We start from the raw sequence: 132838 nt of genomic DNA, 5'->3' as shown, positions 1-132838 counted from the left end.
GCTATCTTCATTTTGGGCTATCAAAATTGCACCGTCGCGCGTCGTTGGGAAAGAGAATGTTAATTTCATTATTACCCATTATGTATCCTCTTCCCTTTTTGACAACCTTTATGACTTCATCCATGATTAAATTAAATATAACAGGACTTAGTGAACCCCCTATCTTATTCCGTTGTCTATATCTATAGGTTCCGCGAGTTGTCCAGCTATTTTGACTTCCATTTTAATAAAAAAAACTTACAAAGTAGTAAAAACTTCATGTGTAAAATGATATATTTGCTCCAGAACGTTTTCGATCATCAATGAAACATTCTACTTATAGTTGAAACTAGCCTACTTTATGCTTGTTAAAACCTTTGTGTTACATGATTATGATATAATTATAAAATCGAAACGACACGAAGTCGATGTTAATAGATTAAGGAAAATATGACCCTGCTCGAAAAATGGAGTAATATGAATGAAAAATGGAAGCCCTCCACGCTACGAGTGATACAGATCAACTGATTATTAACACCAACTCCAGTTGTAGTGTAGTGTTAGCCTAAAGCTATTTTTTAGGCCTCTAGGCCAGGGCCAAGGTGCCCCTTGGCCTGTGATATGCCCCTCGAAAGGGTCAAAAATAGTCCTGTTTAGCCATATATTTGAAGAACTATATCTCCAAGTCTAGTGAAACGATTTTCGCGCACAGTGTCTCATTTTTCTTGTGATAGTGTCAACTTTTTTATGAAATAATTTGCAAGACCTCTTAAAAAAGTTTTGTTTTATGGGTCAAAAAGAACGAAAATAAACGTACAAAATTTTATAATGTTCAATTAATTGTCATAACTTAACTAAATCAGGAAATAATTGTTGAAACAAGCAAATGAAGAATTTGTAAATTAAAATCCATTTAGTAGATTCGAAGATACAGCTGTTTAAGAGTAGAAACTTTTTCGAAAATCGCATTCTTTGTTGTTTGTAACATAGTACTTTTAAATAGTACTTTCTCCTGACAATCTTAAAATGAGGTAAAGATAGTTCAATATGTATACAACATTCTCTACTTATTAGATTTCTTGGCCTGGGCCTTTAATTATTTTTTTACAGTCTAAAAATTGAGCTCTTTGCTTCAAAGTAAGCAAACACACGTGGTTATTACCTAATGATTTCGCTAATCTGTAATGTTCTTCTTCTTCATGTGCCTTGTCCGTTGCGAACGTCGGCTATCGTTAAAGCAATTTTAATTTTGTTTGCGGTGTTTCTGAATAACTCGATCGATGTTAGTCCAAACCATTGGCGTAAGTTTTGAAGCCATGAGTGTCTTCTCCTTACGGGTCCGCGTCTGCTATCTATTTTACCCTGTATTAGTGTCCATGGCACTTTAGCAGCCGTATTTTTAGTGGGAGAGATATGTCGGAATGGGTGAATATGTTTTTCATGTTGTTAAATGTTGCTCTGGTCTTTTCAATTCTAGATCGTATTTCGGTTGTTGAAATGGTAAATAAATTTAAAATGTTTGCAGTCAATTATGCTAAGATTTTGTATATCTGTCTTTTTGTTTATTGTATTTTTTTGTATTATTTTATATATAGACTGCGTAAATTGTTACTCTGTACAGTCTGATATGAAATAATTTTCATCCGTTAAACAAATTAGTGAAGATAAAAATAAATTAAGGGTAGAGTGACGTTAACACCATATTAACTGTTTATAATAACCATCCAAATAACATTTAGTTGTAATTACATTAGTCTTATCTCTTTTACTGCGACAAGTAAAAAGAACTGCTTCTCGGTCTTCTGCCGTTCGGTCTAGTGAGGTTTCGGTAAAGTGCTTTTCGGTCTAATGAGTTCGGTCTACTGCTTTCGATCTAATGATTTCGGTCTCTTTACAGTAAACCGTACTGTGCATAATGTATTTCATGTTTTTGCAATTATAATGGAGTTTATCTCTAAGGATACCGTATTTTATTAATTTTTACTATATTCTACAGCTAACCCGGATTTTCGATAACCCGGATCGGCCGCGGTCCCGATTAATCCGACTTATCGAGGTTCCACTGTATACGAGTCAACGTGTTCAATTAGTTGGTTTTCTATTTTTAATTGTCTGGCAGGTTTTTGAGTTTTGCTGACCAGCATACATTTTGTTTTATTTCTGTCCTCTTTCTTCACTCGCTCTTTGTACCCTTTCCATAAGCCATAAGATACTGAAGTTCATCGATACTACTGGTAAGTACGACTGTATCGTCTGCATATCGGATGTTATTTGTCAATTCTCCATTGATTTTTATGCCTTCGTTTGCTTCATCCAGTGCTTTTGTTAAAATTTGTTCGGAGTAAATATTAAAAAGAGGGGGGAGAGAACGCATCCTTGTCGCACACCTTTTTTGATATCAATGCTCTCTGTGGACGCATTGCCGACTTTTACCCTGGCTGTCTGATTCCAGTAGAGACTTGTCACAATTCGGATGTCCTTATCATCAATGCCAATTCCTATGCTTTGCAGAATTTCATTTAGTTGGTCATGTCTGACATTGTCAAAGGCTTTTGAGTAATCTACAAAGCACATGTAGACATCCTTGTTCATATCTCTACACCTCTGTACTAAAACTTGCAGACAAAAAACTGCCTAACTTGTGCCCAAGGGGTTCCTAAAACCAAATTGTGACTCATTGATTTCCGCTTCACACTTGTTGTAGATTCTGTTATATATGATTTTCGTGAAGACTTTGGTAATCTGTAATAATTATTCTGTAATATTAGACTTCAACTAATTACTAAAATAGAATTTAAATTTTAAGTGTTTAAGGAATCTCTTAGGTCGTCGGGGACCAAAGTTATGACAGTTTTACTTTTAACTTTAGTCTAATGTCGCGTCCTCACTGGTAAAAATTAGCGTCGAACCAACTGTTCGTCGCAAATATTTGCGTGCTCGTTGTAAATTGTGCTAAGTGTGGACGTGTTCGTCGCATAAATCGGACGCAAGAATTTTCGACGCACACAACGCATACGCTCCATCGGTTGTCGGTTTTCAAGAGAAGATCAAATGATTTGAGCACCGCGTCCTCACTGGTAAAAATTTGTGACGCAAATTCTTGCGATGAACCATTAGTTCAATACGCACGAAAAATTTACCAATGAGGACGCGGCATAAGATATCAAATACGTGAAGCTAATTTTTTATGTTTCACTATACGTGATATTTATTATATTGAAAAACGTTAAGCAATGCATGTTTTGTTCAAATTGAGTTTATGTACATTAACAGTTTTGAGCGTTAGTGTTATCGAAGAATGCTATTACGAGTATCATGGGTAGACAAAATTAGCAATATTGAAGCCCTTGATAGGGTTAATAAGAGGGATGAAATTAAACACACTGAAACGAAAACGACAATAGACTACCCCAGCTAATTGAAAATAATATTTCAACCAACCAAGATAGCTATCGTTCACCCAAGCCTAGCTCAGTCTCTTAGGGTGTGTGTTCGTCTTGTCCTAATCTTAGATATAAACTCTGAAAATTCAGAATGAAAGCAAACAAAACAGTATTTTTAACCAATCATGTTTATTGTTCAATCAAGATATAATAAAAATGTGACTTATTAAATGCATTAACAAATATATATTAAAATTCTTGCCAAAAACTAACAATTTCTGAATTATACTTATGGCTTTTGGTATCTGCTTCGCTGGTAACTTCTTGATGTCAAATGGTACTGCTGTGACTTCTTGTAGACCTGGGCAGATGTTCGCCCCTAGACCCCTTCAGCTGGAAATGGTAGTCGTTGCAGTCTAGATGTCATGGTCCCATTGCTGTCAGCCTTAGTGTCATAACCGGTGATAGGTTTTATGCTGGAGGCTCCCGAAGGGAAAAACATTTGATTTCTTTCCAAAAACTATAAGATAAAAACACATATCAAACATCAAGAAGTGAAAACCAAAATATACCTTTGCCAAATAGTATTCAGAAAGTAGTAGATGGCAAGGGTAAATAAATGGAATTAAGATGAGGGGAATAGTTAAAATTTGATGTACACGTGTATATATGAAAATTAGAAAGAAATAGGTATTTAAAACTGACCATGTGCTCGCAGACATGAAAGGTTAGGTTAGATACGTAAAAATGGTTATAAAAAGCTAGGTATGAAAAACTCACCCCAAGAGAATATTAAAGTTGATGGAAAATAAATCTAATATTCGAATTTCATGCCTTTAAATAAATTAATTATTCCCTTCCATTTTCAGTTTGTGTCAGGGAGTAGGGATGAAGTGTCAGTGTCATATCAGCGAAACACACAACACAGAACATGAAATTTGAAATAACGACTATGGAACACAAGATTAGATCAGATGCTATAAATGTAAGATTATGAAGTATGTTCAGTTGATGATTAAAATGTTAGATGAAAAGAGAGTTGCCTATAGAACGGGCGCCAAACAAGTGTTTAATGAAAAAGCAAGTTAAAACGAATACAGAAGATAATTATTAATGAAATATTAAAGAAACTAAAGTAAAATAATTATTTAAAAATAAAATATCAAAGATGTGACGTTTGTAACGTTACAACACAATTAAGAGGCGGAAACTTGAATATAGTATAGTAAGAGGACCTCGTTATGGTCTGCTCCGTTTGATTATAGAGGGCAAAATAAACGGTAAAAGAGATGTAGGAAGAAGACGAACCTCCTGGTTACGAAATCTAAGGGAATGGTTTAGTCTGGGCAATAACCAACTATTTAGAGCTGCTGTAAATAAAATAAGAATTGCCATATTGATATCCAACCTTCGATAGAAGATGGAACCTTAAGAAGAAGATTAACAGTCCTAACGGACTAAGAATTCTTTTTTTTTTCATTTTAAGTGCATGTTCTCTGCAGAACGTTTGAAAAAGTCGTTGTAAATATTTGTTTAATATTTTATGAAACTAACAAAATATCTTAGTCAACCTTTAAGAAATGCTTTAGTCTGTTTAGAATAAAATTGATGGCGAAAGAACTTGTTTTTAATTGAATATACTAGGGGAGAGTTGGATAAAACGGGATGTCGGATAAAACGGGATACCTAGCCTAGAGCAGTGTGCGTCTAGAGAGAGTGTTGCCAAGGTTCACGTTAAAAGCTGGTTGGCTCCGCCATTTTCAGGCTTTATTTCCGTTTTAGTATGGAAGGGGTGAACAAATGATCAGTGTTTTGTTGTCATGTGAAATGAAAAAGACAGTTTATGTTTCCTTTCTATTCAGAGGCTCCACCGATGACGTCGTAAGATAGAAACAGCTGTCTGGAGATAGTGCATCGCCTCTGAATCGAAAGGAAACATAAACTGTCTTTTTCACTTTTATCTTTACTTAGATTTTTAGTACTAGGAACTTTCTATCGGACCGTTTTTCCTAGACGAATGAAAGCGGAATGTGGCTGCATGTTGTAGAGTCCTTTTCGCTTTCTTTATTCGTCGTCTCTTGTCTTATAAATTGTTAAAGTCAGAGATTAGGGATGTTACCAGAAAGAGGTTCCAATAAGAAAAGTTTCAGATTTAAATAATCAGGAGAGATTTGGGTATGATGGTCCCCTTTTCGTAATTCTTAAATATCAAGAAAACCGTTCAACTTAAAAGGGCTTTGAAAGGTCAGTAGGTGGATAAATTTGTGTTCTTTTCTGTAATTAGAACATTTGTTGCTTGTATGAAACACATTCCAATATATTGCTTTAAAAAAAAAGTTGGCAGGGACCATCATATCTTTGTACATGGATATGATGGCCCCCCATTTTTCTCGGGAAGTAAACAAATAGTGTATGGGACATTAAGGTTAATAATTGGTTAGAAGCTTTTTATTTATCGTATATTATCACGATAACAATACCTACTTTTTAATATGTGTTTTCACCTATAATAAAGTCAAATAACGATAATAATATGTATAAACAAAGTAGAATATTTTAATAGGAGACAACTTAATTTTTGCAGATGTCACAAATGTAAGTTTTAACCCTCCTATTAACACCGGCGCATTCCGTGTGCGCCCACATGTTGCATAATTGACACTTTATCCAAAAATTTTCTGGCTGTAAATATAGGCCATTACAAACGATACAAGCCGCATCCTCGTCATCATGTTGCAGAAATGGCTCGATATCCTCAGGTGCGTCGTGTAGTTTGAGGTCCTTTCTTGCTTTTTTGGCGGCTTTCCTTTGCTCGATTTCTTTCTTTTTCCTTTGAATTTTTCTGGCCTCTTCCAAATTGGGTGTTGTGTTGATAGCTCCATGGGCAGACTTGTTGGTCCTTTTTTTTGTGATTGCGTAACCACTGGTATAGGTGATAGCTCTTCTATTAATTCCATAGTAGTACTTATTTTTTTCTTTTGAGTTGCTTGGACCACTGTAGAAGTTGAGGCTTTTCTTGTACAGGACCTTCTACAAACGAATTTTCTTCGTTTAATGTAACGCCTGAATTTTCTGGATCATAGTTCCATTTCAGCTGCTGTCTCATCTGAAATATCAGTTGTTTTTGATGGAGTAAACATCCACTCAGCGAATATGTTTGCATTAATGGGGTGTATACCTGTTTTTTGAAACCCACTCGTTGCATTGCCTACTGTTGCAGCTTTGGCATATGCCTGGCTAAATATTTCTCCAACTTGAAAGTGGCTTACTGTACGGCCGGGATTTTGTAACATCCATGTTCTTATGGATTGGTTATAAAAGGTCGTTAGAGGGCCAAAAAAACTCACGTCAAGGGGTTGAACTCTGTGGGTACAGTGGGGCGGGAAGCAAAATAGTAGGATATGATTTTTCTTCGCATACTCCAGCACTTCACTGTTCCTGTGGCTGTTGTGGCCATCCAATAAAAGTAAGACTTCGTTGATTTCTGAAGGTTTGGCATAGTCTTTGAAGTGAGAGAGCCACTTTAAAAAGATCTCAGTTGTCATCCAACCATTTTCTTGCGCAAATCCCACTGTACCCATTGGAGCTTTATCTATTAGTTCCTGCTTCATGTATTTCCTTGGAAAAATCATAGAAGGTGGTATTAAGTTACCAACGGCATTCATTGCACATACCGTTGTAAATCTTTGTCCTCTTTTAGCACTTGTCACAACTCCAACCTCTTTGCGTCCCTTGGTAGCTAAAATACGTTCCGTCCTTGATTGAACGGCTATAAAGCCAGATTCATCCACGTTAAATATCCATTCTGGGTGAAATTTATATTTTTCTAAAAGCTTTAACAACTCATTAAAGTATTTTTCCACCTGAACTTTGTTGAATGCAGAGGTACGTGCAATGGATGTCGCTTCCGGGGTTCTAAAACTTAGCTCCGGATTTCTTTTAAAAAAATCCTTTAGCCACTGCCATCCTGCCATCTTATTGGTTCTACTAAATGTGTGTTTAAGTTTTAAAGATTCAACTAATTGGAAAGCTAATCGCCTAACGTCAGAGGAAGTTAGCCCAAATAGACGATCTGACATATTCTGTATATGGTTTATGAAACTTGATTCAACCTCTGCTGGAAAAACAGTCAAGTGACCGCCTAAGAATCCTTTTTGGCTATTTTTAGCTATCTTTTTTTGGTCCCGACATCGTCTCTTGAGAATACTTCTGGGAACAACGTATGTTTTGGCTGCGAGTTTGAATCCCATACGTTTGGACTTAATTGCCTCAATAGCCTGTTTCATGCTATCTTCTGACCATAGGTGCCGTTGATTTCCGGTCCCAGGCATGATCTTGAATAGAAAGAAAAAAGGTTACTGAGTATCAATTAGTTGTAAACAGTAGGTAAATATTAAACTCAGTATCAGGTATGATGGTCCCCTAGGCCAACATATCCTCATTATAAAGGGGGCCATCAAACCAGAATTGTACACAATAATGAAATTCGTTGAAAAATTACTAAATGCTAAATTTGACAAGGCGCTTTCAATGTGTGGTTTTAGGTCATACCTAATTACTAAGTACAAAACCTATATAAATGATTAAAACAAATAAGTTTTGAGAAAAATGATCTGTCTTACCGTGTTTGAATATTCAAAACAGGCAAAAGTACAAAAAAGTCAATATCTTCACAAATAATCACTGTATCTTAATAAAACTTCGAACGTTACACCAGACAAGCATACAATATACACAATGATTACCCAAACGACGTTGCCATATCAACAACACGAGATTTAATGAGGGGACCATCAAGTCGAGGGGACCATCATACCCGAAATTCCCCTATTTACTATTATTTTAGTGAATTTTGTATCTGGGACTTTTCTCTTTTCTTTACGAGATGTCGCTGCAGCGTCCTAAAAGTGGATTTTAAATTATTTTTGAAATTTCACTTAAATAGACAGTTTGGTTTCGTTTTGATTCAGAGGTATGCATGCAGCTCCACCGATGACGTCGTAAGACAGAAACAGCTGTCTGGAGATAGTGCATCGCCTCTGAATCGAAAGGAAACATAAACTGGCTTTTTCATTTCTATCTTTACTCAGATTTGAGTCCTAGGAACTTTCTTTCGGACCGTTTTTTTCCTAGACGGATGAAAGCGAAATGTCACTGCATATTGTAGAATCCTTTTCGCTTTATTATTCGTCGTCTATTGTCTTATAAATTGTAAAGTCACAGATTAAGGATGTATCAGAAAGAAGTTCCAACATGAAAAGTTTTCAGATTTAAATAATTATTGACCATTTTAATTTTAATTATAATAGTGAATTCTGTATCTGAGACTTTTCGCTTTTATTGTTTTGTTGTTGTTTATTTTGCGTTTACTCTGGTATAACCCCACTTTAGTTGAAGCTAGAAAAGATCGAGAAAAAGATTGATTGATTATTAATAATTATCTATTATCAATTGATATTTTTACACAATCAGTGTGAAACCAAATATTGTAAGCACCACTACAGCCCATCCATAATGAGTCACCAGAACTTTGTTTACAATGATTTGGTTCATATTCATTTAGTTTCTGTTTTGCATTAACGTCTTTTTTCTCCGAATCATTATTGCACTATCTATAACTACGCATTTCAGACTTTAAGAAAACAACTAATTCTAATAAAAAGACATAACATTTAATGAAAATAATTAAAATATACATTTGAATAATTTTGCAAGGTTATCTACAGTGCCGGATTTACCACTAGGTCGACTAGGTCGCGGCCTAGGGCCGCAAACCAAAGGGGGGCGCAGCGTTTTGTAAAAAAAACTTTTTTGGTAAAAAAAATGTGAAAAAGCCGTGTCCGAATACGGACACGGCTTTGCGCATTCTACTATGCATGATGACATCTAATGCATCTGGAGAAAGATCATTCAGCGTGTTGAAAAGAATCAAAAATTGACGAAGATTCTAGATTGTCTAGGTAGTTTGGTTAGTTTTGTTTCAAATGCTAAGCTTTTTCAAACCTTAGACTTTAACTATTTGATTAAGATTTTGCAGCCAAAAAAAAAACAGAAAAGTGAGTGCTAGAGTTTAGATATGAGATTTATTATGAGTATGGAGTGGAGTGAGTGTCACTGTTAATCACTAGTCCAACTTTATCCAAATTAAGAACATTACATTGACGTTTTTCAGTATAAGAGAATAATGTGACAATTTAACGATCTAAAAGTTTATTTGTGGTATTCTTAATATTTTTATTTCTTAGTACCATAGCCTATTACTGTTACAGTTAGTTCATATTATTTAGCTTGTTCTTTTACTTATAATGTCTTTTCAACTCGACTTTTTTTAGTCCTTTCACCTGTATCAACTTTTCCCACGAATGAAATAAATGCTATTTAATTTTAACAATTAAGGGCATAGGCGCAAAATGTCGCCTATCAAAATGTTCAATGTGATTTAAATATATTCATTTTTTTCGAATCCTGAGAAAACTAATAAGTATTTTTGACAAATTTAAACGAAGAATGAAAGATTACGTTATTACCGAGGGCGAAAAGTCCCTGAAAACTTCTATAATGTTAATTTTAATAAGTTGCATAGGTGAAAAAAAGAGAACATTTAGTGTGACTTTTAATTTCAAATATCTCATTCAAAAGAAACTTTTTTAACAATCTTTCATTCTTTCAATCTTTAAATATTTCAAAAGTACTTATTAGTTTTCTCAGGATTCGAAAAAAATTAATACATTTAAAACACATTGAACATTTTGACAAGCGATATTTTGCGCCTATGCCCTTACTGCAATACTAATTTATAATATAATAATTTTAGCAATATTAATAATTTTATAAATAACTGCCGTTTGCTAACTTTTTGAATGATATATTTTCTATAACTATAGAAATTGTTGTTAGAGCTGATTTGGGGTTTTAGCCAAAGGACACCGCAGAAACCTTATGGGAAATGGCTCTCTGTCAAATGCTCTGAAACTTTGGGTTTTGGTAGTCCTTGATGTGTAGAACAAAAGACTCACTGGGTGCGTAGCTCCAAAAAATCATGGTTTTAACAAGATATAAGCCTCTGAAGTTATAGGTACAGTGAGGACGTTTGAGTTGGAATAAATTCATTTTCTCGAGAATGTGCGACTTTGGAGATAAATTACGAATCAGGCCGATTTTTATTTTTAAATTATAATTTTTTGACATATATATCATACTAGTGACGTCATCCATCTGGGCGTGATGACGCAATCGATGATTTTTTAAAATAAGAATAGGGGTCGTGTGATAGCTCATTTGAAAGGTTATTAAATTCTCTATTCAATAATATAAATATTAACAATATTACTTATACAGGGTGCCCAAAAATTTTTTTTGAATTAAATTAATTGAGACAAAAAGAAGAATGTACATATATAATTTATTTAATTTGAAATACATTTTACTGTTGTCCGAAACCAAAAAAAAATGTTTATTTGATAAATAAATATTGTTTTTCGCTTAAATTCAATATTAAAGCTGCCACCCACCTGCCTCTCAGAAGTTTGAACATTTAATTTAAGCGAAAGGGGTCGTGTGATAGCTCATTTAAAAGGTTATTTAATTCTCTATTCACTAATATAAACATTAACATAATTATTTATACAGGGCGCCCAAATTTTTTTTAATTAAATTAATTGAGACAAAAAGAAGAATGTAATATATATAATGTATGTAATTCAAAATACATTTTACCGCTGTTAGAAAATAAAAAAAAATGTTAATTTGAAAAATAAACATTGCTTTTCGCTTAAATTAAATGTTCAAACTGCTAAGAGGCAGGTGGGTGGCAGCTTTAATATTTAATTTGAGAGAAAAACAATATTTATTTATCAAATAAACATGTTTTCCTGTTTTCGGGAAACAGTAAAATGTATTTTGAATTAAATAAATTATATACATTCTTCTTGTCTTAATTAATTTAATTCAAAAAATTTTTTGGGCACCCTGTATAAATAATTATGTTAATGTTTATATTATTGAATAGAGAATTGAATAACCTTTCAAATGAGCTATCATACGACCACTATTCTTATTTAAAAAAAATCATCGATTTCGCCATCATGCCCAGATGGACGTCACTAGTATGGTAGATATGCCACAAAATTATAATTTGAAAATAAAAATCGACCTGATTTGTAATTTATCTCCAGAGTCGCCCATTCTCGAGAAAATGAATTTATTCCAACGCAAACGTCCTCACTGTACCTATAACTTCAGAGGCTTGTATCTTAAAACCATGATTTTTGGAGCTACGCGCCCATTGAGTCTTTTGTTCTACACATCAAGGACTACCAGAACCCAAAGTTTCAGAGCATTTGACAGAGAGCCATTTCCCATAAGGTTTCTGCGGGGTCCTTTGTAAACAAAGATTATTTATTTAATTAGTGAATACAATATTTCAACATTTCTATTCATTTATGTTATGCTTTGTATGTTGTACCAATTTTAAAAAGCAAAATTAAAATAAACCTTATTATATGTATTAATATTAGGTGCTTTATGTTTTAATTACATAATCGTGTGAAGTTATCGGGGGCCGCTCGGGATAATTTGGCCTAGGGCCGCAAGTACCCTAAATCCGGCACTGGTTATCTAAGTATATAACCTCAATCTTATTTTTACAACAACTGAGAGTGATGTAAAATTTATATTTTCGTGACGTCAGTCGCGCGACTTGGGCAATAAATGGCGCTGTTTCCGGGCCTGGCAACACTCCATCTATAGTATTTTTACCACAAAAGCGATATTACCTAGGACAAAATTTTTGACGTAAGAGAACTGTCAAAACATTTGAATGTGACTTTTCATTATTGCCATATTTATAATAAACATGGCAATAATGAAAAGTCACAATCTAATGTTTTGACAGTTCTCTTACGTCAAAAATTTTGACCTACGTAATATCGCTTTTGTAGTAAAAATACTATAGATGCATATTGGCCTAGAGTCCTAGCGACCCAACTAGTGCTGCTATCAATCAGACAACGACGGAAACTTGTTATCAGTCGTCATTACATCATTCTCAGTTCGTTTTATCTCGAGGCCACTATTTGATAAAAATTTGTTCAGAATTTTTTTGGTACTTTGTATGTTTAAGTGCGTTGTTTTCTACATTATCCTGTCTGCATACTCGTATATAGGGTGGAAGGCACTTATGGAATAAAATTATTTCTGTCCTTCACCTTGTATATTCTGTTCACCTTGTATATTCATAATAGATCCTACGTAATAACAGTTTGTTAAGAATTAAGATCAGGTTGTAAAGGAGCTTTTAAAAACATAAAAATATAGATTCATCAAAAATAAAGATGATGGACTATACTAGACTTGTTTGAACCACCCTGTATATTTACATTTATGTTTAAAGAGCGCACATTTAACTTTAAAATTTGACGTTTACCAGCGTTTTATATCTACTATTTTCTAAAATAAGGACACAAACAATTTTATTTCATAGTGTATAATTTCAAAATTTCACCCTGCAATATTCATAATACAGCCTATATGATATAGTTGGTTAAAATCAGGTTGTTAAACAGCTTTTAAAAGTATAAACATATACAGGGTGTTTCATTAAAAATAAATGTTATGGACTATGCTAGGCTTGCGTGAATCACCCTGTACATTTAAATTTATGTTTAAAAAGCGCACATTTATAGATAAAACTCGACGGCTCTCAGAGTTTAAAAAAAATTAAGACAAGGACAAAAAATAATTTTATTCCATAAGTGCCTTCCACACTGTAGATATAAAAATTTAATTCCGGTGACTATTACATTTAATTAAGCAATGATTACAAAAGATGCAATGATAACAAAAGAAGTAGAGAAAGACCATACCTACTCGTTGGACTGGCGATCTCAAGAAAATGTCAAGAAATTGGATACAAAGTGCTCAAAATAGAGCACAATGGACAAAAATGAGGGAGGCCTATATCCAGCAGTGGACGCAAAGAGCTGAAGGATGATGATGATGATGATGATGATGATAAAGCAATGATTAACAAATATTCTTATGTGTAGTCTATCTTATTTTACTTTCACGTTTATACAGCAGCCATTTTTGTTTTGAAAAGTGTCTAAGTTGGACAAAACGGGACACTTATAAGTTGGATAGAACGGGATGCAGTTTCTTTATGTCCCGATTTATCCACCTATTTATTTGTTGGCCTATTAATTTTTTAAATAGCAATACGAAGCGTTGTTCTCGTGTCACGTGACTTTTGTTCTGATATAATTATGTAAAAGGTCTTATTTCTCATTTTGCAATAAAACATAAAAAACACCATTTTTTAAGTCTCTGACTCCTGAAGATATTGTTCTATCAAGAGTAAATTTTGCTTTGCAATTTTATGTCTACTTCATTATACTTTTTAGTTAATTTTATACAAAAAATTAAATATTGGAAGCCTATCCCGTTTTATCCAACCCTGGTATGTTAAAATGAGATATGTAGGACTTTAATAAATATATTTTTTACTATTTTCCAGTCATTAAAAATAGCCAAAAATATATTTTTGGTGTGCTTCAATAAATATTATAGCTACAAAAAAATAGAGAGCAGACGAGGACCCGGAAGAAGAAGATACTCATGGCTTCAAAACTTAAGCCAATGGTTTGGATTAACATCGATCGAGTTATTTAGAAACGCCACAAACAAAATTAATATTGCTATGATGATAATCAACGTCCGCAGCGGGCAAGGCACATGAAGAAGATGACAAAGAAATAATGTGATGATTCCTAAGAAGATATTTTACGTAGACATAGACATAGACAAGAATATCCCGTTTTGTCCAACTCTCCCCTACATATTTGTACCCTATAAGTAAGTGTTTTATATAACATTAATCCGCAATGTGAGTATATTTATTGGCATTAAAAATACAACGATTATATGAAAATATTTCTATAAATCTATACAAACCAGTTTAAAAATTATTATACTACTATAAAAAAGTAACAAAAGTATTTATATACATATTATAATATTAAGTACATACAATGAGGACGTTTAGGTTGGAATAAATTAATTTTTTAGAGAATGGGCGATTTGGAGATAAATTCCGAAACAGGTCGATTTTTATTTTTAAATTATGATTTTTTGGCATATTAATCATACTAGTGACGTCTTCCATCTGAGCGTGATGACGTAATCGATGATTTTTTTAAATGATAATAGGGATCGTGTGATTGCTCATTTGAAAGGTTATACTATACAGTGGTATTAACATTAATATAATCATTTATACAGGGTGTCCAAAAAAATGTTTGAATTAAATAATAATTGATACAAAAAGAATTATGTATGTAATTTATTTAGTTCAAAATATGTTTTACTGCTCTCAGAAAACAGAAAAGAATATTTATTTGACAAATAAATATTGCTTTTCGCTTAAATTCAAGTCAATGCTGCCAGTCACCTGCCTCTTGGCAGTTTGAACAATTTAATTTAAGCCAAAAGTAATGTTTATTTTTCAAATAAATATTATTTTCTGTTTTCTGTCAGCATGAAAATGTATTTTGAATTAAATAAATTACATACATTCTTCTTATTGTATCAATTAATTTAATTCAAAAACCATTTTTTGAGACCCTGTATAAATAATTATATATATGTTTATATGTTTATACTGAATAGAGAATCACTGTATCCCGAATAAAGTACGTGCCTCCTAGTGGCGGAATGCGGGCAACAATACATTGGCTTATAGGACAGTCCTTACAGTAGGGATCCTTGCCTATACAGAAAAATGCAGGCGGGTGTGGGGTAATACTGCACTTTGGTTGCATTGGTGTTGTATTGGCTAAACGTGCAGGGCAGGGTATGGTGCTGATAGAAAAGGCATTCAGGCATCAAATATCCAAACAAAATCTTTTCAGGCCATAATAATGAAAAGACTTTCTCCAATGATATAAAAACTTATACTGAAATGATGGCATTTCCTGAGGTAAAATATGCCGGAAGTAAAATGAGCCTCCATTCGGATTTCCAGGTGAAGACTATCTCAGGGGGAACACCACTGCAGGTTAGAAAAATCAGGATAGGGTCGTGGAATCTTGGTAGTCTTACAGGTAAGAGTCTGGAGTTAGTGGATGCGCTCAAACGAAGGAGAGTTCAAATTGCTTGTATTCAAGAAACTAGGTGGAAAGGACAAAGGGCGAAAGAACTAGGTGAAGGTTACAAATTGTGGTATGCAGCGAGTAGTAATACTAGAAATGGAGTTGGTATAATTGCTGATAGTGAAATGAAAGATAATGTAGTGGAAGTTGTAAGAACGAGTGATAGAATGATGTCAGTGAAATTTTTAATTGATAAATAGGTATTGAATGTTGTGTGTGTATGCTCCTCAAACAGACCTGGGTGAGAATGAAAGAAGAGCTTTCTATGACCAATTAGGAGACGTACTGAGTGATATTCCGTCAAAGGAGAAAGTTATAATAGGAGGTGATTTCAATGCATATGTGGGCCAAGCCAAGGCATGATATGAAGCAATACATGGGGGATTAGGCTTTGGAACTACAAATGAAGCTGGAGATGATATGCTTGAACTAGCAACAGCACTAGATATGGCGATTGTTAACACATTCTTTAAAAACAGAAAAACTCATCTTATTACGTACAAAAGTGGACAACATCAATCCCAAATAGACTATTTCATGATAAGGAAAGAAGACATACGTGAATGCAAGGAGTTCAAGGTAATAGTTAGTGAGACAGTAAACCAACAACATAAGCTGCTTGTTCTGGACATTGAAGTAAAAAGGGAAGCTAAGCCAAAATATCGGAGAGGCCACAAAAAATCAAGTGGTGGATGCTAGAAGATGAGAAGGAAAGCCTATTCAGGGAAAGAATAGTAGACAAAATATGTTGGAACATGAAAGGAAGCCCTAATACAATTTGGAGAAAAATGGCCAGAAGTATTAGAGAGACTGCTATTGAAATACTTAAGAAAACGTCAGGAAAAAAGTTTGAGGATAAAGAGACTTGGTGGTGGTGGAAACCAGATCCGACACAGATCTTCAAAACTATATGGTCGCGAAAAAGGAAGCGAAAGTAGCAGTAGCAAATGCCAAAGCATTTTGGCTATAGATGCGTATTCAAACCTATACGATCAACTTGATACCAGGGAAGGCGAAACGAAGATATATAAAATAGCCAAACAGAGATCAAAGAAAGCAAAAGATTTTAAATCAGATTAGATGTATCCGAGATGAAAATAATAAAATACTAGTTCACGAAAAGGATGTCAAAAAGAGATGGAGAAAGTACAGCTTATTAAATAAAGAATTTGACAGACAGCCTGTAGAGTCAACGGAGACAGTAGCAGCAATGTTCACCAAAATAACAAACGAGGAAGTGGCTTAAACGCTTCAAGAAATAAAGAAAGGAAAAGTAGTAGTACCAGATTATATTACTGGGGAAGTATGGAGAGCATTGGGAGAGACAGGAACAAGGTGGCTAGCATATTTATTTAATAGAATTATGGAAGTTGGGCAAATGCCAGACGAATGGAGAAGCAGTAAACTAGTACCTGTCTACAAAAACAAAAGAGATATACAACAATGTACAAATTACAGGGAAAACTGCTTAGCCACACCATGAAAATAAGGGAAAGAGTAATTGATAGACGGATACGTGAAGAGACCGAAATATCCTAGAATCAATTTGGCTTTATGCAGGGCAGATCAACAACAGATGCAATTTTCATTATAAGGCAGTTGATGGAATAATACAGGAGTAAAGAAACAAACGCTCATATGGTATTCATTGATCTTGAGAAAGCATATGATAGAGTTCCTCGAGAGATTCTGTGGTGGGCACTCAATAAGAAAGGAGTCCCTGGTGAATATGTAAAGATTGTGAGGGATATGTATGAGGGAGTAACGACTAGTGTTAGGACAGGTGTGGGAGAGACTGATAAATTTCATGTGAAAGTAGGATTGCACCAAGGCTCGGTGCTTAGTCCGTATTTATTCTCATTAGTTTTGGACCAGATAACAGCGAAACTACAGGGTAACATTCCATGGTGCTTAATGTATGCTGATGATGTCGTGTTAGTAGGAAATAGTAAAAGAGACTTAGAACAAAAACTGCAACAGTGGAGACAAGCTCTGGAGGAAAAAGGTTTAAAACTTAGTAGGACAAAAACAGAGTATTTGGAATGTACATTTAAAAATGGAGTTACTATACAAATAAAATGGTATCTTTGGATGGTGAACTGATTGTAAAAAGCAATAGTTTTAAGTACCTGGGATCGGTATTACAGAGTAATGGAGAAATAGATGGAGATGCATGCAGTAGAATTAGGGCTGGATGGATGAAGTGGAAGGAAGCGAGTGGTGTGCTGTGTGACAGGAAAATTCCAATGAAGTTGAAGGGAAAATTCTATAAAACAGCCATAAGACCAGCTATGATGTACGGAACTGAATGTTGGGCAGTGAAAAAGAAAGAGGAACAACGAATGCATGTGGCGGAAAGGAGAATGCTTATATGGATGAGTGGCGTGACAAAAAAGGATAAAATTAAAAATGAGTGTATTAGGGGAAGTCTAGGTGTGGCACCAATTGATGCCAAAATGAGAGCATAGGTTGAGATGGTTTGGTCATGTTCAACGTCGAGACGTTAATCACTTAATACGAAAAATTGCTGAAGTGTAGATTCCTGGAAGGAGTAGAAGAGGAAGACCAAGGAAGACGTGGGGGGAGACGATTAGGCATGACATATTGGTAAAGGGGATTAATATTGATATGACCCAAGATAGAATTGTATGGAGAAATGCAATTAGGGAAGCCGACCCCGCATAGGGATAAGGCAAAGAGAATGAGGATCACTAAATAGAGAATATTGTAGGTACAAGAATAAAAACCGCCAAACGCGCTAAAAATGAGTGGCGCACACAATATTCCAGCTTCAAAAGAGCTGATATGAATATTACGTGGCGCAAAAATGTATTTTCATTTTGATGGAAAATAAAAGTCTATTAGTTTTATTACTTATGAAAGATTTTTCTATAATAGTATTTGCTAAATGTTAAGTAAACCGCTCCACAAAAGAGTACCGTTGATAAAGTTTGCAATTTGAGGTTCTTTTGTGGCGCGTTTTACTTGAAATTTTTAGCAAATATTGTGGAAAAATTTTTCAAAATAAAACTCGAATTTTATTAACCATCAAAACGAAAATATATTTTTGAGACACGTAATATTCATATTAGCTCTTTTGTAGCTGGAATATTATTATATGTGCACCACTCATTTTACCGCGTTTAGCGATTTGTTTAAACAATTTTGATCACTCAACATGTTTTTGAAAGGTATTAACAAGTAGTGTATGATGCACCTAAGGACAAATATGATATCTGAAGGTATTATAGGATTTAATGAGCTTGAAAACCGTTTTTACTACAGGAAATGGATTTGATCACACTTATGAGGCCTATAACTTAAAAATTCGAATTTTCCCGGATATGAGATATAGTTATACTATAAGACGCGTCTGGATTAATCCTACAAACGCTCAGTTATTGGTACAATTCGTAGTTGGTAATTTTAAGTAATAATTGTCGAAAAACCAAACTTTTTAAACTTCAATTTTTCAGTTTTTCGGCTATAGTGGGTCGTTTGTATGTCCGTTCCTGACCACTTAGGCACCGTTTGAAAGCTGAACTAAAGCGCTCAAGCAATTTGGTGTAGGTATTTGCGGTTTTCCGATCTCTTTTTGAACCTGAGATATATTCACCCAAAAAATATGCTCTGTTCTACCTACCCAGTCTTATAGCTGGCTTATGGGTGGTCAAATATCATAAACTACACCGGTTCCGAATCGGCCTCGACCATTTCGGGGTTTTCATTAATCTAAGGCCTCGACCCCCTCTTAAAAGATTGAAAAAAATAAGAATGGTGTTAACCTAAGAGCTAGGAACTTTTCTTAGCTCTTAGCTCTTCGCGCTCATTGTTAATAATTAAAAATACCAGCTTAGTAATAAAATAATGACAAAAATTTCTTCAAAATCTTGTAGGGGGACAGGGGCGTCATTTGACAGGGTCAGACCCTGGCAATGCCCCCCGACCCTGAAAATGACTTTATATATAATGCTTGCCCCCCCATCAAAATTTCAAATGACGCCCCTGAGGAGGGCTTTAAACTTAGATTTCGTCACTTTCTGACTTTTATAATAATAATTTTTAATTTAAGCCTTGAAAACTGTCATTCTCACATTTTTCAAATTTTAAATCGCGTATAACTCAGCAACTATCAATTTTAGAGAACAATTACAAGAAAATTTTTTTGCTCCGAATCACCCAAATGATCTAAAAAAATTGGTCCGAAGTGAAAAAATTATATTTGTGAATTTGTTTAAAAAAAATGTTTAAACAATTTTTCGACTACGGTACCGCCTGGCACCTTGTGGATTTTTTATAAGGACCTCTTTTTGAGTAAGTTTGTGCAAAAAAATCAAATCGGAATAATTTACCTAACGGGGGCGGCGATACAGCCTGGACTAATATGTGTTTTGATATTTTTTATCGCTTATTTATTTTTTTTTTTTTTCGCCAAACCGAATGTATTTATCCTAAAACGATATCGAGGCCTAATACGCTTTAAATTGCTAGATATAATTTAAATGCGATAGTTTAAATGCGATATTCATAAAATCCTTTATAAAAGGTATATTTGTTAAAATCCCTATACAGGGCTACATCAAAGACAGAACTAGTTTTCGATCGGTTGACCGATCATCATCAGTGCATGCTTAGAATCTACATGCAATCTAGAATCTACATGCACTTATGATGATCGGTCAACCGATCGAAAACTAGTTCTGTCTTTGATGTAGCCCTGTATAGGGATTTTAACAAATATACCTTTTATAAAGGATTTTATGTTTTGTAATGGTATACAGCCAACTACAGGAAATTTTTCCTCGTAGTTTAATAATTGATTTTAAGCGACCGACGCACGTTCAAATACGCACATGCCATTTTATCAATTTTAAAATTTAGTAATAACAAGTACCTATATAAATTTACAATTGGCCAGTTTATATAGTTTAGATTTGAATGTACAAGTACGAATATTATTTAAATAAAAATAGGTAATTTAAAAAGAATTAAAGTTATAATGAGTATACAGATAAAGATATACCTATTAGAAAAATACAGTAATGAGTGCGCTAATATCCGGCAAAATAACGCAAAAGATGGACAACATAATGCATTGTGAAATAAAAAGTGATGAAAATAGTAGAGGTGGGAAATTATCGGTATTAACCTATAAATCATTACCGCTTACGATAGTTTTCCACCCTTAGACGTTAGCTAAGGGCTAGGTGACTTTAGTCACACGTATAACGTTAACGTGACATTAACATTTTTTTTATTTTAAATAATTTTGACGGAGCAGTTAGAACGAATAGAATGAGTGAGTTTGGAAGCAAGTCTCTCCCTAAATAAATCAAAAACAAAGATTATGATTAATGAGTTAATAATTTTACTTTAATTTTTAAAATATTCTTATTTAAAAACTAATTTAAAAATTAAACAGACACAGTTTTCCCATTCCCTCAGGCAAAACACATTCAGCTACTATTTTGTCATATTTTGACGTTTATTTGTGTCAGTCGAAACGAGAAAAAAAAAGATAACTACATCAATGTTTACTGATAAAAGTTGGGTGACAAACTGTTTAGTTTATAATTTTAATCAACGCAGCATTAAAACATATGTCATGAAGAAGTCTTCCGGAAAATTTCAAGTCAAAATATGCAACAGGAAAAAAGTTATGCGACCTTATAGACGAGAGGCACTCCCTCAAAAAACGCTTATTTCTCGAGATACTGATCACGGTGTGGTGAATGGCTAATTTTGGTCTTACTTTATGTTTTTAATGGTGCTGAAAACGAAAATAAAATTTTATTTTGAATTTTAGGTGGGGGAACATTGTCAAAATCGCAATTTTACCCTAAAAATAAAAAAATTAAATCACGTTTTTCGTAAAATTAAAAGTTACACCATTTTTTTTTCTATAAAACATTTCGTTCTTTGTACTCCAAATTTTAACATAAACTTGATTAAACAGCTAAATTTCAAATTTTGTCAGTCAACTTTTGCGATTAAACTTTGCAATTCAAAAATCTGCACATTTTACTTCAAATAATTTATAACTTTTATTATAGTAGATAAGACAGAAAGATTGAAGCAAGTCCCATTGTCTTCAGAAATGTGAGAAATATATATTATAAAAATTTAAGAAAAAAATATGAATATGGAACAGAGTTGTATCGAGTTAAAAAAACGTGATTTATATGATATATTTTTGGCATTTTTGCATAAAATTTGATTTTTGCACATGTTCCACCGATTTTAGAAAAAATAAACTCCATATTCGGATTCAGAGACCTCGAAAACATAAAGAAATTTGTCATTCACCTTAAAGTTGGTTTTTAGTGGTCGGTATAACGTAATTTTAGGAGTTGCTGCCGCTCGTCCACCGCGCCCACGATTCAGTCAGTCGGCTACGCACACTATTTTTTACTCTAGTCGAAACCCAAAATACTCTTTGTTTATAACACTCCTGTTCAAACAATGTTTAACATTTTTTCTTGCTAAAAGCTTTGTTAAAAACTTTGACTTTTCTTATAAAAGATTGGTTAATTTCAGCTCTTAGTGTTGTTAATTAACGTAACAGTGATTTTTTCAAAAAAAGGGCCATCTCAGCCCCCAAGGGTCGTAGGACCTAAACATTTTTTTAGAAGTTGTGTATTTTAACCAGCTTTCCGTATTTTTATTGCCATTTAATTTGCTCTAATTTCTACGGAATTATTGTAATTGTTTATAAGCTTAAAAAGTACTATTTATTAACAAATAATTTTGTGTACGTATATGTTATTTTTTACTTTTTTTATAAGCTATTAGTATACATTTTAACGAAGGAAATGAGCCCCGGAATATTGAGATCCATCCAGCCAAATTAACTGGGCCAGCCTCAGAAATTAGCTCGTTTTTCAAAAAATTTTATAAACAAATTCAATTTCGCAAAAACTATTTAACAGATCTGGACCATTTTTTACATACCATTCAAACACCATATTGCCCTCAAGTTTAGGTATATTTAAACATATTTTAATAAACAATAAAATTGTTATTAACAATACTCAAAAACAGCGATTTTGTCGTCCGTTTTGCAATAACTTTTTTGTTTATTAACCGATTTTCATTGAGCGTATTTCATTGCAATTCTAAAAAAGTTACCTGTAGACGTCAAATCTCTAAATAAACAAGTTTTTAAGTTATGAGCAAAAAACGAAGTTTGACGTTTTGATTGTTTATTTAAAAATTGTTCCACTAAAAAATTTATGAATCCCAAGATGGTAGTCTTTTTGTAATATCTCATACTACACATTTCAACTTTCAAACCTCGTCTTTTCCATTATGTCAAGTAAAAACCTAACTTGATTAGCCTAAACGTCTAAAGGTGGGAAACTATTGTAAGTGGACATGTTTTATAGGTTTATACTGATAATTTCCTACCTCTACTAGTTTCACCTCTTTTTATTTCACAATGCCTTATGTTTATCTTTTACGTTATTTTGCCGGTTATTAGTGCTCGGAAAAATTTTATAAGTAGATTTGTTTTTTGCATAATTTAATTTGATAAAAAATAATAAATTTGTGGCATTAAAAGGTCTTAGCTATAAAATAAACTTTGTTTAAATTTATTTTTTCTACAACCGTGTTAAAAATGCAATTTTTAGCACTCCATACGAGCGTTAAAAATGCTACTTTAAGGCACAAGTGCTTTAAACAAATTTTAAGGCACTACAGTTCGTATTGACCGTATATGCAATTTTGATGTAATGTCAAAAAATATAAAATTGGAATGTCAGCAAGTAAAAGTTTTTGTAGATATTGTCCTGTAATTACGTTTGTAGAAAAAATATTGTATGATATGCGTGTTAAAAAGTACATTTTTAAGGCACTCATGTGAAACTTTCACATGCGTGCCATAAACGTGTACTTTTAACACTTATATCATAAATAACTATTAAAAAATAACAGAGAACATTAATAATTTTTTGCTTCACAGCATGGATATGGATAAACTGTATGCTGCGAAGCCGTATGAGATACGCAACGTTAAGAGGCTACATCAGCGCGTCATAAAAACGGAAAACGCGTTCCAAGATTGCAGCCTTAATTTTGAATATTTTGTTGAGATATTTGGCACACATATTCTTAATATAGTGCGATAGAATGGCGATACAGAGCTCAATTTGAGAAATATGTTAGTAGGTATGTGGAAATTACTCTATAATTAACTAAAATATTACAAAAACGAGCCTATACCGCCCTTAAGAAGTAAAAAAAATACACTTTCTTCAATCGGTTTCTTGTATTATCACGAATAAAATAAACAAACTACAAATTTTGTTTATTTTACAATCCTAAACCTATAGGCTATTGATTATGTTCAAAATAAGAGAGCTAAAAGTAACTACAACGTTAACGGGGTTTTATTATCTCATATGGTCAATAGACCTCTAAATTTGAAAAAAAACGAGGAGTGCTACCATCTAAATGGGTGCGTTTTTGAGAAAGGGGTGAATTAGTCCCTAGGCACAGGGCGAATTAGGGTGAGTTCTATGCACTTTTGGTACCAACGCATCTACAGGAAAATTGTTCCAGGTTAAATTTACTATCAAAATATCACATTTTAAAGTCAAAAATATTTTTTTTACAAAAATATATTCAAAACAAAAGCACGAAACAAACAGAAAGAAAGCAATTTTGTTTTTTGCCCCATAACTTTTTTCCACAGGGATACAGGTATAGGCATTGCTTCAGCGAAAAATAACTTTTATCCTTCCTCTTTCAAATAACGGTAGAAGTTACTAGGATATATAGTTTCCGAAATAAAATTTTTCAAAGTTCGCCGCTCACAGCATTTTTGGGCCATTTTCCCCATTATTTCGCAAACATTATTTTGTAACTTATTTCTACGCATTTCTACGTATATGCAATGGTGCATTTGGTAGAAAGAGAAGTCAATTACATTTAAAATGGTCTATTGTATAAGGTTGTATGACAATTTTTAAGCAAGTTATGGTTTTTCAAGGTACTTTTAATGATTTTTGATATTTTTTATTATTAATTTTTAAATTTCTCATTATGACTTTTTATCTTGTACATTTAGGTATATACAATAAGAAAAGCATATTTTCTTTACTTTAAAATGATGTATTGCAAACAATTCTAGGACTATTTTTAAACAAGATATTCGTAAGATATTCAAGAGTACCTATCCGTAATTTGAGAAAAATTAAATTTTTTATTGTTTTCAATTAGAAGAATATAATTGCATATTATAACATAATTTTTAAATATCCACTAGGAAAAATTTCCTATAGCTGGCTGTATCCAGTACAGCTGTACCATTAATTACAAGTAAAATTTAATAAAAAAATTTTGGCTTTGTAAAAGGTATATTAGTTTAAAAAGCCCCTATAGGGCTACAAACATAGAAACAAAACGTTTTCGCTCTGTAACAAGAGCATCATCAGTGTTACCTAAAATAAGTATAACCACATTAATTAGGACAAAATGTTAAAGTTAAAATGATGACCAAGGTAAAAGCAAAGTTTGGTTATACTTACAAGAACATGGTGAGCCAACCAAAAAATACAAAGGTCAAAGCCTTTCAAAAACAAGTCTTATATAAGATTCCTATGGCTACGGCCCTAGGGCAACATATGACTCCCACACGTGGTAAGTGGGTCAATAGGTAACATTAGGTCATTATGTTACAACAGGTGACAGGCAACTAAGAGATGAAACTTCAAAAGTGAATCTGTCTGATGTCAGGGCAACAATTGTCAATATGAAACTTGAAGTTTTATGAAATGTTGGTTACGCAGCCACTAAATTTAAAGTTGTTTATGGTACATAATTTTTAATTCCAAATAACTTTTCTTGATAACAATTTTCGATATTGTGAAATATAAAAGTACTTTACTCTTGAGCGAAATTCAAATTTTTAACATACCTCGTACACTATTTTGATAAAATTTTATATCTGATGATTGCATCTTAGGTTTCAGACTATGCAGAGCATTTTATAAAGAATATTTTTTTTTTCATAAAGTTAATAATGAAAAAGTTATCCAATATGGTTCCAACTTAGTGGGACCTATTGCATGTGTATATGTTACACATTGAAAAAGCATATTTTGTTTAAAAAGACTCCTAGAATTTTTTACAATACACAGTTTTAAAGTAAAGAAAATAAGCTTTCTTTTTTATTGCACAATGTATATACCTAAATATACAATAAAAAAAATTATAATGCGAAATTTAAAAATAATCGTAAAATATATCAAAAATCATTAAAAGTATAAAAATTTGAAAAACCATATCTTGTTTAAAAATAGTCATACAGCCTTCTGCAATAGACTATTTTAAAGGTTATTGACTTTGATTCCTATTAAAAGTCACATTACATATACTTAAAGTTGCGTAGAAAAAAGTTACAGAACAATGTTTGCGAAGTAACAAGAAAAATTTCCCAAAATCGCTGTGAGTGGCGAACTTTAAAAAATCATTTTTTGAAAATTGTAAATCATAGAGACTTCAACCAAACGTCATTTTAAAGAGGAAGGATGTAGGTTCTTTTTTGATAAGAATGCCTTTACCTATATCGTCGTGGAAAAAAGTTATGGGGCAAAAAACAAAATTGCTATCTTTCTTGTTTTTTTCTTGCTTTTCTTTTGAATATATTTTTGTAAAAAAAAATGTATTACTTTAAAATTTGATATTTCGATAGTAAATTTAACCTGGAACAATTTTCCTGTAGACGTGTTGGTACCAAAAGTACATAGAACTCACCCTAATTCTCCCTGTGCCTAGGGACTAATTCACCCCTTTCTCAAAAACGCACCTCTTTAAATGGTACCACTCCGCGGTTCTTTCATTTTTTAGAGGTCCATATATGAAACAATAAAACTCCGTTAACGTTGTAGTTTCTTTCTAAAATACATAATCAATAGCCTACTATAACAAATATTTTTTGCAACCATCTGTTCTCTAGAACTTTACACCAATTATATTTCCTGGGGGTCCGTTTCGAAAACCTATGACACTTCCGGGGTCCGGAGTTAACACTACCTGTCTGGTTGTTCCAATTCGGTAAACAAATCAGAAGGGTGCAGTGCGAAATTTTTAGGCAGATATTGATTTTAACAGTTTTTAAATAAATCCAAGACATCACCTTTTTTGCTCCCGAAAATATGTTTTTAGCATTTTTGAGTCATCTTAAACAAAAAAGATTTTCTGTCATTTTTCTCAAAACTTGATAGATTTCAAGTTTTAAGCGATTTATAAACTGAAAAATGCGAAAATAAGCATTTTTGAAGCTTGAAAATTCATGTGTACATTATTATTTTTGCGGTTGTCAAGTGCCTAAATTGAAGTTTAAACAGTCAATTTCAAGATTCTGATGAGTTATCGGAGTTTATTTCAATTTAGACCGTTTGTTTTTATTGGCGTATTTAATTAGCACATTGGCAATGATTAATTGAATAAATAAATAAATCATTAAGAAAAACATATGTTAATAATAAATTATAAAATTTTAATAAATGTGAAATATTTGTTGGGCATTTTTTGCATAAGTACGTATAATATGTATAATAAGTGCGACAGAGATGCACCATAAATTGCGATGTGCGGGGACTTAAAAGTCGAGTGGACTCGCATAATTAACAATTAAAAAACGGTCTATATTGAAGTAGGTAAGTCCCGATTACTCGTTAGAATCTTAAAATTGAATTTATAAACTTCAATTTAGGCACTTGGCAAACCTGAAAACTAATAATTTACATAAGTATGAGTTTTCAAACCTCGAAAATGCGTAGGTGTTTTAACATTTTTCAGATTTTAAATCGCTTATAACTCGAAAACCATCAACTTTTGAAAAAAATGGCAAGAGACAATTTTAAATACAATTTTTGGGCCTAAAAGGTAATTTTGAATTTGTATAAAAAGATGGTTTTGTCCGGCATCCCGGGCCCTTTCTGATTTGTTTAAGGGGACATTTTTGAACAGGAATCCACAAAAAAACCGAATCAGAAAATTTGTCATTCTTTACAAAATTAAATTATCAGTGAGAAAAATGACATAATATTATGTACAACCTGTCTGAAGTTTGGAGTGAGTTTGGTGCAACTGATTCTCATTGGGGAGTTGAGATATTCATCTGTTAGCTGAGATCTGTACCGATTTTTAATAAAATTCATTCTTGATAAAGCGGCTTCGCACACATAAGTTGAGTCAAATATAATATACAATTTCATGGCCAAACATTTTCAAAATTGCCAAACGCTATAGTCTGAATTTAATGACGGTCCGCACAAAAGCAGCTCACGGTCCGGATGCGGACCGCGGTCCGCTAATTGGTGACCCCTGACTCTAAAATATGCATAATAAATGCGAACTTACCGAGACAAGCCGTATACATAATTTTCATGGTAACTTTAAAGATAATTTTGGATTTAACTAATTTATAGTAAATTTGTTAAGTCCAAAATTATCTTCAAACTTATTACGTAAATTAAAAAAACTGGAGTGTCTTGTAGAGAAAAAAATTACCTTTCAAATGATGTACTACTCGACCATACTTGCTATTTAAAAAAGTGGTGGTTGATGCGGGGCAGTAGGGGGTTACATTTGAGGGAATGAATTTTGCATGAAAATTCGTCCCCCTCCCAATATAAATTGACGTATCTTTTTAAATTTTGAAGAAGCTTTTGATTTCTGTGTTTCTGGGGGGTCAAATTTCTGTTGGAACAGACTGTATGTGCACGCCAACAGCAGCTGAACAGGCAACAACACGCTGTATGCCACTTTTTTACGCTTTGATGCAGACTTCTTACGGCTCACCTCCACACGTGTTCCATCGAAATACGAAATATAAGGGGAGTGACAATACTGTTTTATTATTATTTCGTGCAAATACCTATGTTAACATAAAATTTTCACCTATTTTGGTTTATTTTTATAAATATTTATTTACTAATAATGAAATTTTTGAAGTTATACTTCTTTACCGGCGATATGAGGGTGAATTTTTATATGTTAAAACCTATGATCCCGGCGCATGTGCATTATAACTTTATTCTGATTGGATGTTCAAATGACATGTCAAAAATTATTCAATATGGCGGCTGTGGCACAGCTGTAGTTAGATTATTTATGGTTGTTGCGTTTTAAAATTTGTGTGAAAAGAAACAACAAACAAAAGTTAGTTAATAGTTGTACTGCCTTTTTAAATAGTTTTCATATACCTATATTTTTGGACTTTTGGACTATTTTGGACAAGGAAAACTCATTCTAATTTGGTAAGTAGTTTTTATTATAATCATATTGTAATTATACATTTGGATTAGGTTGATATACAGTAGAGCGTCGATTATCCGAACTAATTGGGGGACATAGGTGTTCGGAAAACCGATTTGTTCGGATAATCGAACTACAATATATTGATACATATTTATAGTCATACATATTTATCCACAAGTGAATAAAAGCCATATTTATATACCTACATATTTATTTATATCTTGATAATGACAACTAGCAACTAAACAAAAAAGTGTAGTCTTTGCAACAACATAATTATTTTTGGATACAATATTGAAGAAAATTGAAGATATTTTAAGCGTCAATTACTAACGCTTGCTCGGTATTCGAGTGCGGGACGCGGGAGTCGATAGTTCGAATAAGCGGTCGTTCGGTTGATCGACGTTCGGATAATCGACGCTCTACTGTACATTTATTTTCTCAAGAATGCGGATTTTATTTATCTAGTAGGTATGTAATGCTTTGATTTACATACTTAATTTGATTACCAACAAAAGTTCTACCAATCTTCATCTAATATATTGTTTTCTTACTGTTTTGTTATATTTTTATATTTTCTTCCACAAAATTTAAACTACATAATTTAATTATATTCAAAGCAACTGTCAAACAGTAAAACGTTCAATTACCCTATTTTTCCACATGACAAATAATGTGGAATTGGACGAGTGAGTCTAGGCTTCGATTACGAATCAAAGCGACCCGAAATTCACGGGTTCGATTCCCGATGCAAGTTTTTATTTTTTTATGCATTTTATGATTGTAAGTATATTTGTTATATAATTTTTTTTTTCAGAAAATGCGTATTTAAAATTTTTGCCAACAATTATTATCGTTCAGAAATCATTTTTCTTTGTGGTATTTTTCAATGTGTTTGTGTGCGTTTTATTCTTTTATTTTTTAAAATTTTTGGTATTGTCTTAAAAAGCACATAATATGTAGTAGAAGTATAACTTCTTACGTGCGTACAAAGTACACACACATTATTTTTTTTTCTATTACTTTCATTTAGCGCGCCTATGAGTATATTGTCACAATATTGTGCCTTCATCTAGACAGTGTCAAATATTGCCGACGCACTGATGCCACAGTTTCGCAGGCAGTTAAACAAAAGGATGTCCTACTATCCCCCAAAGTAATATTGATGACTAATGTTACCTCTTAAGGCACGTATCCACTATGTTCACACTCCTCTTGCGCTCGAATACGTGCGTTTACTGGAGGATTCAGAACGTGTACCCAGATGCTGTCCTCATGGGGGAGTGTTAACTCCTCCTTTGTGGAATCTGGTCATCGATGGGCTGATAGCTAGACTCAGTAATGGTAGATATCAGGTCCTGGAGTTGGAGTAGATGACCTGATCATCTTACTCGTAGATTATCTTATGGTAGATAAATTAAATTGTGGTGTGGACTGTAAAATATTTTTATGTGAATAAAATAGAACAAAATTTATAACTACTTTGTAACGGGTAGCTCTTTCACGACGACAGACTCAGTAAAACACATGTTAAAAAACAAAGTAAATATATTTAAGATAATTATATACAGTATAAAATGAATAAAATAAAATATATTTCTATCTTCTGCAAATGAAAAGCAATGATTAATTATTTATATGGGAAATAAGCCACAATTAAAATGAAAAAAATAATTTTATTAACGTTTCGATAATTAATAATTTTTGCTTAGCAACAACACTTTAGTTTATTTTAGTAATATTTTGTATTTTGACAACGGCACCCGATTTGGGCGTCGAAACGTTAATAAAAATTATTTTTTTCATTTTAATTGTGGCTTATTTCCCATATAAATAATTAATCATAAAAATGCCACAAGGAAATAGCTTCAGAACAACATTGAAAAGCAATATTATACTTCTTACTGTCATTCGAACATAATAGAAATATTAAAACGATACAATACACCACACAATATATATACAATTAATAACTATCTCGCTACGCGGAATCAACATATCTACATATTCAGACCCAGACATCGCATTTCAATCATATATATTATAAGAAACTGCAGATTAGGCTAGCTATGGGCCGCTCTGTGCATCGAGGTGTAACGCCGATATCAAGGACGCCATTGGTCAATATTCATTTTGAGTGATCTAGCCATCTTTGTCCGTCATGAGCGGTATCGCTTAGTAAAAAGAGATAGATAGACCACCAATCGACTGCCCGCGCTTTACGCCATTTTGCTCAGTATGCCTTGTCTACGGTTAACATGTCTCTGATTTCAATTCAATGCGATAACATTATCGTCCAACCGTTTTTGAGATACACGCATTTTAAATCTGCGAGGCAACATAATTTTTTGCCTATTATCATTGTAGTTACAACCGAAAAATAAGTTAAAACCATAAAAATTTACAAAAATTTATCGGACATTTCTTCAAATGGAATTTGCGATGCAATGACATAAATATGAGAACTGGACAATTATTATGGTTTCAAGTTTATTTTTCAGGTCTCAACTACAATGATATGCACAAAAATATGTTGTATCGCAGATTTAAAATGCGTTTATCTCGAAAACAGTTGAGTTTAGCGAGATGAATTTAGTATACCTTTTTTAAGTAAAAATATTAAGAGAATAAAAATTTTGATTCAAATAGTATGTAGAGTGGGGGATAAAAAAACTGAATGTATTAAATGAGCACTGAAAGACTATGTGGCGCCCTCTGGGTAATACATCATTTTTGGTGGCGAATTTAGATTTCTCATCCCAAAAAACCCCGCTTACCAAATTTCTTATTGTTATCCCATGCCTGTCAGGAAATATTCAAAAATAAATAAAATAAAAGGTTAACTTTGACACCCTGTATTTCGGTTATTAGCAACTTTTGTACTAAGGTAAGTTAGCTTAAATCGACCTATTGTAACCTTAGGAATCTGAGGTTAAGCTATGGCCCATTATTTACCAAACACCCTGTATAGTGGTCTACATTTTCAAGACTGACGTTGTCAATAACAAGATTAGTTTGTAAATTACTCATTATTTTTGTTTTCTGAAGATTCATTTTGAGACCTATTTTATTTGACTGCTGGTTTATTTCCATCATCATTTGCTCCAGTTCCTTGATATTAAATGCTTACCTTTACACAAAACGCAACACTTCCTATCTGCCACATTAACTTGGAAAACTCTTTTTTGATACTCACCTCGACTATCACGGATTGCATGTTTATAATTATTAAAACTAGAATTATTATTATAATAATTATTATTAGGGTTTTGACTACTTTGGTCTTTAATTTCTTCCAAAGTGTCCACTTCTATTTTTAGAAAATTTAAAATTCTGCCAAAGTAGGAAGCTCTTCTTTAATATGGCATTCCTTCCATTCTCTATAAATTTGTCTATCTAATTTATTGAAAATAATATAAATCAACAAAAGGTCAGTTAAACTATTTTTTGTAATTTTTAAACTGTCAATAGATGACATGCTATCTAGCCCGATCAAGGAACACAAAACTTTATAAAAACCTCAAAAAAATTAAAGGAAGGATGAAAATTTGGGAATAGGTAGTTGAAATTGTCTATTATTATATAAGAAAAAGTTTACAATTCTAAACCGTCTCCATTTTACAAAAATAGGGAAATAATGGTTGGTTTTTCATTAAAAGTGCTGTATTTTAAAAATAATGAAATAATAAAAAAAATGTAACAGTGAAAAATAAAATAGTCATCAGAGTGATTTAACCTTAAAGATTGGTCTTAAAATTTTTTTTAGATCTCGATTATTTTATGAGATATAGCCTATTTTTAATAAGGGTTGAAAACCAAAAATTTTTAAAACGGTCTTATTCGGTTAGTTTTGTATCAGTTAATCTGAAAATTGGTGAACACACTCTTTACAGATCTATTAAGGGCTTGAGATTAAGATTTTACAAAAATTTAAAAAAAAAAATTTACGGCCAGTAGAAAAATTGGAATTTTTTTTTTGAATTTTTGAAAAAAGAACTGAAAACTTTGGTTTTTCTTGTAAGTATGTACTTACCTGAACGAATTACATGCGCGTGAACGTATCCTATATTATTTTCTTTTTGAATTAAGTTAATAATTTGAAAAACTATCATTTTAAAGTACATACTTGTATTTTCTTAAGTTAATTATTTCAATATAAACATATAAAATGAAAATATATCAAAATTTCTCAAAGAAATATTTCTTTTACTAAATATTTATTAGGTTTTCTAAAGTTCATTTAAAAATTAAATTAACTTAATTAAAAATAAATGTACTCTATTAAGAGGCTACATCAACGCGTCATCAATATTTTTTTTCGATAGTTCTCCGAACTTTCAACAGTGAGGCAACAGTGTGTCGGCAGTACTACAGTGTCAGTGACACTATACATTATACTATCAGAAACAAAGGCACAGTAATGTGATAATAATTATTATACTCATAGGCGAGCTAAATGTTGCCATGTCAGTCAAGTTCGATTTCTTGCTATAGATAATCGTTTTTTAGTAATTCCATTGTGACACAAAATCTAGACATGGGATAAAAAAGTTTATTTGAAGAAACTGTATTTTTTTGTTCTTCTTAAAGCGGCACAGACTCGTTTTTTATATTTAATTTAATTTTAGAGTAATTTCTACATACTAACATGTTTCTTAAATTGGGCTCTGTACCACAATTCTTTACAATATTGCGAATATGTGTGCCAGATATCTCGACAGAATATTCAAAATTAAAGTTGCAATCTTGGAAAGCGTTTTTCGCGCGCTGATGTTGCCTCCTAAGTTATAAAGGATCAAATGAGTATGAAGTACTAAAATGATAAAAGGTGCAATGAAAAATCGTTTATTGTATATCGAACTGGATCGTCATTGTTTATATTTAATTAATTAATCTAAATTATTCAAAGTTCATTTTCATCTTCGTCTGATGTAAAATTTGTGTCTGAATCAACTTCATTTATAATAGAATCAACTGTAAAATCATAATTTTGGGTCTCTTGGCAGCTACCATCTACACTATTATCATCTTCATCATCAGAAACTATAATGTCTTCCTTTTTATGATTTGTACAATTACCAGTTTGACAACTTCCGCATGCAGCATGAAAACATTTCTCCTCTTTTTAATACATATTTTTGTCTACATTCTAATTTCATCACAGTCCAAAAGCATTTTGTGTCTATCATCTTTTCTTTCAAAACTTACACTTTGTAATGTTTCAGTTCCACGTTTGACAATTACAATTTTTTCGTTATCACATTCTAAATGTTTTTCACAAATAAAACAAGAATTATTATTATTTGTTTCACTGTTCGCACCAATTTACACAATTATTTTATAACAAACAGATCACTTTTATTGATAATAAGTTATAAATTCAAAAACTTTGAAAGCCGAAAACGATAACAATACATTGCAGCGTGAATATTGCTCCAATTTTTTAGGTTATGTTCGTCTACTGTGTTTAGGAAGCGCGCCGTTTTCTCTTTTAAGCAACTTTTTCACCTGTGTTTACGTGCCCCACATATTTTTACCTTTGCAATAAGCGTGTTGTATATATATGTAATATATTATTCAAGCCTTTTTTAATATGTTCCCATATTTTCATTTAAAAAAAGACTTTCAGAAAATAATGGCATCGATTTTATTAAAACATGACATTTTTTTGTAGTTGTTTATAATAAGTGAGCCTTATTTAAAAAGTGTTCTATGCATAAGAAAAATAGATACCGCTTTCGAAAGAGTACATTTTCAAGTACCTACAAGCACATTTTTAAAGTTTTTTATGAATTTTCAACAAAGATATTATTGATTGAAATCTTGAAAATTGACTTAAAATAAAAATCAAAAAAATATCCATTTTTTATCGGCATACAAATTTTTATCCTTTAAAGTAACGTTGTGCAATTTTAAATCTAAATGTTAATTAGCCATCTTAAAACGTAAATCTAAAAGGAATTTTAATTTAAATGATTATGTAAGTTTTTGTGACAAAAAATATTTATTGCTCTCAAAACTTGTATTAGTATATTTTTAAACATATTTTTCTAAATTAAATAATTGGTAATTCACAATGAAAATATATTCACGTTAAAATTGATATTTTTCTAAAGGTATTGTGTTTTTTTCGTACATTTTAATGTTTGATAAATGCCCCAAATTATCGATTTAAAAGTTAGTTAATTTTAAAATGTGACATTTTTGTTGCGCGCGCAATTCAAATAAGCGCCCCTGTTAAGTACTTTAAAATGGGCTATAGGTTAGAAACGAATCAAGATGCAAACAAAGTTTTTAGTTAAAATGTTAGGATAAAAGTACCTTGATGATTTTTAAATAAATTTTTTTGTTATTATTGCCTTATTTTCCGAAATACAGCACTTTTAATGAAAAACCAACCTTTATTTCCCTATTTTTGTAAAATGGAGGGGGTGTAGAATTGTAAACTTTTTTTTATAAAATAATAGACAATTTCAACTATTAATACCTGTTCCCAAATTTTCATCCTTCCTTTATTTTTTTTTGAGGTCAGATTGTTCTTTGATCGGGCTAATCTGAGACACTATCTAATAAATGCCTTAAATAGGGCTTTTCATTCACAGTCATTTGTTTCGAGCTTCTGTCATGTGTCACATAATATTAATATATCTACGTCATACGTTATTGGTATCTACCAATGATACAAACCAAAGACGTATGACGTAGCTATATTAATATTATGTGACACATGAAAGAAGCTCGAAACAAATGACAATCGATGAAAAGCCCTATGTTTAGGTGATTGATTCTTTTTGGATCTAATCCAAATTAAAAATGGCTTTAATATGTTTATTAACTAATAACTTTTTATTATCATACCTACAGAGTGCATTCCAAGCAATCTGATAATAGTTTCCCGTGAAGTCAACAATGCGTTTGGCATATCTATATTAATATCTATATTAATAATGGCGTAGCTATATTAATATTATGTGACACGTGAAAGAAGCTCGAAACAAATGATAATCGATGAAAAGCCCTATGTTTAGGTGATTGATTCTTTTTGGATCTAATCCAAATTAAAAATGGCTTTAATATGTTTATTAACTAATAACTTTTTATTATCATACCTACAGAGTGCATTCCAAGCAATCTGATAATAGTTTCCCGTGAAGTCAACAATGCGTTTGGCATATCCATCTTCAGATGGCCACAGTCTCAAAAGCTGAAATTTATTAATTTCTGGAAATGTGGTATTTGAATGAACTACACTCGTAAATGTCGCTTTGAACTACAACCACTGTTCGAAGTCACTTTTAAACACTGTTTTTTTCATTTTTGGCATTAAAATATGATTTAACGAGTCTACATATGGTGTACAAATAGGAGGCAATGTATTGAGTACAGTATTGGTGTTCGTGTAATCTTTTAAAAAACTAATTGCTGTAAAATACCTGTTTTCGAAAGCATTTCTTTCGTCAATTTGTTCTTGCAATTTTAATTTATCTTCACTAACAGAAATCTCAATTTGTAGTTGGACCTCTTCCAATTCAACTAACAAATTGCTACCAGTCATGTCTTAACTGAACTTCTGACTACACTGCGCGTCAGAGAAAACGGGCCAACCACAAAATGATTCATTTTTGATGTTTCGAATTTCCTAAAGCTATAGTCCGATTTAAGTGATTTTTTAATGTTACAGCCTTATTCTTTAACAATATCGCTGTAATAATATTGTTGCTAGACAGGTAAATTGTCGTTGTATACCGGGTGTAACAATCAAACTGTGTTTTTTTCTCAAAGGTCACCACACCCTGTGGAATATTCTAGCATTTATAAAATACTGAAATTAAAACCCAACTATAGCCTCACGTTTTCTTAACATTGTTTATTTATTCATTCGCTTATTTTGGACTTTTGGATAATAAAAAAGTTAGGTACTACCGTGTTCTTCATAAATACAGGGTGTTTCTAAATAAGTGCGACAAACTTTAAGGAGTAATTCTGCATGAAAAAATAATATTACCATTTGCTTTATAAACATATGTCCGCAAATGCTTCGCTTCCGAGATACGGAATGTTGAATTTTTTCTTACAAACTGACGATTTATTTATTGCTCTAAAACCGGTTGAGATATGCAAATGAAATTTGGTAGGTTTTAAGAGGTAGTTATTGCGGATTTTTTTACATACAATTAAGAATTTGTATGCACGCCAATGGTGAATATAAAATTATATAACACTTGCCAAAGGTGAACTCTTGTTTTGACACAACTATGAATATTGTAAGTGATAAAATGTTCTTTTACCTTAGCAGGCAACTGCACATATCTGTTTTTCGTTTTTGGCTGAATAAGAGTATCATCATTGAAGTTTTTTTTAGTCCCATCATTTCCCACATTTAAAATCTGTTTGGACTTGTTCTGATTTTGTCAGTACATTTTTTGAGAATTTTCATGTACCTACAATGTAGTACAATATGCTTAACTCAGAATCGAAAAAAAGTAAAGTTAGCTGGTTTGGGCCATAAGCCGACGAAATATGAATAATGATGATCATTAATTATTACAACTAAAATGAAAATCACCATGTTTTTTTTTTGTAAAAAATGGACATGATATAAATCTTTGCTCTGAAAAAAAAAATACTGACTGTTTAGACCAGGGCGCATCTGTAAAAATATTAGTACATTTGGACGTTGAGAGGTGACTCAAATTTTTTGCAGAAATTGTTTGAAAATAAATCAAATAATAATATTTGAGTTATCCTCCCTCTCAAAAAGGTCCGGAACATTGTTTAAATAATCAAAATGTCAAAAAATTAAGCAAAAATTCGATTTTTTTCTTGGTTTTTTGATTTTAACTTTAAAAGTATTCATTTCTGAGAAAAGTTGTACTAACATAAAAGTTGCGTAATTAAATTTCCTACAACACAGAATTGGTTGAAAATTTAAAAAATAGTCACCCTTGTTGCAAAATAGCAATAATTGTGAAAAAAACATACAAAAACAAGTATTCGCATTTTACGTTTTTCAACCATTTATGCTACACTTAGGACCTTCATATTTCACCCTGAAAAACTTTATAATACAGTAAAACAATATTTTAAATTTCATTAAGATCGGTTGAATAGATTTTGCAAAATAAATTTTGCAATCCAGCTTTCGTAAAAAAAATTAATTTTTTCAAAATGTTACAGGACTGAAAATAAAGCAGATAGCAAGTTGAAAATTTTTTTGCGAATAGAAGTGTACTGTACCTTTCATTTGCAATTTTGCAAAATTAAAATCGATTAACACCACGGCGTCAGGAATTTTTTTAAAATAAACATTAATTATTGGTGCTACGCGCAGGACAGCGGATAGTTTGCTCTGATTGGGCATTCCAATTACCTTTGATAATGATTGATACATTTTAATTTTTATGACATTTCGATATAAATAAATAAATTTGTTTATTGCAAAATAAAAACAAATACTCTATCCTGTGAAATAACACTTTTATTAGCAAAAACTTTCTTTGTTCATATATTTTAACTTAAATAATAAAAGTTTATTATTTTTAAACCTATGCACATGTTTAAACAACATTTCACAAACAATAATAAAATTAGTTTGATTTTTGTGGAATTAAAATATTAAAATACAACAAAATATAGAGTAAGAAAATAATATATTAGATAAAGATTGGAAGAAATTTTGGTGGAAATCAACCTGTGTGAATCGAACACCGCTGTCCTGCGCGTAGCACCAAAAATTATTGTTTATTTCAAAAATTATCTGACGCCGTGGTAATTAATCGATCTTAATTTTGAAAATTGCAAATGAAAGGTACAGTACACTTCTATAAGCAAAAAAAAAACAACTTCCTATCTGCTTTATTTTCAGTCCTGTAACATTTTGAAAAAATGAATTTTTTTTGCCAAAGGTGTATTGCAAAATTTATTTTGCAAAATCTATTAAACCGATCTTAATTAATTGTACAGTATTGTTTTACTGTATCATAAAGTTTTTTTTGGTGAAATATGAAGGTCCTAAGTGTAGCATAAATGGTTGAAAAACGTAAAATGCGAATACTTGTTTTTGTATGGTTTTTTCGCAATTATTGCTATTTTGCAACTAGAGTAACTATTTTTTAAACTTTTAGCCAATTCTGTATTGTAGCAAATTTAATTACGCAACTTTTATGTCAGTACAACTTTTCTCGGAAATGAATACTTTTAAAGTTATAATCAAAAAACGAAGAAAAAAATCGAATTTTTCCTTCAATTTTTGACATTTTGATTATTTAAACAATGTTCCGGACCTTTTTGAGAGGGAGGATAACTCAAATATTATTATTTGATTTATTTTCAAGCAATTTCTGCAAAAAAATTTGAGTCACCTCTCAACGTCCATCTCAAAACAGATGCGCCCTAGACTAGTTGTGACTTAATAATTTTGCAACCTACCTTAAGAAAGATGCTTTACTATGAAAAATCACGCAGCGCTACAGCCCCTCGTCAATATGTTCCTGATTTTTCTTTATTCACTAGACCAGAGTACGAAAAAATTGTGAAATCTTGCTGAATCCCACTTTAGGAGCTTTTGAGATCATTGAATTTTTTAGTACCTACCTATCGGGATATCTTACAAAGAAACCAGAGATTCTTCTACCAATTAATAATTTTTCCTACCAACTGACCTGTTAGTCTACAGTCTGAAACTCCAAACCCACATAACAATTTCATGTTCTTAGTAGATTCATAGAACATACTTTTCAGAAAAAGTATATACTTAGAATATGCGTAATTACCATTGCGAATGTGCAGAGCATATACTGAGTATATACTACATTACAGTACTTAAACGTTCTATGTATATACTTAGAATGTACTACCGCACTTCTTTTCAGTATATACCAAGAACATACTTTTTAAAAGATTCTAAGGAGGTGCTATAAACCTTCTATTTATATACTTAGAATGTACTATCGCACATATTTTTAGTATATGGGAAGAATATTCCAAGGAAGTGCTATATACCTTCTAGTTACATACTTAAAATGTACTAGGGCACATATTTTTAGTATATGGGAAGAATATTCCAAGGAAGTGCTATATACCTTCTATGTATATACTTAGAATGTACTATCGCACATATTTTTAGTATATGGGAAGAATATTCCAAGGATGTGCTATATTTCTCAGAAGTATGTTTTCAACATCACCCAATCTCATCCTAGGTTCTACTAATATATTATATTTACATATTCTAATTGCATATGAGAATGTAGTTATTACATTCTACAATATTACGTAAAAAGTAAGTATAAAATATATAAACGTTAGTTAGTTATATATAGGATAGGCACCTATGTATAATAAATATTATATGGGTAGTAGCCTATATATAAAATATAAGTAATATATTTAGTTATTATGTGCACATCAAAATAAAAATGCTGCTTATATAATTATATAATAGCCAAATATATAATATAATATGTATGTAAATTACTAAAATTTATAGGTATCTATATACATTATACATACTTTTACTTACTAGGCATTTAGGAAATATTGAAGTACCAATATGAATTTATTATTTTCAAGCTGCTTTTTATGTTTTTAAAATGTTTTAGTCCTTGTAGCTAGAAATACAGTCGCTTCGTCCTACTAACAGCGTAGACATAAATGCCTTAACTGTACTGTACTGGAAATTATTTTCATATTTTGCCTTTTTGTTACCTACCCCCTTCCCTTGTGCAGGTATAAAATATGCAATGCAAGGGACAGAATGACAATGAATGGCCGTTTCCGGATTCCCGAAAATTGTAGGTAAAAATATTTTTATGGTATAAATTCAAATCAAAATGGTGTATTCATTTCAATTGAAAACGAAACGAGAATTTCTCAATTTTCTTCAATAGAATTAAGTTTTAAACTTTTTTACCATACAATTAAAACGGTTTAAAAAAATGATGAATTAGATAGTTCAGTAGTACCTACCAAAATACCTAAATTTTATTAATTATTCTTAACGCGAAGTTGATAATCTATAGGCTAACATTATTCTTCTTCCTATAGGTACATACAGTATATTCTTTTTAAGATATTTTAAAAGTATATACAAGTATGTGTTAAGCATATACTTTTGTATATACTTACGCATATACTAAGAATATTCGATTAAGGTATATTCTAAGAATAAACTTTTACGAACATTCCGAGATACTACGTACACGAATGTGCTCAGTATATTCGGTGCAAGAATATTCTTCGAAGCACATGCAAAGAACATGAAATTTAGAATGTTTTTTATGGTACATGCTATGCTTGTACTACGCATATACTAAAAAGGATATACTTCGACGAATGTTGGTAGGATATGCTTAGAACATGATGCGAACATCATTGTTATGTGGGAATACCTAAGTCAGTTTTAAAGTACAGAATCATAGTATTTTCTTGAATGACGCACCACAATTATTGTTTGTAAAATTAAAAATTTTTCGTTATTCTCGCTATTTTTTTATTTTGAAACGGTGAAACGTAAGAACTGTACAGTTTATCAAAGTCTTTAAAATTGGAAGTTGTCATTTCATACATCTTTGCAGAATCTTTGTTTTCCATGGAGTAATAATTTAAAAATTAGGACATTTTTAGTCTCTTGTTCTATAACGGAGTGTATACTGTCTACCTCCATGTCCAAAGGAAATCTCTTTTGTCTTTCTTTTTGCTGTACCGTTTATCTGCTTCTAACAAATGAGTATTTACCGCACTTGTATCTTTTTCGCCCAGCTTTAGATCATCGTGCGTATCATAAGTGTCTTTTAAAGGAACAGCGAATGATAAATTATGTATTAGAAGTGTGATTGTAAAGCCATTCTTTGCTCTTCCGAAGGAATGTCTTTCAAATCAAATTTATCCTTCAAAATATCCTGACCATTGTCGAAATATTTAAATAAGAAAAATATTTTTTCGTCGTCCTTCTCAGTCTATGAGATTCTTCACATAGATAAGCTAAGGAATCCTATCATTCACCTCATTCTTTATTTTATTAATAGGTAATAGGTTTTTTTTTCTTTTCCTTTGATTGCCGGAGTGCAAGAACTCATTTTTATTTTTATCTTCACCCTCACCTATGATTTCAAAATCGTTGTCACTACTCGAGTTAATGCTAGGAAAAAATGAACTTCTAAACGCACATAATTATACCTGCTATAAAATTCTCACCTCAACAAAATTGCGTTGGCCTTAATAATTTGTCTGAATTGCATTATGTGGGACATAATACTTTTTGTTGGATATAATAGTTTTGATCTGGGAGATGTATACTCGTACACCGTTTTGGATTTAATTCATTTGAAATACAGAAGATACGGTTTTGCTCTAAGCATAGTATGGACTAAATACAGTCGGAAAAATGAAAGAATACCCATGAACAATCACATCAATCACATATTTTGTATTTGCTGTTCTTTTTCTATAAATAATAAACGAGAGAGATAGATTATTAATTATCTTAATAATATGTGATTGATGTGATCGTTCACGGGTATTATTTCATTTATCCGACTGTACTGTTCTTAGAAAGGCTATTTTGGTTATTTTCAGTCGAACAGCGAATAAGATACGCCAGCGAATTTTACGCAAAATTTCAATCTCAGTGGGCCAAAAAAAAGTAGAAAACTGAGATTTTGGATTTGATACAATTTTGTTCCGATTTGCAGATATATTTTACATATTGTTATATTCCTATTTGATATAAGAAATAAAAGTCTATAGTTGTATTTAAAATTCAAATAAAAATAAAGGTTTTCGTTTTTCTCGACCGCGGGCATGTAAATTTGGAACACCCTGTATAAAACAAATTATGTATAGGTAGTTTTTAAGAAAGTGTTTCGGAGAAGTGTTTACGAACCACAGGAACAATACGACTCAAGTAAACAATTAGAGTGATGTTTAAAAAGAAAGTGTTCGTGGAAAGGTGTGAATAACCACCGATAATTCATATTCTAGCAAATAAGATAATAGGTTATTAAATTTGTAAAGAAGGTTAATATGGAAAGTAAAATTGAAATGGGGAATATTATTTTTTCTTGAAATCCATTAAGATATTTAGAAAAAGGAAAGTTTGTGTTGGTAAATACGGATAATTGAAAGTTGCTTGGGATTGGTTGATTTTTGAATGCTGGAAGGGGTATTTTGGAAGAGGAGAATGAATGAGCAAGGAGAGTCAGAATGTTTTGAGCGATCGAGAGGCGAAGTCCAGTGTTCGAGAAGAGTGTACAAAAAAGTGAAACGCCGGGTTGGTTAGTTTTGTCTTAAAAAAAAATAAAAAGTAAGATATCGTGGAGCGAGTGATAGACCGAGTCGAGATAGTATATAACTCCTTGAGTCTAGAGTATCCCGGTTTTTGTTGAAGTGTTTGAAAAAGGTAGAACACGGCATCAGGAGAAGGCAGGAACGAGGGCTGTACGAGGCGTAGTTTTCAAAGGAGCCGAGGCATTACTGGAAGACTTGGACGAGTCGTTGGATCGCAACCCAAGCCAATAGGAAACGTGTTTTGTGTGAAGACATTGTCAAATCATCAGTAAAGGTCAGTCTATTTTGTTATGACATGAATGTATGGTTTGTGTATTAAATACCACATTGAAAATTGAGCCACAAAATCACTATTAAAAAATTTTCATCAAACCTAAATCAATTTGTTACTGATAAATCATAATACACACACCGGCAAAATTAGCCGAACACGTTAAAAATGGGACATGTTTGATGTCTCGTATTTCATAAACCAGTGGTCCGATTTGAGTGATTCTTTTAGTATGTTATAGCCTTATTATTTAAGAATATCGGTGTAATAATATTGTTGCTAGACAGGTAAATGTCATTTTATACCGGATGTAACAAGCATACTGTGTTTTTTTCTTAACGTTCGGAACACCCTGTGGAATATTCCAGCGTATATAAAATAATAAAATTAAAACTCGATTGTAGAATTATGCTTTCTTAACATTTTCTTTTTTGATTCATTTGCTTATGTTGGAAAATAAAAAAGTTATGTGCTTTAACAACTAACCATGTTTTTTATCAATAAATCCTCATAGTAGGGGAGAAAAGTATGGTAAATTTGCAATTACTCGAGCGTTCTTGGGACCTGGAGTGGATTGTGAAGAGTGGGTGCTACAATCAAAAAAGTTAAGTTAAGTTTTCCATAAAGTGTGGGACTCTCCATTTTTCAATTTAATTTTCCATTTCCACCAATCGTTTTTTCCGATTATAGCGCCATTTATCCATAATAGGAAAAAACGTTGCGAATAAAACTTGCTTATTTTTACGTCAAGGATCCAAATCTGCAATAAAAATTGGGGGCTCCTATTAAATATTTTAATGTAACCCCCCACCCCACCTCCGTGGGGGGTTGTGTTTGGTGCCATTCGGTAGATTTTTGAAAAATATTGAATAGGTATATTTTGCAGTTTTACGATCTGATGTTCATTTCGCAAAATATCGCGGGGTCGTATTTATAATTTTTAATTTACCCCTCTCCGTGGGGTGTCACGAGCCCCCACGGAGGTGGGGTGGGGGATTTAATTTAAAATATTAAATAGGAGCCCCCAATTTTTATTGCAGATTTAGATTCTTTACGTAAAAATAAGCAACTTTTATTCGACATATTTTTTCGAATTATGGATAGACAGCGCTATAATCGGAGAAAAATGATTGTTTCAAATGGAACATTAAATTAAAAAATGAGAAGTCCTCCACTTTATGGAAAACTTAACTTAACCTTTTTCTGATTTTAACACATACTCTTCACAATCCAATAGGTCCCCATAACGCCCGAGTAACTGCAAATTTAGTATACTTTCCTCCCCTACTATGAGGATTTATTGATGAAAAACACGGATAGCTGTTAACGTACATAACTTTTTTATTATCTCACATAAGTAAATAAATCGAAAAGGAAAATGATAAGCAAGCCTAAGTCTACAATCGAGTATTAATTCTAATATTTTACATATGCTAGAATATTCCACAGGGTGTTCCAAACTTTACGAAAAAAACACAGTATGATTGGTACACCCAGTATAAAATGGTATTTACCTGTCTAGTAACAATATTATTACAACGATATTCTTAAATAATAAGGCTATAACATACTGAAAGAATCACTCAAATCGGACCACTGGTTTATGAAATACGAGACATCAAACATGTCCCATTTTTAACGTGTTCGGCTAATTTTGCCGGTGTGTGTAGTTCATTATAAATAAAATAAATTTGGAGACAAAAAGAAATAAGATTCCCATTTTTGTAACTGTTGTATTAAATAAAGATAGAAAGATAAGATATAAGAAATATTAAGCAGTTATTGCCATTCAGATAAAATAAACGATTTTTATAATTTCTAATTGAAATCCGTATGTGTGTATTGTTTTACTCTCTTTTATCTATCCCGATTAGGAATCCACTGAGAAATACTTTGAAGCCACGAAAGTAAGTAATTGATATTATAATTTAGCCCTGAGACGGACACTATATTGGTATTTGATCTGTTTGATTAATGAGATAATTATTGATTAATTAATTAAGATAAATTACATCTCAGAACATCATTAGATTTCAAAAGTAAGATCACAACAAATGTCGCCCAAAGTGGAAAGCATTGAAAAGTATTTCTAGTGGCAAATTTGAAGGAATAGAAAGGGAAAAGCCGGTGGTTGGAAATTTATATGCCCGTTAGTCCTGTCGCCAGGGGGGGTACAACGGCCTCGTTAATTCAGATGGACTTACTCAAGTTTTTTTTATGTATTTTGACCCGTAGAACACGAATTTTTTGGGTAACAGTTGATCCGGATGTCGATAAGATTGTTATAGACCAAGAACTTGAGGAATCAAATAACAGCGATTTTTGGCAAAACAAAACAATATTTTGTATTTTTTGGGCCATTTTAAGTAAAAAATATTTCTACAAGTTTTTTCGTAGGATGCACAGTTTTCGAGATAAACGCGGTTGAACTTTAAAAAAATCGAAAAATTGCAATTTTTGAACCCGAATAACTTTTGATTAAAAAATAAAATAGCAAGTCTGCTTACCGCATTTGAAAGTTTAAGTCAAATTATATCGGTTTTGATTATTTGCATTGGTAAAAATTTATTTTTTTATTGTTTAACAAAGCTATAAACACGTAGGGTTTCCCGTGCTTTTACATGCGTTTTAACGCATGTAACGTAGAAATAGTCTTGATTGCACTAGTACCTATTCTACCTACTCGTTCGATTTTAAATGAGAAATCATAGAAACATCACTCACGCACTAGTTGTTTTTAGCTTTGTTTAGCAATAACACAATAAATTTTTAGCAATGCAAATAATCAAAACCGACATAATTTGACTTGAACTTTCAAAGGCGCTAAGCAGAATTGCTATTTTATTTTTTAATCAAAAGTTATTCGGATTTAAAAATTGCAGTTTTTCGATTTTTTGAAAGTTCAACCGCGTTTATCTCGAAAACTGTGCATCCTACTAAAAAACTTGTAGAAATATTTTTTGCTTAAAATGACCCAAAAAATACAAAATATTGTTTTGTTTTGCCAAAAATCGCTGTTATTTGATTCCTCAAGTTCTTGGTCTATAACAATCTTATCGACATCCGGATCAACTGTTACCCAAAAAATTCGTGTTCTACGGGTCAAAATACATAAAAAAAATTTGGGTAAGTCCATCTGAATTAACGAGGCCGTTGTACCCCCCCTGGCGACAGGACTACGTGGTAAAAAGTGAGATATTTACATTTGATGACATAAAATTTTCATTAGTTTGAAAAACTAATCTAAAGGCGGGTATACATATGCGCTCTGCTCGGTGTGCGAGCCGCTCGCGCGCAGCATATTTGTTAGATTAGTACGTGTTTTCAAGTGGCACACAAACGGCTCGCACACGGCGCACCACGATCTAACTTCTGTCGGCTTTTCAACAAATGCTTTGATGGTTCGCAATACGTATTTGGACGGGTTTGCGAATGGTTTGTTGGTTTTGGGGCGCCTGAGTTGAATATTTGTTAGTAATGGAGTGTTAGGAAGGAAATATCAAACTTATTGATGTTTACCGTGGAAAGTGAAAATGAGATGATGACATTGAATATATTTAAACATGTAAGCTTGCAACCCCCAACTTGTAACCAACTTGCAACCAACTTGCAACCAATTTGCAATCAACTTGCAGCCAATTTGCAACCAACTTGCAACCAACTTGCAACCAACTTGCAACCAATTTGCAACCAACTTGCAACCAATTTGCAACCAACTTGCAACCAACTTGCAACTCAACTTGCAACCAATCGGAATGAAACCAAACACTTCTCGATGAGAATAGGAGAAGCTACTCCCGACGTCGGCCGATATAGGATCTGATCTGATCGGAGAAAAACGGATCCAATGTAGGCACCCACATTTAATACTAATTATCTACAATTACTAAATGTTCGTAAGTTTCCTCTGGATCGCGGAAGGTTCGTCAAAATGAAAAATTTTAACGAACATTAACCGCGCCACGAACGCGCGGCGCTCACACGGCGCGGAGCTCGCGGCGCGGATATGTATTTCCGCCTTAACAAATATGCTGCGCGCGAGCGGCTCGCACACCGAGCAGAGCGCATATGTATACCCGCCTTTACGAAAATTTCATTGCTATCAAAAAACTAGGAAAAATTAGAAGCTAATTAGAGCATAATATGACTAATTTTGGATATGCAGTTCATTAATGTTCAATCTAAAATACTTAACTTTATTCATCTAACAACAAAACTTTTCCAATCTGAAACGTCAGAGTTAACGGTCCTTCAACTTTTTGAAAAAAATCGTCATAATCTTCGAGAACTAAGAAATTCGTTTTCCGAAATTTTAACAGAAGCAGCAGTATAGTGGGAATTATACCGGAATTTAAAAATAAACGTATAAAACGTATAGAAAAAAATTTACGATTAGCTCAGCTACGACGAAAAAATAACAGCAGCAAAAAAGTTTTGAACTTAATGGTTTCAATGTAAATCTAGATAAAATATTGCAACAACTTACTAATAGGTTTGTTAGATTAAGACTTGAAGGTATAATAGGTTTTCATGTCTATTCACAAAAAAATCTATTAACACTAACTGATGAAGACTATTAAAGAAAGGCCAAACATTGTCATTTACACATATTTTAGTAATTATACTGGTATTTAGTTGTCGTTATGTTTATAATACTGGGCCCACAAAAATTGTCGCAGGGGGGCCCCACAATCTTCAGCTACGCCACTGCTGAGTTTGTCCAAGTTGTTATATGTAAGTTACGAAGGGGGTACATGTATACTTTATAATTTTTAGATTTTTCAGTAAAATAAAGCTGAACAGAAATAACTAATGGATTTTATTAAACATCCTTATTGTGCAATCATATTGTTGTCGAATAGAGGATAAGATGCGCAACACATAGTTATCATGTTGTATTATTTGATAGATGCCAGCTAGAAAATACAAAAGATGAAGAACACCTACGCAGAGCACATTCTAACATTGAAATAAAAGTTGAAGATGCAATACATGTAAATATAAACCAAAGTGAATTTTAACTAACGCTAACAACAAAATGGGCCTTATTACACTTCTTACAGTGCACTTGCAAATATGTGGTTGCACAATTCATCAAGCATCGGGTGAAGGTGACTTTTTAATAGTTTTAACAGCTATTGATGAAGCTAAGACGTTGAATCTTGTATTATTAGTAGGTCCGTGTTATTGGTCATAAATAACACGGACCTACTAGTTTAGTTGACTGTCCATGCACCATCATAGAAGAAATTGAAAATGGTGATACCAAAGGAAGGTAATCAGTAATATGAAGGATGTATTTCTTGCAATATATTACAGGATGTAGCACGGTATCAGCTGTCTACAAGGAGAAAATTACACCGTATAGCAAGCCAACGACTCTCGGCGTAGAAAACTTCTAGTCTTCAACGACCCCAGTGCAGTAGCTGACGCCAGAAATCATTTCCTTCTTGCGATGCTTGGTGCCAGGAACATGGAAGATCCAGATTGTTTTCACTACCAGTCTTTCTTGAAGGCTATTGCAAAGCAGCCTATACACTTTTTGCTCAAGTTAGCTGCACTACCCCCCACTTCAGGAGCTTCCAGCCAGCATTCGTTCAGAGTGTAGAAAGAGTTGTCTAAACTTCTCAAGCATATTATGCAATGCTTCATGTAGACGAGGAAGATGTAGAAGAGGACTAAAACTGGTAAATAAGTTTACTTGAAACTCGTTTCATTATAATCATCATTTTTGGAAAGATATTCAGGAAATCAGACATCAGGAAAAAGTTAGAAAAACGTAAAAAACTACTAATTTACGGACTTCTTAAAACCCGACGCTCAAAATGGTGTAACTTTTTACTGCATAATACGTGGACCATATAGAACAATTTGGTGTTGGAGGGAAACTTTTACTTTGGATGTCAAAGTTTGGGTCTAATTATACAACACCTTACTAATTGTCTAGTCTTATAGTTGTTGTTAAGACGATACCAGTTCAAAGCATCAACCTTTTTTCTTGTATAAATACAACACACTGTGGTTCCAAATGCCGTAAACGTGGTCATGGACCTTTAAAAGCTTATATTGTTTATACACTTTGGAATTATTTTCCATAAACCCTTGAGGGTTTTTGCCATCGCTGATTAATAATGACATTATTTTTTCTGAAAAACAAAATGGCGAATCCAACATGGCGGAAAGAAATTGAAAATATCAAACAGGAAAAATTTTTGTTAAGTTTGGTCGCTGATTACAAATCTAACATTACTTCTTTTTAAAACAAAATGGCGGATCCAATATGGCCGAAAGAAATTCGAAAATTGTATTTTAAACGAATATTTGTTTAAAATTTTATATTATAAGGGACTTTTGAAACTCAGATTACCAATAGGTACCTTTTCTTTAAGTACAATATTCAGAACCTATTCCTTATGTACAACCGCCCAGACATACTTAACAATCTCCAGAATCATATAATATGCATAATTTACCACTTTTATATTATAACAACTGCCAGCAATACAGAGGCAGTTATAGGCAGCTAAACCAAAGTGATTCTGTATCTTCCTAGCTGTTAATAAACATTAGTCGCAGAATTATGCAGAATTTTGTACTTTTTGAATGTATCTTTACAAAACTTTGATTATCTCAAGTATATTTTTACTATTTATTTATTAACAAATTTAAGGCATTTATTGTTACTAAATTTTAAGTTACCTTACATCTTACATTACTACATACTTAAAAAAGAAGAATCTGATTTACGGCGATAAAATTGATAAACAACCAAACGTTTTACGGCGTTTTCAATATACGCGTTCTTTTTCACTTTCTCTGCCGGCCAAAATAATCCCGGACATGGCTCACTTGTTCCTGAGCTATGAACCAGAATACATCCAGTCTGATCTTTATACCTGGGTATTAGGACTCTACGATAGTATAAGAAAACAACTGTAAACATGAAAATCCCTAGATAGGGACTTTTTTCGCCTCATGACCACGTTTTCAGCATTTGAAACCACTGTGCAACAATCTAATTAATATTAAGAGCAATAGGTAAAAATAAATAAAACTAACGATATTTTAAACGTGATTTTATTGATCAAACAAATTATTACATCAAAATCGTATAATAATAGAACTACTTCTGAATAAATACATATATTGCAGTGAATTACAGGGGTCCAGATCAAAAATAACTGACATTACATATATAAATTATCAGACTTAAACTTATTATAATATTAAAACATACTTCTAACATCATGAAACAAACAGTATCAATGTTTACTCTAAAGAAGGGCTGTATCTATGTTTTATTTTGAAGATCTAACGTTTTTTGGATGATTATTTTCTGACAGGAAAAAATAGAAAAGCAGGCACACGGCTATTTCTAAAGAAACTCCACTATTTTCTCTACTTATAGTGGATCATTAACATTATTTATAACCTACAAGTGAAGAGAGTTTAATAACAGATAGGGTGAATCGTTGTCAAGCAGGAAAGGCAGTAGATACCTTTACTTAGTCGAGTATTAAAGAAGCCTTCTATCTGTTCGAGCGATGTACGAAATGTAAAAAATATATGCACATTTGTTTAAAATGTTTTGGGCCTCACACCAAAATCGCAGTATATTATTTTTACTTGAAATATTCTTTTATTGTAAAGTAGAGTAAACACACGTGAAAATTATAATTACTGAGGCACACAAATGAACAATGGTGCGTAGAATTAACACATGATTAATGAATAATTGCGGCTCGAAAAGTCATAAGAGGTCATTCAGTAATTCAGCAAAACAATATAAGAAATAAAACAAACATAAACTAATAAAAACTTACGATGATGCTCTGTGAGAACAAGGGGCTTAAATGCAAGAATACTTACGATATCTCCTGGAAAAACTACAAAATCCTGCTCAGTTTTAGAAAGCTGTTTTACAATTTAATATTAGAAAATAAAACGGTACGAGTTATTTATATTAATCAACGAAAAAGTTAGAATAAAAAGCTCTGGAATTGATAAGATCTACAATATTTGTGATAAATTGAGGTTGATGTATGCGTCAAATGAATACTATGCAATTTTACTATTACTTTATTCCACGTTAAGAACGAAACGTTTGGCTTATGCAGATCAGTGTTGCCAAAACTATGAGGCACGTGTTGCTACTGATTGCCAATATACGATACATTCTCGATACGACAGAAGCGGCATCGGTGCGCTTCTATCGTCCATAAGATATACGTAGTCCTATCTACGCAACGTTCCGTTCTTAAAGTGAAACGCTCTATAGCAAGCTATTTCCGCTCACTAGTTCCTGAGATAATATACACATTGAACTTATTTTTTCTGTGCGGAGTATGGAGTTTTAATAATCTACAAGAGTGATCCTCGCTTTGAACGCGACTCGTTTGGGTCCACTTTAGATTTTATACATAGAGTAATACTGTTTAAATTAACTTCATAGAAAAAGTATTTTTAAAACGAAATAACTAATTTTCAGAAACGAGTCAAAATTTCGTGAAGTGATTTTCGTAAGAGGATTGTACAGATTTATTATATTATGTATTTTAAAATGTGTATTAATTAACATATGAAAGGTACAGGTAAAGAAGGAGCTATGTCAAAATAATAAGTTTCGAGAAAACCGGCTTTAAAGGTTAGCACTCTTCTTGGTGTTTATTATGGGAAAATAAAACGTGACAAATTATTTAATAATGTATTGGAGTGTTACCCGCTAGACAGTTAAATGTAACTAGCCAAAATACGAATGCACAAGATGTAAAAAAAATATTTTGTACAAAATTACAATTTTTACAGGGCAACAAGGTGTTTTGTCAAACAATGTTGAGTGTTTTATTGATCCTAGAAAAAAAAAAGAATTTTAGAGTCAATCCGTTTAAAGATGAGGTATCGGAAGGAAGCATTGTGAAGAAGAGCATCTTGTTCTTGTTGCCTGGATCTTCGTTGTTTGATCGGCGGAGTCGTAACCAGACTACACAGATAATATTATATTCTGCTCATCAACTGAGTTAAGTAGGTTAAAAGTCTGAATGATTTTGTTCCGAGCATCTTCTAGTACACGCTCAAAACACTATAATCTCTTACAGCGATGGCATAGCCTAGGTGTAAAACTGACATCACTTTTTTCGCCGGGACCGTGCGGACTTACCACCTTCTTAGCCTGACTAGAGAAATTAAAATATGCTGTTATTCCTGACTGAACACGTTCCTAGCGGTGATCGGTTTATAGAATGGTAGTCTAGATCGCTGACTAACAGAGGGCACCAAAAACTCATTTTCTGAAAAAATTGACAGCACCTTCTTCGCCTGTACCCATCATATGCAAACTGTCAGTGAGTGGGGATTGATATTCTCAAGTGAGCAAAGAAAAGGTCAAATTGATTTTTCACATATTAGGATATGACCTGTAGAGCAGAGCGTGTTTGTTTTAGTGCCACATTAAGAAGTTTACTATATCAACCTTATTCAAAGGTTCTCTAACATATACAATTCGTTACGGAATAAATACATGCTCAAAAGGGTTCACTGATGAAGCTTTTAGTACTGTAGAAAAATAATACATTTTGTCAATTACAAAATTTGATTCCAAAAACGAAAAACCTGTCATATGAATATGTACCAAGATTTTTTAATCGGAAAAACAAATACATTTTAAAATAAATGTAAAAATATCTATTTACATTTCGTAAATCGTGTTAACGTATAGTTGTTAGAGGCAAGTAAATTCGTTAGATATTCAAAGAAAACCGTACGCCAGTCTCGATTGATATCTGACCATTTTTATAATAGTCAAAATTATTCGATCTGGTCCAACAGGTGAGATAACCTGTGATTGTTAAGCGGCGCAAGACCGAAAACAATCGCCTGTCTTAAGCGACGTTGTTCGACAGGGGATTGATGGCCCAACAGCAACATCACATCATTGCTGTGACCTGATACATCACCTGTGTTTACTTTATATTACGATGAGTAAATATCACAGTTAATACAGCAAAATAAATTACGGTACTTTCAAATTTTCCTAAAAAAAATGAAAATTTTAACGTCAAATTTTAACGTTACATACAAATATTTATCTTAATACGACGGTCATTCGTAAAAAAAAAGGTTCCCTATGCCACTGAGAAAAAATGCGACGTGCTGGGAGAAATCTGGCAACACTGCCTGACACATCAACTCTCCCTCTCTCTTACCCCACCACTTTCGCCACGCTGCATTGCTCAGTGTCGGCCTAGCAACCTTCGAAGATGGAGGTGCCGGTCGATGTTACCGCCAATGTGAAATTCATGCTGTGATACGTTTTTTAAATGCAAAATAGATTTCACCTATTGACATTCATCGTCAGTTGATCGAAGTTTATGGGTAAAAGTGCATATCTGTTCAACATGTTCGCAAATGATCGGAAAAGATCTGAGCTGAAGGACTACATGCGTGATTTTTATTCTTATGTTTGGTACACTTGGTAGTACAGGCCATGTGCAATGCAAGTAATTTTCGACAGCAGTTGATTCTGTCAATCGTTTGAAACATTTGAGGTGCGCGTGGTGTGCTTTGAAAATTAAATGGAGCATCGTGCAGTAGAATTTTTGATAAAAGAAGATTTAACAATGAGTTCGTTTATGTCTCGCAACTGTGCACGACCACTTGTGGCATTGGAACACCGCTGAATGAAATACATCGATATTAGAAGTTGATTTCTTTGAAATCAAAAATTGACCTTTTCAATAAACGGTCAATATCTTTTCATGCCATCCATGCAACTCAAAAAATTGCATATAATTAGATTTGACACAAATCTCCACATCATAAAAGAGCTATAAAATTATTACAATCACTGGCCATTCACCCATAAAATAGCAAGGAAATTAGATCGCCATGAATTCTAGAGATCGCAATGTCGATTCTTTGTAGTACACTAGCCCAAATTAGTGAAGAGACCAGAGTTCTGGATGCGCAGTGACAAAATTTGAAAAAATGGGGAAACTTCATTCTCTTTTATTTCACAGAGCAATTACATTCATATAATTTGTGGGCTACTTTTGTGCAGTGTAGTAATTATTTTTAATTTGAAAAAGGTGAATTGTACTAAAAATATTTGTCTAAATTCGACGTAAAAATCATCACTCCCTAATCATTGTCTGATCGTTATCGTAATATATAGCAGATACAGGGGGCTTCATCAATCCAACAGCTACATTGCTGTGACTGACATCGCCTGTCCTTTTCTACAAGACCCTTTCTAGGTGCAAAAATCAAATCGGTTGCTTTAAAGCGAAAATAATTGGAATTTCATAGATACAAAATGTTCACCAAATGTTAGCGTGATACATTTAATAATTCGTGCAATTTGCCGTCAGCAGCAACTATAAAAACTACTTATAATTAAATAGTACAGTAGAAGAATACAAAATTAGTATCTGTTATGGAATACTCTATAATTAGTTTAAATACTATATTTTTTATGAAATGAACTATTTAGAAATGCTAATTTACAGCTCTTGTGTAAGAGAAAGCTTTGAACGATGTATCAAGAACCAAGTGAAAACCGTGGGAGGGTGTGAAATGGTTAGACAATTCAATTACTTGGGTCCGTCACCAACAGTGGATGACGTGAAGATGAATTATGTAGAAATATTTCAAATGTGGTTCTATTACAAAATGATGCATACCATGGACAACACATCGCACAAATAACTCAATACTAGTAAAATTTAACATCGACACTAGATTCATCACAATAATTATCAAACAGACTACGGCACTATCAACCAGACTACTGGACAAGGCAGAATAAGGGAAATATAACAAGAATGACAGTTGAAGGCAATGTATGTAGTTCTAAAAAAAATTAATAAATAAAGCACACACTGATTACCCTTCCTGGACACAAAACAACATACACAAGAGAGATGTGAGCGAACACAAATAATCAACCAAAGGGAAGGATCTGCATCATTAAGAAAGATAAAGGAGAGGAAAAGGGGGTGATACTGATGTGCCGCTTTTGTATTATATTTACACAATGCCTAAATGGTCAAAATAAGACCGAATAACAAGATATTTAGGTTACATCAATACTTGTAAACTGTTGGAAATTATCTAATCCAGCTAGTACTGTTTCTTTGAACAAAAAATTGTTTCAATACATAATCAAATTTTAAATGGTTACGAATATTTAAATTCAAACCCTTGGTATACATTTTCTGTAAACATTAAAACTACATGAACAATATAGATCAAAGTGGTTACCTTCGTACGGAGATGATGATGTTTTGAGATCGTTTAGGAATTTGTGAGGTTGAAATAGGGCTTTCATCGATTGACATTTGTTTCGAGCTCCTGTCATATGTTGTATAATTTATAGAAATAGAAGGCAGATTTCGAGCATGTACACTTTAGAAGACCAAAAATAAACATTTTTTCAAGATTTTTTTATCAGAACCGTTATTAAAAATGAACATAGAACTTTTTACATATTAATATCTAACTCTTAGAGAATACAAAAAATATATCTTTTTTCATTGATTAACGTACACTAATATTGTAGAGGCGGACATTGTCCGATGGCGGACAGTTAATCTCAGGATTGGGATTTCTGAAATAAAAAAATCGTAGGGCATTTGAAAAAGAAAGGTTTCTTACGTGACAATTTACCACCGTTAGTGAAAAATCCCGCAAAAAAAGATTTTACAGAAATTAAAAAAAAAAGTTTGAAAAAATCTCCCGTTTTTCATGGTTAAAAAAATTTATTTTTTGGTCAAGTTGTGATAAATTGTCAGGTAAAAAACCTTCCTTTTTCAAATACAGTTCGATTTTTTTGTTTCAGATATCCCAATCCTGAGATTAACTGTCCGCCATCATTTTTCGAGGCCTCGACTTTTGCGCCCTCTACAATATTAGTGTATGTGCATAAATGAAAAAAGATATATTTTTTGTACTCTATAAGAGTTAGATATTAATATGTAAAAAGTTTTATGTTCATTTTTAATAAAGGTTCTGTGAAAAAAGTTCTTGAAAAAAATTATTATTTTTGGTCTTCGAAAGTGTACTAGTACCATCAAATTTTGCTTGATTAAACTATATGCTCGAAATCTGCCTTTTATTCCTATACATTCCATATATTCGAGTATCCAACCTACTTCTATTTTGTATGTTGTGTAATTCGTGTATAATATTAATATACACGGATTATACGACATATGACAGAAGCTCGAAACAAATGACTGTGAATGAAAAGCTCTATAGATGACATTTTTAAATCATTATTAGCTGAAAAAATTATTTTATTTTACGATCTTTCTAAAAAGTAAAACCCATGTGACCCATGATATTGGGTTAATTTCCCATTTACTATAAATTTTATACTGATATAGAGATATTTTTTAGTTATTCTTATTTTTATTCTCATTAGTTTTGGACCAGATAACAGCGAAACTACGGGGAAACATTCCATGTTGCTTAATATATGCTGATGATGTCGTGTTAGTAGGAAATAACGAAGGAGACTTAGAACAAAAGCTGGAACAGTGGAGACAAGCTCTGGAGGAAAAAGGTTTAAAACTTAGTAGAATAAAAACATAGTATTTGGAATGTTCATTTTTAAAGATGGAGGTACTACAAATAAAATGGTATCTTTGGATGGTGAAATGATGTGAAAAGCAATAGTTTTAAGTACCTGGGATCGGTATTACAGAGTAATGGAGAAATAGATGGAGATGCATGCAGTAGAATTAGGGCTGGGTGGATGAAATGGAAGGAAGCGAGTGGTGTGTTGTGTGACAGAAAAATTCCAATGAAGCCGAAGGAAAAATTCTATAAAACAGCCATAAGACCGGCTATGATGTATGAAACTGAATGTTGCGCAGTGAAAAAGAATGAGGAATAACGAATGCATGTGGCGGAAATGAGAATGCTTAGATGGATGAGTGGAGTCACAAACAAGGATAAAATTAAAAATAGAGTATATTAGGGGAAGTTTAGGTGTGGCACCAATTGTGATTGGCCATGTTTAACGTCGAGACGTTAATCACCCAATACGAAGAATTGCTGAAGTGCAGACTACTGGAAGGATTAGGAGAGGAAGACCAAAGAAGACCTGGGGGAGGCGGTTAGGCAGGACATGTTGGTAAATGGGATTAATATTGATATGGCCCAAGATAGAATGGTGTGGAGAAATGCAATTAATAAGGCAAAGAGAATGATGATAGAGAAATTTTTTAGAGTTTCAAAAATTTTTCGAATTGTTAATTTATTTTTGTAAAATAAACGAAGATTTCATTATTATCTAAACCAAGAAGTAAAGAGGAAGTAGTGGAGTTGGTTAATGAACTATATGAAAATTGACAAAACTGTTTAAGCACTTTATTTATATACGTAGATTATACCCAGCAATTCTCAAAATTAATGTTAATGGTGCATTCAGGCTAGTGTTTAGAAAATATATTAGTATTTACAAAATACACATATTACTCATCTTTTTTTATTTAACCCATTAGCGCCGTGCGTTGCTTTAAAGCAACGGCAGACATGCCTGTATTTGGGAGGAGCTTGAAGTAATAAGACAGTCATAAAAGAGGTGTGACCTTGCAAATTCCATCAACCATAATCGCCCACACTCAGTTATGAGTATCTATTTGCGGTGTTAAGAACTGTTTGTTAGTTTGGTGCATTTGAAGTTGAGTATAATATTAGAACTTGAAAATAATGGACATTCGATTTGAGTAAGTACCATAATTTCGATATAAATGAAACTTATTATTTATATATCTTAAATTTGTGTTGATTATACTTCTAACAAAACATGTTTTAAATAATTTATATGAATTGATCAATAACTACTTGTCAGTGCCTGTTGTAACCCAGCCGTTGCCTTAAAACAACGCTAGGCGCTTGTACTACCTATATTTTAAATTTTATCATTTTTGTTTTAGACTAGGTTTTTCGCTTGTTCAATCCCTTAATATAATTTATAATGATGAACTAATAGATGGCGATATTTTTGTCGAACCTCCAGATACAAATGTAGACACTGACGAGGATTCAGGAGATGAAGATGGAGGAGGGTATGTAGTAATATATGTAGTAATCAAATCTTTTATAATAAAAACGTATGGCCTTAGTACTGTAATGTAATGTTAATACCTACCATTTTTAGGCTGGTAGATAACCTTTCATCCCGTCAATTACGCACCGGAGCAAAAATACGACTACCAAACAATGAAAGAATTGGTTTGAACGAAGATTATATACAGAATAAAGACATTCCTGGCCGTGACCATAATTTTGATTCTGAAGTGGTAAAAAATTGGATTTCAGATAGACTTCTTGAGCCTCGAAATCAACCTCAATGGCTGAAGTGAGCAGACTTGTAAGCACATATTTAGTGAAGTATAGTGTACTTAGTAAAGGAAGTGGAAGACCGTCGGCTTCCTTGACAGCATCTGTCGACAGCCGAGTATCGGATGACATTCGTTTTGACACCATCAATCATTTGATACAGTAGTACATTCCAGATGGGAAAAAGAGATGTGCGTCTAAAACATGTAAATCTATCTTTAGAACAATGTGTTTAAAATGTGATATTGGACTATGTACTTCTTGTTTTATACCGTTTCACTCTCGATAGTGTCAATTTTTATAATTAATCACACCAAATTACATTTTTTTATGAATAAATATCGATTTTTGTTTTATTGCCTACTTTACTGTATCCCAAATGCTTTATTTTTTTGGTTTATTATTTTCAACAAAAACTAGGTAGTGTAAGCGCCTAGCGTTGCTTTAAGGCAACACTTAATATCTCAGAAATGAAGTATCACAGAAAAAATATTTTGTGAAGTTTTTTATTATTTAAACACAGTTCATTAATAATATTGCAAAAAATAATACAAAATCAATAATTTATTAATCTCGGCGCTAATGGGTTAAACATAAATCGTCATCTTATAATATTAAAAAACACTAAAAAATAGTGCAACGAAATACAAAATGCAACAAACCAAAGAGATACGGTCAACTAACATCTAGATAAAAAAGGTGAACACAACAATTTATCAGTTACTTTCAATTATTTTGGCTAAAAGCATCCTCCCATTTGATTCGAACGATTCTCACTCAACTAAGGCAGTGTGTTTAAAGTAATTTGACTTTTATTTGACAATTACGTATAAAATACAAGCATAAAACTATTCCTACTTAATAAGGAAATGTTTTACACTTATTTGGGTTCTATATACAACAATAGTTACTACAGTTATTTTAAACACTCTGCAAAGATGAAAATGAGTACACAAACGGCCTGTATTAATATTACATACATTAAAAGTTCAATATTCTGTTCATGAATGTAACGATATCTGTTATATACTGTAGAAAATATTGGACATTACAGATCACTTATTGTATTGTTCTTTTACTTTGTTCTGTTTTTTGTTTGCTCGTTTTCCATTTTTAAAACATGTTAACATTTTTTGTCTAAAGATCCGTTGACGAATTATTCTCTAATAGAAATAAGACTCACATATCGTCCTTTGATCTATGGATGCATACATAAACACAAAGGCCTTAAATATCTGTAGTGTATACTCTACATCCATGTTTGTTACAAACCACATTTTCTAAACAAAATGTTTTAACTGCATTTTCGTAGAATATGGATATTATTCTGGAGTGCCTTTTTATACAAAAATCATAGTTGTATCATAATTATTCTGGTTATTATGGCGACCGTGAATTTTTAATGAACAATTTAATTGTTGCTAAATTTCTTTTTCCTAATTCGGCCGAGACTCGTTAGTCACTGGCCCTTGGTCATAAGACTTTTCTACCATACCTTGTTTTTTTTTTCCTTAAACTCTAGTAAGTTCTGTGGAATCAACGAAGGCTAACAGTTTTCTTATTCGTAGTTTTAGGATCTCATCTGGTTCAAACCTCAGTTGCCTTACATCAGGTAGCACACTTCGATGTCATAGTATGTATATGGCAGTCTCTTCTTCCATTTCTCACCTTCTACACCATGGTTTATTCACCTTACCTAGTTTGTATAGGTGATTTCTTAAACGGCAATCTCCAGTCACCATTTCAGTGACCGTTTTGATCTCTCGTTTATTGAGGTTTATGAAGTGTTCGAGAGTTTTTTTATCAATATTCTTGATTATTTTTTTAGTCTGGACTTGCCCTTGAGTGGTTTTCCATTTCTTTTAATGATTCTTTATCAGCCATTTCTGAATTTCGTTTTTCGTAGCATTTTTAGTGATGCCACAGAAAGGTTCTGGACTCTGGACCTTCAAAAATTTCTCTCGAGCCTTGTTGCTAAACTATTTGTTAGATTGTCGCCGGCTTGTGAAAATATAAGCTACTACAAAAAAGCTTTATGTCACCAGGCTATTTAATTATTGATAAATAATTACTGCCCTAAAATTTTAGTTGAATATTAAAGATTTTATTGGGAAAACTCGGATTTTTCGAGAAAAATTTTCGTTGAAGGAAATCGGAAAAAAATATCTCTGTGCAGAATTAAATTACAGTGAATTTTTATTTCGGTGTTTTTGGTTTAAAGTTAAAATCTTCCGAGTTACAGAGCAATAATTGAAAAAAAAGAAGATTTCTGAGCACTGATTTGTTTATAAACAAAAAAAGCATACTTTTTGCACACTTTCTGTAGACTTTTCATACCTATATGATATATACTAATACATATATGCAATCTTAAGATTCGATTCTAGCAATAAAATAGCTAGTAAATAACGTTTCCTTGTTTTGTCCTAATTTGCTCAGAGTATATCCCGATCAGAAGGGATTACGGGTATGAGAAAAAAAATTTTTTACACATTTTTAGAAAGAACTTTTCCGCATTCATTATATTGATTTTATTAAGTTTGTATCAAAGATATTAAACTTTTAACCAGCAGGCCGTTTATATACGTCATTTCACTCTTTTTGAGAATTTATATCCCGATCACCATGATTTATAAAAGGAATAATAAAATAGGCGTACCTTTTTCACATCTCACAATTTTCTACGAGGACTTCACATACTTTCGATATAATAGTTTACTAAATAGGTATTCTAAGACCTACCTTCGCTGGATTATACAATATGATCTTTCCATAAATGTATATTTAGGTTGATTACATACAGTTAATAATTTTTTTTGAAAGTACTTGCGGTGTATTGTTTTCAACATAGTTTAATTCTGGTAATGAATTGATAATAATTAAAGATAATTGAAGTGTTTTAAGCAATAATTGATGAGACAATATTGTATACTACTAGTTAGTCAGAATGATCTGAATAATTAAAATATTATTTCTGGTAGATGACTTTTATTTTCAACTTTTTACTGAGCATTACCCACTAATATACATATTTCTATCCAAAGCATTAACGGATAACAAATGGCTTAAAATTCTATTGGATTATAAGAAGTAGATTAAATCTTATTTATCGATAGCTCAGTGTACTAATATACTCTGATGTATAAAGTAACGCCACACTAGCAGACGGACACATTGAGCAAATACAGTCCTGGACCTTCACTTGTTACACTGTTTACTTTCATGCCGAGAGGTAAACAGATCGATTCTACGTAGAAAAAGTCTCTTGACGTAAAAGAAGTATTAAGTGGGAGAATATTCGAGATGTCATTGAATAACCTAAAAATGTCTAGTGACGTCTAGAATGCCAGAAAATGTATACAGTGATGAGCACACTAATAACCGGCAAAATAACGCAAAAGATGGAAAACATAATACAATGCGAAACAAAAAGAGATGAAACTAATGGAGGTAGAAATTATCGTTATAAACGTAAAAATTAACATTACATTACATAGTTTCCCACCTTTAGACGTCTGTGACAGGAGTATTTTATAAAATTCTACTGTAACAGTGACAGTTGTCATACTCCTCTGATACGTCTAAAGGTGGAAAACTATGTAATGTAAGCATGAAGTGGAAGGAAGTGAGTGGCGTGTTGTGTGACAGAAAAATTCCAATAAAGCTGAAGGGAAAATTCTATAAAACAGCCATAAGATCGGCTATGTTGTACGGAACTGAATGTTGGGCAGTGAAAAAGAAAGATTAACAGCGAATGCATGTAGCGAATGCATGAGAATGCTTAGGTGGATGAGTGGAGTGACAAAAAAGGATAAAATTAAAAAATGAGTATATTAGGGGATGTCTAGGTGTGGCACCCATTGATGTCAAGATGAGAGAGCACAGGTAAGATGGTTTGGTCATGTTCAATGTCGAGACGTTAATCACCCAATACAAAGAATTTCTGAAGTGCAGATTCATGGAAGGAGTAGACGAGGAAGTCCAAAGAAGACCTGGGGGGAGACGATTAGGCAGGATATGTTGGTAAAGGGGATTATTATTGATATGACCCAAGATAGAATTGTGTGGAGAAATGCAATTAGGGAAGCCGACCCCGCATAGGGATGAGGCAAAGAGAATGATGATGATGTTTTAAGGTTGTAAAAGTTATAAAATACATGACCTAAATGACATGACGGTCACATGACATGATAGACATAAGAGTCACATGTAAGAATGGGCCGGATTAGCCCATAATCCTAGGAATTACATAGTTACCCGTGTGTCTACTAGCGTGGCGCTTACTGTATAGTTTGTATGTATAAATTCGAATGCTCTATGTCTAAACTTCTCGATCGGCGATATGAAATAATTCGAAATCTTGGACTAAATAATTTATTGGTAGCTTCAAAATGACTTAACATACTTGAAGAGGCAAATATTCTGATTAGACTGGATACTAAAAAGAGTTCAACCCCAATCCATAAGCTCACCCCAAGAGTTTAACTTCAATTATTGCCACAGAATTAAGCAATATCCCGTTAATAAATACATAAATAAATAAATAAATAAATATTATAGACGGTGTCTAAGAGAACATATTAGAAATAATGAAATGAATAATGATTGGTACCATGCGGACGGATTATATATTTGAACACGGATAGGTTTTCAAATCAATGCGCACCTAAGGGGCGGAGCTTGCTACAAACACCGTTAGAATCTATGCAAAGTACGAAGTGATATAGAGTCCCTCTGTCTTGGTGACGCTCCTTCATTGATCCCTATTGGAAGGTGTTAGACACTAGAAATAAAAATGTATATGTACTTATAAATGCACATTAGATGCACGTAGCTTGAATAGGATCTTGAAGGTAAGGCTCCAAATAACGTTTAAAAGGATGTAGATTCAATTCTCAGATTCAGAGAAAAACAGATTTTCGATGGAAAAATTCAAGTTCAATTTTAATAAAGGTTGTTTTTATTTTGATAACAACGCGAACTTGGCGGCAACCTTCCAAAATACATTCCAAAATAAAGCTCAGACTTCATAAAAGCCCTGAAGATGAGAGCAGCAGAATCGCAGGGTTCAAAAAAAAATGTTTCACGATATTATCAATCCTAATAATTAAACATCGATGGTTCATATTTGGAGAATATGACTAAATGGAATGAAATAAATGTTTTACCATATTCGTCTATAAATAAATTGAAAATAAAAGTGGCTTGACATTTTATGAACAAACGTTTATTGAAATTGAATACAATTCACCGTCTTTTTTTAAAAGGTCAATCGCCCTATACATATAACTACAATTATTTACAAAAAGCCTTAAAAGATAGTGTTCATTTAACCATATAATTAGAATTTAAAACAATTTTGCGGATGACCTTCCAAAACCAATTAATTTACAGAGATAGATTCCGCTAGGTTGCTTACCTTTGAAGAATAGAAATCATCAATTTAATAATATTAATAAAGTTTGTACGAACCTGCCAATTTGGGAAAACGATTTTAAAATATGACTATCAATTTTTTACTTTCACATAGACATACTTTCACATTTATCTTATAGATATCAAAAAAACATGACGAGTAAAATTTTTTCGCTGTAATATTTTCGTTAGTCAAGCGCACCATAGGAAACGCAAAGAGAAATTGAGACTATCAGTACAAAAGTGGCGTAACCCACAATTTTACCAAAACGCTTTTATTACATTAAAGTTATCCCTTAGTTAAGTACTTTCAGATGCAAAGTGGCTCAAGCATTGGTTGCTCACTACACTCTGTATCTGAAAATACTTATATAAGGGTTAATTTTAATGTAATAAAAGCGTTTTGACAAAATTGTGGGTTGTGGGTTACACCACTTTTGCACCGATAGCCTCAATTATAAAGTTTTGAATTCCTTGTACCTTAATTATTTTATACCAGAAGTTATTAGATATTTTGTACAGACTGAAATGTCTTTGAAATAATTGTTCAAATTGTTCTATATATTACGTAAATTCAAAAATTACAAAAATAAAAGAATAGAAGATAAGACACCATAAGAAGAATAGATACGAATACCAAAAGTAATGATTACTAATTACTATACAGTCGTATCAGAGCGAGTACCTATTTTGATTTTGAGTATTGTATCTACTCGGTTGATATCGGAGTCGGACCGGTATTCCACAAGTGTTCGGTATCAAGTACAGTTAACTAAAATTTTATCTATGAAAGGCGAAGCCTATGAAGAGTTTCACAGGATTACAGGGCGCTGAGAAGTAGCTGGAAACAGAGGGAGGTATATTATTTAACAAAGCATGCACCCAGAAACAGATGTCAGTACGATTTGTCGAGGTAGATAATTCACAGAATTTCACAGATGTTAGTTCTTTTGAAAATAAAAATGCAACAACACATTAGATTTTAATAATAAATACACACTATTCTTATCAGGCCTAGAAAAAAATAGCTTAGATTGACCGGAAAATATGTAAAAATGATAATATTTCTAGACTATGATCATCAACTTTAATTTTACATGTAGGTATGGCATTGTTTTTATTAGACCAGGGCATTTAACACTAAAAACACATAAATCTATTTTTAAATATAGTAGGTACATAGAGACTTGCAACTTTTTGCATTGTATTTAGGATTAGGATGACGCCTGGAAAAAAGTCTACAATAAAAAAATAGGTGGAAATGCATTATTACATTTTAAAGTGTATAAAACGCATCGAAAAATGCTTAAACATGTTAAAATCAGTATATTAAGGGCCAGATTTTCTTATTTCGGGGTATTTGGGGTCACTGAACACGAATTTGCAATCAGAACCGACCTCCGAAGCACCTGGGTGCCCAGGGTTACTGCTAAGGTACGTCATCTTAGTTTCGAGGGTCTGTTTTTGGCACTTAATTGATGAAAACAGATTACTCGAGATTACTGATATTTTGGAGCAGCAATGACAGAACAATTACATATCATTTAATTTCTATCCATTAAATAGATCGATGAAGGTCGCTATATCGTATCTTATACTTTGACTAAAATTAAAGACCTTGGAGTTATATTTGATCACAAACTCACTTTTGTTGAACATGTTAATGTAAAGGTTAGAGAAGCACTTAAATCTTATGGATTTATAATTAGAAATAGTCGAAATCTCACTAATACTAAGGCCATTAAATTACTGTTTTACACTTTTGTACGCTGTAAACTGGAATATGCCTCTATCATTTGGTCACCGTTTTATGATGTACACATCCAAATTATAGAACGGGTTCAGCGTAAATTTTTAAAATTTTTGTTTTATAAAATTAATGGTATATATCCTACGAGGGGTATCAGCAATAATGAGTTATGTAGCGGTTTGGACGTAGTGTCATTAGAATCTAGACGAATTAATGCCTCCCTGGTATTCCTGTACAAGCTACTACATAATCTCATTGACAGCCCTGATATCCTTCGACAAATAAATTTTAACGTTCCGTCTTATCCAGTAAGAAATTCGATTACGTTCAGAAATACACAAGCTAGAACTAACCTTATGTTAAATTCTCCTCTATTCGTCATGTGCAGCTATTATAATGCCTTAAGTATTTACTGCGATATATTTAACTGCAGTTTAAAGCAACTGATTTCTATGACCAAGATCTACCTAGGTGATTAATAATTTATTTCTTTAGATTCAAATTTAGTTTTGTAAAATTTTTGTTATTATCGATACCTATGAATTACTAATATTTTATTTAATTTTTTATTTATGTAATATTTTGTCCTGTAAATGGATTCTGTTGGACAATAAACGCTATTATTATTATTATTATTATTATTATACTTATACGAAATACTGAGAAATGCGATTCTCGATATGATTACCGGTACTCAAATACAAGAGTAATCATAGTAATCAAGTATCCTATTAATACTAATACAAAATATGTACTGAGAAATCCGATTCTCGATATGATTACCGGTACTCAAATACAAAAGTAATCAAAGTAACGAATACTTAAAATGATTACTTTATACAAAAGTAACGATTTGTAACGAATACTCTAAAGTAACTATAATCAACATCACTAATACAAGGAAGGTAAAAGGGCCAGTGCTACGCTTCAACCGCCTATTATTACCCCTGATTTTACCCAAGGAACTGAGGCTGATTTTATTCAGGCTAAGTCGACCTGGGGCCTACAGATGTTCTCGTCGGCGATGGGATTCGATCCCCGGCTTACCTGAGTGTAAGTAAGACATCCTACCGCCTGAGTATCAGGCCCGCCAAATAATTAAGTAAATAGGAATTTAACATGTCCGAATTTCTCTCTGCGTTTATGGCGTATTCCACGATCTACCACTGTGTAGGTATATTTCATCATGAAAATCAAATCTTAATTTTCATGTCCTATTTTTAGAACTTCAAATTATCAATGTTTCACATTTTCAAATTGTTTTCCCAAAACATCCACCAATTTAACTTGTTTGAAGAGAAACGTTAAATGTCTGATATAAACTAGACAAACCTTTTGATAAGAACAATTCCAATGAAATCAAAAATAAAAATAAAATGTTACATACCGTTTCGGCAGGTATTTTGTATCGTGATTGTACTTTTTCAACACCTGTCAAAATAAAATAATCATAAATACGAAAAGCCACGGAAATTAACCAAACTCTCCCTGTCCATGCAAAATTAGTAAAAAAAATTGTATTAAAATGTGTCTTGGTAAAGAAAACGGAAAAGAATAGAGGTTGTTAGACTACTAAGGTAGTTTTCGTTCATTTTTATTCATTTTTCCAAAATTATACAGCAAATATACTAGAATAGTTTATACCAAACAACAGAACAGTCTTTACACATATGTAAATATGACCAATTCATATTACTGAATTAATGCAAGTATTTTTCAAAAATATTCACTTCCAACGATCAGTGAATTAAATTACATAATAGATTTTTTGTTTTTTGTTTATTAATTCGATACTATACAAATGTTAGTCATTCTTTTTCTTTCTTTTCGAAACATCATTCTGAATAATAAATTTTTCTATATAGTTAATAAAATTTATAATAGGTATATTTTTATTAAAATCCCAGGGCTACACCACAGAACGTTTTCGGAATAACTATTCCATCATCAGTGCTTTTTACCTGAAATAAGTATAACCGTTTTAATGAAAGCAAACAAAGGTTAAATTTTGTTAAATTTAAAGGCTTTTCACCAACATATCTTGGTGGCTCAAGCATGTTTTTAACCTGTACCGGGAGTCCCAATAAGAATGGCTCTCGGCTATATCTCAGGAACCGTTTATAGTACAGCTTTGGGAAAAAAATTTATAACAGAAGTTGCCTCGGGAAAAGCCTGGAAATTATTTTCATAATTATAAGCCCACCGCTAGAGGGCGTAACTGAATATCAAAAATTAAAAAAATCAAAATTTTACAAAATTTACCCAATGAAAGGGCACTGGAAATCCGATCATCGTATTCTTTATAAAATCCTGCGCATATTTTATTTCGCAAGTTTAAGTCTATCTTTTCAAATAAGAGGTGAGGGTGAGTGGGAACCTTGTTATGAAAAAATGGCTGTAAGTCGGGATCTGCTAAATCGATTTTTGCAAACTTGATCTCGTTGAAAACAGATCTTTTTCGTCAATGTAAGAGTTATAATTACGAAACAGCCTAATAAGTAATATACCAGCTAGGGGGCGCTATTTTATGTTTTTCGGAAATCTAGTTTTCTTTAGAAAATATTAAATACAAATATACATTTTTAATCCTGTATTACAAAATTAGACCAAATTAGCAACAAAATAGCGAAAACCGCATGTCAATACCTTTTTTTATCTCGAGATATCTTAAGAAACGTGTTAATTTTTAAACATAGCTGATGATGTCTCCTGTAAACGAAGTTACGGAAACCAAAGTGGAAACAAGTAGTGTGCTGTGGAAAAAATTAGAGCGTGGCGGAATGCCGACAGAAGTGAATACTTATTATAGATTCGATTATATTCGTTTGATTCAATTCGATTCCATTCGATTAGATTTAATTTTATTTAATGTATATTATGCCTATAATTTAATATAGATATATCATATATACCTAATTTAATACATAATATTATATACTAGTGATTTTACCAGTTAAAATTAGGATTAGTAAGATATAAAGGTACATAAAGCTTTAAATTATTTTTCTTAATAAAGTAACCGATATTTTTTAATTTTAAAATTTAATTACTGATGAAGTATAGTAAATACTTCGTGTAAATTTTAATCGTAAATAATGCATGGAAGAGTTCATTTATTATTAGATACTCTCATTAAAGGCGAGGCCGTTATGCAAAAGTGACCTTTTTAAATTTGTTGATTGTATTATTCCTTTCAACCTACTTATCCTCAAATTGTATTTTTAAACATCTTATTTATTTTATATAATACATAATAATTAAATTCACTATCAAATTTGAAGTAAAACTTCTTTTGAAAGTTTGTTAATTCTAAAATTAACGGGTAAAATCACTAGTACAGTTTGTCAAACGTAGCAAAAAGTTTAAAAATTTCGGCGATTGTAAGATTTTTAAACTACGTTTGACAAACCATAATATATTATGTATTAAATTGGGTATATTTTAAATATATTAAATTATAAGCATAATTATAATAAATAAAATTAAATCCAATCGAATGGAATCGAATTGAATCGAACCGAATATAATTGAATCTATGAGAAATATTCACTTCTGTCTTCCATAGCAAACTACCTGTTTTCACTTTGATTTCCTTAACTTCGTTTACAGGTGACATCAGTTTGTTTACAATTTATACGTTTCTTAAGATATCTCGAGATAGAAAATGGTATCGACATGCGATTCTGTTGCTAATTTGGTCTAATTTTGTAATATAGGGTTAAAAGTGCATACTTGTATTTAATATTTTCTAAAGAAAACTAGATTTCTGAAAAACATAAAATAGCGCCCCCTAGCTGGTATATTACTTATTAGGCTGTTTCGTAATTATAACTCTTACATTGACGAAAAAGATCTGTTTTTTCATAACAAGGTTCCCACTCACCCCCACCTCTTATTTGCAAAGGTAGAGTTACACTTGTGAACTCAAATATTCGCAGAATTTTGCGAAGAATACCATGATCGTATTTTCAGTGCCCTTTCATTATGTAAATTTTGTAAAATTTTGATTTTTAAATTTTTGATATTCAATTACGCCCTCTAGCGGTGGACTTACAATTATGAAAATAATTTTCAGGCTTTTCTCGAGGCAACTTTTGTTATAAAATTTTTTCCCAAAGCTGTAATATAAACATAAACGGTTCCTGAGATATGGCCGAGAGCCATTCTTATTGGGACAACCGGTACGTATAACCAACTGATCATTTTTAACCTTAGTCAAAATGTAACCTTCGTTTGCTTTCGTTAAAACGTTTATACTTATTTCAGGTAAAAAGCACTGATGATGGAATTACTCCGCAAACGTTTTGTGATATAGCCCTTTAACCTTCCGATGACCAACCTTTTTTGTTACACGGATGACCAAGGGGGGGAAATGACCCCAGGTCAAAAATGACAATTAACAAAAAAATGAAGTTTTTTTTATGGCATGGACTTTATGCCATTCAGCTAGTCACAACATAAGTATTAGTGTCATGTGTAGTGTGTATGTTGAGTAAGTGTCTTGTTACTTTGCAAAGTCGACGTCATTAGCGTAAAACTACTTGGAATTACACATAATAGATGGATTTTACTAAACATCAACTTCAGAATATATTTTTTATTCGTAAAATATAGGGAATTTTTTTTATTTCAAAATCTGAGGATATCTAGAATGATATTAAAGTCAAATACAAAAATAATGAGTTAAAAACTGAAAATACTTTTGAATTTATTAAAGAAAAACATACGCTGGGGTCACAATTTACCCCGCTTGGTCATCCGAAGGTTAAGGGATTTTACCTTTTTTAAAGGATTTTTTATTTTTTTGTGATTAATGGTCAGTCAGCCACAGGAATTTAATTGTCTTGTGGATTTTAATAAAACTTATGTTACTTATATTCTTTCGCCTTTCTGAGGATATTGAAACAAACATTGAATCGTCCTGGACGAAACTAACAGTTCTTACTCTTTGCCTGTTTTCTTCATCAGGAAAATTCGGGAGGATGAGGTCTCTAACATTTCTTTTTCGATAAAAAAAGAAAAATAAAAAAACATTTAAATCTTATCTTAAAAGGTGTGTAGACTTAATCTTAAACTTGTGGATGATAGACGAGGTACATCGGAGATCATCTGAAACGTGGCTGCATAAGCACTGGTCCCGTAGGGAACATATGGGCACCATACATCATTCCAGGCGGCATTCCGATCATACCTAAAGACAAAAATCATACTTACACTTCGAATTAAACTATATAAATACACTGAGTTTGGAATACTGTCATTTTTTTATTCCTTCTTTTTCCTATTTCAACAGAGAACCATAAAACAGAAATTCAAGTGATGTAAACAATTTGCTAAAATAGAAATTAGACTGTCTAACGTTGTCACATTTTAAAATGGTTTGAGTCTTATTAAATCAAACTTTGAACACAATATTTTTGCAATAGTATTTTTTTTACAATAGTGTTTTAATACACTGACAGTATTAGATGAAAGATTATGTCTTAATCAACGAATGGAGTTATTTCTTATCTCATCTTCCTTGAAAGTTTTCTCTGAAAAACGCAAATACATATACATACTACGTCAAATTGGAAGAGATATAATTATATTTGTATGTTCTTCGCATCATTTCACAAAATTCACAAAGACGTCCACAAAGAATATATTTCACCTTTCATATATCCATATAGGCAGGGAATGTATCCCAATCTAACAAACACATTTTATCTATTTCCAAAACCAGTATTCTGTTTTCTTAACGAGAGGCAAACTAAAGAACTGGTATTCATATTGTGTAAACACTAAAACGTAGGGAAGATAAACAAGACAATTATTAGTGTAGCATTGAAGGTGGATATAAGCTATTACCTCCGATTTAGTGGAACCTCCATCGATGTTCATGAAAATTGGTGAGTGGTTAGATGATACCTCAAGTAACAAAGTGACATGGTGCCAACTTGCGATTTTACCCTTTTCTGGAGTGAAAATTATTTTATTAAAAATAACCCCATAAATCGATGGAGGGACAAATTCTAAGCAAAATTTGTTATATCAAGTTATTAAAATAAATCAATACTTTTTGAGCTATTAAAGATCAAAGATTTTAATTTTTCGTGAAAAAATGTACCTATGTTTTAAAGCGGTTTTTCATAAATAACTCAAAAACTATAAGATTTTACTAAAAAGTTATCATTACCAAAATTAAAGATAATAAAAAATTAAATAAATTCCTTACTTGCAAAACCCTTTAATATTAAATCGAAGTGAGTTATACAGTGATGAGCGCGCTAATAACCGGCAGAATAACGCTAAAGATGGAAAACACATTAAGTTGTGAGATAAAAAGAAATGAATTAGTGGAGGTGGGAGATTTAACGATAAAAACCTATAAATTTATATTCTACTTATTGTTTCCCACCTTTTGACGTATCGGACGAGTTTGGCAACTGCCACTGTGACAGTTTTAGTTGACATACTCCTCTGTTACGTCTAAAGATGGGAAACAATAAATATAATGTAAGTTTATAGATTTTCATCACTAAATCTCCCACCTCCACTAGTTTCATTTCTTTTTATCACACAACTTAATATGTTTTCCATCTATTGCGTTATTTTGCCGGTTATTAGCGCGCTCATCACTGTAGATAATTTAATGCATATTTTTTTCGGCGAGTAGTCAAATCGAAGTATTCAAGCTTAAATAACGAGAAAACGATACATTTTACATATAATTACCAAACACTTGTCAAAGTACTCAGAAATATCTATCAAATGAGCTCCCGAAGAAATTGATAGCATTAAAATTTATGCTCCAAAAATTTTTCCAAAAAAAACGTTATAATTTTTTTTAGAATAACTCTTTTTTTTTTCTCTGATTCTGGCTTTGGTTTAGAACTAGAACCTTTAGCTACGTAATTGTATAACTTATGACTAAGTCAGGGGAGTAATGTGTAGTGTGTGTGTGTTGAGTAAGTGTCTTGTTACTTTGCAAAGTCGACGTCATTGTCTTTGCAAAGAGACGCTAATTGTTTCCGAACGTCTGCGGATTATATAAATTTATATAAATTAGAATAACTCTAATTTTTATGATATCAGGTTCATCTAAAAAACCATTTAAAAGGCACTTTCAAGGGCTAATCTTTTAAGCCATCCATGACTCAATGAACTTACTGGCCTCTCGATGAGTCATTCCGACAATCATCTGGGTACCCTCCTATGTAGGTAATCAGGGCAATGAAAGAGCAGACACCGCAGCCACATCAGCACTATCATCAACCAGTGATCCTGAAAGTATCCAAATAGACATAGATCTAAAACGTCATTTTAAACGTTTAACAGGCAACTTCTGGCAAACCCATTGGAATAGGCTGCCTTCGAAACTGAAAAAAATTCAACCGAATATTGGTACATTTAAACCGCCGAATATCTGCAGAAAATCAACCGTAGTACTTAAAAGACTAAGAATTGGGCATACCAGACTAACAGACGGATATTTAATGGCTTCTGAAGACCCTTCTACATGCCAATATTGCAAATGTCAGCTATTAGTGAAACATATCCTATTTGATTGTCCAAAATAACATAAATGACGACTTCATGACTCAAGAGAAGCCTGAATGAAGCACTAAATTCATTAACTGATATACTCCACACCATAAGCTATCTACGAAATAAAAATATTTTAAATAAAACACTGTAATGTAAATCACTCGAATCTAGGTATTTATTGTATGTATGTATTGTTTATTAATGTGTAATTGTACCTGTGTCAATGATCATTGTAATCAAGACACGTTAATTCAATAAAAAAAATCCTCTTTTTTTAAGTTAAAACGTTAAAATGGCGAATGTTTATTTTTCACTTTTTCCTAAAAAATTCGAAAGGGGTCTCTTATTTTCATTTTAATTTGTCTAATTTTGATGCCATTAACTTCTTCTAATAGGTAGTAGTTCTGAGTACTTTGACAAGTAAGTTCTGAGTGTTTTGTAAGTATATTTTATAAATGCATCGTTTTCCCGATTTTAAGCTTGAATACTTAGATTTGAGTACTCGCCGAAAAAATGTACATTCAATTGCAGTAGAGCGTCGATTATCCGAACTAATTGGGGGCCATGGGTGTTCGGAAAACCGATTTGTTCGGATAATCGAACTATATTGAGATTGTCATACATATTTATACACAAGTGAATAAAAACCATATTTAAATATATAACTGTATTATTTGTTTATACCTTGATAATGACAAATAGCAATTAACCAAAAAAGTGCAGTCTTTGCAACAATGTATTTTTGGATACACAATTGAAGAAAATTGAAGATATTTTAAGCGTTAATTACTAACGCTTGCTCGGTACTCGAGTCCGGGGCGCGGGAGTCGTGAGTTCGGATAACCGGTCGTTCGGTTGATCGACGTTCGGATAATCGACGCTCTACTGTACCTATAACTCACTTACCTATAACTCACAATTAAGAGTAAATGGTTTTTCAAGTAAGGAATTTATTCGATTTTTTATTATCTTCAATTTTAGTAATACAGTCGAACCCGCTTATTAGAGTACAGGTTATAGGAATATCCAGGTTTATGGAATATAAATTCGAGGTCCCGAAACGTTTCCATTTACTCCTTAATAAATTTATCCGTTTATTGGAATACGTATTCATAAAACAATACCGCTTATTAGAATATTTTTCAGATCGACGAATAAATTTTTACCTACAATTACCTGTAGTGCTGTTTTATTTATATTATTTGGGTTTGTCAGATAGGTAATAAATATTTTATTGCGTTGTTATGAGTACCAATTCAATCGTTTACCGACAAATCCAGTCGTAAAATAATTTCTTTTGTCTAGAAACTATACATATTGCCACCCAGTTGTATGTTATAAAATTTTTAAGAAACAGTTCGGCCATCCTTATCGCTTGTAAAGTTATAAAACGTTTTCGGGATGGCCAAACCATTGTAAATTTTGCTAATTTATATAATTCAGAGGAACAAAAGTGACTAGTATTTTATGTAACAAAAAACAAGCTACAATTACCGATTATTTTTCAAGACTTAAATAAGTAATTTTCTTATTAAGTATATTATGTATTTTAATACGAAAATATTTGGGTCATTCCATTTCAAATCACTTAATTTTGGAGCAAAAAAAATTTGGACCTCCGATTTGTCTGAAAATTGGTATATAGCTTCTGCGGGACGTAAAAATAAGATATTTAAGGTCAAAAAATCTTCTTTTTCTCAAAATGTTATTTTATGCGATTTTACAGTGATTTGGTGTTTATTTAAACAAATTTGCATTTTCTGTCGTAAAGTATCAATGAAAAACATAATATTTTAATAGAAAGGACTCAAAAATGTCATTATATGGCATTATAACAAGTTACTTTGATTCAAAACAAGCTTTTGATCAAATTTTATAGTGTAGAAAACGTTAAAATACCGTTTTTTACATTTTTCTCCATTACCAAAATACATCATAATCGATTTGGCTGAAAATTTGCCCACAGATAGACAAAACATAGGACTCTAAGTGGTGAGAAGGATTTGAATTATATTACAATACCAAAAAAGTTACATGCAATATTATAGTCAAAAATATAGGCGTCTACTGTAAGTACAATTAACTCGAAAATATCGACCTCACGACAAAAATTGTTAAAAAGAAATTGTAATAATTGTAAATACGATTTATTTGGAACAATTTCAATTCCTACCATTTTTGTCGAAAAGTTAAAAATGGCGGAGATATTGAGCAAAACAGGTTCTCCTCTAAAACAAGATGGCGGCTAACGTAACGGAGGAATTCATTCGTGATTTTAAATTTAGGCTACTATTGACTCCCCTAAAGATCAGAAAAATAAAATTTTGGGCAGCTCGGCATTCAAGGTCAAATGCTATCCCGACTGGACTAATATATACTTTTAAGTCTGATATTACTGCATGTAACTTTTTTGGTATTGTAATATAACTCAAATCCTTCTAACCACTTAAAGGCCTATCTTTTGGCTATCTTTGGGCAAATTTTATCAAAAACTTGTTTTGATTCAAAATAACTTGTTATAATGCCATATAATGACATTTTTGAGTCCTTTCTATTAAAATATTATGTTTTTCATTGATACTTTACGACAGAAAATGCAAATTTGTTTAAATAAACACCAAATCAATGTAAAATCGCATAAAATAACATTTTGAGAAAAAAAGAAGAAGATTTTTTGACCTTAAATATCTTATTTTTACGTCCCGCAGAAGCTATATACCAATTTTCAGACAAATCGGAGATCCAAAATTTTTTGCCTGAGTGATTTGACATGGAATGTACAATTTACATAATCTATATATTGCATACAGTTCACATTAATTACTGTATGCATCCACATAATATAATGTAATTTGGTTTTTTAATAAATACGTTACGCTATTGTATTATTGACATAAAAAGACCTGAAACCATATACATATACATAATATTAACATAGTAGTATGTACTATTATTACTATTACGTATATTCGGTAGATACACTTATTACGGCTAGCCACCAATGATCAGTTATTAGAATATCCCGGTTATAAGAATATTTTTGCTTGGCACGAAGGCTATTCAATTAAGCGGGTTCAACTGTATTAACTTTTTTGTAAAAACTTTGTTTTGTAAAAACTAGTTTTTGAGTTATTTATGGAAAGCCGCTTTAAAACACGCATTTTTTTCTCAAAACATTAAAATTGTAGTAAAAAATTAAGATCTGTAGTAGCTCAAAAAGTATTAATTTATTTTAATAACTGGATATAAAAAATTTTACTTAGAATTTGTGCCTCTATCGACTTATGACGTTATTTTTAATAAAATAATTTTCACCCTGAGAACGGGTGGCATCCACCCACATGATAAAAGCGCAAGTTCGCACCACGTCACTTTTGTTTCTTGAGGTATCCTCTAACTACTCACCAATTATCATGAAAATCGATGGAGGTTCAACGAAATCGGAGGTGAAAACCTTCAGAGACTGATATAAATGAAGATAATCAATAACGAACTTCTAAGCCTCATTGAAATATGTAAAATTTAAAAATTTAGATTAATAATTTGGTTATATATGTATCATATATTGAAGCAATAGATTTATTGAATTTAAGATCCCAAAAGCGAGCGCAATCATAAGGCCCAACACATTTAAATGATACTAATAAAAATGAAATTTTAGAATAAAAAGGAAATGATCAGCTAACCTCCTGATTTAGATTTATGCTTTGTATAAAATGTTGTTTTTTAAAGATAACAGACTAATTTCTATCCGTTGCAGCAAATTTATAATTAGAACTTTTTAGAAAACGCACATCACAGTTTAATTTTCCGTTTTTGTTCAATTGTATCGTTGAAAATTTAGAGGGCACAAAACTAAAATAAGTACTCACCTGGAAAAAATAATAAAAAAAAACATCTATTTATTAAAGCCTAGCATTGGACACACAGCTAAAGAAAACTACAGTACCACACATTAGAAAGTGTTCTTTAATTATCTGATAACTAACAGAAATGTTTTATTGCTCTCTAAAGTTTAGGGTCATCGATTTGTATTGTACATTTTTATTTTTCTTTAATAAAAACTAAGTAAATGTATACCATGACATAGTGACACTTGTGACAGTTAGTAATATATTGTTTAAAAAATAAGTACATATGAAAAAAGAGTGTAATGCTCTATTTCTTTCCTAGGTGTAGTCAATCACTATTCAATTTACAGCGTCATGTTGTAGTAGGCTACATTTGTTGTTGGCAAATAACGTGTTTAAAAATTCATGGATTTAGAAACGTGGAAAAACACTGTTAGACAATAATTGTAACTAAACAATCTACATTTTATCAAAGAGTGTAGGTTTTGTAATGGTACATTATTTTCGAGGTTTATAGGAAGTGGTTTGAAATTATTTCGTCTGCTACTGATCGACACATTATCAAAGGGAATGGGGCAGCAGTCATCAGATCACTGATGTTGAAAATTTGCGTTATTTATAAGATAACATTTAGATAGAACGGATATTCTCCAATCGACACCAAAAGATCCGTAACCACAAAAGGGTAACATCTTTAAACCAATGAAGACAATAGAATTAAGATTACAGGGAGTTAAAAAGAATTTACCCTATTGTCTGTAGTTGGGATTTGTGTACATTGGAGCAACAAAACATAGTATAAATACTAGTTGATCTCAACATCTTGAATGAACTGTCAACATGACACTGCGAAACATCAGCTATTACAGATTTCATACCATCACACAAACAATTCATAACTCAATTTTATTTCAAACATGTGCTTAGTAGATCACATTACTATCGACGGATGTTCATAAGAGACTATCTAAATTCAAAAACAGCATGTAACCGTGCACCTAAGACTGCAAATTACGAAAAGTCTTTCTATGCGTTTCTAATTAGTTTCTGATATAAGTTTCTGATTTCAAACTATCGAATACCTTCCAAAAATCAATGAAGCAGATATAGAGAACTGCGTATCAGATATATCTTCTTTCAGTCTTTTGTATAGTGTTCTGTGTATTATTTTCAAGAATTTCCTAAGCATGTGGCTTATCCAGGATAGTGTTATGTCTAGAGCTTTTCAACGCTTCTCATTTGTTTGGTGAACTTGTCATATGTCGTATAATATTAATATACGGCATATGACAAGTGCCTGAACAAATAAGAAGTGTTGAAAAGCCCTATTGGGAACATTCTATCGCAAATATATCTGGATAGTGGCAACCGATTGTCAACATGCAGCGAAGGTGAGGATATATGTCATACAACAATGATGTAGCCTAACAAAATAATTTAGATAAGGTAATAATTGGATTTTATATACAAGTATAGAGGCGCCGAGACCCAGGAAGAAAACAACATTCGTGGCTGAGAAACATAAGGAACTGGTGTAATATCACAGACGTAACTACAATATTCCAAAGAGCTGAAAACAGCACTCTTCAAATGATTTGAAGAATACAGACAACCGAAGTCAACGTGCGGCCAAGCACACGGCACACGAAGAAGATAAGTTTCATAGTGTTGGATGTTCCACAAGTTTCATCCTGGTATAAATTGGAAGATTACGGAAAAATATACTCCGAAATAGAATACATCGTAAAATTCAATGAAATTTAAGTATAACCACAACTAAAGTGACTTCGATAGGGTATTTTAAAGTTACTTTACAGCCAGCTATTTTTCTATTCTTATTGTGATATAATATTTCTTTCTTTAATAATTTCTGATTTATTATTTTATACCTTCACGGTGAGCTTAAAACATGTTATTATCTAATTTAATATAGCTTCAACTTTTTTTGTTAAAATATCTTCTACAACTCAAAAATAGACAATACAAGACAAAATTTAAATTCGCTAAGCGTCCCTTTTTGAAAAAATCGATTTTTTCTAAAAAAAATATAAGTTTCTGAAAAGTAACATTTTACATAAATAGTATTGTTGTAATCGTTTGAAAAATGAAAGAAACGTTTATTCAAACTTCTATATTAATAGTACAAGAACACAGCAATATATAAATGCAGGGTGGGCCAAAGAAAAGAGTCCACCTCGATATTTGGCAGTAGTTATATTTCATACTAGTGACGTCATCCACCAGAGCGTGATGACGTAATCGATATTTTTTAAAAGGAAATAGGGGTCGTGTGGCAGCTCATTTGAAAGAGTGTTCAATTCTCTATTCAGTAATTTAAACATTGATATCATTATTTATACAGGGTGACCAAAAAAATATTGTTTGAATTAATTCATTGACGCAAAAAGAAGAATGTACTTTTAATATATTTAAAAAATACATTGTACTGCTGTCAGAAAATAGAAAAAAAAATGCTTATTTTACAAATAAACATTTTTTTTTCGCTTAAATGAAATCACAAACAGCCTCCCATCTACCTCTTTTGACAGTTTTAACATTAAATTTAAGCAAACAACAATGTTTATTTGCCCAATAAACATCTTTTTTTATTTTCCGACAGCAATAAAATGTATTTTGAGTTAAATAAATTACATACATTCTTCTTTTTGCGTTAATTAATTTAATCCAAAAAAATTTTTTTGGCCGCCATGTATAGGGTGAGGCAGATAACTGGCCTATTAGAAATATCTCGAGAACTAAAAACAACAGAATCATGAAAATTGGAAAAAAGGGGTTTTGAAGAATGATCTATTAAATGAAAATATATTTCAAATATATTTTCATCTCTTTGCAACTTCCGGTATACCGGAAGTTGCTTATAACTTCGTTTTTTTAAATGGGACACCCTGTATGTTTTTACATTTTTGGAATCTCCTCATTATCTTCTTTCTTAAAATATGAGGATTTGTAATATTATACAGGGTATTTAAAAGATATTTACGTTTTTTTATTAATTTCGTAGCAATATTCACACCCTGTAGAATTGTAATAGTTTGACATTAAAAACTCTGTTTACGTTCAAGTGATTTTTAATATAGTCTACTATTGTTAAGAATCATTAGTATAGCTAATTTTGAAATTTTAGTATACAGGGTTGGTCGAAACTCGGAATGAATATTTTCTGAGTTTTCTTAAATGGAACACCCTGTATTTTAGTATTGTAATGAAATCATATTTCTTGGTACTTTTTTATCTTATAGGTATTCCCTATACCTAATTGCTTTAATTTGTGAGTTATTGGTGATTCAAGCTAAACATTAATTGCAACAAAAAATACGTAAAATGTTATTAGGTTGGCCGTGAAAAAAATCAATCACAAATAATTTTTCAGAAATAAATACATATTAATCCAGACAGATCCTTAAAATTACCAATAATGGTTTAGCTATCAAAATACATACATAGTTAAGATTGTTGGTGCGATTAACAATTAAGCACAAATTAAAGCAGTTAGGTATAGGGAATGCTTAAGAAATAAAAATGTACCATAAAATATCATTTCATTACAATACTAAAATACAGGGTGTTCCATTTAAGAAAACTCAGAAAATACTCATTCCGAGTTTCAACCAACCCTGTATACTAAAATCAAAAATTTAGCTATACTAATGATTCTTAACAATAGTAGACTATATTAAAAATCATTTGAACGTAAGTAGAGTTTTAGATGTCAAACTACTACAATTCTGCAGGGTGTGAATGTTGCTACGAAATTAATAAAAAAAACGTAATTATCTTTTAAAATACCTTGTATAACATTACAAAACCTCATATTTTAAGAAAGAAGACATCGAAGAGCATCCAAAAATGTAAAAATATACAGGGTGTCCCATTTAAAAAAACGAAATTATAAGCAACTTCCGGTATAACCGGAAGTAGCAAATAGATGAAAATATTTTCATTAAATAGATGACTCTTCGAAACCCCTTAATCCAAATTTTCATGATTCTGTTGCCTTTAGTTCTCGAGATATTTCTAATAGGCCCTTTATTTGCCTCACCCTGTATAAATAATGATATTATTGTTTATATTACTGAATAGAGAATTGAATGCCCTTTCAAATGAGCTACCACACGACCCTATTCCCTTTTAAAAAATCATCGATTACGTCATCACGCCCAGATGGATGATGTCACTAGTATGAAATATGTATCAAAATATTGTAATTTAAAAATAAAAATCTACCTGTTTCGGCATTTCCTTAAAATCTAATAACTACTGCCAAATATCGAAGTCGACTCTTTTCTTTGGCCCACCCTGTATAAACAAATACATACCTAATAATTGTTTTCTTTTATCCACTAGTTTGCAAATTAAAAAAAATGCAACGGGTGGAGGATACGCGGGAGGGTGCAAGAAATTCTTCAAACATTTCAGAAATTTATATATTTTTTAGAAAAAATCGTTTTTTTCAAAAAGGGACGCTTAGCGGATTTAAATTTTGTCTTGTATTGTCTACTTTTGAGTTGTAGAAGATATTCCAACAAAAAAAGTTGAAGCTATATTAAATTAGATAATAACGTGTTTCAAGCTCACCGTGCCTTAGGATTCTCTGTATATCCTCCTTGTAGACGTCTATATAACAAACGATTGTATAGTTGAATTTCTACAATCTCAAACATACCAAATAATATAGTAATACTTTGTAAAAATTCAACAATCAAATAAAACTCTAATAATTGTTTATTGAATCTGATAAATGTGGATAAACGTCAAATGTACAATACAAATCATGCAGCTAAGTAGAGAAAGAAAATGTCAGAAATAAAAATACCTCTTTGTCTTAATGACTAATAATGCTAAAAATGACAATATCCAAAATCTACATAAACTGATAGGTTTTTGTGATTAGTGATTTAAAAATATAAATATACGATAAAAAATGTATAATAGATGTACAATAAATATATTATACACGGCTCACTAAAATAATTAGTTACGCCCCTGTACTACTGATTACTTAAAATTCAAGTAGTATTTATGTAACCTTTCTGGAAACTCCAGGTTATTGTTGAGACTCGCATTTGAACCCCTCGCCGGGGCAGATCGTCAAAAGCTTCCTAACGAGAATCATCTCTAATCTATCGACGCTCCCGCTATTCGTAAAAAGGCCGCATTTTACCGGCTTTTTTTGCTATCGTTTTATACCGCTCAGATAATTCAATCTGCTCAGTATTATCGACGATGATTTATTTAGCGTATTAGTGAGTGCCTTACAAATGAACCAAATGGATTATGGAATTCAATCAGAGCTCTGATGTGACACGTCATCAAGGAATAAAACTGTAAGTACTCTACATGTATGTGAACATAACTTATTAGTCGTGATACTGTATGCATTTTGAACCATATACCTCTCGTAGCAAATATTCTTTGTGCCATTTATGCAGATAATACTTTAAATTACATATGAAAAATCGTTATCTACTCTTAACCAGCTTACCTATGGGAATATACTCTATAACCGTACAATAAGTATAGGTTACTATTGTTAAGGATACTTTACGTATTGCCTAAACATTTCTGTTCCATCGAGCCGTATCATATTAATTATTTATTAATTAAATCCTCAAGGTCCTTCGTATTTGCATATTTTGATAATCTCTATTCTGAGAATAACGGTTTTTCATTTATAGTGTCTTTCTGTTGCATTTGGAAATTTCCAAGCCACGCCGCCCCGGCACAAAAATAAAATATTCCTCTCTTTCTGCACTCAAATTCTCAGTATTTAACCCAGCACGTCTCTACAATAGCTGGTAGGTTGTTAAGCCCGGTCTACACGTGCAATTTCAGAAACTACTTGCTTTGTTCAAATAAAGGAGTCGTTTTGTTTGTATGAAAAAATATTTGCATATATTACATTATTTTATTTTCGTAAATATATTTTTCTGTTTATAGTATACAAAAAGTGTACTCATTTCTTGGCTGATAGTACGGGTGTTATAATTTTAACATTGTTTGTTCAACCTTTTGATTTAAATTAAATTTATAATTTTGAATCCGATTAAGCCTGGTTCACAGGTTACAAAAATTATTAAAAATAATTTTGTTTTCTTGCATAAATTGTAAGTTTTTGCTACATTTAGCTTCGCTTAAGCTCATTTTACACTTCTAGAAAACTATAGAAAATAAATAATTGTTTTTTCCTTCAATTTAATTAATTTAAATACTTGTTAAGGGTGTCTCACACTTGCTGAAAAATACCCATTTTGGAAAATTGCATATATTTTGAAATTTTATAGTTTTGCATTTCATATACTAATCTGCGCTCATACAGGGTGATACTATTAAGCCAATCTCACACTATTAAACGTGTAATATATAATATATTGTACATATTCTCTCATTTTCGCATCGATTTATAGGTTTAGACATTTGCAAATAGTCTATCTAATCTCACATTCTCGCAACATGGCTGACCGATCAAAATATAACCGACAGAGGCTCACCGCAAAACTTGATATAACCAAGTTGGCTGATTCGGTTCCCACAACTCTTAATTCTCTAAACAAATATAAAATTCGTGAAATAATTTCACAACTCAAACATTCTTACGGACTTTTCCGCGATGCTCAAAATGTGCTGGAGACGATCCCCGAGGAACCTACCCCCTCTACTGATTCCTCTGTGGTTTTTGATAAATATTTGGATACAATTTCTCTATTGGAAGAAAGATTAGAGGTCATTGAAAGTTCTAATGTGACTGCTACCCCCTCCCTCCAATTTGACCCTAATTCTTCTCTAACCTCACAGTCTATGGCTAGGCAACGAACAGTAAACCTCCCTCGTATTCAGTTAAAATCATTTAGTGGCTTAGTTACTGAATACAATTCATTCATTGAGACCTTTGATACAATAATAGGATCTGATACTACATTAAGTGATCTGGAAAAACTCATTTACCTCAAAAGTTTTCTAACTTCCGAGCCTTTGACGCTTCTCGAGCATATCCCACTCACAGGTGACAATTACAAAATAGCCCGGGATAACCTGACACAAAGGTACGCCAACTCTAAATCGCTTATCAAAACTCTCATCTCTCAAATTCTTGATGCGCCTCCTATTTCTGGAAACGCAAATCACTCACAATTAAGAAATTTTCATACGGTCATGTCAAATAATTTCAAGGCCCTATTGAACTTGAATAGGCCCCCTTCAGATCTCTTGCATTTACTTCTCATACATATCGCTACTCAGAAACTCGACGCACCTACCATTAGGGCTCTTGAGTTCCAATCCGGTGGTAGCCAAGCTACCCCTGATTTTGTCCATTTTCTAGGGGAAATCGAGACACGCGTTGTTCATCTTGAGAATATTCAATCTCAATCAAAACCAAAATCGACTACTACTTCCAGACACTCTTTACACCTAGCCTCAGACACTTCTACCAGTAACCTTTCGCCTCGCTTAGGTCCTAAGAAATGTTCCTATTGCAACGACTCTCACTCGATCTACTCTTGTCCTCAGTTCAAGCAGTTGAATTCTAAAGAACGTTTTAGTTTTGTCAAACAAAATAAATTTTGTATTAATTGTCTTGGGTCTCACATGCTCGATCAGTGTAAATCCAAATTCTCTTGCATAGTTTGTAAATCTCGTCATCACACGTTGCTCCATTTCGACAAAACGGGTCATAGTAACCCTTCCGCGGCTGTTGGCCAACACAACTCAAATAATCATAATAAAACCGCTATCTCAAATAACTCCCATACACAGGGTAATTCACAACAGGGGCCCTCACATGTTAGAGCTCCTGAAACGGAAGTTAATCTTCAAAATTCGACTCCACATTCAATGGCTCTATCTGCAGCCTCGCTTGATAATCATTTGGTGTTATTAAGCACACTCCAGGTCTATCTTGTCGCTCCTAGCGGCAAGAGGGTCTTCGCAAAGGCACTTTTAGACTCGGCCTCACAGGTTTCATTTATTAGTGCTGACCTCGTAAAGGAACTGTCACTCACCACTAGAGATGGAAAATTACGGATCAATGGAATTAACTCCACCTCATCCTCGTCTCAATCTATTGTAGATACAACAATTTTCGCTGTCGCTAACGACGTTCCTTTTGACATCTCGTGCTCTGTACTCCCAAAGATAACAAATCCGCTTCCTCAAATTTCTATTTCGGCGAGCAAACTAAACATACCCTCAGAGATACCATTAGGTGATCCGATGTTCCATGTAACATCCCCAATTGGTATCCTGCTCGGTGCAGACCTGTATAACGATATCATTCAACCTGAAATAATTCGTTTGGGAAAAGGTCTTCCCGTTCTTCAACGCACTCTACTCGGGTACACGATATCAGGGTCAGTTCCAGACTTTGCTCTTAAGTCGAAAAATACTAAAAAGGCTTTGGAATTTTATTCAAACTCTCTCGTTACTTGTTGTTCTCATAACACTCCTTCCGCCGTAAATGAGCCGGTAGTGTCCAACGAGGAACTATCCGATCATTTACAAAAATTCTGGGAGCTGGAAGAAGCCGCTCCTCAGAACACCGATCTCATTAATGATCACCCCGCTGAAATTAATTTTGTAAAACATGTTAATGTTCTCCCCAATGGACGATATGAGTCCACACTCAATCTCAAACTCCCTATCGAAGATATAGACATGGGAAATTCGTTTCTCTCGGCAAAAAGACGTTTTCTCAGTCTCGAGAAACGTTTTCAACTCAACCCTGATTTATTGGAAAAATATCAGGACATTATATCGGAATATCTCAATAACGGACAAATAATTCAAGTGCCGTTAAAAATGCTAAATGACTCAGGTAAACCTAATTACTTTCTCCCTCACTTTCCCGTTTTCAAATCCAACTCTACTACTTCCACTCGTATAGTTTTCGATCCAAACAATAAATCGTCTACGGGAATCTCCCTCAGTGACGTCATAGACAAAGGTTATGTCGTCCAACATGAACTTTTTGACATTCTCGCTAAGTTTCGTCAGTTTAAATTCGCACTAGTAGGCGACATCAAGGCTATGTTCCTACAAATCGCCATTTGTCCCACTGAAACATTTCTGTTAAATTTTCTCTTTAGGGACAATATTCAGCAGCCTTTACGGTGCTATCAATTTCAAAGATTACCCTTCGGGCTCCCAAGTAGCCCATTTATCGCTCAAAGAGTTATCAAGCACATCGCTGACAACAACAAACATACCCACGAACTTGCTACTAGTGTTCTGCAAGAATCTATCTATATGGATGACCTGATCAGCGGTGCTGACAGTCTTCATGAATTAAGTTGTCTTTTCGAACAATTAACTTCTTTGCTAGAAACCCATGGTTTCCTCCTCCACAAGTGGAACTGCAGTTCTTCAGAATTTCTGTCTCAACACAATTTAAATCCCGTCTCTGAAGTCAGTCTTAACTTCACGGGATCTGATAAAGTCTTAGGCATATTCTGGGATTCAGAACGCGACCACTTTTCGTTTAAAACTCCTATCTTCAAATTGGCTAATGTTGTTACTAAACGTACTATTCTCTCCTACATTGCTACTTTGTATGACCCGCTAGGATGGTTATCCCCTGTCCTTGTGAACGCTAAGCTCTTGATACAGGAAATATGGTCCCAGAAACTGGACTGGGATCAACCCATTGACTCACCCATCATTATGAAAAATTGGCAAAACCTCTTATCGACATTCAAAACTATAGAAGAGGTCAAGGTACCTCGATGCTTACTTTTACAAAAGAAAGTTGTTGATGTTCAATTAATTATTTTCACCGACGCATCGGAAAAAATATACAGCACTTGTGTGTATCTCAAAGCGACATACTCAGACTTTTCTGTATCGTCGCGGCTTATCGCTTCTAAAAACAAAATTTCTCCGCTAAAAAATAAACTCACCATCCCCAAATTGGAACTTTGTGGAATAGTGTTGGGAGTCACTCTGGCTCATAGACTTTTTCACATCTTCAAGAAAAATTTGAGTATATCTTCATCTCATCTCTTTGCTGACTCTACAATTGCCTTGTCTTGGATACTTTCTAAAAAACACATTTGGAACATTTTTGTACAAAACAGAATTCAAAAGGTCAATTCCTTGTTGGAAACTTTTCCTTGTGATTTCCATTTCGTCAGAAGTCACGAAAACATCGCTGACCCCGCTTCCAGAGGGATAAATGTCTTTGATAATCCCCAGACCACCGAAGACTGGTTATGCGGACCTAGCTTTATTAGAGACAATCCCATCGATTTTTCTCTTCATCAAATTCCTCATTTTCAGGATGATCTTCCTGAATTAAGGAAGTTAGTTGTCTCAAACATAGCAACAAATCACGAACTCAACGACACCTTTGAAAATCTATTCGCTAAATCTTCTTCTTTTCGTAAAATTCAAAGAATTGTCGCTTATCTTTTTAGATTCATCAGTAATATTAAAAAGAAAATAAATAACTCTCCACGAGATACGGATATATTGACGCCACCCGAAATGGAGATCGCTGATCACGCGATCATCAGGTATATCCAAAGTATCTACTTTAAAAAAGAGATTCTTGAATTGAAAAATGCTAAACTCGTGACCAATAAAGCCATTCGTAAACTCAACCCCTTCCTACAACATAATGATGGGCTGATTCGTGTGGGAGGACGTCTCCGACACGCCCCCATATCGTATAATCAAAAACACCCCATTCTACTTCCTTCTAAATGTCGAGTTGTAGAACTAATCTTGACTCAAGCTCATCATAAGTTATTACATTCAGGCGCGCAAACAGTACTTTCGTATGTCAAAATGAAGTACTGGCCAATTGACGGATTAAGACAGATTAAACGCTTAATTCGTAAGTGTGTAAACTGTTTCCGATTCATGACACCCAATTCTGTTCAACAGATGGCAGATATGCATCCCGATCGTGTACTCCCCACTAGACCCTTCCAAGTCGTCTCAGTGGACTATGGGGGGTTCTTCTTAATTAAGTCCTCACATTTGAGGAAGGCACCGCTTTACAAAGCATACGTAGCCTATTTCATTTGCATGAGCACTAAATGTGTTCATATCGAACTCGTCACAGGATTAAGCGCAGAAGCCTATATTCTTACTCTGAAAAGGTTTATTGCCAGAAGATCCACGCCCAGTATTATTTGGAGCGACAATGCCACAAATTTCCATGGGGCAAAAAATGAAATGCGCGAATTCTATGATTTTTTCTTAAATCAAAATAATTCGGAACAGATTAAGGAATTCTGTACTCAAAACTCCATAACTTTCAAGATGGGTGTTCCCCGCAACCCCCATCAATTCGGCCTCCATGAGGTAGGAATAAAGAGTGTGAAGTATCACCTCTATCGAATTATAGGAAATTCCCACTTCACCTTTGAAGTGTTTAACACAGTATTATGCCAAATCGAGGCTATTCTAAATTCGAGACCCATCACTAGGATGTCGTCTGACGCCAATGACTTCGCTTTCCTATCTCCAGCTCACTTCTTAGTTCAAAGAAGTTTAACCGCGCCCCCTGAACCAAGTGTTTCAGAGATACCTGAAAATAGGTTGAATCTTTTTCAGCGTATTAGTAAAATTCAACAGCAATTTTGGAAATTGTGGAAAAAAGACTATCTTTGCCTCCTGCAGCAAAGAAATAAATGGACCGACCCTACTGACCCTGTCAAGATCGGGGATTTGGTTCTGTTGAAGGAGGATGGTACTCCTCCACTCTTATGGCCAACTGCCAGGGTAATAGATGTATTGCCTGGTAAGGATGGTCTAGTTCGTACTGTCAAGATTCACACTACTCACGGTGATTTTCTTCGTGGTATTACGAAAATCGCTGTGATTCCCCTGGAAGATTAAAATCTATCCCTAGGGGGAAAACTTATCGTTTTCCTCCATTTTATCGTTGTTACCCCTTGTGTATATAAACTCTAATTTCTTCAAACATTTCTTATCGTTGTGCACATCTTTGCCAATCCCCTCTCTTCGAGGTGATATAGGCCATCTCTCTCGCCTGTCGCCCCCGGCAATATGTACAATAAATATATTATACACGGCTCACTAAAATAATTAGTTACGCCCCTGTACTACTGATTACTTAAAATTCAAGTAGTATTTATGTAACCTTTCTGGAAACTCCAGGTTATTGTTGAGACTCGCATTTGAACCCCTCGCCGGGGCAGATCGTCAAAAGCTTCCTAACGAGAATCATCTCTAATCTATCGACGCTCCCGCTATTCGTAAAAAGGCCGCATTTTACCGGCTTTTTTTGCTATCGTTTTATACCGCTCAGATAATTCAATCTGCTCAGTATTATCGACGATGATTTATTTAGCGTATTAGTGAGTGCCTTACAAATGAACCAAATGGATTATGGAATTCAATCAGAGCTCTGATGTGACACGTCATCAAGGAATAAAACTGTAAGTACTCTACATGTATGTGAACATAACTTATTAGTCGTGATACTGTATGCATTTTGAACCATATACCTCTCGTAGCAAATATTCTTTGTGCCATTTATGCAGATAATACTTTAAATTACATATGAAAAATCGTTATCTACTCTTAACCAGCTTACCTATGGGAATATACTCTATAACCGTACAATAAGTATAGGTTACTATTGTTAAGGATACTTTACGTATTGCCTAAACAATAGATTACTCAGAATGATGAATATGTTTTACGCAATAATCGAAACCTCTTACTTTGAATCTTTGGTCCCCAATTTGTCTTCAATTAAAGATATATACGTTTAAGTTTTGATTTAGTTGTGTTAATACTTCTTCTATTAAATTGTAACTACTAAAAGCTATCAATATTATAACCTGAGAGTTACTTTGAAAAACAAATTCCATCGAAGATTAGCAAAAAACACCTGTGGTCAGACTAACCAATAATAGATAAATATGTACCTACATGAAAAGAGATGTATAGAATATTTTCAATTTTGTGTCACTATAAAATGAAATGGAAGTATGTATATGATTACTTTAGAGAGCTAACCACGTTAGTTCTCTTTGTTTTGAATGAAATAAAATAAAGCAGTAAATTGCAAAAAATGTCAATTTTTTAAATTGAAATGTATGCATAACGGATATCACAGAATTGTTAATCTGACTAGAATGTAGAAACTTTTGGCAAATGATAAAATAGATAGATAAATCTACAAATATTGAAATCTTGTTTTGTATATTGGTACCCTACCAATATGAAAACAAAATTTGGATATTTGTTACATTTAATAAACATTAATTTTCTAGATTTTGTTTGACACAAAAACAAATGATTATACAGTTTCTAATCTTTGGAGGGTCTATTATATAGAGTAACATCTAAATATTACTGGTAAATGGTCTTACAAACCAAACTGTGGAATATGAATATAACTTATAGTGAAGTGGTTTGCATGATTTTAGATGAGACACTTTCGAGCTGCCCCGACAGTAAAATTTAATAAATAATAAGCAAAATATGTGGCCACATCCAACAATAGAAATTTTGGGAAATTATATAATGTCTAGGATTCAATCAATACATATCATAACAAAATCAAAATTTTAAAATATATTTGGGGAGGAGTTCCTTGACACAGAAGCTTGATCTTGACTTAGTGTAAAAGGTAAACATTTAGGGCCGGTTGTTCGAACGCTAATCAACAATGATCACTATCAAATATTTAATTACTGTCACCAACTGTCAATGTCAACTTTGATTGGGTTGCTGAAAACATAATTGATTATAATTATGAGATTAGTTAATCAATTAACATAACAATTATTAACATAATTGATTAACTAATTTCATAATTGTAATCCATAATTATGTTTTCAGCAACCCAAACAAAGTTGACATTGACAGTTGGTGACAGTAATTAAATATTTGATAATGATCATTTTTGATTAGCGTTCGAACAACCGGCCCTAACAGAAACAAAAGTTAATGAGAGCTAGATGCAAGCTTAAGAATCGATACAGAGTTTAGATCTTACGACCAAGACATCATTAACACTTTCGGTACGGCACCGGTTTACTAGAATGTGACCGGCTGGACGGGTGCGGACAGTGCTTCTGTATAAACTAATCAACACTCAAATATATTGTACATAAAAAGTGATGAAATCACTTGTAACGCGACATCGTTGAGAATGTAGATAAGACTGCAATATTATCACCGATTTGCTTTAGCAAGTAATTTTAATCGTCAATGAATAATTTACTGAATGAATCAAGTCCTCTTTGTATTTGACTTGAGTCGTTTCCCGTCTACCGGCCACCGAAAGCTTAAGCGACTACAATCGTTTCCCGCCGCTAAAAGGTTAAGTAAGAAATAAACATACACTGAGAGTTCCTATTGTATCAACAACAAATTGAGCTTTCTCACATTTATTTTTTACGGTTGAATCCGGCTCGAAGGACCAATGTACAACAAGAGAAATATTGAAAATTGTAGTACTATCTTTTACTTTGGATGATAGTTTAACTATAAATGTTGGTAACACTAAATCCATTTCAAGACAAACTAAAAAACATTTTATTACATCTTAACTTTTATACAATTAATATTTCCATAAATTAGAGTTACTTAAAAATTTGTTTGGTAAATGTATATGTATAGGTCAGTTATATTTGCATACCTGAACTACTAAAAATCAAGTTGCTTTGTCACGCTCGTCCAATATAAATAAAGAACTAATTCAGAACTTTTCTAAAATATATCTTCGACTTGGACGTCTTGGAGTTCAAAATATATCGTAGTAAGTGTTCAGTTTCGATTATTGCGAAAACAAATATGCAATAATTCAACCAAATGACAGTAAACAAACCAATCACTGCCAAAAAAACTAAGCGAGTGACAAATATCTGAATGCAGGCATGCCAACACAGAAGTGCGTGAGAAGTACCTGGGCAGATGCGGGATCGCCCCCAAATGTCATTTTGTCCTCAAATAAAACGCACTGGTGTCGGTAGTAATCAATCATGTTAATTTCACTTTAATAATAAACAAGTATTATTTTCAACGACAATATTTACAAAAGCGATCCACTACCAAAATTTTACTACTACCAAATTATTCATTTTAATTTTGAATTAGCAGTTAGTAAATAATTTTAGAAATAAAATGTTTAAGTATATCACGAGATTTGTAACGTTATTGGCTAATTCAACCGGTTAGGACACTTTTAAGTAAAATGCGAAATTGTAAGCTATACTAGTACTTATGCGTTATGTCAACTAGATCAGGATTGCTGTTACAAATCCAGAAAATAAGAAAATATATTTAGTGCGCAGAGTTTTTTCTCCTAAAACAGTATTTTTAAACATATTTCCTGTTATGTTATTAAAACTGGTCTAAAGGCAAATTACTTCGTCAAATCTGAAACTTATGTCGTAGTAAAAAAACTTAAAATGAAGTGTAAAACTTCTAGTGTAATAATTGGTATAATATAAAAATATCCAAAAGGAATAAACATTTTGGACAACATTCCGATTTAGGGTCTATGAAGATAGTTGTAAATTAAATATTTGCTTTTGGCAGTGTTGCCATGTTCTTATAATGTGTATGCTGTACGCTTCAAATATGCAAAGAAAGCCTTGAAAAGTACATTTTTATTAAGTATATTATTACTTTATGGATTCTGCTATGTTTTAATTTATATTAAAACATAAACGAATAAATATTTATTGTTTGTTTTGATATTGTAGTCAGCAATAGAATAATTGCAGTCAATGATTATAATTTTTTTTTTTGCAATTGCCCTGATAGATTAGTGGGTAGATTTGGTAATAGAGTGAGAACCTTTGAATTTGCGGTTACCAGATTGCCCCAGATATTCAGCAAATATCAATTTTATGACCATTTTTTTATTATTTTGGAAAGCATGTACCTGAATACTGTTTTATTACTGTTAGTTCCTGAAAAGAGTTCAAAAAATTTTTTCTCGTTATTTTACCTATTTTATGTTTCCCATATTAATAAATAGAGAATAGGCAGAGAGAGGGAAATTGAAAACACAATAAAAGAAAAGAAAGGAAAAAATGGAGGGTAGGAGAAGCGTAGGAAGGAGACGCGTTTCCTGGTTGAAAAAGCTGAGAGAATGGTTTGGTTGCAGTTCAAGGCAACTGTTCAGATCAGCTGCGTCGAAGGTCAGAATAGCCATGATAAACCTTCGTCGCGTGGCACTAATAAATTAATTAATAAATATATCCCATACTCTTTTCCGATTTAGTCTAAGAATATGGCAACACTGGCTAACACTGAATTTCGTTATATTTGTAGCTATCTTCATAGCCACTTTACACGATGCAACTAATTGCGCAATTAATTGCACAATTTCTTCTTGCAGCATCTTCTTGCTGCATGAAAGTTGCAGCTAAATAGACCATGTCCTATTTTTCATGCAATTTTTTCTGCAATTTGGTTATATTTTTAGTAACTTTTAAGGCTACACTGTTTGTTTTTACTTTTCTGCTGTCAACAAATAAAAGTTTTGATGACATTGACATTCTGTCATCCTCAATGGACCGGGATAGTGTGACGTCAAAACGTCAAAATTTTTCCAAACACGTTGTGTCTAGGTATACGCCAAATATTTTTTTATCAAACAAACACTAAACATATCAAAATAGCGTGTATCAAAATATACAGTCACTGCCCACGCTAAATAGTCACTAGCTTGATGAAGTTTAACTTTTTTATTTGCGTACATTTTAGCGTGTACCTAGACACAACGTGTTTGGAAAACTTTTTTTGACGTTTTGACGTCACGACTATCACGGTCTATTTCAAACCAAACAATTTTTTTACAAAACTAGAGGAACTTTTTACCAATTTCACGCTTCAAAGATAATATTATTCTGGTGGATAACTTTAATTATGCAGCACAGGGATTAAAAAAACTATTTTCTATTTTTATTTCTTACAACGTGTTTCTTTTGTAAATGAATTATGTAAATGAAACATGTATTATATACTTGGATTAGGTATTGATTTTGTTATACTTAATACATAATATTATAATGTTCTCAAATTATGATCTACCATCTTTAATCTAATATCTGATAACTCTACTCAAAAAATTACATTAATTTATAAAAACAACATAACCTAAAATATATGCTATTTTGTCAAAGTTTCTGTCTATTTAATGTCAGTTTATGCAATTGTTTGCACCGTGTAATCACTTTATGGCAGAAAGTTAGTTGCAACTTATTGCACAAGTTGTTGCGCAAGAAATTGTGCAATTACTTGCATCGTGTAAAGTGGCTATCACAGAACCTGAATTTGAATGTTGTCAGACCATCACCATTGATACTTAAAACGTTTGCAAAAAGCCACTTACAAAACGGTATAAAAACCTTTAGTATACATATAAAATGTTAAATGCACTTAAAATTAAATGATGTCGATAATTATGGATTTTTAAATGAAGGGGAACATACTGAGCTCTCGAAAATGGCAACTGTGTCTAGGTTACCAGTTATCAGTCAAGCCTAAGTTACCAGTAAACTAGCTCAGTATGTTCCCTTTTAGTTAAATATACATAAGCACGGACATTGTAATTTAATTTTAGTTTCATTTAAAACTAAAGGTTGTTATACCACGGCATGTGTTTTAAATAATACTGATGATGATCGAATATGACTGAAAACGTTTTGAAAAATGTTATAATCCTTTTGGATCTTTTCGTAATTTTATAATTTAATATACCAATTATACTAGAAATTTCCATCCATTGTAACGTTTTTAAACTATGGTATACAGCTAACCACTGGGAATTTTTTCTTTCTAAGTTCACTTCATTGTGTTCTTTGTATTCTGACTCCATTACTGAAGCTGCACTTGTTCCGTTTTTAACAAAGCAAGCAAACGAGGTCCTTCCATTCTTTCAGTCTTCTGACTTGATCCTTATAGTCCAGGGTAATAAGGTTTTTTCCATGACACTTGAACAGCCAGGGTACTGAAGCGATTTTTCGACAGGTAATACCTACAAGAGCAAATTGTAACTATTTCCTGCGTAGGATCTGGCGGCCATTTTTATTTATAAACAATTAAGTGTCAAAAAATGGCATTTTTCACTTTTTTTTTTCAAATCAATGGAAAACAGGGAAACTCATGGTTTTTTTAGTACAAACATCTTCGAGATTATGAAAAAAGCTTTAAAATGACGTATTACAAAGTTTGATATGCTCATTTATTGATAATATAATTGCGAAAAAAGGTCGGAATGGACCGCGATAGTCGTGACGTCAAAACGTCAAAAAAAGGTTTCCAAACACGTTGTGTCTAGGTACACGCTAAAATGTACGCAAATAAAAGTTAAACTTCATCAAGCTAGTGACTATTTAGCGTGAGCAGTGACTGTATATTTTGATACACGCTATTTTGATATGTTTAGTGTTTGTTTGATAGAAAAATATTTGTTATGACCTTTAATTCTCCCTAACTATTTATTTGCGTACACGTTAGCTTATACCTAGACACAACGTGTTTGGAAAAATTTTGACGTTTTGACGTCACACTATCACGGTCCATTGCAAAAAAAAATATTTTCGCAATAGCCCAATAAATGACCATTTTGGAGTGTAATTTTCAGGGGCAACTCCGAATTGCATGAAAATTTGGATTTAGGTTCTACTTACCCTCCACTTCAAAGTTGAATTTGTCCCATTGGTTGCTTTTACTTGGGGGGTGACAGTCACCCCTTCTCAGGGGGTAAAAAACGCGTGTTTAAAATAAGCCCGGAAATGGAAAAATTGACCGATTATAAACAACTTTAGTTCTATAAAGTTTTTTACGTAAGTCAATATTTTTCGCGTTATTCGCAATTGAAAATGTTAATTTTTCGACAAAAAAACTACGTTTTCAGACTGTTTTTCGCAAATAACTCAAAAAGTAAATATTTTATAGAAATAAATATTCTAAGTAAAAGTGTAGCTTATAAAAAAAATGGTGTATCAGCAGGGGCGCCATTTGGGCGTCCGGGGGGGCATTTGCCCCCCCCCCCCCTGGCCCTAAAAATGACTGAAATTTACAAAAAATACATCAATATTCATCATAACATCATATATAATGTATTGTATATATAGTGCTTGCCCCCCCCCCCCCCCAAACAAAATTTCAAATGACGCTCCTGTGTATCAGTAAAGTATATAAATTGAGAAAAAACAAAGCTGTAGCTCATGAAAAATACGTTATTATTCGTCAAATTCCAAATCGAATAAGTCAACGCGAAATCACCGAAAAATTAAGCACTTTTCGGGAAAAGCTTATTAACATTTTTAAAGTACCTAAAAAAAGATTTATATTTGTTTTTTTACAAAAGTTTCTAGCACCAGAAATAAACGAGTTACACTGAAAAAAAAAAAAGTTGGCCCTTTTTTGGTAAAAAAATTGTGAAAACCTCCCTCTATTTAGCACCCTAAATATAATTAATCGTTACCGCTTTACCATTTATTTTAACTGTATGTATATTGTTTATATGATCTGTAAGTTTGATTGGCTTGAAGTGCTTATTTTTGAAAGAATTTGGTTTTATAGTAAAACCAAATTTTCTAAAAATTTTTGAAAAATTTCCTTTTTTCAAAATAACTTACAAAGTATTAGTGATAAGAAAAATCTTAAAGAGTAAAAAAATATAGGATTTGTTATTATAAATATGCTAGTTTCATTTTGTTTTTTCGCAAGACAAAAATTTGTTAAGATATGGCTGTTCAAAATTTGCATATACTCGTTATTAGTGACCCGTTCAAGCTTTTTTAACTATAACCCTTTCAAAAATAAGCACTTTAAACCGGTGAGATTTGCATGATTTTTTTACAAAAAAAAAAAGAGGACCAACTTAATTTTGAGCGTAACTCGCTTATTTTTAATGCTAGAAACTTTTGTGAACCAATTCTAATAAAGCTTTTTATAAACACTTTAAAAAAGTTTAAATAGGTTTTTCCCGAACAATGCTTAATTTTTCGGTGATTTCACCTTGAAATATTAGATATGGAATTAGACGCACAAGAACGTATTTTTCATGAGCTACAACTTTGTTTTTACTTGATTGATAGACTTTATTGATACACATTTTTTTTTTAGTTTTTTATAAGCTAGGTACACTTTTGCTAAGGATATTTTTTTCGATCAGTTATTTACTTTTTGAGTTATTTGCGAAAAACCGTCCGAAAACATAGTTTTTTGTCGAAAAATAAACATTTTCAATAGAAAATAACTCGAAAAGTATTAACTTAACATAAAAAACTCTATGGAACAAAAGTTGCTTAAAATCAGTCAATTTATCCATTTCCGGTCTTATCTTGAATATATGTTTTTCACCCCCGAGAAGGGGTGACTGTCACCCCCCAAGTAAAAGCAACCAACAACACAATTTCAACTTTGAAGTGGAGGGTAAGTAGAACCTATATCCAAATTTTCATGCAATTCAGAGTTGCCCTTGAAAATTACACGGTATCGCCGTATTTCCCGTTCATTTACTGGGCTACAATAACTGTTGTAAAAATTAGTGTACAGCTTTGAAATTTTTGTCAAATAAGGGTTCTTTGGTGCTGAATATGTGATAAAAATTTCAAAGCGATTCATTCAATTGTTTAAATTTTATTCAAATTGTTTATCCCAGAGAGCATTTTTTTGCAATAACATAAGTTAGAAGAAAATGACGTTAGAACCATTCCACAGGTGTCAATTGAAAGAGCATGAGCTAGCTATATTTTCAACTTGGTTTAAAAAAAGTGAATAAAAAAATGCATTTATTAGTAATAAATAATTATGCAAAATTATCGTAAATCTTTCCTTATAAACTTTTTATTTTGTTATATAAGAAATTATACATATTTATTACAATTTTTTATCAATTATGATGTAGATAACATTACTTGGTAGTTGTGCACTTAAAACAGGGTAAAAAAGTTAATTTTTTTGGAAAAAGTTATTCAAAAAGTTTATAAAGAAAAATTGACCATAATTTTTTCATAATTATTTATTACTAATAAATGCATTTTTTATTAACTTTTTTAAATCATGTTGAAAAGTAGCTCATGCTCTTTCATTTGGCACTTGTGATAAACAATTTGAATAAAATTTAAACAATTAAATTAATCGCTTTGAAATTTTTATCACATATTAGGCACCAAAGAACCCTCATTTGACAAAAATTTCAAAGCTGTACACTAATTTGTACAACAGTATTGAGAAAATATTTTTTTTGCAATTCCGACGTTTTTTCGCAATGATATTAACAATAAATGAGTATATCAAACTTTGTAATAAGTCATTTTAAAGCTTTTTCCATAATCTCGAATATATTTGTACTAAAAAAATCATAAGTTTCACTGTTTTCCGTTGATTTGAAAAAAAAAGGGAAAATGCCATTTTTTACAGTTAATTGTTTATAAATAAAAATGGCCGCATCCTACGCAGGAAATAGTTATAATTTGTTCCTATAGGTATTACCTGTCGAAAAACGCTTCAGTACCCTGGCTGCTGAAGTGTCATGAACAGGGTATATTTTTGTCTTATTACCCTGGCGTATTATGTTCAATGAGTTGCAGAACCCTATGCAATCTGACCTCAAGTTTTCCTGTTTTTGTTTATACTCGTATCATAGCATTCATATTCCTCTCAGGATGTCAAGATCTTGTTGCAAATCGTTTTTTATGGTGTGTTTGTTATTTATCTTATTTCGATTGTTTTTATAATTTTTTATAGTCTACATTCCAGCAACCTTCATAGGAGACCTTCATAGGAGTCGCAGAAAAATATCAATTTATAATCATAATCGTTGTGTATTAATTAAGAACATGCAAATTTTTTTGTCGGAAAATTTGAAACATCTTTTTTCCTTTGAGACGACGTTAAAAGTGTTAATTTGACAATGATCATAAATATTATGAACATTACATTTTTACGTCTTATTGGGATAAGTGGAGAATGCGAGGAAAATGTTGACGGACAAAAATATTGGTACTTTAAACATGTCAGACACCCAATTGCAAATTTCCGACTAATTTTTAAATTATTAACAGCAGTCTAATTTTCTCAGGAATGCTTCATAAGACGATTTAGTATTCTTGATGGGTAAAATCCAGGTTTTAGTCGGATGATGCACATTTGTAGATTTACGACCACAATTTTGGCGTTAATACTTTTTATGGAGCATTGCTCGAAACTCTGACTGCTATTGATAATTTAATTAATGCCCCAACATTTGGAGGGCTCAGAATATAAGTGGACCAAGTCCACTTTTTGTCATTTACGAATTAACAACGCTTAACCTGCACCAACTAGGTAATATATGTAACAATAAAAGCAATGTAAATGTCTAAGTTACTCCTTCACCTTCTTAAATTGAATATGTATACTTTTAAAAATGTTAACAGGTGATTTTGTGACCAAGCTTAAACCTCTGCAGCTCAAATATAGCTAAAGTGGACTTCCCAAGTAGCACCGAACGGGTTTATTAAGTCTTTTAAGGATGCTTTATAACTGTAGAATAAAACTAAAATTAAAACCATTTGGTTTTTAAGTAAACCTTAAGGTTGCAATAAAACTCTGAAAGAAGTCAATAAAACCAAAAATACAAACCTTCTTAAAACTTTGTTTTCTTAAGCAACTGGTTTTAAAGCTGATGTGAAGGTGCTTTTAAAACCATGTTAAAAGACACTTTAAAGTGCAGGCAGTTTTATAGCAAACTTAAAAAGGTTTCTTAAATGGAGACTTTTAAAGACAATTTACCATATTAAACGATTCTTTTTTAAACACATATACTCCATATTGGGACCGTGCAAGTTCGGCAAAGCGACACCTATTTCTACGCTCTGCAACTTTATTCGCACTTTTAATTATATTGGCCAATTATATTAGTCCTGGTTGCTGGATAATAATTGTCAAGGCCATAGACCAAAAAAATAATAAGAAAAAATAAGATTCAGGTTATGTTATTAAAACGTAAACAACCGTATGTAGTAAATAAAATTAGTTATTAAAATGCAGTACTGGAAGCAAAATACAATTAATTAAATTTACCTTTATATAATAATTGCAGATCATATCAATATTGTGGAGCAACATATAATTTTTCTTCTTCAATGACAGTAGATATGAAATGTACGTCAATTTAACAATTTCAATTGACAATATGAATTATTTAAGAAAGTTGCAATATTTCTCAATTCCCTTCCAAGTACTTGCACACCGCGAATAGGCCAACAAATTTTTACATGTGTTATGATAGCTAGATACGTGTAACCATAAAATAATAAAAAGTAGGTACTTGGTTATTTCGGACTGTCAAGGTAGAAAAACACTGGGTCACCCAACTTTATTGATAATGTTAACAAAAATAGTTCTAAATAACTCACGCGCCTAAAATTTCTGACTTTTAGCGATTAAAAAATAATAATAAAAAAATTTAAATCCGAAAAATATTAATTTGAAAGAAAGATAATTTTATCTACAATTTTAATGTTTTAATGTTGAAATAAATCGAATTTATGTCGTAAATCGCTTATTTATAACTTTTATGTAAGCCTTATATTGTAATCTATCATGGCTTTCAGCATCTCCAGAAAGCAATATGGCCGAAATCCAAATAATACTATTTAGTCTATCGACAGATAATTATTGTTAAGATCAAATGGTTTTATTTTATACCTTTCCAAGAACATATATCCTACGTAAAAGCAAGGTTGCCTTGAAATTAAAACTGGTTAGTTTTAATGCTGCTGTCAATAATGCCACTCGGTTTTAATGTGAATCTTCTAAAGATTTTAAAAATATTCTTCTAAAAATAAGCCACTTCCACTTTTTACAACACACTACACCACTGTTTCGCTCTAAAAAATGGCCGACCATTTTGGACATGAATGAAGAAGGGATGAGTTTAGTTTTATCATTTCTAACAAGAAGCATAGTTTAGTCTTTACGATAACCAAATTGATTCAGTTAAGAGCGTTTGGTTTTAATACAGCCTACTAATTGCTTTTAAGAAAGCAATTTTAAAGAAAACTAAAAAAATAGTTTTAAGGCATATGTTTTACTGACAATAGTCTTGAGATCAAGTAGTTTTAATAATAGGTTTTATTAGTCATAATATTAGGAGAATCTTTAAAACTGCAATAAAACTAAAAGATCACAAACTAGAATCTAATAAAACCAAACAGTCCGGAAGTTCTTCATAAAACTGATTAGTTTTAAAGTGAACTGAGAATAAACCATTTTAAAACTACAATAAGACAAATTATCTATTAAGATTAATTAGTCTTATTTGATACTCTTATTAGATACTTTAAAACTAGTGACAAATGCAGTTTTAAAGTTCTGGCAGTATATCTACAAGGTAACTTTAAAACCATTATCTTCTTATTTACTACAATAAACCTTTATAAACCTTAAATAAAACTAAAATGTTTTTATTGTGTTACTTGGGTTGGTTCACTTGTATTCTGAACCCTCCATATTTATACATCAACGTTTTCAACATTATTGTTCTAATAAATATTAATGTAATGTAAAAATATATGTTGATCGATATTTATGACTTAGCGCTATTATTTGGCCATCACTCAGAATGGAGTAAATGTTTTCCCATGAAATGGCTTATGCTATTCTACATACATAAAAGAGAGACATCTTTAATTGGCTGTCTATTATACCGAAGTTTTTGTACATAATTTTATACTTAGAAGTGCCCGAGCTAGATGAAGATAAAATGAAAGAACTCTAGAATTAGCAAAACAATTTTGTAAAATGGCGTGAAACTGTCTTTTTATTTATGGATTTTAAAAGTTGTTCAAGTTACAATAATATAAATAAAATAATTTTAAATTATATATTTAACAAAATCATCTATTTCCCTATCTACAATTTTATAATATATCTGCACACAGTTACAAGATAAGTGGGACAACCAATTTTTTTAAACATCGGACAAAGTTTTCACTTTTGTATTCACCTGTTTCATTTAAGTAACTGCAATGCTAAAGGATTAAATTAGTCAGAAATATATATACCTTTTAAGTGTTTTTTTTTTCAATGAATAGGATCATTGTCAATTTGTAAATTATTTTATATTCATCCATTATTAATCTTTTTTCTTAATCGCAGCAGTTGGGGTAATGCAAGCATTCAACATTCAAGCCAAATAAATTGCAAATGCAACTGAGTTACCATAAAGAATACAGCGAAAGAAAGTTTCTATAAGTTTTGTTGTAAGTCTGCCACAAAATCTTAACAAAATCTACGCTGATAACCCTATTTAAAGAAGGTCCAGATGAATTGTTGTAAGTATCGGTTCTGAGCTTGGTATCGCTTTTCTCTTACACCTAGTACCCAGAGATCATTTTTTACTTCTCTAGCTATCTAATTCTTGATCTATCTCGTAGACACCTTCCTTCTGGTATTTACTGATATGCTCTTTTAAACATCTGGTTTCGAGCATGAGCTCCAGATATCCCAACTATCTCACACCACGTCTTTACCTCTGCTACAAGACTTGTCTCTCCTTAGACTTAATTGACTTCAATATTGGTACATATTCGCTAGTTTACTTAGAACTTAGACCACACACAGCCCAACAAAATCCGTCCGTTAAAACAAAGAAACTTTGCATGCAGTTAAATAAATCGACTGCGCCATTTTCTTAGGAACTGAGTGTAACAAGTTCACGCCATTTTATAAAATGTAAATTAATTTAGTTGCATTATTATTAACTCGAGCATGCAATTAGAAATATCGCATTGAAAATATTTATTTAAGTGGTTTTGAATCCGTTAAGCGTACAAAAATTATATCCGGTAAATTCAAGTCCCGTGAAATATTTGAGGAATTATAATGAAATACATAGTTATATTCACTCCAAAACGTAGTTTGTTTAGTAATTTTAACAGGTAATATGACTGCGATGAATGTACACATATTTAATACATTATTAGGTTTAAAACACATTCCTAGATTTAGTTTTTAAATCACGCTTTTACATATAAACAAAAAACTATTAGTCAAAGACAAAAAATTCTTGATCTCAAATGTCCCAATCACTTTGAAAATCTGTAAATATAGATGAAACGATATAATGATATCAAATGTATTCTGAGAATTAATTGAAACCGATAATAAATATTACTTTTGTTGAAAAATTGTTCACTGATAAACGGTTCTAAAGAGACATTAAGTGATATTATAAAATAATATTGTCGCAAAAGGTGTCCCTGTCCTGGATTTAATCAAGAAACCAGAAAAAATTGTGTATAAACTTTGTACCAAATGCAAAACGAAACCCTTAACGACCAATCAAACCTTACAATAAAAGTAAATCCTTCGCAACTTAATGGGTGACAAAAAGAAATATTAGATTAATTTTAAATACTTAGATAAGAAAATTATCATAGAAGCAAGGAACTATTAAGAAACTAAACTAAACAATTGACAAAGAAATAAATTTATGGAAAATTGTAAGCTGAACATGCCATTTGTCTTCATGTGCGGTTATCGATATCTTATTTATATGTTGCATTTGCCCAAAACTATCAATATCTCGCAAAAGACTTAATCAACAAAAGTACAGCAAAAGACATGAAGAGTACAGGGGAAAAACAAGGAATGTCACTTTTTCATTAATTTTTGCTTTTCTCGCCATGTGGTAGAAAAAACTGAGTACTATCGACTAGGCACTAGGCTATCGATTCAGGACAATAAACAGAAAAATCAGTCTATATAAATTTTCTAAGAATTTGTATCCAGGCGAAGTATGTACCAGGATTGTCCGCATGCCACTGAACAAAAATAAGGAATGTTAGCAGATTTTTGGTGCATTATTAAATTAATAAGTTAATATAGATTAATATTATATTCAGATTATAGAATAAGAATTGCTAGAATTCTAGCAGAATTAGTAGTTCTAATTAGTAGTCCTAAGTAGTTTTTAGATATAAGAATTAAACTTTTATTGGTGTTTATCTGAATATGTATAAAATGTGACATTCCTTGTTTTCCCCTGTACTCTTCAATTATGATGACATTTTAGCTGATTGCGCGAATGACATATTTTGATGAATGACCTACTTAATAAATAGGCTATTGATTATATTCAAAATAAGATAGCTAAAAGGAACTACAACGATAACGGGGTTTTATTATTTCATATGGTCAATGAATCTCTCTATATGAAAAAACCGCGGAGTGCTACCATTTAAAGGGGTGCGTTTTTGAGAAATGGGTGAATTAGTCCCTGGTCACAGGTTACATTAGGGTGAGTTCTGTGCACTTTTGATACACATACGTCTACATAAAAATTGTTCCTGGTTAAATTTCCTATCTAAATATAACTTTTTAAAGTCAAAGATACTTTTTTTTACAAAAATATATTCAAAAGAAAAAGCACAAAGAAACCCAAAAGAAAGAAATTTTGTTTTTTGTCCCATAACTTTTGTCCACGGGGATATAGGTATAGACATTGCTTCACAGAAAAAAAACTTAATATTTTCTCTTTAAAATGATGTTTAGTAGAGGTCATTAGGATTTACAGTTTTCGAAATATGATTTTTCAAAGTTCGCCACTCACAGCAATTTTGGGCAATTTTCCTTGTTATTTTGCAAATATTGTTCTGTAACTTTTTTCTACGTAACTTTAGGTATATGCAATGGTACACGTAATAGGAATAGAAATCAATTACCTTTAAAATGGTCTACTGTATAACGTTGTACGACTTTTTTTAAAGAGATTGTGGTTTTTCAAGATTTTATACTTTTAACGATTTTTTTATAATATAATATAAAAATAAAACAAAATTATTATATAATATATTATATATTATATAATACCTAATATAAAAAAATATTATTTTTTACATTTTTTACGATCATTTTTGAAATTTCTCATTATAACTTTTTTTCTTGTACATGAATATACTATCTATATATTGCGCAACAAAGAGGGCTTACTTTCTGTTCTTTAAAATGGTGTATCATCTATATTTAAATACATAATGGAAAATTTTTTACCTGTATTATTTAAAATATTTCTTTTACAGAAATTACAAAAACATTAGTCTTAAAAAACATCACTTTAGTTAAAATTATTGAAACGTTGACATTTAAAAAAATTTCAAAATCAAAGTCCATCTCTTCGTTAGCATTAGCTTCAATATCTTCCTCTGACACCTCAGTTATCTAGTACCCATGCACATGCACCCTTTGCAGAATATTGAACAACTAATTCCTATCTTCCTACAACCGCAGTTTTTTGTACATCCTTTGGTACATTTACATGCTATTTTTTCAAGCAAATCTTGCGGTGCAGGAGCTTTGACAGTAAATATTGGAATTAATCCATATTTTCAAGTTTGCCCGGCCGAGTCAAGTGGATCAAAAGTATTACCTATAAAAAATAAGATTCAATCATAACACACAATCACATAAAAAAGTTATAATGGGGAATTTAAAAAATAATCCTAAAATCAAAAATCGTTGCAAGTACTTATTACAATTTGAAAAAGCATATCTTATTCAAAATAACCCTAGAATTTTTTTAATACACCATTTTAAAGTAAACAGAATAAGCTTTCTTTTTTATTATATAATATATACCATATAGAAAAAAAGTTATAATGGGAAATTTAAAAAATAATCGTAAAAATATAAAAACTCGTTAAAAGTCTTGAAAAAGATAACCTCTTTAAAAGAAGTCGTACAACATTATACAGTAGACCATTTTAAAGGTAATTGATTTATATTCCTTTTACATGTACCATTGCATATACCTAAAGTTACGTAGAAAAAAGTTAAAGAACAATATTTGCGAAATAACAAGGAAAATTGCCCAAAATTGCTGTGAGTGGCGAACTTTGAAAAATCATATTTCGAAAACTGTAAATCCTAATGACCTCTACCAAACACCATTTTAAAGAGAAAATATGTAAGTTTTTTTTCTGTGAAGCAACGTCTATACCTATATCCCTGTGGACAAAAGTTATGGGACAAAAAACAAAATTTCTTTCTTTTGCGTTTCTTTGTGCTTTTTCTTTTGAATATATTTTTGTAAAAAAAAGTATCTTTGACTTTAAAAAGTTATATTTAGATAGGAAATTTAACCAGGAACAATTTTTATGTAGGCGTATTTGTACCAAAAGTGCATAGAACTCACCCTAATGTAACCTGTGCCCAGGGACTAATTCACCCATTTCTCAAAAACGCACCCCTTTAAATGGTAGCACTCCGCGGTTTTTTCATATAGAGAGATTCATTGACCATATGAAATAATAAAACACCGTTAACGTTGTAGTTCCTTTCTATAGTACATAATCAATAGCCTAAAACTATTTTAATTTAAAAGAAAGCATCGTCAGAAAACACCTTCACAACTATATAACAAGATAAGAGGGAACTGGGAACATACATACAGATTTAAACAAGTTCTTATAAGCTAGTTAATTCAGTGTAGTATGATCGAATAACAGCATTAAGATTATCAGTGAAGAATGAAGATGAATAAATAGTAAACTGGAATAAGCTAGTTGGGATAGGGACTGAAACAAAATAACAGCTAGCAGTATTCCCGTAACAAAGAAAGACTGGAAACTTCATAGATGAAATCTAAATCAAAAATTAATCCTACGAAAGACTTGTTTATGTTTCACTTGATACTTCCTTATTGTGCTCTCTATTCCCTTTTGCAAGACTAACAAAAAGGTTAAACAGACTAAATCTCTTATAATTTTCTATTGTTTAATAATAAAAATTCCCCATTAGATCAAAATATAGCACGACGAATTCACTTTGTATTTATTATTTGGATGCTCACTGTTGTTGACGTTCGGTTTTTCCATATTTTCTGAATTTTATTTTGGTACCGTGTAGGTATTTTACTTGGCGAGATGTTACCAAAATAAAATTCAAAAAATTTGGAAAAACCAAATGTCAACACTAGTGCGCATCCAAATCTCGAATACAAAGTGAATTTGGTCATGCTATAATTATCAATAGATAACAAATAATAGTAAAAAAGCTCAATATTAAAACAGATTCAGAATGATCTGATATTTACCACGATTACAGGTACTTATACTTTGTAAAAAATACAAGTAAGTACAAGATTTAGTTTTATTTTTCATGAAAATATAACAGATACCTATCCCCAACAGTTAAAATGTCTAATTAATCTAAAAAAACATTTATAAATAAGGTGGCCACCGAAAATTTCAGCTTTTTGTCTGGATTTATTGATTTATTTTATTGCTATTGCTAATTAACATTAAATTTCTAGTAGTATCAAGTATCTTTTCAATTTACGTTCTCCCAAAAGTTTATATGTGAATTAAAAATTTAATAATTTTCAGTTCCTTTTTTATCAGTGGCCACCTATGTTTTGATATAATTATAAAACAAATGGGTATGAAATGAATGAAATTCGGTATGAACATAGATGTCAAATGAAGTAGATCATAATGTACAAAAGAATGATGCCAAGTACAAATTTGACAATTTCTATTATACAAAATACTTAAAAAATTGTCCATAATTGATTGACGAACTGCAATATATTTTTTATTTATGAGATTATTTATTAATAATCCTGGACTTAGGAAGAAACACTGAAGACAATTGCAAATTTTTAACACAAACATAAAAACTTGCTTTCTAAGAATCTCAATCATTAAGGTGCATAAATGTAGTCTTATGACCGATAAATAATGTATGAAAGTATGACAGTTATATTTGAAGCAGTCCAATGAAGCGTACAAATCTAAACACTAATACCAAAGGTATCTATTTATTAAAATAAATATATCATGCAGTTAGAACATTGAAATCTCTACTCTCACTAAACCCAGTTATTTCAAAGATCAACACAATAAGTATCAGTAGTTATTGAAGATGTTAGACAAAGCTTCAGTTTTCCTAAATGTGCTGGAACTTGTATGACATCAAACACAACCAATATAAGATCTACTAGACAAGTAAACTCTAATGGCCCCATACTGCCATTGAAAAAAAGACATTTTAAGGTATGTTTCTGTATATCTGAGGAATTTTGGTAATAAAATGAACCTGGGTGTGAGTATATTTTACTTTTTAAATATACCCACAATATTCTAACAGCATCAACTGAGGAATCATATAGGTCATTTAATGAATCCTCTTCTTTCAATTCAATGCTGTAATCTTTCACTAAAATACTGGCAAACACACATCAAAATATGGGAAGCTTCGTCCTGTTGTAGTATTAGGTGCAGATAAATGGTATCAGTTATCGTTTTCTGACTATTAACGTTGAAAGGAAAATTTGGGAATAACACATCCACTAATGATTTCACAGTTTCTATTATGAAATTTTCCATTACTGTTTTGTTTTTTACCAGTAGTCCAAGTAATGAAGCTTAAAATAGGACAAAACCTCGCAATTTTTACAGAATGGATAGATTTGCTGGAAAATTTGAGAATAAGCAGTGGATAGTCCAAGGATCAAAATCTATATGAGACTGAAAGGCGCTTTTACCATGGGGGTGGTTGCCACCCCATGTCGAGGGTGGAAATTTTTTATTTTATTTTGACCGCAAAAGTTGGTAAAAACGTTCATTCTAAGCAAAAAACGTTCTATACATTTTTTTGATAAAATTAATAGTTTTAGATTTATTCGCTATCGAATGTGTTAATTTTATATCGAAAAAATCAATGTTTTTAATCAGTTTTCTGCTAATAACTCAAAAAGTTTTCGTTTTATCAAAACGACTTAACAAAAATGTACCTTTTTAAAAAATAAACAAAACTGTTTTTTTTTTAATTTCTTTAAGACCAATAGTAATCGAGCTATACTTTATTATATGTAAGCTCTTCTTCGTCAAATGCTAAATAATGTAGTTTCAAAGTCAAAAGACAGGAAAACTATGCATTTTTCGAGGATAACTTGTTCAAACTAATTTAAAGTATTTAAAAAGATCTATCTCCAGAAATAAAAAAAAATAGTCTCTAGCTCAAAAATTAAGTGACTTATAATAAAAAGAATGTCAGTCCCTATTTTTTTCAGCGAAAAAGTGATCGGAAACTTCCCCCTACTCACCACCCTGATTAAAATTAGTCATTGATCTTGTTTGGTCTTCTTTATTTATGTATTATTAATAGGTTCTAATTGTTTAACCGGCTTAGAATGATTAGTTTTTAGAAAAATGGAGTTAAAAGGGAATAACGAATTTTTGTATTTTGGTAAAAATGCCCTTTTCTTCAGAATAGAAAGATTAGCATCAGAGATACGAAAAAATATTTAACTATAAAATTGTAGCTTATTTAATTTCCAAAAAAGTGGTTTGCAAAAAGTTTTTCTACGGTACAAACTGAGTGAGCTATTGACAATTAAAACTTGTAATAGCATGCAAAAACCACCTTTACCAACCCTTTCAAAGTCGCCTCTTTTTGCGACTGAGGATTTTAAAAGGATTTAATATCAAGTCTTATAGGGCTTGTAAAAACCTACAAAATTCTTTTTTACCAAACTTTCTACAATAAAAAATAAAAAAAAGTTACGGTTAAAAAATCAATATCTTTTTTTGAAAAAAAAAAGGAGAAATCCAATTGGGAGCATAATAATGTAAGTTGGTGATGTTTTGAGTCATTGGCCTTATTTATTCTTCTTTATTTATATAGTATTAATAGATTCCAGAAGTTTGACCGACTTAAAATGATAGTTTTTAAAAAACTGGAGTTAAAAGCGAATAATGAATTTTTGTAGTTTGGTAAAAAATGCAATTTTCTTCAGAATAGAAAGATTAGCATCAGAGACACGTAAAAATGTTTAAATATGAAATTGTAGGTTATTTAATTCCCAAGAACTTTTCTTGAAAAAATTTTTTCTACAGCAAAAATTAAGTGAATCGTAAATGAGTATAATATCGAAAAACATTGATTTTTTCAATATAAGACTAACACTTTCGATAGCGAATACATCAAAAACTATTAATTTTATCAAAAAAATGTATAGAACATTTTTTGCTTAAAATGAATGTTTTTATCGACATTTGCGGTCAAAATATAATAAAAAATTTCCACCCCCGAGGTGGGGTGGCAACCACCCCCATGGTAAAAGCGCCTTTCGGCATAATATAGATTTTGATCCTTGGACTATCCACTACCTATTCTCAAATTTTCAAGCAAATCAATCCATTCTGTAAAAATTGCGAGGTGAAAAGCTTCCTGGGCTACAGGCTATCAATGTTAGGATTTTTATTTTCCACAGATCCCGTTTGTTAGTTATGATTAACAAGCTTGTTTGGGTTTTCTTAATGAAAACTGTATTTGCAACACAGGTCATGATTCAAAGATACCTATACAGACGTCAAATACGACATATATTATTGATATCTAGACTATACGCATGCTTTTGATGTGGATTTGCACAAAAGAACAGTGCATATCCCGGGAAGATCGAAAGTAGATGGAAAAGCCATTATTTTAGGACAGAAAATGACAGGATCGGTTTAAAACCAGTATAACAAATCAATACAGACAAATAAAGGAGTCTAGCTTCAATATAGCTAGATTTACTAGCTTTATTATTGATTTATTAGATTTATCCTTGGCATTAACTTAGGTACTGTGAAGTAAATAAACAGTACCTGTCCATGCATACAGTATTCTCATAGTTTCGAATGTTTCAAGTAATGTAAAATCTTGCGTGAATATATTATTTCTGACTGAATTTTACAGTTGTTTTAGTTATAATAAAATATTCTTTAAGAATTGAATTCACTTTCTTGTCAGTATTAGAAACAAAAACCATATCTTATCAATGTAACGTAACTTTTTAGTTCTACTGTCTTGAACAATGACATAAATATAAAAGTATAAAATAAATAACTGTGATCCAATAAAAGGTGCATCAGAAAATAGAGTTGGACCCTAAATTTAATAAAAATCTTTAAGTTGTAATACCAAAAACGGAAGACTGTGGTACCGGTCCACTAGCAATGGAAACCCAGCTTGTGAGGATGCATTGACGGCTCCAATATTCACAGAATTAAGGAAGCTAGAATATCTAGTTACGACAAAAATCCAGTTAGCGTGGCAACATATGCGACTGACTGTATTTCAGTAGTGCTAGGGAATTATTAGATTAGGAGATCCGAGACATGGGTGATGACAAAAAAAACCCAAAAGAAAGCTGGAAGTTTTTGAAAAAAAAGTCCTAAGGTAGATATTTGGATCTATTAATGAAGACGGTGTAACAACCACGAACTCTACTGTTCAAAGAGACACGGATCTCAGAATTCATTAAACTTCAAGAGAGTTCGATGGGTTAGTCATGTAGTGAGAATGGAGGCTGAAAGAAACCCTAGCTAAGACTTAGGCCCGGCGCAAATTGAACATAAGCGAGACACAACCTGCGCCGGCGGGACGGGTGACCCATGCATTTATTTTTCTAGCGCGCCGCATATTGAACACAACCCAACCCAACTGTTGGCTATCGACGTGGCGAATAGAGACGGGCAAAATCAGTGCAGACATATAACGGTTACTTTTGATACCGGTTCTCAGTGATACTGAGTACAAATACTGATTACAAAATACTGATGTATATGATCCTTGTACTGAATTGAGTAGGCAACTGAAAATCGGTATTTTCGTACTTGTAACTAGTAACGTTTTAAAAATATCTTACACGTCCCTAGTAGTCATAGAGGTATGACTTTCGAAAACATTGAATTTGATCATAAGCGGGTGCATAAAATGATATCTTACACTGAATATTTTATTTCTGCACATAATAGCTACATATTTAAAATAATCTCTTCCCTACTGCTCGGTCATAACTCATATTCCTCAATTTACTGCTCGGATCACAATCATTTACAATTACTGCAGGTCATAATACATAATCCCTCCGCTACTGATCGGTCATAAAAAATAACACTATCTGCATATTTCGTTTTTAATATTTAAGCATAAACAAAAATGTAATATGCTGACAAGATGAATTTGAGGGTAATACGATATTTTTATCGATCACAGTTTTAAGTAACATGAATCATTTTTCACCTTATTTTTCTAATAATGTGTTATTGCTAAGGCATAACTTTGATTATTAATTTCGTATCGCCGCTTATTTAGTCTACCAAAAGTTATCAGAATTTAATGACAAAGACAACGCAGTTTTCACTCGGGGTGTTGACTATGCTAATATTTTTATCATAATAAATTGTACTTGCGTACCATCCGTATTCATTTCAGATACGTCCATCTCGCAAACAAAAACAAGTAAAAATAATCATCTGGCGGTGAGTCACGCGTCCCACGGCCCAAGAAAACTGTACGCCGATGACAAACGTTTCTAAGCGAGACCTGCGAACGAATGCATTGATAGTAGGATGCGCAAAACTGTCTACGCAGTTCGCCGGTGCAGGTTGTCTCGCTTAGGATTAATTTGCGCCGGGGCTTAGAGAACACCGGCAAGGTTAAAGGCATAGATTGTAGGAGGCCAAGGCTTGATTTGGGCTGTAGTGCCATTGGAGAGAAAGTCATAAAATATTGAGTATTTCACTAAAAGAATTATGGACCTACAGCTTTTTGATATCTTAAAAAATGGCCCATATTTTGAACTTCCAATCCATATAAACCTTAGACAAAAAATGTGTACAATTTTATACAGAATACAAAAATACTCAATTAAAATTAAGTTGATGGCGATCTATGATTTTACGAGAGGTAGTAGCAATCTGTCAATATTTGAAGTAGACAAATGCAAGTATGTATTCAGATTTCAAATCAGACTATTTTCAGAGATCCGTTGACTGTGTGTTTTCCATGAAATAGTAATCATCCATGCAAGATAAATGATATTAGAAGCATAAATGATGTATTTTATGCAATATTGGTAAATAATTTATACAGCAAACACAAAATAACATTTTGCTCAACACCTAAGAAATATTCCTGACAACAAATTAGTCTTTGTTAGTATCATAAAATAAATCATTTTGTAAGTAAGCGGTAAATCTCAAATGTAAACATGTTCATATCGATACATTCATTCCATGAACCAATTACTTGAATCTGAACCTGAAAGTATAATAATGGTTTTTAAATCATTTACAGCAGTACATCAGCACTCCTATAATCTAAAATTATTTCAATTCAGTATACTTTACTAGATTTATCATTTAAAAATGTCATGTATAGGAGAGTACTTCCTGCTATAAGGCAAAAAGGCATATCTAATAGTTTATTAACATGGCAATACCATTTTGCAGTTTCTAAAGAAGTCTGTAGAAGAAAATTTGAAACCATATTGACTGTTCAAATATGAGACAAATAAAGCAAAAAAATTTCAGAGCCATAAATTTATAAATTTATTAGATTTGATATGCCCCTTTGCTTTTTGTTGTATTGATTTCTAGAAATGTGTAATTAAGATACACTGGCGCTAGTTTACAATAGTTTCTCACAAAATAAATCAACTACTATGAAGTCTAATTTGACAAAATGACAAGTCTATAGTATGAAAACTCTTCATATATCTTCTGTATGATGTGATGTAATGTCTTAAACACTATCCATTTACCTACCTGGAGGCATAGAGAGAGGCGGTGGCCTCATGAGAGGTCCCCCAATAAGCGTAGGTGGGCCAGGTATCATTTGAGGTCTCATGGGCGCCATGATAGGTCCCCCCATCGTCATACCGATTGGAGGACCTGTTACCCGAACGGGAAACCTTTGCATCATGGCGGCATGGTGATTCATTGCATCAACATGTTTCTGTTGAGCTGCCGCTTGTTGGGCTGCTGACACTGCTATAGCCAACTAAAAAAAAGTTTTCCTCTTTAATTACCTTAAATATGAGAAAATGCAGGAAAGGGGGAGACAAATAATAAAACCTAATAAAACATTGGTTGACTCAGTCCATATCAGATTAAATTGAGAGTACAGAGACTATCAAATTTGCTAAAGGTGTCTTGAAAGTGAACATTCTTATTAAAAATATTCTTTACTATATAGTAAGAGCCACACTAGTAGACACGCTGGTATCTAATTGCTAGGCTTAGGCTAATCCGGCCTGTTCTCATCTGTAACTTTCATGTCTGTCATGTCATGTGACTCTCATGAAACTATTCAAAATAATTGTTTTTCCATACAAAAAATACATTAATGTGTCGTTATTCTGCTTTGTCATGTGTAGTGTCGTAGCTATGTGTAGTGTCGTTATTCTGCTTTAAAATATCTTTATTCAAACACCAACAATATTACCACACTTAATAACTTTTACAGCTTTAAAACAATGACAACTATAAACTTCAAATACCAACTATTCTACAAACTGTCAACTTTCTATGTTTATATTCCGTTTCTATACATTTTCTGACATTCTAGACGTCACTAGACATAAAAGTAAACAATGAAACAAGTCAACAGTCCAGAACAGTATTAGTAGTTCAATGTACCTGTGTCTAGTAGCATAGCGCTTACTGTATAAAATTATTTAAATAAAATAAATACTTCAGTATTTTATTTTTAACGAAACATACTGGTAAATAACCTAAATCCCAAAGTTGTATCTTACCTCTGATGCAGCAGTGCTGGAACTTGAAGCACCATCATCTGATTTGGATATACTTCTAGCATATTTTGGATTTCTAGATCTCAACTCTTCTAGTGACGTATCCTCGGAAGGATGTATAATTTTACTAGTAGCACTAGATGTAGCTATCGTGGATGCTTTAACATCTGTACTATTACTACTACCCGCCGGAGTATTTGTGGTTGGAGGTGCACTTATTGTTGCAGCTAAAAAACAATTACTAAGTAACAAAGGAACATACAGTTTATCTCAAACCCTTTTTCCAGTGTGTCATAGTTTGTCGAATTCGCTCTAACGCATTAAGCTCAAAGTGACAGAAAAAAAACGTATTATGTATTCGCCATATTAAAGCGACTTATACTTGAATCGGTGACTGAAAGAACAATATAAACGCCAAAAACTACATTTTGAACTGAGGTAGCCAAAATACGTTTAATAGGTTAACGCATCACTGTGCAAAAAAACAGTATAAACACAACTCTCTGCGATTCAATATCGACAGGGCAATTTGGTAGATAAGTAAAAGAACCGTATATGTGCAACACTTATACTGTTCTTTCACTTAATGGCATTACGTCATCGCGCGCCACTTGTAATCAGGATTCATTTAGTGATTGACAGTCAAAGGTTAACAATCTTGCATTCCATGCATTGTTAATAAATATTTCTAAACAAAACCAATAAATGTAGTTTCAGAATTGTGTTTTTTTGTAATTGAGTGAAAGAACAGTACATGCACACGATACATTTTTGCAAATATCCTTTTTCTGGAGTTTGTTTTAATAAATTTTATTTGACCATTTAATAAATAAGCACAAAAGCTACAACTTCACAATGTATAAAAATATCAAAAAACCACTAGATTTTTGTTTAAATGGAATTTTTAAATTTCCTCAACCCGCGAGTAGTCGCGCGGTGAGATAGAATCTCAATTTTTATCCTTTTTCGCGATAACTTGATGAAAAATTTTGCAATTTTGAAAAAATTTCGTAAGTGCCTCGAGGAAGGGTGTAGTAATGCGTAGGATTTTTTTTCTTCTTCTTTTTGTGGAATTTATGGAATCTTTGGGGAGAGCCAATTAGCTTTAACCCGCGAGTAGCCGCGCCGTTAGATAGAATCTCACATTTCATCCTTTTTTGTAATATGTGCAGTAAAATTTGTCAGTAACGGCCACTAAAAATAAAAGAACTATTGGCGATATAGAAAGGTGGACGGTATTGCCAGTTTTTGTAGCCTACATATAATTGGTTTGGGAAATTTTTAAACTGGCCGTTAGGACAGGTGGCCGATGTTGGCAGGTGGCCGTTAACACAGGTTTTTTTAATAAAATTGTTAGGAATATATATTTTCAATATAAAAAGTAGATAAAAATAGTACACAATAAAAATTTGTTTTAAATTCGTATTTTGAGATAGAATCTCACACGCGACTTTCGACGTTACAGAAGTGAGCGTGACTACTCCCGGGTTAAAATAACAGTTTTGGAGATGTACTATTCTTTCACTCACTGATTATAGATGTATAATTGGTTGACAATTACAATACTCTAAATAGATAACCAATCCATGATGTGAATAAAGGTAATTTGAAACAAAAGTAATCAATCGTGACAGTGCCTTCACAATGTTAACAGATAAAATGACAATTGTAATTCTAGGTTAGCAATTTGTCAACGACATAAATATAAATATTTTGCGTCATGGGTATATTCGGACATTGTATAGTAAAATTGTATTCTATATTTATTTATTTTTTCCTTAAAATATTTTAAATATTAATATTGTGGTAAATATGTATATACAGTGCGTCCATAAAGTAACGCATAAATTCGTTATTTCGTAAACCGGCGACTTTAGGGAAAAATCCCGAAACAGGTCGATTTTTATTTTTAAATTATGATTTTTTAGCATATATATCATACTAGTGACGTCATCCATCTGGGCGTGATGACGTAATCAATGATTTTTTAAAATGGGAATAGGGGTCATGTGATAGCTCATTTGAAAGGGTATTCAATTCTCTATCCAATAATATAAACATTAACATAAATATTTATACAGGGTGTTCAAAAAACATTTTTTAAATTAAAATAAGTGAGAGAAAAAGAAGAATATAGGTATGTAATTTATTTAATTCAAAATACATTTTACTACTGTCAGTAAACAGAAAGAAATTTTATTTGACAAAAAATAAACATTGATTTTCGTTTAAACGAAATGTTTAAACTGCCAAGAGACAGGTGGGTGGCAGCTTTAACATTGAATTTAAGCGAAAAACAATATTTATTTGTCAAATAAACATTTTTTTCCTGTTTTCTGCCAACAGTAAAACGTATTTTGAATTAAATAAATTACATACATTCTTCTTTTTGTCTCAATTATTCTAATTAAAAAAATGTTTTTTTGAATACCTTGTATAAATAAATATGTTAATGTTTACATTGTTGAATAGAGAATTGAATACCCCCTCAAATGAGCTATCACATGACCCCTATTCTCATTTAAAAAAATTATCGATTACGTCATCATGCCCAGATGGATGACGTCACTAGTATGATAATATATGCCAAAAAATCGGAATTTAAAAATAAAAATCGACCTGTTTCGGGATTTTTCCTTAATATCGCCGGTTTACGAAATAATGAATTTATGCGTTACTTTATGGACGCACTGTATGTAAGTATTAATATTTGTATAAACATAAATATAAATATTCTGACAATTATCAGATTTAACTAAAATGTCATGCAGTGATTCGTGACATTCTTAGAATCTTATATGAAGCCAAAATTAATGACCCACTGAAAAAAGGGTATGGAATAAACTGTAGTCAGATTAAAGGAAAAATTATTTAGTGTTTATACAAAAACTAACCTGATGATATGGGCTTAAAATCTGCTCCAACTACTGGTGTACCTTGTGCACCAGGTGATGAGGTAGGAATAGCGCTGGGAAACAGGGGCTTTGGAGGGCCACCCTGACCTTGCATCATTTGCTGCATATGGGGAGGCATCATCTGCATCCTAAAATAGTAAATCAACTATGAAATATAATTTTTTTTCATTAGATTAGATTAAGATTAAGAAATAATGTAGCACAATAAGTTTACTTAACTGCATTTATTCAAGTCTAAAAATTAAAATACATATAAAATAAACTTAATAAAGAAAATAAAGGAAAAGTTATAATTGCAATTCAAAATGTTTCACAATAAATTTATTCATGGAGAAATAAACAAGGGAAAATTATATACAGGAAAATATATGAAGACAATCAACACCAATATAAACATAAGAAGTTGAATTAGAAAAAAATAAAATAAATGTATAAACCCATGCAGCATGTTGCAAAATAAATGGCTTATATAGATGTAACATAGGTACTGAAGTCGATTTTCAGATTCTTCTATATACCTGAATTTTGTGTGATTCTATTAGGGATCATTGATTAAACGTAAATGCATAAACAAAATAACAGGTAGACTATTGTTTCTTGACATTGTAAGTCCAACTTCTTAATCCATTTTTGTATTCTTTTGAGACTATTTATGGCCGGGCAAACGTGTTTTATATATCCAGTGAAGACTGGAGATAATTTCGTTTGGGGGGGGGGGGGCTGTTTTAAAAATACAGAAAAAAATTAACAGGTACTTATCAAAAGCCTACTTCTTAAAATGAAACTCAATAATCCTGTTTTGATCAGAGATTAACCAATTGTTAAATTGGTACATGTAACAACATCACATTTTATAATGTCGGCCAGGGTTTCAGATGAAATGGCAATCAGTAAAAATTCTAGAGCAAGGCCTCAAATAGAATGTACTACTCCTCGGCATATGACCACTTATTAACTTTATTAAAAACAAAACTACATATATAAAGGATTACTTTCTAATATGTAGTTTATGTTAATATGAATGATCTTTTGTCCCACATACACTTCCTATAATATTTAAATGCATTAAAAAATTTAAACACAAAACAAATGGAAAGCATCTTAATGATGCATCTTATAAATGTTTGATAAATTTTCACTTAAAATTAAAACGATTATCTGTTTTTAAACACGCATGATACAAAATTGGGCATAACCTAATTCCGGAGAGAAAATAGAAAATCATGAAACAGTGGAGAACAGTAGCGAAAGGCTGATTGATTGAATTCACTGGTACATATTTAACATAAGAGAAGCATTACATTCCAATGAGTTACAACTACAGGATGATAAGGTTATCGAACCAAGCTCTGATTATGTATACCTTGGAATGAGAATCCAACAAAGTAGAAGGACAGAATTCGAAATAGAGGAAAGAATTATGAAAGGAAAGAAAGTAATAGAAGCCCTGAACTACTTGGGTCAAAAACCATATCAAATGAAAAGAAAACACAGCTATATAATAGCATCTTTAAAAATGTGGTACTCTATGGATGTTAAACCTGGCCACTGAATAAGGGAACAGAACAGAAATTTCTTGCACTGAAAATGGACTTCTGGCGAAGATTGGCCTGTATCTCTAGTGTCACACATAATGAATGAACAAGTATGAGATATTATAAATAGGAAAACAAACATAACAAAAGAAATCCAAGAAAAACAACTTTGTTCCAAAAAAGCAATGTCTGAGAGAGAGATCTACGACCAGGAGATTGGACATATCGACGTAGTTGGAAAATAGGAACTGGAAGGTACAGGATGCTATAAACCGGTGTTATATAGAAGCATTCCAATGTTAAAATGCGGTCAAATGTAGTGAAATAGTAAAAACACAGATTCTACATGTACTTATGTATTTAAATCTGTTGACTATAATGTAAGTCATTCAAAATAGGACCAAATTGAAACAATTGATAATGAATTATATGAAGTTTTAGATCTAATTCTCTAATATGTGAATCCCTTTTAATTTTCACCTATGAATATTGAGAAGTATTTGTTACATCAATAACACAGGCCAACAAAAAAATATTTTTATAAAACTTTTCTTACAAACTTATGTGAATCCTATGTATTTTTTGGCGCTAAAAAGAATCTGAAATTAGATTTTACGTATCACCCACAGTTTTCCCACAATATGACACTGGTTTATTATACATACATTATAATAATTTGAAAAAGACAAAATACTCAAATACATTTAAATTATACATTATAATTGTATCTAATTCTTATTTTGTAATAGTTATAAGTATGTGCAATAATTTCAGGAGTCAATGCTTTTGTATTTTCTTTCTCTTTTTTATTTAAAACTTCTGAAGTAGCATTTTTTCCTATGCGAGGCACTCTGTTGTTCCTGATGAAGTGACCAACAGTAATTATCCATCACATTATTGTTCCAACGTCCCTGGTATCGTTTCTCCATCACCTTGATATCATAGGGGAATCGTTCGTCTTGTTCTTCACTAACATCACCCAGATTTTCAGGGAAAAAAAAGGTGGATTTTGAGGCCCATTTGGCATCCCAAATCTTAAATCTTATCTAATATTTTAAAAAACTTATCTAATAAATTGGCTAATATAAGGTTGGGGTCTTTCACATTACCTAAAAACTTGGGACATCTTGGATATTAAAGCACCCTAATATGTCTGTGTAAGATATTGGCATTGGAGCGACCAGGTCCGGCCGTCACATGTAACACCGTTGCCGTATCCTCTATTTTTTCATACTATCACGTTACAATTTTTTGTGATATTATATTTGTGTGTGAAATGTATCATTTTTGTGTATTTTAGGTATGTTCTAATGTTATGTATATATAGGTTTTTACTTGATTATTTTAAATCATTGTGATGTTTAACTTGCTAGAAACCTTGTAATATTGTGTAATGTGTTAAAAGTAAGTAGTTTTGAAACACCAATTAAGTAAAGTTTATTATGTTGTTGTTTTCACCAATTTTGAAAAAATGTGAAAACGTTGAATTGTCCACGTCCGTGTGTCCGTCCGTCCGTCTTGTCTGTCTGTTTGCAAACTCAACTCTTCCGTCATTATACCAGGTAGAATGACAAATTACGGACAGACAACCTAGGTCTAATTTCTCACCTTTAGTACTATCCTTGGATTATAAGCTTTAATTTGACACCTCATTTGTCATTATACCTAGTATAATGACGGAGAAGTAAATATTATTATTCTATTATTCTTGTAGGTACATTTAACAATGATTGAAATTATGAAAGAAATATATAGAAAACAGCATGGCAACACTGCGACGCACAACATAAAAATCCAGCATCATTCAGCTGTGCCGGCTGTGCGTTACATAGGGTGCTTTAATATCTAAGATGTCCAAAACTTGGTTACACTTGTTTGAATGCAATACAAGCTTCTTTTTCCTTAGTAGTCATCTTGGTTTCAAAGGTAATTATCCAATTTTAAATGTTAAATTGTGAAAGAATGGTGGGTGATACAGCATTTTTAATGCGCTTTTCGGACTCAGCACATTAAAATACATAAGATCGAGGTAATCTTATCAAAAAAGTTTTTTCATTGTTGGCCTGTGTAATTATTAGATTTCTAAATTAAATTAATTAGCAAAAATTAATATGTAAATTGAAAACTTACTTTCATTCAAAATTCAGGATCAATATATTCACACACTTAAAATATATCTCTATTACGACACAAAACAAAGTATACAGTGGGTGGCCTAATTAGTAGGAATATGACACAAATTTCTGTTTTGTCTAATTTAACCGATTGTTTTTTTGCAAATAATTAGTCCTGGCTCATATATTAATTTTTTATATGCAAGGGAATATTTCTATGATTATACAAACAAGCTTTGTAGGCAAAGAAATTCATTTTTTATAAAAAATTGAGTGTGAAGAACTATTTTAATATTTAGTAATGGCACATTTTGTTGATATTACTGTTTTGCTATGTCAGAGCATGTTCTCTATACAATATTTTGCATTATTGTAGTTATATATATTATAATGTCATTCTCTAATAAGAACTTCAATCAAGTAACACCTAGTGGGGATCACTCCTTTGGCGATAGCTCATTTGGCTAACTCCCATATATGCTCTCAATGTGGTTCATGTCAGGCAAGTTTCCCAGTCAATACAAAATGGGAATATTAAAAAATTTTCTTTATCCAGAAATGCAGTAACATTACTGGCTTTATGACACGATGGCAGTCGTGACACTCATCAGGTGTTTAACCCGAAGGAACTGCTGCCCTAGCTGTTCTCAGATGAATTCAGTTTTGTCTACCAAAATCTTGGAAGATCATTCAATAAAAAAGTATACCTGTAACAATTAAAATATGCGCTATTCATTGACTCCAATGTTAAAAGAAATGTACATAGTTACTTGACTCTAGTCTTCAATAATTATGCCAGTGTTGTTTAGTCCATTACAATCTCTCTTAATTCATGGTTGTGGTGAGGCAAGACTGCAGATAACCCTATTTTATGATCAGTGCAACTATCCTTTTCCTATTACATTTTCCAACACAGCCACAGTTATTAACCCATTCGCTGCCATGTTCCAAATCTGGAACAATTGTTAGTTTCGCTGCTGGTTACAAGATGTCACTGTTGGTCTTAAATCTGATAAACTATTTGTATTCGGTAGTGTCAAAACAACACGTCCGTACTGAAATTACTCACTGGTTTCGTATAAGTGGCATTTGTTTTGTGATTCATATCAAAATTTCAAGGAAGGTGCAGTTGTATAACTTCTATAGTTCGATTATAGCTATTTCCTGTTGTGAAATATTGCGATCGGGGTAAGTTTAATTAATATTATATGCCTATACAATATATCTTTATCGTTTAAATGCTTAACCTCAAATTGAATATACCGAGTAACCTCTAGTTTTTGCATGTTCCAAAAATGGAACTTGGCGGTATATGTTCCTAATTGAGGTTTTTCTTTTTAGTTTGGTATTATGGATGTGAAAACATTTTATGGAAAGAAAACGAGTTGTTCAGCGGATACTCTGAACAATCTAATCGATGATCTAAATAAGAAGCAGTTTGATTCTGCAAACATATACATTTATCCACCAGCGGAAGATTCTGATGGAGATTCTGAATCATCGGATTATGTGAATTTCAATGATTTTTCTGATAAGTTTTCATCAAAGATACTGAACGCCCCAGCTGAGGCAACTCTTGTTTCACAATGTGAGACACAAGACGCTGAAGATATGTTCTCAACGAGCGATGATGAACTTCCAATAAATGTGGGTCAATCTAATAAAAGAGCGAATAAATCCAATAGACAAAACGACTGGAAAAGAGGTGTCTTGTCCCTAGATAATCATCAAGAAAATATCTCACTTTCAAATCGAAATAATGTTCACTGTGAAAGTGCAATCGATTTCTTTACACTTTTTTGGTGTGATAATTTCTTTGAATACATAAAAGACGAGACTATAAAGTATGCCCGACACAAAAATGCAAACACATCATTTGAGGTTACGATTGAAGAACTCAAAGTATTCTTTGCAATCCTACTGATTTCTGGTTATTCCCAAAGGCCTCGAAAAGATATGTACTGGAGTTTGGATTTGGATCTCAGAAACGAAGCAATCGCCAATGCAATGCCGAGAAATAGGTTTAGAGAAATTTTGCAAAATTTACATTTTTCAGATAACACTAAGCTACAAAAAAATGATAAGTTTGCTAAAATAAGACCACTCATAGAACATTTAAACAGTTCATTTATAAAATATGTTCCGGTTGGTGAAACCATATCAGTATCTGTTGATGAATCCATGGTGCCGTACTACAGCCACCATAGCTGTAAACAGCGTATTCAAGGGAAACCTATTAGATATGGGTTTAAATTTTGGTCACAGAATGTATCAAATGGTTATCTTGTGGGTACCGAACCTTACCAAGGGAAAGGAACCTTACTAGGAGAGAGTAACTTGGGGCTAGGTGCATAATTCCACTGATAAAGGCCATGAGTGAATTGAGATATGGTTGCACAAGCACCATTAGACATAATCGAATTGGGAAATGCACATTGAATAAAAACGCAATGAAAAAATCAGTTAGAGGATCCGTTGATTCATACACAAGTTCTGATGAAGATATAATAATTATCCAGTGGAAGGATAATGCCATCGTTCACGTGGCTTCAAATTGTTATGGCGTTCAACCTACAAAATCGGTACGTCGTTATTCTGCAGCGGAAAAAAAATATATAATGGTAGACGTTCCCTACGCAATTCAGCAGTATAATACTCATATGGGAGGTACTGATTTAATGGATAGAAATATCGCTAACTATAGACCAAAACTGCGTAACAATAAATGGTGGTGGCAAATTTTTGTTCACCTTTTGTCTGCTTCAATCTCTAACGCATGGATTTTATATAGAATTCAACACCACAATAACATTCAATCTAACGCTGATGAATTCGTTGAAAGTATGGGTTCATTGGATTTATTAGGGTTTACAAGAAATATTGTGGCAACATATCTACTACTCAACCCTCGACAACCAAAACCTGATAAGACAAAATTAGGAACAATATTTCGAAAAATTCCAGGATCTGTTTCACAAAATATGTCGGTTCTGCATTACCCAATTTCTTTAAAACAAAACAGATGCAAAATTTGTAAAACAAACACAACTTTTGGATGCTGTATTTGTAAAATTAATGTACATCCTATTAATTGCTTCAAATCTTTTCATGAAAAAAATTAATAGATCCTCTCAAAATGTTATCATTTTTTATCAATAAATGTTTAAGTTTAAATTGACGTTGTTGATTGGAACAAAAAAATTTTTAGGCACAGGGCTATTGTGAAAAGATTAAGAATTTTTTTAATATTTTTCTATAAGTTCAGAACATAAAATTGACCTGTAGAAGCTATAAAATTTAAAAAATGAAGTTTGGCAGCGAATGGGTTAAATTTAATTTTTATTAACTAGATTTTAAAGCCCCTGCAATTGATGCTAAATTCTCTAGGAATGTTAGGTATGAAGTAATAAAGTTTGAATTTCTTTAAGTTGTATTTTCCTGGAAATAAGTCTGAACATAAATTACAATGATCATAAACTACTTATAAGTTGTCTATGTGACAACAGTAAACATCCTACTGAGTTTTACACTACATATCGTGGGCTTACAACCAAAAGGCACTAAGTCAGAACACTGACTAATTAACTTTTGAGATAAATGGATTTAAAAGTTTGAATACTAATGATAATTCATACAGACATAATAAGCTATTTCAAATACGCTTAAAATAATCTTCAAATATTTAATTTTTCAAATAGTTTATTATGTCCCTATGAATGATCATTAGTGTGCAAACTTTCAAATCCATTTATCTCAAAAGTTAAAATTCTGACTTAGTGCCTTTTGGTTGTAAGCCCATGATATTTGATAAATACTGCAACGTAATAGTGTTGCCACATATAGAAAAAAAAATAACATTATCAAAAGCAACATCAACCAAAAAATTTATTGTTTTTAGTCCAATAAAAAAGAGACCAATAATTTTTTTACTCAAAAAATTAAACTAGAAAATCGGAAATATGCGAAATGCCTCTGATTATTTGGTCACCCACTGTATGTATAGCTTGTTAAATATAGGAACAAGTTTGCACAAATCTCTCAACTGTGCAGAAAATTGAGCACAAACACATGCATTATAATAAATGCAGAGATAAAAATTGTATATAAAGAAATAGCTAAATAAGGTAAAATTTTATCCAATTTGTTTATATAGACTGGCTGCTCGATAAAAGATGAGTAGCAAATTAAATTTCTCTTTATTTAGTTAATGTATAATATAAAATATAATTACATTATTTAAAAAGAAATTATCATATAAATCAATAATTTCCTTCACCACCAAATATTCCTTTCAGGAAAATTTCAAAGCCATGAAACAACATGATGATAACCAGCCATTATTGGTCATGACCTATTTTAGAATTTTTGTATTAGCCTGTCTTTTGCTGTGGTACTTACATACCTGCAGCACTTGGTACATGTTTCCCCTAAAATATAGCTATAAAGTATTACATCTTACAACTACAGAATTTCACTATTTAAGCCTTTCAAATTACATTGAACTAAAACAATTTCATTGCGCACATCTAGTTGTAAAAATGTTCCTACATTTAATAGGCTGCACCAATATTAATGAATATATTATTCTAGTATATGAAATTTTCATAAATAAATAAAAATAAAAATATTTATTGTATGCTTAATACCATAGATTATTGTATTATTAAGTCAGTTGAAGAAATCATATCCAAATATACTAATTTTCAAATTGATTAATCAATAAATACATGAAATAGAAAATAACTACAAACAAATATATACAAATGAGACAACTACTCAAGATAACTTAAACAAATTGGTCAGATTTGGTAAAACTTTCACTGCGCATGACTCCTATTGGAGACAAAGTGGTTCTTTACTAGGTACACATGACTCCGATCAAGGACAGTAACCTGTTGATTTTTAAGACAGTATATTTTACTTAGCACGACACTAATGTTAGTTAATGTTTGTCAGGGTGTGAGTGAGGACTTAATATGTCAAAAATTTTTACTTGATCTTTGCTGTGGTAGTTTTGTGATTCAAAATGGAGGAAATTATTCCGGGCCCTTCAAAGTGTAAAAAATAGAAACGAATTGGGGGGGGGGCAGCCTGTTCGGTGTCCGAACTTAAGTTAGCTTAAAGTTAACTTAAGTTAAGTTAAAATAGTAGTGTAGTAGTTCAAAGCTTTCATTGTCGTTGATTTTGAGTCGCCAAACGTTCTTGCAAGAGTGTGGACAATATTTTTGGACTCAAGTTGACTACGAGAGAACCAAAATAAGTTTATGTTTAACCTTTATAAGCACTATATAATTAAAGTACGTATTTATTTTTATGAAAATTTTAAATGTCAAAGTCTTATTAATCCTACATTGTTTAATTTTCTGGTTTTACTCTGTATAATAAACATGTTTTTGTCTTGAATTTTTTAATTTTTTTCACTTTGCGTTGGTTCGGATTTGCCAAACGTTCGGATTAGCGGGGTTCAGAGTTGCGGGGTTCTACTGTATTTTAAAAATTTAATATGATCAATAAGAGACGAACAAAGAGAAAGCGTTGCAAAATATGCTCCGAAAACAAAATTAGAAAGCAGACAACATATCGCACCTTGAAAACAAAAGTGGCACTATACTGAAAACATCAATTTTTAGTTATAGCGATATCTGCATTACTTTTGACAAAACGCTCCTATTGCAGAGACTCCTGTTATAATAGCTCGCATTGTTTCTCCTAGAAGTCGCTAGTGTCACTTTTGACTTTTAGGTGTTTTGTCAATGTGGTAATTTAAAAAGTGGCACTCTATCGGTTTCGTGTCGGTTTCCGGCGGATTGTTGAGGGAGAAGCACGTCGTTGTAAGTAAAAAAGTGACATTTTTTCTTTAGTGCCGGTTTTCACGTAAATTTAAAATGTTAAGTTTCATTAAGTATTATTAATAGTTTGTTTACTTTTACCAAATAAACGATTTTTCTTTTTAATATGACACAATTTCGTTTTATTTTTCTCTTTTTTTATCATTAAGGTAAATATTAACTTGACTTTTTATTCTAATAATCAGAACTTTTATGTAAAACAAAAGTGGCACTATAAGGAATTTTTTTAAAGATTTTTTTCTAAATTAATAGTTACATTATTAACTTGCCTTCTTCGGAAGAAACTAATTGTACTTTAATCAAACTGTTAAATAACATTAATTATAGTATTTAATTCGGTTATTTTAGTTCAACATCCATTACAGAACTGTTCGAAAAACTTTAAACGGTCATACTGAAATATCTAGATTTTGGGATAATGTCACTTTTGTTTTCAAGGTGTGATATCACTGTGAAAAAGTCCTGATCACCCCGGATTTTGTATTGAAGAATGCTTTGAAATTTTCTAAAATTCCGTTATATAATTATTTTTCTAGAAAAACGTTCTAATTTGCCTTGTGCCGATCGGAGCCAGTCAGCAATACACTGGAAATCCTTAGCCAGGATGCGCATGACTCCCATCGGAGTCAAAAATTTAAATCACTTTTTATAAATAAATATACACTTTATTTAATTAATTTAATATTATAATATTCTAATATAAATTACAATGATATTATTTAAAAAGTTATTGCCTGTCTTGGGTAACACCTCTCAAAAAAAGTCAGCAGTGAAAGTGTTAAAGATGAATATAGACAAGACATAAAAACGAATAATAAATGCTGGTATGGTAAATTTAGAATTTTAAATATTTTGCACTCAACATCAATTGTGCACAAATCAAGACTTAAGTTTATAAATAAGGTAGATTCATAAGCTTTTATTAAATTAACAATGTTTCAGTAATAGTAATGTCTTCAGTGGAAAAAAAATTGTTAACAGAGAAATAAAAAAGAAATTGGCCCAATTCTGCAAAAAAAAATATTTTGGACTGTTGAGGACTGGGTCCAAGACCTATTCAGACCAAACTAATAAGTATTTTTAGAGAAAGATTACATTATTACCGAGGGCCAAAAGTCCCTGAAGACTATTAGTTTTCTCAGGAATCGAAAAAAATGAATGCATTTAAATAGCATTGGACCAAGATTTTGTGCCTACCCCCTTAAACTAATACTACAAGATTAATAAGACATGTGATTTCCGAGGCACAATCTACTAAAGTAACACAATTTTGATAAAAAACTATTATGTTTTCCTGATAAATACTATTGTGAAAGAAAATATTTAAATGTAGTATTTCAAAATTCTTGCATGGATCAATACATTATCCAAACATGAGTTCTAATAGAATTCAGAGTACACAATGAATTATGTCAGACTTTCACTCCTTCAACTGACTTATTAAATATAAAAATAAAACATGTACTAACCTCAATTGAAGTACAAAAATATGAAATATTGACAAATAGTTAAGCATGTGCTAGACCAACATGTTTTAACTGAAAATAAAATGTTTACTATTTTTTATTGTTTACTTTTTACAAAGTTTACAAACAAAAAATTGTATGAGAATTCTGTGGAAGGTAAACCTCATATTTGTTTTAAAAAATCTCCAATGTGTACTTACTGCTAAATACTTACCCTGGATGTGGCATGAAATGAGGTCCCATAGGTCCCATTTGCATCATCGGACCCATAGGCATACCTGGTGGCATTCCTGGAGGTGGCATCATTCCTGGCACCATATTAGGCATTCCTTGCATAACTCCTGGAGCACTGCCTAAGAGACCCTCTGGTTTTGGCCGTTTAACTGCAGGTTCGTCATCATCCGAACCAGAATCATTTGCTGGCCTACTTCCTTGTTTTTGTCTCTCATGTTCTCGAAGATCTGCTGCTGGTATTCCTGGTAGATAAACAAAATACATTTTATAATACTGAAAGGAGAAGTTAAGAGAACGAGGAGTTCATAACTGGCAGGTATACTTGCCATGCATTATTTTTAGAATTATAAAAATAGATTTTACCTTCCATCCCATATATTTCAATATCAACATTGGAACGATTTGGCAATGAATTAGGAACCTTATCTATCGTTTCCTTATGAACCTGCATGCAATGTATAGAGAGGCCTGGGCCAGTATATAATTTTTTATGGCATATGTGACATTTAAAATGTTTGGCTTTTTGGTGTTGGATAAGGATTTTCTCATCTTCGAACTCTCGATTGCAATACCTAAATTTAGTTAAGGAAAATGTCTATAAATATATTGATTGCAAGATATTATTAGCGCTAGGAAATAAGCAAAACAGTTACAGGAATGCTAACAAGAAATCATGTTTTAATAAAAAGGATACCAGCACCAAGGTTTCGACAACTTCTTCTTCTTACGACCCATTTTATTGTAATAAACTAATTTATTAACTAAAACACAATCACCGGATTTTAAATAACATTTACTGTAATATAACTTCGTTAAAATTGTTTTTATCACAAATTGCTTTTCACTATTCAAGATGGCCGAAATCAGAACAACGGAAAGGTAGTTTCACACCCACTAAACCAGAAGACAACAAAAGTCACATTCACACAACGTAAAAATGCTATATTTAAGGTCGGTATCCTGCACAGCCAATTCGCGACCATGGCCTACATTTGGACCAATCACTAACTGGCACTTGACAGGCTTTACCAATTAGGTGTTCAGATTGGATAAAAAATGGTAAATTGTAACCGACATCTAACGTGTAAATATAAAATCATAATAAAATATTATGGCGTAGAAATAAAGATGACAGCACATAATTATTAAAAATATTCAAAGAAAAAAGAAAAGTGAAATGAAAATATTTTGTGAACCGTAATTTAAAATCTCTTTCATAATGTTGAATTTTTATAGAATTTTTTGTAACTTATAAAATAGGTAATAAGATAATTAAGATAAAATTAATCAATTTCTTTTCATAAGCTTATATTCTCAAATATTAATTTAGTAGCTATTATCCATCTATTATCCAAACGAGAATAAGTAGATACCACTCAGTACCAGATCCGAAAATCTGAAAACCTCTACCGCGGAACCAATTTCTGGGTACAACCTCAATCTGTGGCTTTTACAATTTACAAAGCAAGCAAACGACGAATAAAGCCGACGAAAGGGAGTCTAAAATATGTAGTCACCACCTGCCGTCCATTCGTTGATTCCGTGTAGGAATCTCTCCAAGTTGTGAGTCACAACCTCAGTAAACTGAGAAAATGAAACACAGTTTATGTTTTATTTCGGTTCAGAGGCGATCATCATCCCCTTACGCACGTTTCACCCTCTCAGGGATTTTCAGAGAGGCTATATTCCGAACCGACCATACCGCCCTTAAATGGTTAATGCTGTTTAAGAATCCAGAGGGTCAAATAATCAGATGGCTTGAACGACTCCAAGAACGGTAGGGATTTCAAGATTGAGCATCGGGCCGGACCGGAGTTAGCCATAGGAACGCTGATTCTTTTATAGAAGGCCGTGCCCAGCAGCGGAGTGTTCCCACTGCAACAAAACAAAGAACCAAAGGAAGCAGCAGTACTAAATGTCACAAATGCAACTATCCAAGAGAACAAGAAAGGCTACAGTACACACCACTGAGGGAAGTGGAGCTGAAAATAGTACCAGATACCTACTTCTTCCACCAAGCCACAAGAATACATACTCCTAAATGTTTTGAGACATCCTCGCCAGAAATCAAATACAGAGGACGTACAGAGAAAAGCATAAACCGACAGACCATCTGATCAGGTAATAGTCAGGTGGTTGCAACAAACCAATAAGGAAAGTAGGTACGATGCTACAAGAAGTACCTATAGAAAAAGACGTACAGAAGTCCACAACATGAGGAATCAAGTACCCGACAAGGAAGAAGTGCAGCAGTAGAACATGACAAGGAGGCTAAAGTATCTTAAAGAATGAAGCAGATCGCCAAAGCAGATGACACATTTTTCTGCTCGTGTTTGAGCGACGAATCTTGAGAGAAATATTTGATAGCGTTTAATGTGAACATGGTACCTGGAGTGGAAGTTACAATGCAACTGTGAAATATATAACAAATACAAACAGATATCAGGTGGAAAAGATTTGATTACTCGTTTAAAAATAGAAAGACTGGGATCTTCCTCTTTTTTTATTAGAAAAAATTTCACTTCACTATTTCTCCAATAATGGTAAAAATTCCCAAGCGGGAATTTTTGCAGTTACTCGAGCGCGTCAGATTATTACATGGGGAGAAACCTTGAACCCTGAAAATGTACCTCTACCATATATTGGCTCTTAATGCAGGGGAGTTCGTTAAGGGGGGCCGAAAAAAAAATCTATCCTTAGAAAAACTCGAAATCGTCAGATTAAGATAAGGTAAGATAAAAGTACATGCAAAAAAGTGTATACGATTTGAGCGGGGCGTAAGGAAATAGGGGAGTCCTAAAGTTTCACAAGAAAAAAGCGAATATTTCGCGAAATGAATGACAGATCGAAAAACTAAAAAATACGTGCTCAATATTTTTCAAAAATCTATCGAATGATACCAAACACGACTTCCCACAGAGAGGGGTGGGGGTAAATTTAAAATTTTAAATACGAATCCCACGATATTTCGCGAAATGAACATCAGATCTAAAAACTGAAAAATACACTTATTCAATATTTTTGAAAAATCGATCGAATGGCAGCAAACACGACCCCCCACGGAGGTGGGGTGGGGAGCTACTTTAAAATCTTAAATGGGAGCCCCCATTTTTTATTACAGATTCGGATTCCTTACGTAAAAATAAATAACTTTTATTCGAGACATTTTTTAGAATTATGGTAGATGGCGTAATAATCTAAAAAAAACGATTGTCGGAAATGGAAAATTAAATTAAAAATGGAAAGTCCCCACTAAAATGAAAAACTTTACTTAACTTTTTTTGGTTGTATTAGGACCTACTCTTCACAACCCAATAGGTCCCCAGAACGCTCGAGTGACTGTACATTTAGCATACTTTGCTCCCATGCCATAAGTAAACAATCAATATCGTCACAAGAACCATGATGATGCATTTTTAAAAAATAAACTTATTAGGTATAATGTACATACAGCCGCCCCAAATGTTTAAAATGTACGCCACGACGAGGAACACTCTCGAAATGCCATATCCCTCCATGTCAACCATCCCAGCGCCAGCGGATATAACAATTAACCATACATAACCACAACCGACTGGTTTAAGATTCTGAGCTCATACTAATATAGGGAAATACATGATCACTAGTGATCTAGTAAAAGTTGCTGTAGTAAATATGGGCCAAACATGATGGGACTCAAATTTCACGAACTCTAAAAATGAGGTTGATCAAATGCGTAAATATTCCCAATACTGATATCTTCTTCTTCACGTGCCATATATCAGAATTATCAGACGTTGGCGATCACTATTTCGAAGGCTTCTCGATTTTCTGAAATATGAAATAATTGTCCTGCATTTGATATCTGAGTCCATTCACGAATGTTTTTTAACCAAGAAACTTGTTTTCTTCCTACAACTCTACGGCCCTCTATTTTGCTTTTAAGGTTCAGTGTTCAGTTGTAATATTTTATCGATC

General features: G+C 32.2%; 1 protein-coding gene across 1 annotated transcript; it reads right to left on the bottom strand.

The window, feature by feature from the left end:
• Window positions 1-50395: 50395 nt before the first annotated feature.
• Window positions 50396-129785, bottom strand: LOC114332616 (BUB3-interacting and GLEBS motif-containing protein ZNF207). Its single transcript, XM_028282435.2, has 7 exons — window positions 129576-129785; window positions 129245-129453; window positions 128862-129123; window positions 117663-117811; window positions 114772-114995; window positions 113780-114014; window positions 50396-71035 (listed from the first exon to the last, which is right to left on the bottom strand). Exons 1-7 carry the CDS (start codon window positions 129614-129616, stop codon window positions 70950-70952), a joined length of 1206 nt encoding a protein of 401 aa, XP_028138236.1. The 5' UTR covers window positions 129617-129785; the 3' UTR covers window positions 50396-70949.
• Between the last annotated feature and the right edge of the window lie 3053 nt (window positions 129786-132838).

Source organism: Diabrotica virgifera, chromosome 3 (assembly GCF_917563875.1).
Source record: "Diabrotica virgifera virgifera chromosome 3, PGI_DIABVI_V3a".
Classification (NCBI taxonomy): Eukaryota; Metazoa; Arthropoda; class Insecta; order Coleoptera; family Chrysomelidae; genus Diabrotica; species Diabrotica virgifera.
The sequence above is the reverse complement of the archived record's forward strand: the minus strand, read 5'-3'. Positions and strand labels throughout refer to the sequence as shown.

What these genes read in the sequence shown, in the direction of transcription:
- LOC114332616 (XM_028282435.2), bottom strand. Translation starts at nt 129,616, where the DNA reads ATGGGTCGTAAGAAGAAGAAGTTGTCGAAACCTTGGTGCTG. An exon ending in CATTTCATGCCACATCCAGG is followed by an intron (nt 117,812 to 128,861) that starts GTAAGTATTTAG and finishes TTACTATTTTAG; the next exon opens with GATGCAGATGATGCCTCCCC. An exon ending in CCAGCACTGCTGCATCAGAG is followed by an intron (nt 114,015 to 114,771) that starts GTAAGATACAAC and finishes ACTTTTTTTTAG; the next exon opens with TTGGCTATAGCAGTGTCAGC.